Source organism: Ipomoea nil, unplaced genomic scaffold, assembly GCF_001879475.1.
Source record: "Ipomoea nil cultivar Tokyo-kokei standard unplaced genomic scaffold, Asagao_1.1 scaffold0663, whole genome shotgun sequence".
Classification (NCBI taxonomy): domain Eukaryota; kingdom Viridiplantae; phylum Streptophyta; class Magnoliopsida; order Solanales; family Convolvulaceae; genus Ipomoea; species Ipomoea nil.
The window spans coordinates 272,572-404,009 of NW_017617091.1; the positions used below are offsets into that span (position 1 = coordinate 272,572).

Consider the following 131,438-nt stretch of genomic DNA (forward strand, 5'->3'; position numbering starts at 1 on the left):
TCCTGGCCGCTTCACCTTTGGTCAACCGGCTCGTTTGCTGTTCGACATTCTCGCTGTTCAAGAATTCGAACTCCTCGGCTGCTGGTGCGGTCGGCCCGGCAGTATCTTCCTCGGCCGGTTCGGGAGTGTTTTCCCGGTCGTCTCCTCGAGGAATGGCTTCCGGGTGATCCCCAATCACCCGGGTTGGCGTTTCCATAACGCCCTCGGTCGGGGAATCTCGTCTGCCTGACGAGGTTCCTTCTTCTTCTTCGCTGGAACTCCCCGACCCGCTTAAGCTGGAGCTCAATGACCCGGAGGAGCTTGATGTTTCTATTCGTTCGGAAGCCCGCTCGGGGGCTTGTGCCGGTCGGTGGATGACCTCGGGAGAGTAGGACATGATGTCCACTTCTTCGTCACTGAGATACTCGACTTCCTCGTCGTAGTCCGCGATCGAGGTGTTTTGGCTGTCAGAGTCCGTCATTTCGATCTACCTAAAGGTCGATCGGGGTTAGTAAAGGACTTGAGACGTCCGGGACAGTTAGTTGGCCTATCAGTTCTACGTATGAATGAAAGTGTTAAGTAAAAGTGGGGCTGGGAGCTTACCGATTGGAGGTGCTTTGCGAAAAGAGTCTTGAAGTCTTTTTGCTCGATTGCCTTGCTGAGGTGCTCTGCTCGGGACTCTCTGAAGGTACCGATCGAAGCAACAGATTGGAGAAAGTTCAAATGAGGGCCTCAAGGGCCTATTTATAGGAGAGCATTTAGGCGGGAAACGAGTCCACTTGCGTGACACGACCCGTGCTGATTCCGAGGCGACTGTTGCAGTCGCAGAGGCCGGCAGTGGCCGACACGTGGCGAGGGAAGGAATGACAGCTGGCTGGTCGGCTTGATGGCTGACGGTTGGGCTTCTTCATCCCGTCCCGTTTTTTCCCGGACGGTCAAAAAGGCCCGGGCTGGGGGGCTCTTGGTAGGGAATATCCCGACCGACATAATTTTACCTCGGCTGGGATGCCTTTGTCTTTTTCTTCTTGTCTTTGCAGGTAACAGGTCGGGCTTCTTGTGAAGAACCCGGTCGGGGTCCGACCGGGAGTTGCCCGAGCGGCAGTGTCGACCACCGAGCGGTAGCCCTTTGGCGAGAGAGCTGACAAAAGATACGTGGCGGTTCCTTGCGACGACAGACAGGGCACCCGGGAGGATGACACGTGGTGGCTACGTGGAGAGCATGCCGAACGACCGGATTTGTGTTTCCGACGCAGCGGTTATAAATACCCACAGTAGCTACAGTGTGAGGGACTTTTGGACGATCGATAGGTTGTTGTTAGAGAATCCCGACCGCAATCAGTCGGTACTCAGAGCAACCAAGTAGATTGTACTTAGGGCCTTCACCGTGATCAATAAAGATATTTACTTGCGTTATTTGGTCTCGCCTTGTTTATTTATTGCTTACGTAGCAATTAGCAGTATCAATTAATATTACAATTAATACCACAACATCCTTTATTATACAAAAAAAAAAAAAAGAAAAAAACACAACATTTAAAAAAATAAAATAGCTATATATTATATAATCATATAAAAAATAAACTTTTGAAAAATAAAATAGCTGTATATTTTATAATCATATAAAAAATGTGTTCAATTAGAGTTTAAATTTACACATACAAAATTTGAAATTTGCTTTCCAAATGTAACTATCTTAGATATTATTCGTATTGTGAAAATTATAATATAGATGAAATACAATTAAGAATAAATCAATGTAATTATGTAAAATCTCTCTATATGTTTATTTGAATATGCACATAATTAGAGATTATATTAACCATACAAAATTATAATTTTAATTTTAATTTTGTATTCTATAAAAATAATAAATACTTGACCAATGGAAGCTCAAAAATATTATTATATTAAATAATTTAAAATATTTTAGTTTTTCTATTTTTTTATTTATATTTATAATAACATAATTTTTTCCCGTGCATCGCGCGGGTGAATTACTAGTATATATAATAATGATATAATATAATAATAATAATAATAATAATATATAAAAATAACAATTAGAAATTAGAATTTAAAACTCAAAATCCCTAAAAGATTTATATTATTTATGTATGGATAAAACAAAGTAGTTTGAATTTTAAACCAAAAGTATTAAATATGTCAAATTCAATGTCAAAATCGAGCTCGAACTCGAACAATCGAGCTGCTCGAGCCGAGCTCGAGCAGCCCGGAAATTACCGAGCTCGAGCATCAGTTATCGAGCTCGATCGAGCTCGAGCCGAGCCTCCATTAATGAGCACGAGCTCAAGCCTACCCATGCTCGAGCTCGGCTCGGCTCGTTTACACCCCTACACTAGACCTTGTTGTAGCTTTCATTTTTCTGGTAGCAGTGGTGGAAACAGTTGCAGGGGACTTATTCTTGACTGATGATCTCAAGGTTTTAAACACTTGTTGGACAGGTGGGTCACTTTCAGCCTTTACTGACTCAGCTGATCTTCGTCTTTTCTCTGGTTGAACAGTGTCAATATTATCATCACCGGTTCCCACAGCTACTTTTTTTGGGACACCTTTGTGTTTGGCAAACATTCTCATTATGCAATCTCGTGCAAACATTCTCATTATGCAATCTTGTGCAATACTATAAGTATACTCATACACTCGTTTGTAAAATAGAATACTTTTCTTGACTCGATATCTTTCTTGCTCAAACTTTCTCATACTTCTCATTTCTCTTCTTGTGCGAGGCAGGTACTCCTCCGCAGCGAAGCCCTAGTGTACGGTGCAATCTTGTGCATCTGCCACATCCGTAACTACGGAACATCTACTCTTGGGGAGGTAGGTCTTCACGAATCGTGAATGGACCTAACCGGCTTGGCAATCTAGCTGGCCATATACTCAACTCACCCACAGAACCAATCTCGTTGTTCTAATACTCATACTCTGTGAAATCAGGTATCGTACTTTTAGTGTGCACACCCCCTAACCAGGATTCCAAGCCTGGCGGGCAGTCTCCAACCTCATAACGTGGGAATACGCCACGTTACATGATAAATCTGTCGGATCGCAATGTCCGTTACTTTTTGTTTTACTCCGAAAGGACATAGTCCCAACGGGTCCTCCAAAACCTCACTTATATAGATAGCATATATATATATATCTCATGCAACTCTTCTACTTATGCATGTCACTTCTCAACAAATTCTCAATGCAACAAGATAAAGACTTTCCACATGCTCATGAGTTTTGGAAAATAATACTTAGACTCACGTTGGCCACTTATGCACTTTTAAAACATGATATGCGCTTGGAATACAATTTACTGAACAACATGCTTCAAATATATATATATATATATATATATATATATATATATATATATATATATATATATATATATATATATATATATATATATATATATATATATATATATATATATATATATATATGTTGAATAGTAGAAAGATTCATTGTATTCAACTCAAAAGAACGGTACAAACATCTACTATTTAAATAGGAATATGCTATTAACCTAATGGGCCTATTTCTAAAAGGACCTAGGGTTTCAACACTCCCCCTCAAGCTGGAGAGTATAAATCATATGCTCCAAGCTTGTTACAAATATACTCAACCCTAGGAGCTCTAAGGGTTTTGTCAAAATATCAGTCAATTGATCTGCAGAGTTGACAAAGCTTGTTTTGATACACCCTGACACAATCTTCTCTCTAATGAAGTGACAATCAACCTCAATATGTTTGGTTCTCTCATGATAAACTGGATTTGAGGCAATATGTAGAGCTGCTTGGTTGTCACATATCAATGTCATTTGAGCAACCTTGCCACATTGCAACTCTTGTAGTAAGTGCTTCAGCCACATAAGCTCACACGTGGCAAGGGCCATGGCTCGGTATTCAGCTTCAGCACTGGACCTGGCAACAACATCTTGCTTCTTACTTTTCCAAGATATGAGATTACCACCAACGAGTACACAATAACCTGAAGTAGAGCGCCGGTCAAACGGACAACCAGCCCAATCTGCATCAGAATACCCAACAACCTGAGCATGTCCTCTATCTTCATATAGTAAACCTTGTCCTGGTGCTCTCTTGATATACCTTAGAACCCGAACAACAGCATCCCAATGAGTATCACAAGGATTCTCAAGAAACTGACTCAACACACTAACTGCAAAAGAGATATCTGGTCGTGTGATTGTGAGATAATTCAATTTTCCAATTAATCTCCTATATCGTTCTCGGTCAAGTAATGGCTCCCCCTGTCCTGGTAAGAGTTTAACATTCGGATCCATTGGATTATCCACCGGTCTACAATCCAACATGCCAGTTTCTTCTAAAATATCCAGTGCATACTTTCTTTGAGAAATGACAATACCACTACTAGACTGGGCCACTTCAATTCCAAGAAAGTATTTCAGCTTACCCAAATCCTTAGTCTGAAATCGACTGAAGAGATACTCTTTCAACTGAGATATGCCCTCTTGATCACTCCCTGTAATAACAATGTCATCCACATATACTACAAGGTATATGCATTTCCCATTAGAATGACGATAGAAAACAGAATGATCAACTTCACTTCTAGTCATACCAAACTCACATACCACAGAGCTAAATCTTCCAAACCAAGCCCGTGGAGATTGCTTCAAACCATACAAGGAACGACGAAGTTTACATACCAGACCAGGCTCCCCCTGAGCAACAAACCCAGGTGGTTGCTCCATATAAACCTCCTCTTGAAGATCGCCATGTAGAAAAGCATTCTTGATATCCAATTGGTGTAAATCCCAATGATTGATTGCTGCCAAAGACAAAAGTAATCGAACTGATGCAATTTTAGCTACAAGAGAAAAAGTATCAGTGTAATCTAGACCAAAAATTTGAGTGTAGCCTTTTGCCACCAGTCGTGCCTTAAGGCGATCAATCTTGCCATCAGGGCCCACCTTCACAGTATAAATCCACCTACAACCAACAACAGTTTTACCAGGAGGGAGGGGAACCAACTCCCATGTTCCACTAGACTCCAGGGCCTCCATCTCAGTGAACATGGCTTGGCGCCAATCAGGATCCGAGAGGGCCTCACGAGTGGATTTAGGTATAGACACAGAAGAAAGGTGAGAAAGGAAGGCAAAGTAAGGAGAAGATACACGATGATAACTCAAAAAGGTATATATAGGATGAGGGTTACGAGTAGAACGTGTACCTTTCCGGATAGCAATGGGTGCCTCAGTGGGATCAGCGTCAGATTGCAATTGAAGTGGTGGAACCGCAGCCGGAGGAGGATCGGGTGGCATGGGTGAGTCAACAGGAGCCTCAACAGACACAGGGCGAGGACAGCGATGGTAGACTTGAAGGGGGCGGTCAGGAGCAGTAGGAGGAGTTGGAGGATTATGATCTTGAACAAGAGGAAGTGAACCAAGATAAGGAAGAGGGAGAACCTCTGAAATAGAGACTGCGTTACCCGGTGTGGGCTGGAAAAAAGAAGTAGACTCAATAAAGGTGACATTAGCAGACACAAAACGACGATTAAGTTCTGGAGAATAACACCGATAACCCTTTTGGAGCCGGGAATAACCTAAGAAAACACACTTGACAGCTTTAGGGGCCAATTTTGAACGCCCATGAGTCATGTCATGAACAAAACAAACACACCCAAAAACCCGAAGTGGAAGAAGGAAAAGATCAACCGAAGGATACACAATGGAATATGGGGTTTCATTGTTTAGGACTGAGGATGGCATGCGATTTATCAAGTAACACACAGTAAGGATAGCATCAGCCCAAAAATGATGAGGAACATGAGAATGAACTAACATAGTGCGAGCAATTTCAACTAAATGTCGATTCTTACGCTCAGCCACCCCATTCTGCTGAGGTGTGTAAACACATGACCGCTGGTGTAACATACCCCGAGAAGTCATATAGGATTGAAAGGGGTTAGAGAGATATTCTTTAGCATTGTCACTACGCAGAACACGAATGGGTTTACCAAATTGAGTTTGTATTTCAACACAAAAATTTTGAAAAATCTGGAATAACTCAGAACGATCTTTCATAAGGAACAACCAAGTACACCTAGAATAATCATCTGTAAAAGTGACAAAGTAACGAAACCCTAAAGCAGAATTAACACGACATGGACCCCAAACATCAGTATGGACTAAATCAAAAAGAGACGCAACCCGATTATTGACTCTCCGTGGAAAGGACTTACGTGATTGCTTTCCAAGGTGACACGACTCACAATCTAATGACTCTATAGATAAACCTGGAACCATCCGTCGAAGTTTGGAGAGACTAGGGTGGCCTAAACGACTATGGAGAAGCAAGTGAGAATCTGTAGAAGCATAGGCAGCAAGATCACCACTACGGAGGTAATAGAGGCCTTGTGACTCAATCCCAGTGCCAATCACCTTCCCCGTACTACGGTCCTGCACAACAACCGAATCCGCATAAAAGGTTACAGAACAATTAAGGGTACGGGTGATTTTACTCACAGAGATAAGGTTGAAAGGACTATTAGGAACATATAAAACTGATTTTAAAGGAAAAGATGGCATAGGATGAGCCTAACCAACACCGGCAGCTGGTGTTTGATTGCCATTAGCTAAGGTAACCATGGGCAAAGCCTTAGACTTTGTGACATTAGTCATAAGGGATAGGTTACCAGAAATATGGTCTGAGGCACCTGTGTCTAGGATCCAAGTATTTGTGTTGCTAGCTTGAGAAAGACACAACAAAGAAGAGGTACCAACGGCGAGAGATGAAGCCATAATATTATTCAAAAGGAAAGGGAAAAACTGCCTCAAAGGATGGTTGACCGGAAAGTTGACCGTTGACCGACGAGTTGACCGACAGAGATGAGAAAACGGAAAACACAGTCTGAAGCGTTTTCTCGAGACGAATCCAACGGTGGTAACGTCGTCACGATCGGAGGTCGGTACAGGCAGATCTGGCCGGAAAACAGTGGCGGGTCTCGGCCTCCGGCGGTGGCGCGTGGCGGCGCGTGCGGCGGCAGACGGCGACCGGAATTCGGGCTCTGGCTCGCGACGAGGCTCCGGTGAGGCCTGTGGTCTTGGTTTGGGAGAAGAACCACCAGGCAGGTGTCCGAAAGCAAAAAACAGTAGCGGCGGCCGTGAACTCCGGTAGCGGCGGCGGGAAAGAAAGGGGAATTATTAGAGCAAATTACACTTTTGGTCCTATGAGTATAAGGGGTGTGTTAATTTCGGCCCGTGACTTTTAAAACTAACAATTTAGTCCTTTAACTATGCTTTTTTTAGCAGATTTAGTCCTCCCGGCCAAATCACCGATGGAAATTGGCCGGAAAAACTTAAATCTTTTAAAATGTTTTAGTCATGAGGGCAAAATGGTCTTCTTACGTGTAAAAAAATTGAAAAGTTATCTGCTTCTTCTTCGCGTTCACCGCTGAGCCACCATACCATCTTTTTTCACCGGCCAAACTTGTTACTGGTAAGCATTGTTTGAAGCAATTAGCATAAGAATCTTACTCAGCAAGAGCAGGAGGATCCCAAGAAGAAGGAACTTCTCTTCTTACTTGCTCACATAGAGTAACATGGCAGCGCTCCAACTCGACATTATACAAGGTAATGAACCAACCATCAAAAGCAACAAGTTCTCGACATTATACAAGGTAATGAACCAACCATCAAAAGCAACAAGTTTAGTGGAACTCCTTCAATCTGGAATTAGCTTGCTAAATCCACAACATCACCCTAAAACTCTAAAAAGTAAAGGGAAAAAACACAACCTGCAGAGATAAACAGGGCACAAACACAATTGATCTAGATTAGTACTTTGAGACTCAAACCACAATTCCCAGTATTACAGAACCAACCAACAAAAGCAGAAACAAGAGCAATAGAAATCCAAAATATATACCTAACAATTCCTAAAATTCAAAATACATTAATAAATAATTTCAAATATAATTATTGTAATTCTAATATTCAGAAATTAAAATAATTATTAAAAAAAAAAAAAAACTTACCAACGTTACGGGGTGCGGCAGTGCAGCGCTTCGTCTGTGGGCGGCAGTGCGGCGGCTCGTCCGTGTGCGGCAGAGGCTGTGCGATGCTGCGGCGGGAAGCTAGGAGGCTGTGGCTGTGGCTAGGCAGCGGAGGCATCGAATAGAAGGTGCGGTGTGGCGGTGGCGGAGCGAAACCGACGATGGTCGGTGGCTGTGCTGTGGGTGGTGGCTGGCTGTGCGGTGGGCGGTGGGGAGAAGGGAAAAGGGGCTGCTGCGGAGAAGGGAGAAGGGAAGATGGGCGGTGATCTGAAAATGATTTCAAAACCTTGGAGATCTATTTTAAAAACTTTATAACGTCGGCTATTAACACATAGCCGACATTATAAATAAAAAATAAAAAAAATAAATACAATATGACGTCAACTATATATATAGCCGATGTCGTATATGAAATAATAATAATAATAATAAAATAACCTACAACGTCGGCTATATAAATAGTTGATGTTGTATTGTTAATAGCCGACGTTATAGGTTTTATAAAAATAAATAAAAATTAAAATAGGCTTTAATGTCGGCTAAGTATATAGTCGACATTAAAGGCCCGACGTTATATGTGAATTCTGTAGTAGTGAATATAAGATGTTAATAATTAAGGAATTTTAGGGAAATAATAGAATAAGCTTCAAATATCTTTATAATCAAATATAAACCACATACATAATTATATAAGTATATATTCTCAAAATCAAGTTTAATATTTCCCCAAAACATATATGCTCATATATATATATATTCAAATACAAACAGTGCTTAAAATAAAAACAGTGCGGATTCATCTGGGTCGTTGGTTTTTGATATTGGATGTACAGGATTTGTTTTTGATTAATTATGGTATCTGTTATTTCAATTGCCGCGTGACATATTTTAAGGGGGGTATTTTTGCGATTTTGTGTTTGGGTGGGCGGTTCGGTTGTATTAGAATTTTATTAGCCAACGAGCTTTTCGGGCGCTCTCTCTCCCTCGTTCACTCTCGCGTTTCAGTGTAGTCCCGAGCTCTCTTCCACGCCGTCCAACCACGCCGTCGTCATCAGCAGCCGGAGATGGTCGCCGGGAGGGTTCGCGGTGGTGCCAAGCGCCGGGGAACACCGTCTGATGGCGTAGGTCGAGGTAACACTGATCGCACCTTTCCGTTTGCTTTTTTTTTTTTGCTCGCAACGTCGGGGTTGGGGTGTTTTGCATGTGGGGTTCCAGACGAGTTTGGGGGATGTGTGGTTGCTGGGGTGCTGGTTTGGGTGGTGCACGGCGGGGTGGGGATGTTGGCAGCGCCGGCACTGGTAGGGTTTCTTTGTTTTTTTTTTTTTATTTATTTTTATTTTTATAAACTTTTAACGGTTTGGGGCTTAATCTGAGCGGAAATTAGGCCCTAATTTCGGTTCCCCTGTTTTCCCGAGTGTGGTGATTGGCGCAGGGGGGGTGTTAGTTGGGCGGTAATCGGACAGTAATGAAGTATGGGTTTCTTTCTTAGTCTGTTATGGCATGTACTGATTTGTGGAAGGAACCATGTTACCTTATCCTTGTGTTTGTAGAATTTTTATATTGTGAACTCGTATTACAGTGCTATTAAATGTAGTAATTGAGGGGTTGTGTGTGGTATTGTGTTGATCAAATAAGGTTTTCCATTTTTATGTTGTGGACTCTTACTACAGTGGTATTTAATTGAGAATCCTGATTCGGGAAAGGAAGCATGTTACCTTGTTTGTAGAATTTTCATAGTGTGAACTCTTATTAGGGTGCTATTAAATTGAGTAATTTGGGGTTTGTGTGTAGTATTGTGTTGATCAAATAAGGTTAATTGGGGGTTTGTGTGTGGTCTTGTGTTGATCAATTAAGGTTTTCCGTCTGTATATTGTGAACTCTTATAATAGTGGTATTTAAATGAGTATTTGGGGATTTGTGTGTGGGATTGTGTCCGGCTGAGGGGAGAAATTTGTAACAAAAATTTTCATCAAGTAATTTATATTTTTTAAAGTTTGACGGTGAAATGATTATGAGTTAATTGATACAAGTAAGGGCTGAATTCAGCGTATGCAGTTTGAAATATAGTCGCAAAGCTGGAAAAATAAAAACAGAAAAGCTTGTTTATTGAGGATTTCTCAGTTCTCATTTCTCCACTCAGTGCTATTAAATTTTGTATTTGGGGGTTTGTGTGTGGATTTGTATTTATATTTTTTGTTTGAAGTTAATTGTGTCAACAAAATTAAACATAATGCTTCTGTTTTTCATGGTAGCTACATTGGTTATAGTTATGAGGGTGGTAGAAAACAAGAAAATGCAGCCATGGAACATATCCATTATCTTTATTTGTTATATTTGGTGAATGAGATAAGTGAAATATGATTTGTGCAGTCTGCAAATTTTAAATAAAATATGGTTAAGCTTTTTTTTTTTTTTTTTTTTTTTTTCCTTTTGTGGGTGCACTGCTTACTGGATATGTGTGCACTGCAAATATGTTTTGTGCAATCTGCAAATTTTAAATAAATGGTGGGTATGCATTTTTGTTTTTCATCCGCTGGGTGCACTGCTGCTTTAGGGGTGTGGCGGAGTTCAGTGTTTATATGGCACTTAGTATGTGTCCTTTGTTGTCATTTTAATTTTTAGTTTGGAATGGTTGGTGGATCACATGCTTGGTTGTGTTTGTTCTTTTTGCAGCTAAAAAGTCCAGGTGCGCACAATCGGATGCGGGTCTTTCTGGAGTATCTGATGGCGATAGTGATTTTGTGTCGCCCCCGCCTAGGGTGGTACATTCCAGGTTTTAGCAAGAGCCACCGCAGGAGGATGTTTTCGAGTATGAGTTGACCGTTGAGGAGGATGCGTTGTATCCTAGGGCGAAAATGAGGGGACAAACGGGGGTATTGGTAAACGCTTTGAAGGATCTTAGCTTTCAACAGAAGGCTGACATTCGGGAGCTCGGGTTTGGGGCGTTGCTTGAGTTCAACATTGTGGACGTTCCACCGCGTCTTTTGCGATGGTTACTATTTAATTTTGATTCGCAGTCGAAGTCATTTGATCTTGGGGGTGGGAGATCATTGGTTGTCGATGAGAGTGATGTCGAGTTGATTTTGGGGTTTCCACAGGGTCATGTTAAGATGGTTCCACGGGATAAGCTTAAGGTGAGCAACACCCTCAAACATTGGAGGGGTCTATTTCAGAAGCGGAAGCACAGGGTGACTGCGGCGGAGATTAGTCAGAGGATGGTGGAAGCCGTTGATGGTGGACTCTGGTTTAAGCGGCATTTCCTTGTGTTAGTCTTGTCGTCCCTGGTTTGTTGTATGTGTAACGGTTACTCGAACCAGATGTATTTTCATCATTTTGAAGATGTGTCAAGTGTCCGTGATCTAGACTGGTGCAAGCTTGTGGTCGACACTTTAGTTGAGACGCAGGCTGCGTGGCGTTCTGGTCGGCATAAGTTTTTTCTTGGGCCGGCTGAGTTCATTACGATATTGTTGCTATTCTTGTCGTGAGTTATGTGTGTTGTTTTATTTGTTCCAACTAATATTGTAATATTTTTTCATGTATTTCTTTTTGGTGTTTTTGTAGTTGCTTTATGTAGATCGGGTTGTGCATGGTGTCCGCGTTGTCCCTCGGTCTGTACCTGCTCTTCGTGGGTGGTCGTCACCTTTGCTACGTCAGCGTGAGTTCGTTGAGATTCGGAGTGGAGGGTTTGGCCTTGGTGGCATTGAGCCCCCGGTTCAGGTGTGTGGTGGGGGGGATGAAGGTGATGATATCCCGCCGGTTGAATATGGGCCTAGGGTATGGGTTTTTTTTTTTTTTTTTTTTTGTTGGTTTGCTTATGTTTATGTTTTAAGTGTGCACATGTCTTTTGCTGCGGGTGCACCTGTCATTCAAGGTGTCTTTGTGGCTTTTAATCGCACTTATTCGCTTTGTTGTCTTGTTTTTGTTTGGATAGACATTTGGTGATGTTGTAATTCAAACAACAACGAAGATAGCGAGAGAGGTGTTAGAGTTGGTGGAGCAAGGGCCGGATGGTGCTTTCGGTGGTGATGTGCTTCGAGGGGTTTTTGATGCCATCAAGTCTCTTCGGGTGGTTGTTGCAAATCAGCGTGACGCGTTATCCGATGATATGCCGTCCTTCAGTCTGGGTATTACGCAGGATATAGCGGATTGTGGTTGGGGTGATATTGAGGCTGTGTTGCGGGACTTGGTCCTGTCAAATATTGGCATTCTTGATTCTGATGTGGTGGGTATTATGTCAATTTTGATTTTATTAGTTTTATAAGGTTGTTTGGCCAGTTTCTTGTGTGCATTCCGCTTAGTGGTTACATTATGTGGGTTTTGAACTGTTTTTTTGCTTTTGTTTTGACTTTTTAAGCTCATTGTTGTCTTGTTATTATTATTTTTTGTTTTTGCCGAATAGGGTGGTTCAAATGGTGGTAAGCATGTGGCTGGTTCTGAGGGTGCTCGGCCGGCGGTGACTGGTGAACCTGCGTCTGCCTCTCATCCGGTTGCTACACCTGTGTCTGCTGGGGTGGTACGTATAATGTGTTATGCGTAGTTACTTAGGGATATGTTTCAATTTGTGGTTGCAAACATGTGGGTTCTTCTCGGCGGGGTGAGCATACTAGTGTTAATGTGGGTGCACATTGCATGTGGCCTATGTTTGATCTAGTTACTTGGTGAAATGTGGTGTTGTTCGATTTCTGTCTTCCGTAGGGTGGGGGTGCTGCAGTACAAGCTGGAGAGTGTGCTGTTCCTGGGCACGGTGAATTTGCGATGGCTACGCCAGTTCAGCATGGTTTGGTATGTGCTTTTGTTTTCCGTGTATGCAGTGTGCACATGAATTGACTGTGGTGTGTATGGCACTGTTCACTGGTTATTCCCACGGGTGCACGATCGCATGGTCCAGGGTTTATTACCTTTCAGCGCGATATCCCCCGTTGCGTGTGTTTTTTTGTGTTGTTTAATTATGTTATTTCGGTGTGCAGCCATCAATACCTGCGGGAGAGGCCATTGGGTGTCGGTCTGCCGGCCCTCTGTGTCAAGCACCTTTGAAACCTTGTCGGGGTGGTACTCGGGCGCCGAGTAGTGGTCCTCCGGGGGTGTCGCGCCTAGATATCGGCGCATCCGGTTCCACGAGTTCTATGGCTTTGCCCGACTTGGACAAACCGGATGAGGGAGTGATTTGCAATTGGTTGTTGTGTGCTGCAGATGCGAACATGTTAGTTTCTGAATCTATTTTTTGCTATGCAGATTCTGTTTCGTATGGTTAGTTCATGTGTTTTTTGTTTATCTTTGTGTGTTGTAGGGATGATATATTGTTCGATGTTACTGGTAGGGCTGCTCGATGGGGGGATTTGTTGTCACTTGCACCCGGGTCGTTGGTTGAGGTTGTCGTGGTAGATGCGTGGGCATGTCTTTTGAATTGTCGAGAGCGGTATAAGGCCCCTTCTGCCCCTTCCCGTTTTTTTGCATCCACTCTTTCCACGGTTTGTTTCTAGTCCGTACCCTTATGGTAAGGTTTTTTTTTTTGTGTGTGGTTATGTGTTTTGATTTTGCATATTTTATTGTTCTTGAAGCTTCGTACGGTTGTGGATACCTCTCTTGATCTGGATAAGCGGATTGCTATGTTTAAGGAGAGTCTCTACGGGGAGTTTGAGATGACGCCTTACCAGCATATTAATGAAGTTGACATGGTATGTTTGGATTTCTGCTTTTTTCAGTGTACTGTTCCTTGCCCCTATTGTTAGTTCTGTTGTGCACCCGGTGGCTGCCTTCTGTGCACTCAGCCCAGATTTGGTTTTACTTTTTGGTGTGGGATGCTTTGCTTGTAGTCATTGTATGTCTTCACCCATTCATGGTTGTTGGTTGCAGTTTATGTTTCCCATCCTGCGCCAGGGACACTACTTTCTTCTTTGCGTCGATTTTCGTAATATCCGCTTTGAGATTATTGACAATTCGACGCTTCAGTCCAACAAGCAGTTGAAGTATGGTGATTGTCCGGATGACTTGGTAGGGTTTTTGTCAAACTTTTTGTACTTGTCTGATTGTGTGACCAGGCTTTTACTTGCTTAACTTTTTGTTATGTGTCTTTTTGTTTGGTATTTATTCGACACTTGGAATTTTGTTGTAGTTGCACATGCTTATGGAGTTCTTTAAATCCATCGACCCGACAAGGTCTACGATGTGTGAGCTTTTGGATGCGAAGCGTATGCAGATGAGCTGGCGGGATGGCAAGAACAAGATTGACTGTGGCGTGTATGTTATGCGTCATATGGAGAGTTATTTAGGTCAGGGAGTTACCAGATGGAAATGCGGGCTTACCAAAGGTAACACTGCCCAGCTCAAGAAGCTGAGGTTGCGATACATGAAGGAACTTACTACCTCCGAATTCAATTTACATAAGTGTCGAAATATCTCCAGGGCGTATCATTCCGTGAAGTCTGTATCAGGGGCTCTATAGTGGAGTTTTAGTTCGTAGTTTTTTTGGTTTTGGATTTTGGCCTCCTTTTTGCAGTTTTAAGGCCAGTGGTGTTATTATTTTCGATGGTGATCTTATTTGCGAATCTTAATTATGGTTTGTATATGCCTGTACTGGTACATGCATTGTGCTCATGGATATTATTATTATGATTATTTTTAATGGTAGATTTAGTTCGTTATTAGCGTGTATGACAACTACTGACATCGGGGTGTGCACGGTGACGGTAGGTAGTGTGCATAGCTTGATCGGAATATTAACATCGGGGGGTGCACAGTGACGGGTTGCGTTTGCACAGGATCGGCATACTAGTTGGCGGGTTGCGTTTAAGGCCAATTTATTGGAAAACTCTGTGTGCACAACGATGGTATACGATGTGCGTAGCTGCGAGTCTTAGTTATTTTGACTAAACTGGGTGTGTGTGCAATGGTGGTAGACGGTGTGCATAGCTGCGAGTCTTGCCTACTTGACTAAACTGGGTGTGCACATTGTTATTAGATGGTGTGCGTTAGCAAAACAAATAAAGTAGTTGTCTATTGCCATACATGGTTATTAATAAAATATGTATCCAATGGGTGGTAGATAATGTGCATAGGTGAAAAAACTAATTACCAATAATGGGTGTAAATCTAAACTTTGACAAGTATTTAATTGAAATTCCAAATGAGCTAGTATTCATAGTGATGTAAAATACAAACGGGCTACTCGTCTGGTAGGGCTTTTCTTTCTGGACAGTTCCTGCTGTCGTGCCCCGGCCGGTCACAGGTAGCGCATGTCCTCACCTTTTTCTTCCCTTTTTCAGTTGCTTTCGCTTTGTTGCTTTTTAATCTTTTCCCACTACCTTTGTTTTTTGCAACGCTTGGTGGTTTGATTTGGATCTCGGCAGGTGCAGTGGCGTTTAGTATTGATTCGATCACTGATTGTGGGGTGGTGCTTTCTCTGGTTTGTTGTCTGGCGCTTTGTAACCTCCCTTTAAGTTCTTGCATTGTTGATAACATTATATCCATTTCGGTTGGGCATCCATTAGCCAATCCCATGCAGTTGTAGAACTCATTCCAAAGTTGGTTGGCAATTGTTCGTAATTCATTCCCACCCTGTGTATTACTGCATGCTTTCCACACAACATTGTACATTGGCTGCGCACACGCACTTTTAGTCCATCGGGGAACAATATAGCATCCTGGTATTTCTTCCACGCCTTCGTTCTTGAACACGGCCAACACATGCCGACATAATAGTCCTACTCTGTTGAATTTGTTACAATTGCATTCTGTTCTTTTAGTAGATTCTTCGTGCGTTACCTCAAATATGTTTCTCCCCGTTTCATGAACAGTGTACTTGTAACCCCCATCATCCTTTGTCTTGCATGTGATTTTGCATGTGAAGCTTCCTTCCCATATTTCTTCCTGGAAGTCGTAGAATATGTTTTTGGTGTACATTGCAGCAGCTTGGCGTTCTATGGCCAATGGGGTTTTGGTTTCAGGGAATGAACTTTCGCCCTCGGCGTCCAGTTGTTTTTTGTGGTACCTCTGTTCTCCGATGGCGCGGTTGTATTGCATTATGAACTCTACCAAGCTGTTGTGGTGATTGGTGAATTTGCCAAAATAATTGTTCTCTGATTCTGACCGTGATGTTGTTTTGAGTAGTCCCCCATGAATATATCTTGGAAATATGCAGGTATCCATGATGCACGGGCTTTGTACATTTGATCAAACCACTGGTGTTGAACAAGGTTGTACTCCTGCATTACCTTTGCCCATTTCAATTCGAATGCAGTTACACTTAAAGTTTCGTCCCATACTGCATTGTTCAGTGCCTTTCTAAACTCCATGTTTTGTGCTAGTGCATTCCCTACCTTGTCCCCCACTTTTTCCATGATGTGCCACATACAGAATCGGTGCCTTGTTTCCGGCATAATGTTAGGTATTGCGACCTTTAATGCAGGGTCTTGATCTGTAATAACACATATTGGTGTATAGCCCATCGCGGTTTTGAAGTTTTTTAATAGCCACTCGTATGACTCCACGTCCTCTCTTGCAATGAGGCCTGCCCCAAATATAATGCTCCGTTTATGGTTGTCGACTCCTGTAAACGATACAAATACGAGCTTGTATCTGCATGTTTTATGTTGTAAAGTAATTAGTGCACACGCGTATAATCGTAATAACAGCTTTGCAGACAGCGATACGTAAAACAGTTACAAAATTGATGATTCCTACCACAGTTAGCGAATGTTTTTTGGAACCATGGTAGTACTGCCATGCACACAGGGATTCATACGAGTGCACACTGCACCCTTTGCCCAGTTTAACATTTAATTACAAGCACCCATACGGTTAGTGGTATTAAAAGTACCTCATGCTTATTACCCATGCATACTGTATGTAGCCGACTATCATGCTCTAGTCCAGTGGATATTCATTATAATTGTAAGTCAGTCGCGTGCAATTCAGGGGTATAGATCCCTATGCACACTTACATGCATAGTCGTGCACTCAACCTAATTGGCTCCATAACCACAGGTTCGGCCACTCCCACCCCCATTGTTAAAGAAAAATAAATGGCATGATCATACAGTTTTAAACGGCCATGTACACAAACATTTTTCTTAAATTAAATTATTTTAATTGTTGTGATGTGTACCTTTTTGTGCTGTAAGTTGCGTCGAATGACACCACATCGCCAAAACATGCATAATTCTTCCGGGATATCGTGTCTGCCCAAAAAAGCTTGCATAGCTCCCTGTCTTCGTTGAGATCAAAATCGAAGTAGAAGTCTGGTTCCATCTCTTTATTTTTGTACATATCTTCTACTACCATTTGTGCATCTGCTCCGGCAATATATGCCAACAAGTCCCTTCTAAAATTGCAGAAATCGGTGGATGTTGCTCCTATATCTGAAAAACTTCCAACCATTTCCTTGTATAGCCTCCATGATTTTGTGGAACCAATGTTTGCCCTTGCACAGTTTGCTACGAATATTTTGTGTCCAATATCTAGCTTCCTATTTATTTTAAGAAATGGCCTCCCTATGTCAGAGCATAGGCAGTGTGTGTGCCATAGCTCAAGTGCATGGATTATGTAGCTACTGGTTTTGTGTCTTGTGAACCCGATTCGGGCGTTACAACCAACACGAGTTGATAGCCGGCGCCTTTTCTTCGGTGAGGTGGTGGTTCCTTTGTTGCTACTACTCATTTTTTTGGGCTTGTATCCTTCCCGTGAGCATAAAATATATTTTATATGGACTGCCCCTGCCCTGTTCCATCGCTTCGTCCCGTGTCGGATATCGAATCCGGTGATGGCTGCGTATGCCTCGTAGTAGTCTACTCCGTTTTCTAGTGATGCAAATTCTTGCCCAATGTATGGGGTGTTTTCGCTTTTGCAATTCGGTAACCATTGCTTCGTTCCATCGGGTAATACTACCATGTTGCACTCCGTTGCTTCGTCTCCATTGTGTTGTGCTCCTATAAGTCAGAAATGGGATTTTTGGTCAAATAATAGAACACTTGTATGCCGATGTCAACACTGTTAACGCTATGTACAATATAAGTAAAAAATATGTGTAAGCACGTGTGTCCAAACTATGACGTCCTGTGTGCATTAAAACCTAGTTCTGGGTGCATCGCGTAGCCCAGATACGGGCGTGCAGACCTCACCACATCATGCTGCCCCGTATTGTTTTTCCCCAAAATTTAGTTCACAAAATGATATGCCTACCATAGGATTGCGTGATCATGTGGATTATCATTTATTATGACACCCATTAATTAGCACTCCATCCAACAGAGTTCGCTCAAAAAATTGAATCTTGATCATGGCCCTATTCAAACGATATACGGTGTACGTACCTGGGTTCAGAGCCTCCATGGATTCCGGTATGGCGTCGAATTGAATGGGGTCTATTCTGTCGTCCACGGTCGGTTGTAATTTTGGCCGTTCGTAATTGATTTTAGTTTCGTCCGGTATGGCGTCGTAATTTTGTCCGTTCGTACACAGGGTTTCGGTGGCCGTGATGGGATGTCTTCAAATCCTACGCACTTTGAACTTCCTTGTTCGTAGCATAGCATACCAGTGAATTCTATTCCTTTTCTGATTAATATGCTTCCGTGTAAGAGGGTGGTGCATTCCCTATATTACCCTTATGTTCAGTAATTGTTAATCCGTGTCGTAGTAATCAGCATTCATCTAGTCCATTGATCTAATCACATCTTGTGGCTAGAGTATGTCCGCACGTTTGTATTTTAAGGGGGTTTGTATTGGAATGCAACCCTATATATATATATATATATATATATATATATATATATATATATATATATATATATATATATATATAATTCTTGAAATAGATCTTTCTTGGCAAATCATAGCTCTTGGTAGTTTAAACTCTTCTCAAACATATTTATGATTTTCTATAAAAATACTTTTAAATATAAATAATCCTTCAAGGCTAAGTAATATATTAAATAGACCAAGATAGTTTCTCAAAAGGTGAAGTAGCTCAAGTGGAAGGGGCTTTGATTAATAATTAAGGGGTTAGGTGTTTAAATCCCACTTTAAATAATTTTCAAAAGCATGACATCATTAGGGAAAATTAAGCATCGAGATTTGATCCCAAGCCTTAAATCATGCACACTAGTTATCTAACCAGTGAGCTATAACAACCCTTGGTAATAGATCCGTTACAAGGGTCTGTTGCAGCACGACTCTTGGTAACGGATCTTGTATAGATAGTGAGCGTTGCAGCACGACTCTTGGTAACGGATCTTGTATAGATAGTGAGCTATAACAGCCCCTTGGTAACAGATCTTGTATAGATCTGTTACAAGGGTCCGTTGCAATACGGCTCTTGGTAACGGATCTTGTATAGATCCGTTACAAGAGCCGTTGCAGTAAGGAAACGAATTCTGTGCTCTCTGCTTCCCTTCTCTAAATAACACCAATCAGATACTTCAATCCCACAAAAAAATCACACAGTATATCAACAACAAATAACTTACATTCCATCATTCTAAACACCCAAAATACAAATATACACACACTTGAACAACTAAATCATATACGTAGGGCAAAATAATAAGTTTGGGAATCCTTGGGTTATACCTTGAGAATCCTTGTTCTTGTCAACACCATTTCTAAGCTCATCTCCTTAGCTTCATCTTCTTCCACCATCTCCAACTCTCAAGCAACCACAACAACCCAAAAACAAATCTAAGCTTAGAAAACCTCATCTTAGAAAACAAGCCAACAAAGGAATATGGAGAAGAAGAGATGAAATCTTACCAAGTCTTGGACATAGACTTTGCTAGAAGAAGCTCTAAAAATGAAGAAGATGAAGATGATAGGGAGAGGGAGAGGGAGTCACGAGAGTTTGCTGCTGAATTGGAGAAAATGAATAGTGCTACAAGGGAGAAAACTATCCTTTATACTTAGGTTTTGAGGGTAAAAATGTACTAGATCTCACCCTCGCTCCCCTAAGGAATAGTACGAGATCTGACCTCGCTCACTACTCTACAGGAGAGCCGACCTTTGACCGAGCCTACGGCTGCACTCTAGTCCCTAAGGGCCGGTACTGGATCCGGTCCAGCTAGCTACCCAACGGAAGGGAGTTTCTTGGTCAAACTTAAAGTTTGGTTACGAAAATGCTATCCCCTAAGGAATAGTACGAGGTCTGACCTCGCTCACTACTCTACGGGAGAGCCGACATAAAAAAAAAAAAAAAAAAAAAAAAAAAAAAAAAAAAAAAAAAAAAAAAAAAAAAACGAGGATCTTTGACTCAGTTTTACTCCCAATCTAGCTCAAATACATCCCAGACTCGAGAGTAGGGGGGCTGGTGACAGAGTAATGGTGCTAGCACCCAACCCGAGTTGTCAACAGGCACCTGACCCGGCACCCCGTGGAAACCCAACGGGCAAAACTCCAACGGCCAGAAGTCATTTACTACCTCGCTCATTCAAGACAAGGAAATAATGGCTCAGCTCCTCATTATGATATACGTACCGCCTCATCAAAGAATAGATATGAAGGGACCTACACTTATGAAGGGAGCCGTTGCACTTATTAGAAGGCCATTACTGCCTATTATTATAGATGTTACCATTATACTGTATAAGTAGATGATCCTTGGATGAGGAGGGGGACACGTTGAAGATTCAGTACTAAGACACACGCTCACTATTTTGTACTCAAACACTTGCAATACAACAATCCATTATTCTAATATTATATTTCCGGTAACATATTTACCGTCAGTCATATTCCTAAATAAGGTACATAATAATACAACTAATCTAAAATATTCTAAGAATAATCATATTTACATATTTATCTAATTTCCATAATCTAATACACCCCCATAGTCGAAACGGGAGGGTTATGCACGTTAAGACTATCTCGAAAGTCATCAAAGAGTTGTAGTGGAAGTCCTTTAGTGAAAATATCGGCAATTTGATAGCGTGAAGGGATGTGTAATACACGTGCTTGACCTCGAGCGACTTTTTTCACGAATGAAATGTATATCCATTTCAATATGTTTCGTGCGTTGATGTTAAACTGGATTGCCGGAAAGAAAAATTGCACTAATGATGTCACAATAGACCAAGGTTGATTTTGTAACTGGACAATGAAGCTCCAAAAGTAAGTTTCGGATCCAACAAGATTCAGAGACAACATTAGCCACTCCGCGATATTCTGCTTCAGCACTTAAACGGGATAAAGTTGGTTGCCTTTTTTGCAGACCATGATATCAAGTTATCCCCAAGGTATACAAATTACCCAGAAGTGGATCTTCTAGTATCTGGACATCCGCCCCAATCTGCGTCGGTGTAGGATACAAGCTTGTTGATTGAAGATGGGTAAATGTGAAGGCCAAATTGAAGAGTACCTTTTATGTATCGAATGATTCTTTTCAATGCCGACATGTGTTGAGTTCTTGGGTCGTGCATAAATGAGCAAACTTGTTGAACGGCATAAGAGATATCTGGTCTCGTAAAAGTTAAATATTGTAGGGCACCAGCGAGACTACGATATTAAATTGGATCATGATACGGATTACCTGAGGAGATGCTAAGCTTTGCTTTCATGTCTACTGGTATAGGAGATGGTTTACAAGAGGTCATGGTAGCTCGTTCAATTATTTCCTCTGCATATTTCTTTTGAGAAAGAAAGAGACCTCCTGAGTGCCTGGTGACAGATATACCCAAAAAAATAGCTTAGAGAGCCCAAATCCTTCATCACAAATTCGGAGCCAAGCTTGTCCATAATAGATTTTCTAAGACCATCAGAAGAAGCTGCGAGGATGATATCATCCACATAGAGAAGGATATATGCTGTACTTGAGCCTTGATGGTATACGAATAAAGAGTGATCTGAAATGATGTGAGAGAACCCCAATGTAGCTACATAATCAGTAAAACGTTGGTACCAAGCACGGGGTGCTTGTTTAAGTCCATATAGAGATTTTTTCAGCAGGCACACATAATCCGGGTGTTGAGCATCACAAAAACCGGGGGGTTGATGCATGTAGACAGTTTCATCGAGGTTTCCGTGTAAGAAGGCATTTTTTACATCTAGTTGATGCAAACACCATGATTTAGATATTGCAATGCTAAGTACCGTACGAATGGTTTCCGATTTTACCACCGGACTGAAAGTTTCACCATGTCTATCCAGTCTGTTGTCCTGCACCATCTTCTACAAGGCGGGCTTTGTGCCGCTCAAATGAACAATAAAATTCTTTTTATTCCTGAAAAAACCACAAACTTCAAATACTATTAACATTGGATGAAGGGGGCACTAAGTCCCACATCTTATTTTTAATTAAAGCATCGTATTCATCCTTCATAACCATTTTCCAATTATGGTAATTTAAAGCATGTATTGGGCTTGTAGGTAGGGGAGATATGGAGGTCGTAGTAGTGGTGTGAAGATTGAAGAGTTTTCTAGGTTTAAAAATTTCATGTTGCGCTCTTGTCCCATTTGAGGAGAATGAGTGTGATTTATTTGTGGACTTATTTGGGTAGATTGATTGGTGGTTAGTGGAGTTTTTGGTGTGGGCTGAGAGTTTGGAGATGATGAAGGTGTGGGTTGAGGCGAGGCAGTGGGCCGAGATGAAAGATTGGACTATGATGGTCTATTTCCTAATGGGGTTGCGGGTGTAAGAGAAGTGTATTGTTGTGGGGTTATCTCATGAGAGGGAAAATGCGCTGAACTTTGCTGATATTGTATTGGAGAATGAAGAGGTGATATATTTTGGTCATGGACTCCAAGAGTTGGAGTTAGGCCTGCATCCAAAAACTCATAAGTGGAGACATTAGTAGCATGTAATTTGGAAAAGGGAAAGGTATTTTCATCAAAAGTTACATGCCTTGAAATGATTATTTTTCGACTTGATAAGTCGTAACATTTATAACCTCTATGATTTGTCGGATATCCCAAAAAAACACAAGGTGATGATCTGGCTTGCAATTTGTTACATGAAGTGGATGGAATTAATGGATAGCATAAACATCCAAAAATCCAAAGATGGGAATAAGAGGGATCCTTTTGATAAAGAATTTTTGTGGGTGTTTGATAAACAAGTTTTTTATTGGGAAGAATGTTGAGTAAATAGGTAGCCATTTGTAGTGCAGGCTGCCAGAATGAAGGAGGTAGAGAGGCATGAGCAAGAAGGGTTCGGGTAATATTATTAATTGTCCGAATTTTCCTTTCAGCCTTTCCATTTTGAGAAGAAGTATGAGGACAAGAAAAGCGAAAACTCATACCATTTAATTCACAAAACTTATGAAAGGGCATATTATCATATTCCATTCCATTATCACATTGAAAACATTTTATTTCTTTTTCAAATTGGGTTTTGATATAAGTACAAAAAGATAGAAAGATTGAATATACCTGAGATTTGTTAGCAATCGGAAACGTCCATAGAAAATTTGTAAAATCATCAAGAAATAAAACATAATAACGATGCCCACCCGAACTTAGGGTAGGTGACGACCATAGGTCACTGTGCACAATATAAAAGGAAAAGAAGTAAAGGATAATGAGTCATAAAAAGGTAATATAACTTGTTTCCCAAGTGAACAAGAATCACAAAAAAAAAATTGTCCCTAAATTTATTGCAAATAATAGAATTATTTTGGCGTAGAGAATTTAAAATAAGTGCTCCCGGATGCCCTAGTCGGTTATACCATAGTTGGGGAGATAACACGGCAAAAGTAGAGGGTGTTGATGTGTGAAAATAAGGCCTTGTAGTAATTGGATATAAGTCTCCTATGCTGTCACATCTCATTAAGTGCATCCCTGTCTAAAAATCCTTCACAGAAAACCCGTTAGGATCAAATTCAACTGTGACATCATTATCAGTAGTGAATTTTCTTACGGAGACTAGATTTTTAATTAATTCTGGAACATGCAAAAACGTATTTAAATTTAAGGGAGGATGAGGAATTGGTAAAAAAGCAATGCCACAACCACTAATTGGAATTGTATCACCACTACCTACAGTAATATTTTTATTTTTATTCATATTTGAATAAGATGTAAGGTTACCTCCATTTGAAGTCATGTGAGATGTAGTGTAACACCCCTAAATTTTAAAACTTTTAATCTTATGAAATAAAGGCTATACTATCATTAAATCCCAAAGCAGAGCATACTAAACATAATTGTTGGGGTGCTATGACACATCTGAGCTAGAGAACTCAGATGCACAGGCTAAACTATCCAAACAGTAGAAATCCTCAAATCAATGTTAAGTACATCATCATGGCACGCATGCCGATAAAAGAACTAAACTAGCTAAGCCACAGGTCTAACTAGCGCGCTCCGGAGCTACTCATCTATGCCTGAAAACCAAATATATCGGTTCAGCGAATAATGCTGGTAACTCACTCCAACGCGTTAAATACAATATAGGTAGATATATATAAGAAAAACCATTTTGAAGCCGGAATACATATATACTTATGAAACTCTAATTTAAAACCGAGAATAGACTCAATCAAGCAAGGGTAAGCACATTCAACAGAATTAATCACGCATATAAGGATACTAGCATGCACCCTAAGGCCACAAGACTATTTCATATCAATCATATCAGTAATCAATCACTATTTCCAACACGTAAACACATTTGGTGGTGTCGCACATGAGGGTCAGCGCATATAGCTCTGACACGGCACCGAAGCACCCAGCCTTGTATCGCAGCACAAGGGGATTGATCGCAACCAATCGATGAACCGCAGCTCATTTATACCGTTTGATCGCAACCAAACGGTGGACGGCAGCTCGAATAGTATGTATATCTGATTGCAACCAGATTATGGACAGTAGCCCTATATATAAGACATGCAATATACAAGACACTCTTATCCTATGAACGGTACCCGAAACATCAAACTAAACTCAGGCACGACAACGGGGTCCAATGGGACGCCATGGGGCACGGGGAAACATCAAACGGGGAAAACCACCACGTTCCACACTGGAATTCCAGCGGGTGGCCCTCCACCCGCCGGCGGCATATCACGAGGCAGCGGGTGCCCGGTGGGCAATCGCCTGCCCACCGGCTGCCCGCTGCAAGGCGACCTCATGGGGCAGCGGGTAGGTGGCCGGTACCCCTACCCCCACCTGAAAGCCAAATATATCTGTTCAGCGAATACTGCTGGTAACCCACTCGAACGCGTTAAAATACAATATAGGTAGGTATATATATATATATATATATATATATATATATATATATATATATATATATATATATATATATATATAAGGAAAATCATTTTGAAGCCGGAATAGATATATACTTATGAAACTCTAATTTAAAACCGAGAATAGACTCAACAAGGGTAGGCATATTCACGAGATATAATCACGCATATAAAGATACTATTATACACCCTAAGGTCACAAGACTATCTCACATCATTCATATCAGTATTCAATCATTATCTCAACACGTAAACACATTTGGTGGTGCCGCAGGACCCTTCACGCGCCCATACACGAAGCGCCAGCGCATATAGCTCTAGCATGGCCCCGAAGCACCCTGCGTGTACCGCTGCACAAGGAGATTGATCGCCACCAATCGATAAACCGTAGCTCATTTATAACGTTTGATCGCAACCAAACGGTGGACCGCAGCCCGATTAGTACGTATATCTGATCGCAACCAAATTATGGACCGCAACCCTATATATATTTATATACCCATCCGATCGCAACCGGCCCGGTTAACAGCCGATGGTTCTCAACCCATCCAACTGCCTGTATAGCCAATTGATCGCAACCAATTGGGGTATCATGCACAAATAACACATAGCCAAGCACATGCAACCCACATTCAACACATAAGGAGGGGGAAATCATGCATATATAACCTATGCATGGTCAACCAAATTACTAGAGATACGCCTAAGGGGTTCATATACCTTTCTCCTAGGCCAATGGGATACCAATTCGAATAACATGCAATATAAAAGACTCTCTTATCCTACGGACTGTACCCGAAACATCAAACTAGACTCAGGCACGACAAACGGGGTCCAATGGGACACCACGGGACACGGGGAAACATCAAACGGGAAAAACCACCACGTTCCACACTGGAATTCCAGCGGGTGGTCGGCGGGTAGACCTCTACCCGCCGGCGGCACAACACGGGACAGCGGGTGCCGAGCGACCTTCATGGGGCAGCGGGTAGGTGGCGGGTACCCCTGCCCCCACCTACCCCCACTGACTCATGTAATAATTCGGTCCCGGCATCCCTCGTGAAACCCGAAACCATGTCCAAACACATTTAAACACAAACGACGACACCACCTAGTCAAGTAATGGATTAAAACCAAGAATCACATTAAATACATCCTAACAAGACTTCTAAACGTATCAAGACTCAATACCCGAACATGCAAAATCCCACCCAAACATACCAAGAATATCACAATACGAAATCCAGGATTTAACCCTAGGGCTCTAGTCATATTTAAAGCACAAGATCCTAATTTATCTTAAAATCAAGAACATCAAGATTATCACATAAGCATCAAGATCAACACATAAATATAAAGATCATCTCATAAACATCAAGATTATTTCATAAACATCAAGATTATCTCATAATCATCATAAAAGCCTCATCAAGACACAAGTATCGAATTGCATATCAAAGGAGCCAAAGAAGAAGATTATAGCAAGGAAAATAGGTTTTGTTGAAACACGGGTTACCTCTTAGCCTTAATTAGAATCCTTGGCTACTAAGGTTCTTTCTCTAAGATCTCTTCTTCGTGATTCCTCCTACGTTTGGTGATAGGGGAATTCTTGGGAATTCTTGTGTGGTGGAATCTATTGTGGTGTGAATTCTAGGTGCCTCCTATGTCCTTATATATATCTAAGAATCCTAACTAGGGTCTGAATGGTAGGGATTTACTTATCCTATTCCTTATAGGACTAAGGGTTTGGTTTAGGGATAAGGGTCCATGATCCATCGTGGACCCTTCTTAATTAATTAAGGGAATTCAATTCTCTTTTAAGGGTAAGTAATTAAATAATTAGTTTGGGTTAGAGGCTGTAACACGGGGTGTTACACCCTCCCCCCCTTACAAGAGGCTTCGTCCCCGAAGCCCGTGCGTGGATCCATTCTTTCACCCCCTGGACGTCACGTACTTGGCCTCCTGAATTTTAGGAAATGTGGCTCCACGTGTCATTTGCTGGGGGTAGAGTGGAGCTTGGTGAGGTGGTGTTTAGAAAGTTTGGGTCTACCTTGGTTTCCTGCTCCCGAGCTAGGCGCCCCATGTGTGCCCAACATGGCTTCGATTGCCGCCACTTTCCAATCTAATGAGTGTGTTGCGAGGATTAGGGATGAGAACCCTTCATCCATGATTCGCTTCTGTCGGGTGAATTGCGCGAGGATGCGCTCATTGACGGACCTTTCATCTTGGCCTTCCGTGTTTCCTATTTCTTAGTGCAGGTGCAGGTGGGTTAGGCTCGTTGTCTTCTTCCTGTTCCTCTTGTTCCCCACATTCTTGCATTGCCCATCTCAGCTTCTTGTTGGAGATTTCCAATTGATCAACCAACTCCCGTCGTTCTTTCGTGGGTTTCAGGCAAACCTCCTCGAGGGTGATGTATTGTCCCTCTCCGACATGATAGATGTCATTGCGGCGAAGGTTCTGGGCATTGAAAACCATCCCACTCACGGGTTTGGCTTCCGTGTGGCTTAGGTCCACCCCTTTTCTTTCCATGATCCAACTTGGGATCATTCCATAGGGCAAGCTGAGCCGGTTGCTAGATTTGCAGAATTCCATGTGCTTCAACATAAGGGCAGGCAAATTGAACTTGACCTTATGCTTAAGGAAATAGGCAAAGGTGCACTCTAAGCTCCCCACGTCCTTGCTCTTGTTGCTCGTGGGCAACAAGCTGTCAGTTACAATCATGACTAGCAACTTTTGTTGGGTGGTTAGCCATTTCTTGTTTAGCCGGGTAGCCGAAGTGAAGCCATCTTCTTTTCCTAGTAGGTACCCGAGGTAATCCTTGTACCCCTTGCCTTGGGTACCGATCCATGCCTTTCGGTCATAGTCTGACACACCCGTTGTGGTCAGTTTTAGGAGTTTGGCCAAGCGGTCCTCGGAGAGCACTATTTCTTTGCCCCGGACCTTAGAGGTGACTTCCAGCTTGTCCCCTCGTTTGGTGGCTATCAAGTGGCAATAGAACTCCTTTACCAGCTCGGGGTACGTATCTCCTTTAATCGTGAGATAGGTATCCAAAAGCCCTTGGAAATTAAACATATCGACCAACTCCGAAGAGAATTGGTCGGGTTCGAGGGCTTTACCTCCGATCACCATGTAGTTGGTGTTGTTCCACTCTGGGGTTCGGGTACCAACGGGCTTTTTCGGCATTGTGAGATTTTCCAAGGAGCGGTGGTAGTGTGGTTTGACGTTTTCCAGCGAGGCTCCGGTGGGACTCCGGTGACGAAGGTGGTGGCATGGCTCGACGTCAGTGGCGATCCGGGGTCGGCAGCGAGGGTGCGTCTGATCTGGGTGGAGCTGGAGGCGGTGTGCGGTAGTGGGGGTTGGCCGAGCGAGCGACGGGGAGGCGAGGTGGCGTGCGGTCTGGTCGCGGTGGGGGACAGCGTCGCGTTGGGGTCGCCGGCTGGCGTGACGGCGGCGACGGGTCTCCAGCGGGAGCTGGGCGGTCGGCACTTGGTGGTGTGCGACGGGCGTCTCTCGGCGGCGTGGAGGGAGAAAGAGAGAGAGAAAGGGATTGTGTGGGAGGAAGAAGAAGAAGGGTTTTTGATTTGGGGATTTTGTGGGTTTTAGGGATTTGGAGGGGTTTAAGAAGGGAGTGTTCCTTTGAGGTTTTAAGAAACACTCATAGCCTAGTGTTTAAGGCTTTAGTCTTATAAGTGAGAGGTTTAAGGTTCCATTCCCATTGGTAATATTAGTCCTTCTTGTTATGCATTCCTTAGGTTTTCCTATCCTTCTTTTGACCTGATGTGGCAAGTTGTGACACCCCGTAAATCCGGATTCTATTTAGGGATTAATTAAGTAATTAATCCTAATCCAATTATTAATTTAATTCTTTAAATTCCTGAAAATTCAATAGTCGGGGACTAGTAATTGACTAGTCAACCCAAGTCAAGGTGTTGTACCTAAAGCTTTGTGAATAGTTCCCTTGTCCCCTTACACTTTTTCATCTTAGTAAGGGTAAAGATGACTTTACACACTCAGGTCATTTCTCATTCTTCTCCTAACACACTCAAAACATAAAACTCTTCCTTCTCTCTAGAATTTAGCTAGCTTTCTCTCCAAGCTAGGTTTAAGCTTTCCAAGATCTTCAAAGTTTGTCTCCAAGATTCCACATTTCCTACTCTTGAGCATCTAGGAGGGTAAGATCTATGTTCCTTTTGTGTTTTTAGTGCTTTCTAAAGTACTTTTTTCTAAAGATGAAATCTTTATGGTCTTTTGGTGTGTTCTTGAAGTGGGTGTTGAAGGTGAGCTTTATTAGGAGCTTGAAATGGTGTTTTAAGTGAAGGTTTTGTCTTCAAGAGGTAACCCATGCTCTACAAAACCTATTTTTCTTACCTATATGATGATTTATTGGATTCTACTTGTGATTTTGCTATGAAATGTGAGTGTTGATGCATTGTCTTGTGAAAATGCATATCTAGAGCTTGTTATTAGGGTTCTTGTATGCCATTGCTTGGCTATTCCTTTGATTCAAGTCATTTTGTTGTATTTGGTGAGATTTTGGATGTTTTGGACTTGAATTTGAGCTTGGTGTTGAAAATCCCCGAAGGGATGTTTTGGTACAGGGTATTGTATTCGCGGGCGGAACGGCGGGTAGAGCTCCACCCGCGAGGCACAAGACCGGTGGGAGTTGGTTCCCGCGGGCGGAACCACGGGTGGGGGTCCACCCGTGGCCCCACCCGCAGGGTACAATGTTGGCTTGTGCGGGGATTTGTTCCCCATGATTCTTTTGACTCGGTATTTGGTGTTTTGACTTCCCGATGTTCTTTTGTGGAACTATTTGAGTGTCTTCTTGATGTTTCGTATGTCTAGAACTATATGGTAGGATTCCATGTAGGTTTTGGTGTCTTGGAGGTAATGGTTGGAACTAGCTATAAGGTTGGGGGTAGCTATAAGGTTGGGGTAGCCATAAGGTTGGAACCGGGCATAAGGAAGGATTCTTGATTCGTGATGTGTGATGTCACGAAGGCATGTGTTGTCGTTGTGTGTTTCTCTATTCGTGATGAGTGATGTCACGAAGGCATGTGTTGCCAATATGTGTATTTATTCTCTTGTGTTGAGCATGTCGGGTGATATTCTACTGAGTGATGGTAGAATATACCTTGAGCCTTACTTGTGTTGTCATTGTTACATCTTGATGTCTTGGGATGTGTTCCCTCATTCTTGTTGTGAGTGATATAGAGTCTTGTGGTTGACTTCTATCTTTGGCTTTGAAATTATATATACAGTATTCCGTTTCGAAAATGATTTTGTATATACTATCTATGTATAATATTTAACATGTATTGGTGGGTTACCAGCATTATTCGCTGACCGGGCGTCGTCCCATTTATCTATGTGCTTTTCAGGTCCCGAGTAGTGGCGAGCGCGATCTAGTGATGGATAATGTAGTTTCCCGGACTTTATTAGCTTTGTTTTGGGCCTGTGAGCCTTTTATGTCAAACAGTAGATTGTTGTCGTTTTAACCTTGTCCCTTGTTAGACTAATTATGTGGATGTTGTTCTCGCCTGTGCGTTCACCTTAGCGTGGACGTGGCATAACATTCCTCGCTTTCCAGTTTATATAGTTAGACTTTCGTTGTGTATGCTTATATTGTGGTTAGATATCTTGCATGTTTAAGTTTAAATTAGCATGGAAATCGGAGGTGTTACAATTGGTATCAGAGCCTAGGTTTGAGCCTAGGATGCTAGAGTCTAGACTTTTAAGAGGTTAAGTGTGGTTTGAGACCCTAAGATGACCATAAGAATCTAAGTGTTTAGGACTTAGGACTTCTTAGGATGCGCGGTGAGGTTGTGTGTTACATTTTGTTATATGTGTAGTCCTTTTATGTTGTTCTATTGTTAGCTCAGTAAGTCTCCTCGCTCTGGGTTCGTTAAAGTTTTGACGAAGACTATGTCCAAGAGTAAGAAGACCGAAGATCTGCTGATACAAGATAGTCAAGTCGTGGTGGTAGCAGCTTGACACGTGGTCTACGCAAAGAAGATAGACCGTTTTTCTCGCAACCTAGAGTCAGCTACAACGATCCTAGTGACGACGTCTCTCGTGTGACATCGTCATCAATTCTATGCAATCCTAGAGTTGAAGTTTATCTTTCGTGCAACCGAAGTCCGATAGGAAGCAAGACGTCGTTTAGAGTTCGAAGATCAAGTTTAGAAGACCCTCACGCGTGAGGGGAAGTCGAGAGCGGTCGCAAACGCGCTAAGAAGATGTCAACTCTCTTTAAGGGGTCGTCTTTAGATCAACGTGATAGAAGCCTTCCAGAGTTAAAGAGCTGCAAGTCCACCTTGGACCTTTCTAAAGCACGAAGAGTTGAAGTGTAAGGTCGAAGTGTTCAACATAGAAGTAGTTCTACCTACCCTTGCAGAAACCAAGATTTGGGAAAGTTCGAAGCAACGAACTTGGAAGTAATAGAGATCAGGATGGCACTATCGAGACGTCGTGTAAGGTCTTCAGAAGTAGTCACCAATGAACAGTTAGCTCAAAGTCTTCATCAACTGGCGCAGATCACCCAAACGCTGAGCAACACCCTCCTCAACAACCACCCTCCCCAGAATGGGAATCGGGACATAGTACGTCAAGTCGCAAGTCTCCGTTCCCCTATCTTCGCCGGTGAAGAAGATCCCGTGGCACTGGACGAGTGGATCCGGATGTTTGACAAGATCTTCGAAGTTGTGGTTTGCCCAGAGGATCGCCAAGTGGAGTTAGCTACGTTCTACCTTAGGCAAGAAGCGGATTCGTGGTGGATGCTTGAAAAACCAGCTTGTAGACAAGATCCGGAGTTCAGTTGGGAGGACCTGAAGGTTAAGTACGTGACCGGTTCTATCCTGCTCAAGTCAAGAAGGCCTACCTTTGTACAGCCAATCTCTACCGAGTACAGCAAGTTCAAAAAGGAATTCGGGAGAACCGCAAGAAGAAGCTTGACGAAAGTGTTTCACCTGTGTTTAGGAGTTTGATGGCTACTGATGCTGAATCAACAAGAAGTCTTCAAAGAGACGACTGTAAGAAAAGTAAGTCTCCCAAACCAATCCGGAACAACAACGCTAAGTGGGAGTAGCATCCAGGACCTGTGTACGAAGTCGGGACCTCGGCAAAGCAAGATCCACAGTCGTGAGACAAATGCATGTAGGAACCGTTGAAGTAAGCTCTTGTACCTTTATTTTCAAAAAAAAAAAGCTCTTGTACCTTTTGTTACACCTCTCTTCGTCTTTGTGCCTTTCCTACGTGTTAGATTCGAGCTTTAGCTTGTTTGAGTGTTACCCTTGACCCTCGTTAATCTTTTCTTTCCTTTAGACAAACCCTATCACCCTTTTTTGCCAAGTAATCCTTTTCTTCCGAACCTTGTTCTTTTCCAAACCATCTTGTGCAAGGAGGCAGCGACTTCAGCTTATGAAGGAATCTGGCAAGGTCTAAGAGTTAAGCAGCGACTGAGTCGAGATAGAGAGCCTTCAGTTTGACAAGCTTAGTGTTCAGCGTCAAGACGAAGTTTCACCGAAAATCGTGAACCCTTTTACCTCTTGAAGCCGATCTTCTTTTCTTACCTTCGTCAAATCCCTTGTCTCTTCTTCGAGAAATTCTTCCTGTCTTATCAAACCTCGTTCTTGTTCCCCTCTTGATTTGACTCTGTACAAGGTTACGACCTCATCTTTCCTAGGTTGTGACTTTGTAAATCTTGATTCCCCCTTCCTGAATCCTAAGTCCCTAAATTCCTAGAGTTCAGGCCTAATGTCCTAAAGTCTTGTCTTAAGAGTCTTATCCTAGGGTCAAACTTAGGCTCTGATACCAACTGTAACACCCCTAAAATTTAAAACTTTGAATGCTTATGAAATAAATGCAATACTATCATTAAATCCCGAAACAGAGCATAACTAAACATAAGTGTTAGGGTGCTATGCCACATTTGAGCTGGAGAACTCAGATGCACAGGCTAAACTATCTAAACATCAGAAATCCTCGAATCAATGTCAAGTACATCATCATGGAACGCATGCCGAAAAGGAACTAAACTAACTAAGCCTCGGGTCCTCTAGCGCGCTCCGGAGCTACTCATCTGTGCCTGAAAGCCAAATATATCTATTCAGCGAATAATGCGGGTAACCCACTCCAACGTGTTAAAATACAATATAGGTAGATATATATATATACTTATATATATATATATATATATATATATATATATATATATATATATATATATATATATATATATATATATATGGAAAATGGAAAACCATTTTGAAGCCGGAATACATATATACTTATGAAACTCTAATTTAAAACCGAGAATAAACTCAACAAGTAAGGGTAGGCACAGGCATCAGATATAATCACGCATATAAAGATACTAGCATACACCCTAAGGTCACAAGACTATTTCATATCAATCATATCAATCACTATTTCAACCACGTATACACATTTGGTGGTGCCGCAGGGCCAATCGCATGCCCATACATGAGGGTCAGCGCATATAGCTCTGACACGGCCCCGAAGCGCCCTGCCTTGTACCGCAGCACAAGGGGATTGATCGCAACCAATCGATGAACCGCAGCTCATTTATAACGTTTGATCACAACCAAACGGTGGACCGCAGCCCGAATAGTATGTATATCTGATCGCAACCAAATTATGGACCGCAACCCTATATAAATTTATATACCCGTCCGATCGCAACCGGCCGGGTTAACAGCCGATGGTTCTCAACCCATCCAACTGCCTGTATAACCAATTGATCGCAACCAATTGGGGTATCATGCACAAATAACACATAGCCAAGCACATGCAACCCATATTAACACATAGGGAGGGGAAGTCATACATATATAACTTATGCATGGTCAACCACATTACTAGAGATACGCCTAAGGGGTTCATGCACCTTTCTCCTAGGTCAATGGGGTACCAATTCGACTAACATGCAATACACAAGACTCTCCTATCCTATGAACGGTACCCGAAATATCAAACTAGACTCAGGCACGACAAACTGGATCCAATGGGATGCCACAGGGCACGGGGAAACATCAAACGGGGAAAACCACCACGTTCCCCACTGGAATTCCAGTGGGTGGCCGGCGGGTGTTGGGCCACCCGTCGGCGGCACATCACGGGGCAGCGGGTGCCCAGCGGGCAGTCGCCTGCCCGCTGCCAGGCGGCCTCATTGGGCAGCGGGTAGGTGGCGGGTACCCCTGCCCCCAGCTACCCCTACTGACTTTTATGTTATAATTCGATCCCGGGATTCCTCGTGGAACCCGAAACCATGTCCAAACACATTTTGACGCAAACGACGACACCACGTAATCAAGTAATGCATTAAAACAAAGAATCACATTAAATACATCCTAACAAGACTCCTAAACATACCAAGACCCAATACCCGATCATGCAAAATCCCACTCAAACATACCAAGAATAACACAATACGAAATCCACGCTTTAACCCTAGGGCTCTAGTCATTATTAAAACACAAGATCATTTATATAATTTATCTTGGAATCAAGAACATCAAGATTATCACATAAGTATCAAGATTAGCATAACATCAAGATCATCTCATAAACATCAAGATTAACTCATAATCATCATATCAATCTCAAGAAAAGCCTTATTAAGGTGCAAACACAGAATCATATATCGAAAGAGCCAATGAAGGAGATTATAGCAAGGAAAATAGATTTTGTTGAGACATGGGTTACCTCTTAGCCTTAATTAGAATCTTTGGCTACTAAGGTTCTTTCTCTAAGATCTCCTTTGTCAAGCGTTGTGATCGAATCGTTAAACCGAAGAAACCCCTTCCAAGCCAAATTCTTGTGCCCTTTTGAGATGGAATCCCTCATTTTTCCTTATAGAATTGAGTACCTCTTTTGTTGAGAAGCCCCTTATACCATTCAGACATCGTTCTTGTTTTCCCTTTGAATTGAATCAGTACAAGGTGGCAACGTTATCTCCTAAGTTGTAATTTTGTGAATCTTGATCCTGTTAATCAATAGCATCCCTAAGAGCAGTCCTGCAATTCTTATCATATTCTTTTGGCACTAAAGCCTTTTTATAACAAGTCTCAAGTTGTATTCTCAAAGAAACTCTATCCAATCTCTTTCAAATCTTTCCAGTCTAAGCTTTGGGGACGAAGCTTATTTTTAAGGTGGGTAGAATGTGACAACCCAAAATATTTTTCCTAAATTCCTATTTTATAAAGTTTCAAAGTAAAATTATTTTATTTCTACGATGATTTATTTCCTAAAATTTTGAGCCAACAGTCAATTCGAGACGAACTCGTATATATTTTATCAGATTTCTATCCTAAATGATTTAATTCTTGAGCCCAAATGTGTTTAATCTAGTCCAAATGTTTTGATTGAGCCCAAATGATTTGGTTGAGCCCAAATTAATTCAAGCCCAACCCATTTATAAATAGTAACCCTATATATATATATATATATATATATATATATATATATATATATATATATATATATATATATGTATATATATATATATATGTATATATATATATGTATATATATATGTATATATATATATATGTATATATATATATATATATATATATGTATATATATATATATGTATATATATATATATATGTATATATATATATAGATATATATATATAATATTATAAATTATATATGTATGTTGTACGTGAGAGCTCAGCCAAAAGAAAAACCAAAATACCCCTATTGTCTCTCTGTCTCTCTCACGGAAAGAAGGAAGAAGCAGCAGCTTCAGGCTCTCTGTCTCTCTCGTCTCCATCCTCCCTTGTAGCTGTAAGAAGACCGGCGACCAGGCAGCAGCTCAGCTACACGCCATCCATCTTCATATCTCCCTCTCTTCCTCTCGACGGCGAGCAGTGTTGACCAGTGGTGGCGACGGCAACGGAGCAAAAATAATCGGCGACCCTCTTCTCCCTTCCTCCCGTTTCCCGCCCTCCTTCAAGCAAGCCAAATATAGATCGACGAGCAGGGGTGGAAAGGTGCTCCGGCGAGGTCTTCTTCCCTCTCCCTGGTTTTCTGGAGTAGCAGCTCAGTGTATTCCGTCATTGGCAGGTTCCGGTGAAACAGAGCAGATCCGGCAGTAGGTCTGTGACACCCCGTAAATCCAAATTCTATTTAAGGATTAATTAGATAATTTTTTTTTTGAATGTTATTGGCTCTATTACATTGTAGTATCTGTTCATATACTTTCTCAACCTACTGAAACACAAAGGGGCTCGAACTCACAACCTTCCAAATGGAAGTCCAACCCGGATACCATTAGACCACATAGTCCTGGTGATTAATTAGATAATTAATCCTAGTTTAATTGGTAACTTACTTCTAAAATCCTGAAAATCCAATAGTCGGAGGACTAGAAATTGACTAGTCAATCCAAGTCAAAGAGTTGTACTCTAGGCTTAAAGAATTGTTCCCTTGTATCCTTACACTTCCCACTTTAGTAAGGGTAAAGAAGACTTTTGACCTTATGTTTGTGTCCCAAGCTAACCTAAAGTCATCCTTCATTTCCTTTCCCTAACACCCTAAATACAAATTTCTCTAGAAAATTGTTAGCTTCTTCTTCAAGCCAAGTTTGGGCAATCCAAGATTCTTCAAGTTGGTCTCCAAGATTCAAACTTTCTTAACCTTGAACATAAGGGAGGGTAAGATCCATGGTCCCTTAGTGTTTTTAATACCTTTTTATGTGTCTTTTCTAAAAAAGAATAGAATCTTTGTTGTCTTTTGGTGTGTTCTTGAAGTTGAAGTTGAAGGAGAACTTTAGGAGAAGCTTTAAGGGTGTGAAAAGTGAAGGTTTAGGCTACAAGAGGTAACTCATGCTTTACAAAATCTATTTTCTTACCTATATGATGATTTCTTGACTTCTACTTGTGATTTTTGCTATGAAATGTGACATTTGATGCATTGTGTTGTGAGAATGCATATCTAGAGCTTGTTATTAGGGTTCTTGTATGCCATTTCTTGGCTATTTCCTTGATTCAAGTCATATTGTTGTATTTTGTGAGATTTTGGGTGTTTTGGACTTGAATTTGGACTTGGTGTTGAAAATCCCTAAAGGGATTATTTTTGGTACAGTAGTGTACCCGCGGGCGGATCGGCGGGTAGTGCACCACCCGCCGCCCCACCCGCGGGGTACATGTGGGTTGTGGGGGTGGTACCCGCGAGCGAAACCACGGGTGGAGGTCCACCCGTGGCCCCACCCGCGGGATACACTATTGGTGTTGTTTGGGGATTTGTTCCCCGTGATTCTTTTGACTTAGTAATTGATGTTTTGACTTCCCGATGTTGTTTTGTTGGGATATTTGAGTGTCTTCTTGATGTTTCTTAGGTCTAGAACTGTATGTTGTGATCCCATGTAGGAGATTGGTGTCTTGAATCGTGCTAATTGTTCAACTTTGTGAATCGTTGAACCATGATGAGTCTTGTATGTTCTTTGGAACTATGTTTGGTTTACTCGTTTGATAAGCATGCTAGTTTGATGTTGAAATGCTAGTGTGTGCGGTTTGTTCTTTCCTTTTGCGGATGGCAACCTGTGTTGATCATCGATGGAGTCGGATTGTAATCCTTCCTTGATAGAATATGGTTTCATATCTTTGTTGTGATCCATTGATTGATTCCTATGATGAATGTGTGTGTTGGATGTACCTGGATTGCACGATTAATGGTATGGGACATTAATCACCAAGGTACAGATGTGGTCCTCGTGGTGGCCTTGAAATGATAATGGAGTTGTAAACTGGGCTTCAGGCTCATGTGATTGGTGGTTGTGTGATTGAAATGTTCGGTACCCTCGTGTACTTTGAGATCGGTGGTTTTGACTTGGTGGATGTTGGAGGGGGAACGACTGTAACACCCTGTGTTACGGCCCATAAACCAATTAATTATTTACTCGGAAAGAGGGATTAAATCTCATTAATTAATTAAGAAAGGTCCACCATGGTCCATGGGCCCTCATCCCTAAAACCAATCCACTAGTCCTATGGGAAATAGAATTAGCAAACTCATACCACTTAGACCCTAATTAGGACCCTTAAATATATAAATAGGGGGCCTAGGAGGCACTTAGAACCCACACCACAATAATCTCTCACCACACAAGAAGTTCCAAGAATTCCCCTAGGAGAAATCAAGAAAGAAGAATCTTAAAGAAAGACCCTTCATAGCCAAGGAAATTAATTAAGGCTAAGAGGTAACCCATGTCTTAACAAAACCTATTTTCTTTGCTATAATCTCCTTCTTTGGCTTCTCCTCTTTACTCGTGTCTTGATAAATCGATTGTGATACTGATGATATGATCTTAATGATTGACGAGATGAATTTATGAGTGATCTTGATGATCTTGATGATGATAGGAAGTTCTTGATGATTATGTGATGTTCTTGATAATTCTTGATGTTTCTTGTTGTTAAAAGATGAACTATGATCTTGATTATTTAAATATGATTAGAGACCTAGGATGAATCGTGAAATTCATATTGTGGTATTCTTGATATATTTGGGTGGGAATTCGCATGTTCGGGTGTTAATTATGCTTAGGGGGCGTTTGGTTCATGGAATCTTGGATTACCTAGGTCATCTGAGTCTGGTAATGTTATATTACCTTGTTTGGTTCAAGTTATGAGATTACCAGGTAATGTTATATTACCTGAAAGCTGATGTGGCGGTAATGTTTCAAGGTAATGTGATTACCCCCATTTCTTTAGGTAATCTTAGATTACCTTGAATTATTCCAACTTTGCCCTTGTTAACTAATAATAATAATTATAATAATAATAATAATAATAATGAAATAAATATATGTTTATATAATCAAATATACATATGTGTATATTTATATATTTAGTTTTTTTTTTAATATTTAAATTTTGATATACATTCATACATATAAATAAATAAATACACACACATAATATATATATATATATATATATTATTGAGGGCATTATTGTAAATTGATTCATATAACCTAAAATATAACCCTGAACCAAACAAGGTAATATTATATTACACCATCCAAACCAAACACACAAGGTAATCTTACATTCCCAAAATCTCACATTACCTTCCAGGAGGTAATCCTATTACCTGGGGTAATCCAAGATTCCGTGAACCAAACGCCCCCTTAGAAATCATGATAGGATATGTGATATTTGATTCTTGCTTTTGATTTGTTAATTGTCTACGTGGTGTCATCAATTGCGTTTAAAAGTGTATAAGCATGGTTTCGGGTTCTACAAACGATCCCGGGACGTTTACTGTGATAAAGAGTCAGTGGGGGGTAGGGGAAACCTGCCACCTACCCGCTGCCCCATTCGGGCGTCGCCGGCTGCCCAGCCGGCGGGCAAGCGATTGCCCGCCGGGCACCCGCTGCTCGGTTTCTCACCGCCGGCGGGTGGACCTCCACCCGCCGGCCACCCGCTGGTTCTCCCACATCGGGATGGTGGTTTCTCCGTTTGATGTTTCCCCGACCCTCGTGGTGTCCCGACGAACTCCGTTTATCGTGCCTAAGTCTAGTTTGATGTTTCGGGTACCGTTCGTAGGATAAATGAGTCTTATATATCACATGCTAGTTGAATTGGTATCTCGTTGGCCTAGGTGAAAGAAGTATGAACCCCTTAGGACTATTCCTAGTTTGTGGATGACCATGCATAGGTTTCTTTATACGTTTCCTCCCCTTTCCCAATGTGTTAATATGAGTTGCATGTGCTTGCTATGTGTTATGTGTGCACGATACCCCAATTTGGTTGCGATCAAATTGGTTATTCCTGAGCTGCTGTTCAGAAGCTGGCTACGGTCAGAATTACACTCTTGGGCTGCGGTCCACCGTTTGGTTGCGATCAAACGTTTTACATGAGCTGAGGTTCATATTCCTGGCTGCGGTCAGATGATCACTCTTGGGCTGCGGTCCACTGTTTGGTTGCGATCAAACATTATGATGAGCTGCGGTTCATCGGTCGGTTGCGATACGAGGCAGGGTGCTGCGGGGCCGTGTCAGAGCTATATGCGCTGACCCTCATGTATGGGCATGCGATTGGTCCTGTGGCGCCAACAAAGTGTGCTTGTGTGATGAGTTGAATGAAGATATAAATAAGATGAAGTGAATCCGTGACCATAGGATATATGCTAGTATCTTTACATGCTTGGTTACAACTGTTGAATGTGCTTATCCCATAGGATATATGCTAGTATCTTTACATGCTTGGTTATAACTGTTGAAGGTGCTTATCCCTATTTGTCGAGTCTATTCCGCTTTTGAAACTAGAGTTTCCTAGGATATATCTTCCTGCTTCAAAATGACTTTTCTTATATATATATATATATATATATATATATATATATATATATATATATATATATATATATATATATATATATATATATATATATATATATATATATATATATATATATATATATATATATATATATATACTTATACGGTATTTCAACGCGTTAGAGTGGGTTACCAGCATTATTCGCTGAACAGATATATTTGGCTTTCAGGCACAGACGATTAGCTCCGCAGCGCGTTAGAGGACCCAAGACTTAGATAGGTAGTTCTTATTCGGCCTGCGTGCCATGATGATGTAATGATATTGTTTGAGGATGATTAGATGGTTTAGCCTGTGCATCTGAGTTCTCCAGCTCAGATGTGGCATAACACCCCGTACTCTTGTGTTTAGTACTACTCTGCTTGGGATTTAATGAGAATTTACTTTTATTATATAAGTTTTAAAAGTCTTGAAAATCTGGGGTGTTACAGTTGGTATCATAGCTTAAGTTTGACCCTAGGATAAGACTCTTAAGACCAAGACCTTAGGACAATAGGCTTAAAACACTAGGAGTTCAGCAAGATAGGATTTAGGGATCATAGAACGCGCGGTGAGACTGTGAGACCTTACGCTTTCCCTCACCCTAACTCACACGTAATTTAAATAAACTTCCTCTACACCCATAGCATTAAGGTAAGGATGCAAAATAATACCGACCTATGAATCCCAGGATGGCACCAAAAAGGAAACAGGCAAAAGCACCAGAACTCCCCACACAGGAATTCTTGACTCAAAATCTGCAACGTCTGGCCCAAATTGCTCAGGCACTAAACAATACAGTCCTCCAACCGTCACCACCAAACGGAAACTTGGAAATCCACCGCCAAGTCTCGGAACACCAACCGCCTACCTTCTCAGGAGATGAAAATTCCACGATCCTCGAAGAATGGATCGGAACCTTTGACAAAATATTCAGGGCAACGGGATGCCCGGAAAGCCACCAAGTAGAGACGGCCTCCTTCTACTTCAGACACGAGGCCGACACCTGGTGGGTCCACGAGAAACCCAATTGCGTACAAAGCCCCGGGTTCAACTAGGAAACCCTAAAAATACGACTACGAGAACAATTCTACCCCAGCCACCTGAAAGCAACTGTATACGAAGAATTCCTCCATCTAAAACAAGGAGCAACCCCAATCACAGAGTACTACCATCAGTTCCTCCAGCTAGCTCGCCTCACCCCCGAACTAGTACCTACAGAGATAATCAAAATCGAGAAATTCATAAAGGGCCTCAGCCTCAAAAACCAGAAGGCCCTAACTATACGAGAATCAAGAACTCTCGAAGAAGCCTATGCCAAGGCGTCCCAACTACAACAAATACCAAACAAACCATAGGAAACACGCCTAGGACACAAAAGAAAATTCAAAGGGAACCACACGAACCCCCTCCGGGAGCCTAAAACCGCCAGGGCCACCTCGCCCCACAAAGCCGTAACACCGGCCACTCAAGGAAGGATCCTCACCATAAGTAAGGCCAAAATCGGATATAGCGACATAGTCTCCGGAACCTTCCTTGTACACACCACCCCCCGCCACCGTACTATTCGACTCAGGGGCTACCAACTCATTTATAGCAACCGAATTCGCCACTCAACTCAATCTTAACACCAGCACCAGAGTGCAACTCCAGGTCAAGGTAGCATCCGGTGAAATCATAAAATGTGACCGCATGTACAAAAACATAATAATCACCATCGAAGGAGTGGAATTCCGTAGCAACCTAATACAATTCAGACTGGATGGGGTATAAGTGATCTTGGGCATGGACTGGCTAGGGAAATTCCAAGCACAAATCCTATGCGGTGAACAAAAAGTGGTCTTACGGGGACCAAACGGCAAAAGGGTATCCTACCACGGAACCCACAAGGACCCGGAAATCAAATTAGTAAACATGATAAAAATGAAGAAATATCTAACCCAAGGGAACGAAGCCTTCCTATGCTCAGTCAAGGACCTCAACACCGAAATAGCCGAACCCCAAACCATTCCAGTGGTAAACGAATTCACCGACATCTTCCCAGACGAAATCCCCGGAGCACCCCAAACCAGAGAAGTCGAGTTCATGATAGACCTGATATCAGGCGCTGCCCCGATCTCAAAACCACCCTACAGGCTGGCGCCAAAGGAAATGAAGGAACTGAAAACACAACTTCAGGAACTACTAGATAAGGGATACATCCGCCCCAGAACCTCACCATGGGGAGCACCAGTATTATTCGTTAAAAAGAAAGATGGGAGCATGCGTCTGTGCATCGACTACAGGGAGCTAAATCAAGTTACAATAAAGAATAAATATCCTCTTCCCCGAATCGACGACTTGTTCGACCAACTTAAAGGAGCAGGGGTGTTCTCAAAAATTGATTTAAGATCCAGATACCATCAGATAAAAGTGGCCGACCCAGATATTAAGAAAACAGCCTTTCGAACACGTTACGGCCATTACGAATTCACAGTAATGCCCTTCGGACTCACCAATGCACCCGCTATATTCATGGACCTCATGAATCGAGTATTCCGGCCCCACCTAGATGACTTCGTCATTGTATTTATCGATGACATCCTGGTCTACTCCCGAAATAAAGAAGAACATGAAAAGCACCTCTGCACAACCTTGCAAACCCTGAGAAAACACCAACTATACGCCAAGTTCTCCAAATGTGAATTCTGGAAGGACAACGTAGCCTTCCTGGGTCACGTGATAACCAAAGAAGGAATCAAGGTGGACCCCACAAAAATCTACGCCGTCAAAGAATGGCCCACACCAAAATCACTTTCGGAGGTTAGAAGCTTCCTAGGATTAGCAGGCTATTATAGGAGGTTTGTACCCGATTTTACCAAGATAGCTCAACCTCTCACCAAGCTCATGAGAAAGGAAACCCCCTTTCAATGGGACGACGACTGTACCACAGCCTTCAAAGAATTGAAAGAGAAGCTGACCACGGCACCCGTCTTAGCCCTTCCCTCTGGGATGGAAGGATTCGAAGTCTTCAGCGACGCCTCCAAAAAGGGGCTGGGATGCGTACTAATGCAAAAGGGCAAGGTAATAGCTTACGTATCCAGACAACTCAAAACCCACGAAGAAAATTACCCCACACACGACCTCGAGCTAGCCGCCATCGTGTTCGCCCTGAAAATTTGGAGACATTACCTATACGGAGTATAATGCAAGATTTATACGGATCATAAAAGCCTAAAGTACATCTTCACCCAGAAAGATCTAAACATGCGACAACGAAGGTGGTTGGAACTTATAAAAGATTACGACCTAGATATCCAGTACCACGAAGGAAAAGCTAACGTTGTGGCGGACGCCCTAAGCCGAAAGGCTAACCACTCCCTCAACACCACCTGGGTCCTGCCAGACCAGCTATACAAGGACTTCCAGATGTTGAACTTGGAGGTAGTAGAGCAAGGACAAACCAATTCTGAGATCCACCTATTCAATGCCAGAGTCACACCCACACTACTCGAAGAAATCAAGGCCGGACAACGCCAAGACCCGGAACTAAATAAAATTCGACTCGACCTAACTCAGGGAAAGGACGGACCCTTCGAAATATGCGAAGACGGCAGCCTCCGCTATCAAGGGAGATGGTGCGTACCCACGACACACCCCCACCTAAAGCAACAAATCCTGAAAGAAGGGCACAACTCCCCGTACTCAGTGCACCCCGGAGGCGACAAACTATACCAAGATGTGAAAAAGATGTTTTGGTGGCCCAACATGAAAAAGGAAGTCTCAGACTTCGTGGGCAAATGTCTGAACTGCCAAAGGGTAAAGGCCGAACGATGCAAGCCCAAAGGACTCGTACAACCCCTTCAAATACCACAGGGGAAGTGGGATTCCTTTCGTCGGAGGATTACCCACAACCCCAACACGCAAGGATAAAATCTGGGTAATAGTGGACCTGCTAACCAAGACAGCACGGTTCATTGCTATGAAAGAAACATGGACAATGACGCAACTAGTCCGGGCCTACCTGAATCGAGTAGTAAAATACCACGGGATCCCCCGAAACATTGTGTCCGATAGGGATCCCAGATTCCTCTCACAATTCTGGAAATCCCTACAAACAGCCTTGGGGACACTGCTGAACCTGAGCACTGCCTTCCACCCTACTACTGACGGCCAAACCGAAAGAACCATTCAGACTCTAGAAGACATGCTAAGAGCCTGCATGTTAGACTTCTAAGGGACATGGGAAGAACATCTGGACCTCATCGAATTCTCTTACAACAACAGCTATCACGCAAGTATCCGCATGGCTCCCTATGAAGCTCTGTACGGTCAAAAATGTAGAACCCCCTTATGTTGGGAAGACATGGTCGGCCCAGTAGCACTAGGACCCCAACTCTTACAAGACACCATAGCTAAAGTCAAACACATACAAGAAAGAATGAAGGCCGCCCAAGACCGCCAAAAATCCTACGCCGACCTAGGAAGAAAACAAGCCGAGTTCGTCCCCGGAGACAAAGTCTGGTTAAGAATCTCGCCCACACGAGGAGTAATGAGGTTCGGAAGAAAAGGGAAACTCAGCCCCCGGTTTATCAGCCCCCGGTTCAGCCTACTTACTACCATAACTGTCTAAACTAATAAAGGAAGCTGCTTAAATAAATGAAGAGATCTCCGAAAAATCTGCTAATAACCGTCTCTAGGTGAGCACCCAGCCGGGGATGCCTTGAATGCCTAGGAGAGGCTCTAAAGGGGCTGCGGTACTCGGGCGACGACACCCTGACCGCGGAGCCTGGTCGCCCGATTAAGTTCCTGAGTGGTACCCGATCGAGGACACATCACCCACGGAGCTTGGTCGCCCATCCGAATCCCGCACGACATTTAGTCGGGGACACGCCAACTACCAAGGTTGGTCACCCAACCGTGTCTCATATATGAGAGTCGATGACACACCTGTAACACCCCTAAAATTTAAAAATTTGAATGCTTATGAAATAAAGGAAATACTATTATTAAATCCCGAAACAGGCCAAAACTAAACATAAATGTTTGGGGTGCTATGCCACATCTGAGCTGGAGAACTCAGATGCACAGGCTAACTATCTAAACATCAAGAATCCTCAAATTAATGTCAAGTACATCATCATGGCATGCAGGCCGTTAAGGAACTAAACTAGCTAAGCCTCGGGTTCACTAGCGCGCTCCGGAGCTACTAATCTATGCCTGAAAGTCAAATATATCTGTTCAGCGAATAATGCTGGTAACCCACTCTAACGCGTTAAAATACAATATAGGTAGGTATATATATATATATATATATATATATATATATATATATATATATATATATATATATATATATATATATATATATATATATATATATATATATATATATATATATATATATATATATATATATACACACACACACACATACATAAAGAAAACCATTTTGAAGCCGGAAGCGATATATACTTATGAAACTCTACTTTAAAACCGAGAATAGACTCTATAAGTAAGGGTAGGCACATTCAGCAGATATAATCACGCATATCAAGATACTAGCATATACCCTAAGGTCACCCAATTATTTCACATCAAATATATCAGTATTCAATCATTATCTCAACACGCAGACACACTTTGGTGGTGCCGCAGAACCAATCGCATGCCCATACATGAGGGTCAGCGCATATAGATCTGACACGGCCCCAAAGCACCCTACCTTGTACCGCAGCACAAGGGGATTGATCGCAACCAATCGATGAACCGCAGCTCATATAGTAACGTTTGATCGCAACCAAACGGTGGACCGCAGCCCGAATAGTAAGTGTATATCTGATCACAATCAAATTATGGACCGCAACATATATATATATATATATATATATATATATATATATATATATATATATATATATATATATATATATATATATATATATATATATATATATATATACCTGACCGATCGCAACCGGCTTGGTTAACAGCCGATGGTTCTCAACCCATCCAACTGCTTGTATAGCCAATTGATCACAACCAATTGGGGTATCATGCACACATAACACATAGCCAAGCACATGCAACCCACATTAACACACAGGGAGGGGGAGAACATATATATAAAACTTATGCATGGTCAACCACATTACTAGAGATATGCCTAAGGGGTTCATACATCTTTCACCTAGGCCAACGGGATACCAATTCGACTAGCATGCAATACCCAAGACTCTTTTATCCTACGAACTGTACCCAAAACATCAAACTAGACTCAGGCACGACAAACGGGGTCCAATGGGACACCACGAGACACGGGGAAAACCACCATATTCCACATTGGAATTTCCAGCGGGTGGTCCCACCACCCGCCGGGGCGGCGCAACACAAGGCAGCAGGTGCCCGGCAGGCAGTCGCCTACCCGCCGGCTGCTCGCTGCTAGGCGGCCTATTGGGGCAACGGGTAGGTGGCGGGTACCCCTGCCCCCACCTGCCCCCCACTGACTCTTATGTAATAATTTGGTCCCGGGATCTTTCGTGGAACACGAAACCATGTCCAGACACATTTAAACACAAACGACGACACCACGTAATCAAGTAATGGATTAAAATGAAGAATCACATTAAATACATCCTAACATGACTTCTAAACATAACCAAGACTCAATACCCGAACATGCAAAATCTCGCCCAAATATACCAAGAATATCACAATACGAAATCCACGATTTAACCCTAGGGCTCTAGTTATATTAAAATCAAGAACATCAAGACAATCAAGATCAACACATAAATATCAAGATCACCTCATAAACATCAAGATTATCAAGATCACATAAATATCAAGATCATCTTATCAACATCAAGATTATCTCATAATCATCATAAAAAGCCTTATCAAGACACAAGCATGGAATTGCAAATCAAAGGAGCCAAAGAAGAAGATCAAAGCAAGGAAAATAGGTTTTGTTGAGACATGGGTTACCTCTTAGCCTTAATTAGAATCCTTGGCTACTAAGGTTCTTTCACTAAGATCTCCTCTTCTTGATTTCTCCTACGTTTGGTGACAGGGGAATTCTTGAGAATTCTCGTGTGGTGGAATCTATTGTGGTGTGAATTCTAGGTGCCTCTTATGTCCTTATATATATATATATATATATATATATATATATATATATATATATATATATATATATATATATATATATATATATATATATATATATAAGAGTCCTAACTAGGGTCTGAATGGTAGGGATTTACTTATTCTATTCCTTATAGGACTAAGGGTTTGGTTTAGGGATAAGGGTCCATGGTCTATGGTGGACCCTTCCTAATTGATTAAGGAAATTCAATTCTCTTTTAAGGGTAAGTAATTAAATAATTAGTTTGGGTTAGAGGCCGTAACACGGGGTGTTACAACACCGACTACCGGGCATGGTCGCTTTACCCGAGCCGACCGACCTCCGCCTGAGTAGGCACTTGCTCTCATGGGTAGCTGGTCGTTGAAGATGACTGACTGTGGTCTCCAGGCGCTTTGTATGACGAACGGAAATCATGAGTATCGTCCATTTACTAAGTATCAGGCCGTGCTCGAATCTGACTGCCTTGCCGGGCACTCTTGACTGGTCATCCAATTTGGGTTATCTGTCAATAGTTTTATACCTTAAGTATATTATATATATACATACATACATATATATATATATATATATATATATATATATATATATATATATATATAAAAGTTGTCACATTTATTGAGTTACTATTTACCATAATAATTATTATATTTTATATAGTAATAGTTTGGGAAGTAGTTTGGGCGGAAGGTTGCAAAAGTATGATGTTTTTTTTTATATTAATAGTAGATAGATAAGGATGCATGTTTCATGTACAATTGTATTAAGGTTATGAAAGTATTTATAGTGTAATTTCAATCAATATTATTATTTAAAAATTCTGTAAAATAATAAGTAGAATTGTATTACGGATAGAAAAGCATATGTACTAAAATTTCAATATTATTATTTGCAGAAATAAGGATGCATGTTTCATGCACAAATGTATTAATTAAGGTTAGGAAATTATTTATAATTTTATTTCAATCAATATTATTATTTGGAGATTCTATAAAATAATAAGTAGAATTGTATTACGGATAGGAAAGAATATGTATTGTAATTTTAAAACTAAAGGGTTTGTTAGTTTGCTTATATTTATATATTCATTTATTTATATTAAATATTTAATTTCATTTATGAAGATTGAAGTTTTTGCATCTATATTGCTTTATTGGACATGCGTGTGTAATGTTTTTCTGGCTTGTAAACAATATTGTCACTTAATCTGCAGATTTATAACACTGAAATAGGCAGGAAAAACCAAGAAGAGTGGCGAAATAAACTGTTTGCTAGCGTATATAAGCTAACAACAATGCCAAAATTTAAAGCAATTTAAAGAATAATAAATTAAACCATCTGTTAAGCATTTAGTCCACTTAAACAAATAAAAACAAAACCACAGTCTTATGGTGCGAAAATAGGAAATTTAATTGTCAGGAACACAAATATACATTGTTTTTCGTCAATCAAAAACCAATCGGCCAAGGTTCTCATGTATTGGGTTCGATCTTAGGATTCTTCAAACCCTTTGAAGATGATGAACTATCCACGTTTAGTCTCTTTAAAGACTGCTGCTGGGAGTGCTTTCATCAACCAAAATAACTTATGGACTTGACGAAGATGTAGCTTCTAGTGGTGCTATACCCTGGATGAAACTAACTATTAAGAAAAGCAAGGTGGAAAATATATTATTGCAAGAGGAGCGTTATAGAGCTTTTCCTCGATCGTCTTAGGGGATAGGCCGGAGGCAGAGACGAAAACAGACTCCATTAGTCAACAATAAGGAGAAATAGCAGAAATACCATAGAAGAACATAAAATAATCGATTGAAGAATTGCTCACGATTAAGAGAGTATTTATAGTGCAATTTCAATATTAGTATTAGTAGAAATAAGGATGCATGTTTCATGTACAATTGTATTAAGGTCAGGAAAATATTTATAGTGTAATTTCAATTAATATTATTATTTAGAGATTCTGTAAAATAATAAATAGCTAGAATTGTATTACGAATAGGAAATATTTATAATTTTAATCTAAATGATTTCAATTTCAATATTATTATTTGCAGAAATATTGATGCATGTTTCATGTACAATTGTATTAAGGTTAGAAAAATATTTATAGTGTAATTTCAATCAATATTATTATTTGGAGATTCTGTAAAATAATAAGTAAAATTATATTACAGATAGGAAAGTATTTATACTGTAGTTTTTCCCAAAAATTGTAATTCTTCTTAGTCAGTAGCTTTCAAAAAAAAAAAAAAAAAAAAAAACAGGTTTCTACACAAAAGAATCCTATGTCCAACAGATCCAATTAAAAAAAAATTAGGCTAAAGTGTTATCCCGCACCATGAACCATTACTAATTATTCATGCCGCACCATGATCTTTAATAATTAATATTTCGAGCCATAAACCAATTTTTTTTTTTTTTCGCCTAGCATTTTTTGTAGGTTTTCCGGTAAAGAGTATGACATGGCACCGGTTTTAGATGCTTTGGACTTATTTGTTAGTGACGTGACTTTAATTAAATGAGATGAAGTCCATGTAAGCTTACTCAAATAAAGAATAAAAAAAAAATAATAGGGGGTGAAGTTGGCGTGGCTGTATTCCGACGCTCCAAATTAAAGACGTGGGAATCGAGGTCGGTTCGCCAGAGCTTCTCGACGTCGTCGACAACGATGAGGTCGGAATCGAAGTAGTCAATGTTTCTAAAATCCTTTCATTGTTACTGATTTGCTTTTTGAATTATTGAATGAGCTGGCCTGTTGAGGGATTGGAGGTCAATTACTGCAAAAATTTGCCTGAATTGGTGTATGGATGAATGATTTCGTTTTTGAAGTAGCTGTATCATATCATCTTACTGAAACCCTTACTTTTTCCACGATTTGTTGTTGTTTGATAGTTGTTGGTTTCGTGTCGATTTGGTTTGTTTTGCTCCATTGAAATGTTTTGTTCATTGATGGAAGATTCTCCAGATCATGATAATGGTTGTTTCTCTGTCTGCAAAATCTACTGAAGTAATTGTATTGCTTACTGTAACACCCCAGATTTTCAAGACTTTTTAAAACTTATAATAAAGGTAGAATCTCATTAAATCCCAAGAAATAAATACAAGCGTACGGGGTGCTATGCCACACCTGGGCTAGAGAACCCAAGTGCACAGGCTAACTAACTAATACCCTCAAAGCGTAATTACGTAAACGTGGCACGCAGGCCAAAAGGGAAAACTATCTACTTCTATACTCCAAGTTCTAGCGCGCTCCAGTGACTTAATCTTTTGTGCCTGAAAGCCAAATATATCTGTTCAGCGAGAGATGCTGGTAACCCACTCCAACGCGTTGAAATACAATACATATAGAGATATATATATAGATATACGAAAATCATTTTGAGCATGAAGATATATCCTACGAACTCTAGATTTAAAAACCGGGAATGACTCGACAGATAAGGCCAGATACAAGCAACAGTTATAACGAGCATATGCAGTTCACAACAGATAAGGCAGATAAGGCAAAGCATAAACAATGATCATAACCCAACATGAACAATCCCCAATATAAATCCCATAGTCACATCCCCCAAGACACTCGTAATCACAACTCGTCCATGTCACAACACATAACACACTTTGTTGGCGCCACAGGACCAATCGCATGCCCATACATGAGGGTCAGCGCATATAGCTCTGACACGGCCCCGCAGCACCCTGCCCCGTATCGCAACACGGAGGAGTCGATCGTAACCGACCGATGAACCGCAGCTCATCATAGTGTTTGATCGCAACCAAACAGTGGACCGCAGCCCAAGAGAATGTCATCTGACCGCAGCCAGGAAAAAGGACGAACCGCAGCTCGTATAGAAACGTTTGATCGCAACCAAACGGTGGACCGCAGCCCAAGAGTATCAATCTGACCGCAGCCAGCTTCTGAACCGCAGCTCAGGATAACCAATCCGATCGCAACCGAATTGGGGTAACACCCACACATAACACATAGCAAGCACATGCAACCCATATTACACATTGGGAAGGGGGAGAAAGCGCATAACAAAACCTATGCGTGATCCATCACATACTAAGAATAGTCCTAAGGGGTTCATACTCCTTCCACCTAGGTCAACGGGATACCAATTCAACTAGCATGCAATATAATAGACTCATAAACCTACGAACGGTACCCGAAACATCAAACTAGACATAGGCACGATAAACAGAGTCTGTTGGGACACCACGGGGAACAGGGGAACATCAAACGGGGAAGCCGGGAACCCAAGGTGGGGGAATTTCCAGCGGGTAGCCGGTGGGTGGGGGGCCACTCGCCGGCTGCCCGCCGGAAAGTACTGTTCCGGGCAGCGGGTCGCCGGCGGGCAGCTGCCCGCCCGCCGGCTACCCGCTGCCGGGCGGTGTTTCACGGCCATGGGTAGGTGGCGGGTCCCCTACCCCCACTGACTCTTTTCATCACTTCTGCGCCCCGGGAACCATTGTGGAACCCGAAACCATGCTTAGACACCTTACAACGCAATTAACGACAACACGTAGACAATTAACGGATCAAATACGAGAAACGAACGGCACATAACCTATCATGCTTTTCTAGACATAATCAACACCCAAACATGCGATTTCCCCACCCCACAATCCAAGAATCATAACATACGATACAACCTAGGGTTCTAATCACTTTTATATCAACAAGGATACGATTCGTCTTCTAATTGCAACATTCGGTAAGAATAACACATAACCATCAAGAGCATCACACAATTATCAAGAACAACACATAATCATCAAGAACTCCATATAATCATCAAGAACACCATAATTATCAAGAATCTCCCAATATCAAGATTATCAAGATCCCTCATGGGATCATCAAATCAAGCATCAATAATAATCATCAGATCTCGCCATTCACAGTAATATGGGGGAAACCCTAAGGGGGAATCATAGCTATGAAAATAGGTTTTGTTGAGACATGGGTTACCTCTTAGCCTTAATTAATTCCTTGGCTATGAAGGATCTTTCTTTAAGCTTTCTTGATTTCTTGATTTCTCCTAAGGGGATTCTTGGAATTCTTTGGGTGGTGAGGGATTATTGTGGTGAGGATTCTAGGTGCCTCCTAAGTTCCCTATTTATATATTTAAGACTCCTAGTTAGGGCCTGAATGGTATGGGTTTACTAATTCTATTCCTTATAGGGCTAGGGCTTGTTTTAGGGATAAGGGTCCATGGTCCATAGTGGACCATATTAATTAAAGAGGATCCTAATCCTAATCTGAATAGTAAAAGGCCTACTTCCTTTATTCCTAACAGGCTTAAGATTCTTATTCGGGCAAGGGTCCACGGTTCATGGTGGACCTTACTAATTAATTAAAGGTAAACCTAACATAATTAAATCATATTTAATTATTATTAACGGGATTAATTAAATAATTAATCCGGGATTGAAGGCCGTAACACGGGGTGTTACACTTACCAAAACAATCCAATAAACATAAAAGAGGTTTGTGAAGTTGATGTTCATAACTGATATAATATTCTCACTAAAAAAAATCAGTTAGATTAGCAACATAAATTTGGTTCATTGATGGAAGATTCTTGGCATCTAGAATAAAGAAAGTTAAGACGTCAAATTTCAAACAGTTAATTCCATGGAATCAGTTGGCAATCAGGCACCTTCATATCCTAAAGTCAGGATAATCTGAATCAGGCAAACACATTTATACACATAGTGTTGCACTTAGAATCACTTGGCAGAATCCCTTAAAGACAGCAATATTCTGAAGTCCACAGAAGTATCTTCTCCTTCTTATATCTTCTCTTCCGGAATGCTAGAGTTTCTTGGAATTTCGCCTGCTTAGTAGAAGCGCCGGCGGCGAGTCAAAAGAGGGAGAGGAGGACGGTGGTTAGGAGATGGTGTTGAGATGCAATCATCCATGTGTAACCTCATTTCTTCTCGTCTTCATGGAAATTCCGTCACACATAATGCTATGATCAAGGTGCTAGAAGTAAAAAGAAAAAAAAAGTCCATGTCAGCATTTTATTACCTGTAACTTGTAGGTAACCTACAAAAAATGTTAAGCGGAAAAAAAAATTGATTTATGACTCAAAATATCACTTATTAAAAATTATGATGAGGCATGAATAATCGAAAATAGTTCATGATTCGGGATGACACTTGAACCAAAAATTTAATAAGAACGTATGCCAAATTATAAAGGTCAATTGTACCCACGTGTTCGACTTAATTTACAAAATAATCAGGCTATAAATAGGGCTAGAACCAATCGTTATACCCTACACCACGGCGCACATAGCACTGTGGGTCGCACGCCTCCCAAAACGACGTCGTTTTGGGATCGTTTTGGGATGCGCGGTAGAAAGTTGCTGGGATTATGTGTATTTGTTCATAGTATGTGTATTGATTCATACAGCTATGTACATTTTTTTATACAATTATGTACATTCTTTTTATACAATTATGTACATCCGAATCAGAAAATTTGTGTGTATTATGTTAATAGTTGATGTGTATTATGTTAAAAGTTTATGTTTATTATGTATTATGTTAGATTATGTGTATTATATTTTAAAAAGAGTATGTATATTTTGTTATATAATTATGTACATTCATGTATACAATTATGTGTATTCTAGTATAACATTATGTACATTCTTGAACAGCGGGTTTTTTTTTAAAGAAAAAAACTACTGCCATTCACTGGGGCGGGAAATTTAAAAAAAAAATAAAAAAATTAAAACGACGTCGTTTTGCATCTGGGCGCATAGTGCAACGCGCACCGTGGTGTAGGATATAAATTGCCGGCTAGAACCCCGGGCCCCCGCCCCGCCCTTCCTCTCCCTCCCGGTCCGGTCCGGTCCCTCAATAAAAGGAAATCTGAGAAATAGAAACCCTAATTATAGTAAAGCTTTAGAGTTTGGAGCTGAATTCACAGACGGCGAAGAAAGGGGGAAAATGGCGGAGCACTTGGCGTCCATATTCGGAACAGAGAAGGACAGGGTGAACTGCCCCTTCTACTTCAAGATTGGCGCTTGCCGCCACGGCGACCGCTGCTCTCGCCTCCACACCAAGCCCAGCATCAGCCCCACCCTCCTCCTCTCCAACATGTACCAGCGCCCCGACATGATTACTCCCGGCGTTGACCCTCAAGGTCAGCCTCTCGATCCCCGCAAGATCCAACACCACTTCGAGGTAGGTACCTATGTTTGGGCTTTTCAATGTTCTTAATTTATGTGTGAGACACTCTCCGTTAATTGGTACTTTTAGCCTTTAGGTATTTTCATTGGATTCCCTGTGATTTCTTGCTGCAAGCTTTTAGCTTTCTTTTGGTGTAATTGTTGACATAATTCTGAATATGCAGGACTTCTATGAGGATTTGTTTGAGGAGCTTAGTAAATACGGAGAGATTGAGAATCTTAACATCTGTGATAATTTAGCAGACCACATGGTATGCTTTACTTGCTATTCTGGAAAAAAAGGTTTGGTATTTTAATTTTTGTTAACTATTTTCTTGCTATTAGGTGGGCAATGTGTATGTACAGTTCAGGGAGGAGGAACATGCTGCTACTGCCCTTCAGAATCTGTCAGGAAGGTTCTATGCAGGTTAGTCTTACTCATTTTTTATAATCTTAATCTTGTGAACTTACTAAGTTTGGATCTATGCCCTTCTTGTTCTGTCATATTTTCTGGTGCCACATTAGTTTTCTATTAATTTCTCTCTAGAAATATCACAAGGAAATGCTAACAGTTCTTTACAAACCTGTAACTAAGATCAATCTCCAAAAGCATACTATATGATGTTGACTGGAAATGCTAGTGTAGAAGGTGTCTGTTGATGCAATGATTTGGAATGATGGTAATATGTGCCTAAACAAAATGATTGATTTTAATTCAGTATCAAAAGAAACCTATTTGTTTGATTTAGGGCATAATCACTGATTCACGGTCACTACTATATCATGCTTCCTAATGTAGTTCCATTTAAAGGGCTAGTCAGAATCCTGTTTTTGTTTTTGCTGATCATCATTAAAATTTAATGTATGTTTAGGGCGCCCTATTATTGTTGACTTCTCGCCAGTGACCGACTTTCGTGAAGCAACTTGTAGGCAGTATGAGGAAAATGTGTGTAACCGAGGTGGCTATTGCAACTTCATGCATCTGAAAAAGATTAGCAGGTGTGTTTGTGTCTCTCTCTTTCATATACACAGTATATCGATACCTCAATTCTTATGTATGGTGTGATTGGTTGTTTTCTTTCCTTTTGAAGAGAGCTGAGGCGGCAGTTATTTGGGAAGAGCAGGCGAAGACGCAGCCATAGTAGAAGCAGAAGTCCTCGTGGTCATCATGGTCATGATGAGCGGCCATATGGTGGCCGTGGATATCCTAGAAGAGGTGGCGATCATCGTCACCATGAACGAGGGAGGAGACCACGAAGCAGAAGTCCTGGTAGAAGAAGTGGACATAGCAGAAGTCCTGGTGGTAGGAGAAATAGGAGTCCAGTCAGGGAAGGTAGTGCTGAGAGAAGGGCAAAGATTGAACAATGGAATAGGGAAAGGGAACAACCTGACAAGAATGATAATAGTGGTATGGTAAGGGAAGGTAGTGCTGAGAGAAGGGCAAAGATTGAGCAGTGGAATAGGGAAAGAGAACAGACTGATTCGGCTAAGAACAATGATGTTGGCACATTTGAAAATGGCAGTAGGAATGGTGCTGAGCACCACCCAGAACAGTTTTATGATGATTATCAGCAGCAGCAATAGCTGGAGATATTCCAGAAAACTACTGGTAGTTCTTTATTCTTTCTCTTGCTTTTTAATTTATTTATTCTCAATCTCAAGTGTTTCTACCTTTGGAGTCAAATATGTTTTGTGGAAAGCGGCCCTTTTTTAAAAAATATACTACGTAACTCACTGCCCATTTTCCACTGTGCAGGTGATGTACAGGCTCACTGTATTGTGATATTGAAAAAGCAAAATCTCTTTAGTCCTTTCCTCCTATGTGTTAAAGAGCATTAACTTTATATAAGAGGGAGAACAAATAAGCCAACCTATTGTATCTTGATTCATTATTTTCTTCTTTTTCTTCAACAATTAACATTCTAATTTTGTTGCCTTAATTTACTCATCAGAGAAGTTATTTTAATTACAATATGCTGTAAAATGTTTTTTTTTCCCACTTAAATTCTTACTATGCATTCTCACTTTGTGTGTGTGTACCTGCAATAGGCTTCAAAATAATTTTTTTTTTTAAACTATAAATAAAAAAAGTGGGTTTTAAGTATTTCCATGAAAGACCTTCATACAGTTATAGGAGCACTTTCCTCTTTCCTAAGGTCAAATTACAGAGGATTGTGTTCTTTATCCTTTCCTTTGGAATACTGTGACTAATTGTGTTCTTATTAAGAGTTTTGTATTGTGATCTTATGCATTTGTGAAGATTTACAGGTCCAGAGGTACCTGCTCAATGATCCTGCCTCATGTTTCACCAGCTCACTGTTACATTTCTATACAGGTTGGCTGTCTTCTTTGCAGAACAGGTCCACAGGATTTAAATGTGTGATGTAAGGAGAAGTGAAGGAACTGTCTACTTTCAAACATGTCAAGTGCTAATGTCTGCTTTCTAGAGAGCTAAAGGTTGCAACCCAGAATTCAATTCGATCCTATTTGTGTTGACCTTGCTTATGTTGTATTGTCTTTTTGAATTTTGTTGTTTCATAATGTTCTTGGATTGATGCATAAAAGATTGTTATGTTTTCATAGTATCCCTTTATGCTTTGTTGGATTGAAACTGTATTATTAAGTAATACTGGCTGTGGCTTTGCAAGTGTTTTAATGTTTTAAAGTGAAATTCTTAGCAAAATGGCAAAGCCTGAGTACCCTCAACTTTGGTACCTTTTTTTTTTTTTTTTTTGGGGGGGGGGGGGGGGGGGGGTTATTATTTGAATTTATTCTTCATTGCCGTTCATTTATATTAAATATTTTAAATTTTTCTATTATTATGTTCAATGATCATCTTTATTTTTTTTGAAAGGAATGATCATCTTTTAATAGCATATATATGTTTTTTTTTTTTGAAAACAATAGCATATATATGTTGACTGAACTGTAATTCTGAAAGTTCATTTCATTTAAATTAGAGTTAATTCCAGTAATGGCACTCTGATTATTGGGATTTTTCAAAATTGGTTCTCATATTTTAATTTGGATAAAAAAGACACTTGATTTTCAGATTTGTTCCAGCATTGGTCCTACTGTTAACTTTCAGTTTGTTAGGTGTTAGTGTGGAGGTTAAAATGGTCATTTCATTAGCTATCATCTTTACCATTTCCTCCTGATTGATCTGTGATTTTCCCAGAGCCAGATACAAGCTCTGTTTTCCAAAAAAAAAAAAAAAGCTCTGTTTTCCAAAAAAAAAATTCAAAAAAAAATCTACAAGCTCTAGAAGGCACTGCATCTTTATCTCCTTCTCCCTAACCATCTTCAGCACATCCGTGAAAAAGTGAAAATAGCAAATCTGAAGCTTTCTGGAAAACAAGTTCTGCCGCTGTAACACCGGCACATTTGGGAACAACGGCAGGGCCTCGAATGTCCACGGCACCGGCGCTCGCATAGATGGAAGATGCAACGACGGTGTTGAATTTCCCAACGAGCTACCCCTTGAAGCATGATTTACCACCACACCAGATGCGGAGACCGACCAATAACCCCCAAAGTCTTTGGCGTCCGGTTTGGGCACCTTCTTGTGCCCTCTCTTCATAATTTTGTTCAACATATTAACTCTAAACCTACCCCCTAAACTATGTAAATTGCAGCGAAATTTCAAATAAAAATTCAAGCTTGTCAAACAAGTATAGACTAGCCCTTAACAGCAAAACAAATTAGTACATATACGAGAGAGGAAGAAGAGAAGCGTATTGGAACTATAAACGTTGACTATAGCGGCGAAGCACGAGGGCCGGAGAAGGCAAGAGAAGGCGGTCCGATGGAGCAAGTTTTTCGTCGATCAAGTTCTCCTTTACTGAAGAAACATAGCCAATGAAATGACCATTTTAACCCCTACACTAACGACTAACAAACTGAAAGTTAACGGAAGGACCAATACTGGAACAAATCTAAAAGTCAAGTGTCTTTTTCGTCCAAATTAAAAGACGATGACCAATTTTAAAAAATCATAATAGTCGGAGGACCATTGCTGGAATTAACTCTTTAAACTATTACGGAGTAGTAAACTTCATTAATGATAGTATTAAAATAGAAAGTAGCAAGTGTTCTGCCTTTACCGGTTAGGTTGTATGTTTTTGAGTTGTGACGCACAGTTAAACTTATTCTTAATATATATTATTGTGCTTTTTATTATTTTTCATGTTTATTTTTGGAAAATATTTTTTTTATCCCTTCTGAATTTTCTTTCTTATATTTTTCCTTGTGATGTGATTTTCATTCATTAGGTGCTCTTGAATTGATTGATTTCACGACTAATTAAAAAAGATATTTAATTAATAATCAAATGAATCATGATGCTACTACATCTAGAGAGAAAATGTGTAGTGAAATGCAGGAGAGTATGCAATATTACTCTAAGGGGGCGTTTGGTTCGGGTCATATGAGATTACCTAAGTAATCTGAATCTGGTAATGTTATATTACCTTGTTTGGTTCAAGTTATGAGATTACCAGATAATGTTATATTACCCGAAAGCTGATGTGGCGGTAATGTTTCAAGGTAATGTGATTACCCCCATTTTATTAGGTAATCTTAGATTATCTTGATTTATTTCAACATTGTCCTTGTTAACTAATCCTTATATTATTATAATAATAATAATAATAATAATAATAATAATAATAATAATAATAATAATAATAATAATAATAATAATAATAATAATTGCGGCGGATAGGTATAGGGAAGACATATTGTTCTCTAATATAAAAGGGAACGTGGCTGGGGGTAGGCAAGAGGATTAACCCAACGGAATTTTTCTCATACCGTATTCATCCAAGAATCTCTGAAGTGTCAACATTATTACATGCGAGAAGGTTATTCTAGCAATTCTTAGTGGATGGTTATACAATGGTGGAGTGAGGAAAATTAATCTATATTAAGACACCAAAAAAAATTTATGATGTGAAACTTACAATTGTTTGACAGATGCTTTGACACGTGCTGAGGTTGACCTTAATACCCAAGGGAGAAGAATAATTCTATCGTCGAGTATTACTGACGGCGCAAGGTACATGATACAGAACTACATACCATGATGCTATGGCTATATGTAAATGGATTGGGTACCCATATCTATTTATTACTTTCACATGCAACCCAAAATCGCCCGAGGTTCAACATTTTCTTAAGGATAATCGGCTAAAAGCAGAAGACCGGCCTGATATCATTTGTAGAGTATTTTAAATGAAGTTGGACGCTTTGATAACAGATTGCCTAAAGAATAAACTATTTGGAGTTGTAGCTGGAGGTATTAAAAAACAACTTTATTATTTGTAGAGAAATATTATTACTATTATAACGATTTTGTTTGTGTCTAAATTTGTTTCGTATTTTTTTTTTTTGTTACAGTTATATATACCATTGAGTTCCAAAAGAGAGATCTTTTACATGCTCATATTCTCCTTTTTTTAGAAAAAAAATGATGTTGCCAATACTGCAGAAAGCTTAGACTCAATCATTTCAGCTAAAATTCCAAACCACGAAATGGATAGGGAGTAGTTCAATGCACTTGAAGAATTTAGGTTAAAGTGTCATCACGCACCATGAACCATTCCTAATTATTCATGCCGCACCCTAATCTTTAATAACGTATATTTAGATCCACAAACTATTATTTTTTTTCTTCGTTTAGAACTTTTTACAGGTTTCCTAGTTGTCTGATGAGCGCCGATATTTTGGTGATGTGGATTTATTTTTTATTGAATTAAAAATAAAACAAATTAGTTGGAGTCCAAACACCAAGGAGGACTGCTCGCCGGTTATAACAGGGTTTTATTTCGTCGCCACCACCGCATTTATCGCAACAGCGCCGACCACCACCACCCGTTGCTGCTGCTCGCCGAAGGAGGACTGGAGACCACTACAACGTTAACGTATCGAATGGAGCTAAGCGTTTGAACCTCGGCCTCGAACTGCTTCGACTTGACATCGCGTTCCCAGCATGGGAGTGGTGGTGAGGGATTGTCTCTGGGCGGTGGTGCTAGAGTTCCATCATTGGCGGAGCCACAATGGGGGCAGTGGGGGCAGCTGCCCCCCACTGCCCTACCCCATATAAATGGTATATATACTAAATATACTAAAATTTAAACAAAGTTTGTGTTGGCTGGGATGGTAATGCCATTAGTTTCCCACCTAATATAGTGAAAGGTTAGCAGTTCAAACCTTGTTGTTGGCATTTTTTTTATTTTTAATAATTCTAATATTTGGCATTTTTTATTTTTAATAATTCTAATATTGCCTTTTTGTAACTGTGTTTAGTTGCCATTTGTTTTTCACTGCATTCCAGTTTGTTCCTATTTATTTTTCTTTTTTTTTTTTTTCGATCTACTAATATTAACAATATTCTAATATTGTCCTTTCTAACTGTGTTTAGTTGCCATTTGTTTTTCACTTCTTATGCATTCTATTTAGTTTTCATTTGTACTGATGTAGTTGTTTAATGGTTATGTTAATTACTAAGGACGAATACATTTGCTGAAAATTCGTTAATGTTAGTTGGTATAGTTGTTTATTTGGAATAATTAGTTAATGTTAGTTAGCATATAGTTGTTTAATAATTTTATTTGTATTTGATATTTTGTATTTTGTAGTTGAACATTTTGTAATTTATTTTACCTTTGCTGTTTCGCCCCCACTCGACATAAATCCTGGCTCCGCCACTGAGTTCCATATGTGTTTCGCGACTAATTTGGTCTCGTTTTGGAGGACAATGCGGTACACGCTCCCAGGGCGGTAGAAAATAATAATGATGAAGAGTACCCATTCTCGCAGTTCACCTGCAAGAATTTCCCATTGAGATCAACCAGAAATGGCTGAGACAATTGAGGTGTTCTTTTTCGAATTTTCGAGAAGGGAGCTCTAATGGTAATGCCTTCTGAAGCTGCAATGGCAACGTTCAAGATGATCACAAGTTTCACAACAGAAAGAAACATAGAATCCATTTTTGAATTGGCTCGATGGTGATGAAGACAAAATGGAAGGGGCAAAGGATTTATAGTGTGATTTTGTGGCATATATGTTTCATGAGGTGGCCTGGTATAAGGAACTTTTGTTGCCGGGATCATGGAGATTGTGGCGGTGTTTGGTAAAAAATTGGCCTATTAGGTCAATTTTGACTTATTTGACCACTATTAATTGTTTGATTTAGTTAAAATATCAATAGAAATGTTTGGTTAATTAGTTTTTTGCAACTCCAAAAGGCTAAAATTCAAAAAGCTACTCCAAGCAACTTTTTCAATTAGCTTTTTGAGAAAAGAAATTATACCAAACAGCTATCAGCTAACAACTAATTTACCAAACACTTTTCTACGATTATTTAATCTTATCAACTATTTATACCTGATACTGCTAATTCTGTGTAAGCAATATAAAATAACACGAGACCAATTAAAGCAAGTAAAATCTTTATTGATCCCGGTAAAGGCCCTAAGTACAATCTACTTGGCTGCTCTGAGTACCGACTGACTGCGGTCGGGATTCTCTAACAACAACCTATCGATCGTCCAAAAGTCCTTTACACTGTAGCTACTGTGGGTATTTATAGCCGCTATGCCGGGGACAGGATTCCAGCCGTTCGGCATGTCCTCCACGTAGCCACCACGTGTCATCCTCCCGGGTACCCTGCCTGTCGATGTAAAGAGCCGCCACGTGTCCGTCGTCAGCTCTTTCGCCAAAGGGCTACCGCTCGGTGGTCGACACCGTCGCTCGGGCAACTCCCGGTCGGTCTACGACCGAGTTCTTCTCGTGGAGCCCGACCTGTTACCTGCAAAGACAAGGAGAAAAGGACAAAGGCTTCTCGGTCGTGGTGAAGCTATGTCGGTCGGGATATTCCCTACCAATACCCTTTAATTAACACAATCAACTAACAGCAAACAAGCTATCAGCTAACAGCCATTTTACCAAACAGGGCCTGTGTGTTGTTCTGTGGCTTTACAGCTTTGTTACTACAAATATTCAGTTTAGCCGCAGCAAAGGTTACGCGTTTGAGTTTGTAAAATGTATGTGACTGATCTCATTCAAATCTTTTGTGCAAATTAAAGGATAAAGAAAAGATCAATTCGGTCTAGTTTTGGAGGACAACGCGGTACATGCTCCCGGAACTGCCTTCTTGTTGTGGCCACGTCAACTGTTAAAATATTTTATACACTAGTACAAAAAGGAGCAAAGAAATTTGACTTTAGACTACCCTTCTTCAAACAAGGGTAGTGTATTGTTTAAAAATAAAGGACGTTAGCACACTTGTAAATAAATGAACAAGAAATCGCTACCCTTTTAAACAAAAAGATAGTGGTTGAAAAATAAGTATATGTTTTCCGCTACTTTCCTTCGTAGAAAGGTTAGCTGATAGTTATATTAATTTTAAATTAATATAATTGTCTGCTACCCTTTCTATGAGAAAGAGGAGCAGAAAATTAAAATATATAAGCCATGGATTAGCTTTATGCCTTCAGACTTCAGATCTACAAATTAAGGCCATCCAAATTTCAAACCCTTCAAATCTATCAGATCTCTTCTCATTTCAACCAAATCCACCAAAACATACAAATCTTCTCTTTTCTTCTCTTTAGTTCAACCGGCGAACCTTTAAATCTTCTCCTCTCTGCTTCTAATGAGACACCATCGGGTAGTGCTTCGACGGTGGCCTCACGACGACGCTTGTTGGTGGGGGGTAGTGCTTCGACGGCGGCGACTTGTTGGCGATTGTGACGACGACTTCGACAACCAGATTTATAGCTTGGTCGCACGGCTTCTTTGTCATTAGCCGTTCAAATCGTGAGGGAATGGTTTCGATGGCATATATCTAGTAATAAGGGTCTCACAAAGCTGTCAACACTTCTCTCTTCTCACCGGCACCACCACCAATATCCGGAACCGCCACCATCATCCCCTTTTTTTCTTCAGATCTGGAAATCCCGGAGGCCACCGCTGCTTGGTAGTCGAAGAGCCAAAGCTTCTGTACATCGCGAAGCTGTAGATGGTGAAGCGAGCAAAGACGCGGGGCGACAACGGCAACGCGAAATTGTAGAGGGCGAAGAAGAAGACTGCCGAAGCAAGAATATATGCTCGTGACTGTCATTTTTTTTTTTTTTTTTTTTTTTTTTTGCATTTCTTTAATTTTTCGTTGTTCTTATCTTCTTTCATTGTTGACTTGCATTTTGAATTACATTTTCTTTCCCTGTTCACAATGCAATTCGAGATTTCTGTAGTGTCTTTTTTTTTTTATTATTTAATTTTATTTGGTGTGTAATATTTGTTATCATTTAATTGATGTGTTAATATATAATTTGTTGATAATATTGTGTTGATGATTAATATTTTGTTGATTTGTAGTGAATGAACTTTATATATGATTAAAATGATTAGGGAATTTAAAATTAATGAATAATTATTTAAAAAAAATCTGCATTAAAAATAATAATAAATTATGATATCCGCTACCCTCATAAAAGGGACACAGAAACCGCAGGACTTTCAGCATCCCCCACATACGCTACCCTTGTACAAGGGTAGCGGATGTGTAAATCTGTACTAGTAATAGTTATTAGTTATATCAATTAATTAGGATGATTATTTTAAAATTATTTTAAATTTAGTTGGTTTGAATTATATTTATATTCATGTGGTTTGTTGGTTAGAATTAATTTATCATTATTTTTAATAATTATTTCATTCATATAGTTATAATATGTTTGTTAATGGTTATTTAAAGTGATTGCAAGCCAGATGAAATATGTAGAGTTGAATTTTTTAAGATAGAAAATAATGTGTTTTTTAGAACTTGAGATGAGTTGGGCCGTAAGATGGTCATGAAAACCTGACTTATCAAGTGTTGAACTTCACTTGTGGCGTCGTTCCTACTCCTACAGATTCGGTGTGACCCAAGTTAAACCTACCGATCCGAATTCACCTAGCCTAATAAGTCATTTTAAAATATTATTTTAAATAGAGTGTGATGAGAAGATAGGGCCAACCAGATTCGTATCACTTCTCCGACCATATTTTCTTGCTTGATCGCGTCGAGAATTTCGTCCTTCGTGAAGGTCAATGCGCGGAAGGATTTGACGGCCCAGGAGTCTTCCTTCAGAGACCGTTCATGGTCGTTCCGGCCACCGTTCTTCTTTAAGTAGAAGAAACATGCCAGCAAGGTGAGGAGCACGACGGAAATGAACAATAAACGGAGCAAGAGGGTGTGTACGGTGGGGGTGTTGCCGGATTCTCAGGAACACTTTTTGAAGTTCTTGATTTTATGGCTATAGAGTCTTGGATTTCCGGTGAAGCTGCCGTAGTTGTATAATGAAGATTTTCAAACACTGTTGAAAAACTAACTCTGAAGAATTTCTGCAGTTTCAAAAAAAAAAAAAAAAAAAAAAAAAACAAACAAACAAAACAAAGATGGCGCCTGGACGCGTTGTTGAAGAAGTTGATACCGAGAAGAAGCTTTTGAATGATGATGAGCCTGAGTCGGTGGTGGAAGAAGTGAAGGAGGAAGACGGGCATGAAATTGTAGTAAGAATGCAAGAAGAAAAAAGAAAAGAAAATAAAACTTATGTCAGCATATTATTACCTGTAAGCAACTTGTAAAAAATTATGGGTGAAAAAAAATAATGGTTTGTGGATCTAAATATACGTTATGAAAGGTGTGGGTGCGACATGAATAATCAGGAATGGTTCAGCGTGCGGGATGACACTTTAGCCAAGAATTTATGATTCATGGTCCCTGTGGAGCAGTACGAAAGACTTCTCCTTGTATGGCTAATGGTCAGTGTACAAAACATTTTCCCAAAGTGTTTGTTGATTATTCTACTTTTGATGGCGAGGGGTATCCAATATATAGACGACGAGACAATGGTCGGACAGTAAATAAGAACGGGATTCCTTTTGATAACAAATGTGTTGTACCTCACAATAGACAATTGTTGTTAAAGTATAGAGCTCATTTTAATGTGGAATGGTGCAAAATCAAACCCGTTCAATTAAGTACCTGTTTAAATACGTTAATAAGGGGCATGATAATGTTACATGGTCAAGTGGTTGATGAAATTAATGTGTACTATGATTGTAGATACATATTTCCATGTGAAGCAGTTTGGCAATTGTTTGGATTTGATATACAGTTAAGGACACCATCAATAAAACATTTAAGCTTCCACTTGCCAAATCAACAAAGTGTTATATTTGCATATGATGATCCAATTGAGAATATTGTTAACCGACCAACTATTGCAGAAAGTATGTTCTTGGAATGGTTTGAAGCAAATAAAACCTTCCCAGAAGCCAGATCTTTGACTTATGCTGAAATGCAAATGAAATTTGTTTGGAAGAAAGATATTAGAAAATGGAGTCCAAGGAAAATAGGTTTCGCAATAGGTCAGGTTTTCTATGTTCCCCTGGGACAGAGGAAATATTTTATCTGAGATGTCTGTTGAATAAAGTTCGCGGACCTACAAGTTATTTTGATATCAAAAAAGTCGATGGTGTGTAGTAAAATTCCTTTAGAGATGCGTGTTATGCTAGGGAGTTAGTTGAGTATGACAGAGAATATGTTGACACAATAGAATAAGCAAGTGAATGGGCTTCAGGATGTAATTTGAGGAGATTGTTTGTAACGTTGTTAATGTCAAACTCAATTGCGAAACCAGATGTTGTTTGGGAAGCTGTTTGGAACTATCTGAGGATGCACAGTTCAAGCTTCGGCAATACTTGCGAATACCAGGTATTTTTAAATACATTTCTTACAACTTTTATTGAACTATTAAAAATTGAATCCAATGTTATTACGGATGAATAGTTGCAACTAAATGGTGTCAATGTTACAGATTTGGTGTTGACGGAAGCTCAACAAAAGAATTTTGCATTAATGGAAATAGAAAGGATGTTATCAACAATGGGCAAGAGTTTAAGAGACTTTCCATCCATGCATACCCAGATGAAAATAATTACATTTTGATATCAAATCAGTTGGTACAGGAGGAATTATCATATGACCGTGATGCTCTAAAGGAAGAGAATGAAGTTTTGGTTCGCCAACTAACCAAAGAACAGAGGGCAATATATGATGAGGTAATTCTAGACGTTGAGAGCAACGCTGGAGGACTATTTTTCGTATATGGCTACCGTGGAACAGGTAAGACGTTCTTATGGAGAGCATTGTCTCCGTCTTTAAGGTCTAAAGGAGAAATTGTTCTAAATGTTGAGTCTAGCAGCATAGCATCACTTTTATTACCCGGAGGAAAGACTGCGCATTCTAGGTTTGCAATACCTATCTCTATTAACGAAGATTCCACTTGCAACATAAGTCAAGGAAGTCCTTTGGTAGAGCTAATTGTTCAATGCAAACTGATAATATGGGATGAAGCTCCGATGATGCATAAATTTTGCTTTGAAGCTTTAGACAAGACAATGAGAGATTTTTTACGCTTCAAAAATCCTCATAGTTATGATATGAGTTTTCGGGGAAAGACGGTAGTGTTTGGTGGAGATTTCAGAAAAATTCTACCAATAATTCCAAAGGGCACAAGGCATGATATTGTTGGTGCAAGTATAAATTTTTATATCTTTGGAAAAACTGTAAAGTTTTTAGGCTAACCAAGATTCTACGCCTAATAGGCTTACAATCAGAGGTTGAAATTCAAGAGATTAAGAAGTATGCACGGTGGATTGCTAATATTGGTGATGGAGTAATTGGGAATTCAAGTGACGGTGAAGCTGAGATTAGTATTCCCGATGACTTATTATTGTTGTATAATGATGATCCTTTTGCTACAATTGTTGATAGCACATTGCCTATGTTTCGTACTAGTAACACTGATCTTAACTATCTTCAGAATCGTGCTATATTGGCTCCAACTCTGGATGTGGTAGATAGCATCAAAGATTACATGAATGCTAAGAATCAGGCTAAAGGATCATATTCAACTGGAGATACGTATTTTGAGATGTACGAACCTCATGAATTAATCTATCGTGTTTTGCTTGGTTATCAAAAAAAAAAAAAAAAATTAAAAAAAAAAAGTGATCTATTTCTCAATAGCATGAGAAATATAATCTTAGCAAGCTCAGAAAGAGTGATCTATATTTCTATCGTGTTTTGAGTTTTGCTTGAGAAATATAATCTTTAACACAATAGATTATAATCTCAGCAAGCTCAGATTATATTAGCATCAAAAGAGTGATCTATATTTCTCAATAGCATCAACGATTACATGATTGCTAAGAATCAGGCTAAAGGTGGGACGTATTTGAGTTGTGATTTGGTTTATAAATCATATTCAATTGGAGATATGTTATCTAATTTGCACACCCCAGAATTCTTAAATGGTTTACGTTGTTTTGGAGTTCCGAATCATGCTTTGACTATAAAAGTTATGTCACCCAAAAGTTGGGTTACCTCTTTTTTTTTTTTTTGCGCTGAGTTGGATTAAAATGGTCGAAACTGACGCACAGGTGGTGATGCAAGCGGTGGAACGTGGGGTGCATAACACCCCGTTTGGGGCCCTTATCCATGACATTCGAACCTTGTTGCAAGAGCTTGATTCAGTCTCTCTTACGTTTGTGCAGGTGGGAAAGTCCAAGCGCATAATATGGCAAGAAAATCTCTTAGAAATTACGATTTTGAGCTTTCTGAGTATTTTTATTATTATTATATTCCGCGTTGTATTTCGAGATGTACGAACCTCATGAATTAATCTATCGTGTTTTGCTTGGTTTTCAAAAAAAAAAGTGATCTATATTTCTCAATAGCATCAATAGCATGAGAAATATAATCTTAGCAAGCTCAAAAAGAGTGATCTATATTTCTATCGTGTTTTGTGTTTTGCTTGAGAAATATGATAGATGCTAAATTAATCTATCGTGTTTTGCTTGAGAAATATAATCTTAGCATTCATGTAATCTATCGTGGTTGGCTTAATCATGTTTTGGAAGCTCAAATTATGTGTGGAACGAATGCAGGAATTGAGATATATATATATATATATATATATATATATATATATATATATATATATATATATATATATATATATATATATATATATATATATATATATATATATATATATATATATATATATATATCACTCTATAGGACTGTGTAATGGTAGGTTAATTGTTACAAGGTTGGCTTAATCATATTTTGGAAGCTCAAATTATGTTGGAACGAATGCAGGAATTCCACTGTTAACACTTTGATTCAAGATTGTCTTAAGTTTCAAAGAAAGCAATTTCCTTCAATATTATCATATGCTATGACAATAAATAAAAAATGAGACTAAAAGAAAATTAAATAAAAAGGTCAATTTTTAATCATGATCAAATATACCGCAATTTCAAAACTCAAAAGTAATCAAAGGGAATTGAAAAATTTTAATAAGTGAGGATAATGTACCATTTGTAAGCATAACTAAAAATGTCAATATACAAAAATATTTTCAATAATTAGTACAATTACAATCTTTTGTCTATTATATTTGTCCGTGCATCAGACAAGGGCACTTACTAGTAATATCCAATCAAAAAAATAAAACACAAGATTAAATTCTGATTTGACAGTTGCAATGCCAAAACCAGCCCCGCTGGTATAATCTCATTCCAAAATTTTGACATATTCTTCACAAATAATCGTAAAAGAGCTGCAAAATCGAAATTGCTTGGAACCACTCGTATATTCATTTCGTATTACTACTTGCGAAATATTTAACATTATTTTCAAAAAATAGTTTAGAACTTGGACGGTAATTTACCTTTTTTTTAGATTCTCTAAGCCCCTATAATTTCATATCTTTAGAATTTTATATATTTCACTTTGAACCAAACAAGTTCTTTTTCATTTGGTAAAATTCATAATAATATCCAATCACAATAAAACACAAAATTAAAGTTCGATTTGAAAGTTGCAATGCCAAAACCAGCCCCGGTCCTGCCTGACTCATTCAGTAAAAATACGACTCTGAAACCAACCAAAACATACTATAACCCGCCTTAACATTAGATGAACCACAAAACAAAACCCCAAACAGTGAACCAAGGCAGGCTAGGCTAGTAGGCTCTAACTCCTATTTCTCCCCCCGGGCACTCAATTTTACTTTCCAGCACCATGTTTAGCTTTTGAGTGAGAATCCAAAGCACTTTCAGAACCAAAACTCCTGCAGGCACAACAATATCACACTTCTCACTGAATCATAACTCCTCCAAGAATCAGTCAGTCATTTTATAGATCAAAGGAGACTTGTACCTATTGCATGGTTTGCAGAGGTGAGAACCTCCCGATTTTGGAGTCTGTTGCTTTGCAGCCTTGTTATTAGGAGTCTTCCCAGCAGCTTTCTTTGAAGGATGTGGGGTAGCTACATGTTCACTGCCCTTCTTTCCATCTGAACCCAACAAAACATAGCAATCATCAATCTAAACATTAAATGAATTACACAACACATTCAGATCAAGCACAGGTTATACTCTCATAATTCCAAAATAGAAAATAGAAAATACCATCAGACAAGTAAATAGAATGTAGTCAGTTTTTGTGCACAAGATGATGTGAACATCAAGGAGAAGAAACTAACCAGTTTTCTGAGGAGTTGCCATTTTCACCTTTTTCTCAGGTACAGGTGTCTTCTTGGATGATTCTGAAGGCCTCTTCTTGCCAGATTCAACCTTGAACCAGACAGAAGTGTAACCAAATATTGTCAGCCAATGAAAAGATGAGTAGATAAAAATGTGGATGACATATCTGTTCTCTACCTTCTTTGGAGTCTCCTCACTCTCATCCTCAGAATCTTCATCCTCAGAGTCACTCACATCTTCATCCTAATCACATTGAATTGAAGCATTTAATTAGCACAGCATTATGAAAAGAATAGAACATTTAATATCCATAAATTCTATAAGCACAATATTAAATTGATTTTAAAATTCTCCGTAAATGAATACTACCTCCCTTTTACCAAATTAAAATAGTTCAAAATCAAGTATTGCAAACTTAAATCAGTCTCCTAAAAATGCAAGTGCGATTTGAATCCAATTCACACTGCTAATGCACTATTAACAATGATATAACCCTTACAAAGCTATCCAATTTCCTGGTAGAGTTGAACATGAGGGTGCAAAAACAAATAGTACGGGAAATTTTTCAACTAAAGCTATAATATTATGAAGCAAAACTTTACCTGCCATTCAAAAACCTACTTTAACACCCAACACAGAACTGAAAACAGACATGCAGAGATGATGCATTCAGAGAGTTTTAAAAATAGAACTTGTGGTCAAGCAATAGAAACTAAGAATGCAATTAATATTAATAGTATATATTAAATAGAAAACATTTACCTCCCCAGTCTCAGCATCCTCGTCATCATCCATATCCTCATCTTCATCACTGCTTTCATCTTCATCCTCATCTTTAGCACCTTTCTTTGGCTCTGCAATTTTCACCTTCTGCTTACCCAGAGCAGAATCCTTGGCAGCATTTGCCTTCTCTGCCACAGCAGGTTTCTCTGGCTTTGCCTTGGTATCAGGTTTCCCTAAAATTCAAAACACCATGGAATCTAATCTAAATTAGATAATAGAAAGTAAATATACATAATAAATAATGCAGTAATTTAATCCTTTGCACCATTGCTTGTATGGAGAGGGATGTCCTCGTCAGAATCTGTTCACAATAAAAAGCTGGAGGTCAGTGCCTCCATAAATTCTAGTCCGAAAGCAACATGAAAAATGTAGGATACCAAACTCACCAAATTCATCATCTTCCTCATCAGTGAGCACAAAAGAAAACATAGTCAAGGATATAACAAGACAGACAGCTTTTAAATGATACCAAAGAACTTAAAACAGAAAGGAAAAAAAATAAAAAAGAGCAATATATATGAAGGATATTCATCAATTGGATTTGAAGCCAGGTATCCATAAAAGAAGACACTGCCATTTTTCCAGTTATGTGATATTTCAAAGTCTCTATCAAAAACCAAGTCAAATTGTTGCTGGGGCAGCTTCTCCGTGTTCAGTGTAGCAAGAACAAGTTTCTTCCCATCAACAGTCACATACAAGCAAATAGATTCACCACCTTTATCTTTCTTTGCCTCACCAAGATTAGCCTACAGAGAATTAACAATGAATACTTTTCTATGAAAAAAGTCAATAAAACTACTATTATTGAGTGTCATAACTAGTATACCTGTGAAAGATGCAATACCATGCCCTCTCCAGGTTCCACTGATAGAGGCTCTCCATTTTTTACCTCAACACCTAGAGAAAGAAGATGTTACCGTGAAGTGGCATTAATGTAAGCACTAGTTACAGTTGAAAAAGCACACTATATCAAAGAACATGAAGGCAAACAAAGAAAGATATTATCATGCAATCCTAGACCAGTTAATTGATAAACCCTCCAAGCACAGATGTGGATATGATTATGTTTAGTAAAGTCAAGTTTTTGGTCTTATCTTGCAGGTGACGACGATTCAAATTGATATATCCATGTCAAATTACATCAGATATGCAGGAACCTTAAAAATAACAGTCTTGAGAAGAGGATTCTATAGACTAAAACCAACAAACGCAAAATGCAAACTTCAAATTAAAAATAACTAAATGAATCATAGTAATTTTCAACCAATATAGTTTACAATTGCTATAAAACTGCAAGTTTTTAAATTTCTAGGTAACTGATGTTACATATAAGTGTAACATGCCAAATAGAATAAACTAATGCAATCATAGCAAAGTTACATATATAGATGAAATATATTAGTGTAACATACTAACATGCCAAATAGAATAAACTAATGCAATCATAGCAATATTGCAACAATATTTTTCAGTTACAAGTGAAACCCATTAACTAAAATCTCTTAATGCCTAATTAATCTGAGTGTCTTGTAGCAGTGTAAGGATTTTTACCTTAATTACATGGATTCAAGTTTGACTCAATGATCTTACACATGAAGGCACAAGGGGGAGTCAGAAAGGTTACAAAATTTCAAAGAGGCATTAATAACTAATAAGTACAATACAACCAACACTTGTCAATAAGCATCACAAATACAGTGAACCTCAAACCAAGCTGCAGTTCAGACTAAAAACTAGCAAACAGTATTTTAATTCTAACAATCTAAGATGACTCGTGAACACGTGCAAAAAAGATACATACATACACGCACAAATACAACCAAGTGGGGAATACATTCATATACACATACAGACAAAACGAATACATACACAATACTGCATGTGTGCGCGCGGGGGCGCATAGCCACAGCATAAAAATGAAATGCAAACATGCGCAAAATGAAAACGAGCAAAAAAGGCAAAAACAGAGAGAATTTCAAATAGAAATGACGGTAAACTCAAACGTGAACACATACGAATATGCTACAGAATTGCAAAAAACATTCAACAAAATATAGAGAAAAATCAACAAAAATTATATAAAAAAAATGCTAACGAAGAGACTATCGCCGGCACGATCCGAGTCTAGAAACATAAATGAAATTAAACAAGGGAAGAGGGGGAGCGTTACCCCAGAACTCCATTGTTGAAGCGGAAGTGTGTGGCAGAGAAGTAGGGTTTTACGTAGAAAGAGTGGGAGCAGACAGCGAGTACAGGAAGTATCTTAGGGTTCAATGAAGGAGAGAAACGAGAGTATATAAGAGACAGAAATGCGGGGCTTTAACAGAGTATTTCGCACACGGTAAAGGAGCACTGATTTGAATTGGGCTTTCCACTAATGCTTCCCATCTTGGAAAAAGGGTCCAACGGGCTGAACCCACTTATATGGCAAATTATGCTGTGGAACCGTGTCCACCTTGCAAACTGGACACAGTTCCAAAACGGTGTTGTTTTGGTAGAAAACGATGTCGTGTCAATTCAAAAAAGAAAAATTTGTTCTCTTTCGTTGTTAATGGCGTTTGTCTTCATAAAGTCTATGTGTTATAATTGCTGAACTCTATGTTCATAATTATAGAACTCTATGTTCATGATTTTTGAACTCTATATTCACAATTATTGAACTCCATATTCACAATTACATAACTCTATGTACATAATTATAAAACTCTATGTTCAGAATTTTTGAACTCTAGAAGTCTATGTTCATAATTACTGAACTCTATGTTTATAATTATAGAATTCTATGTTCATAATTTTTGAACTCCATATTCACAATTATTGAACTCTATATTCACAATTACAGAACTTTATGTTCATAATTATAAAACCCTATGTTCATAATTTTTGAACTCTAGAAGTCTATATTCACAATTATTGAACTTTATATTCACAATTACAGAACTCTATATTCATAATTATAGAACTTTATGTTCACAATTACAGAATTCTATATTCACAATTACAGAATTCTATATGCATAATTATAGAACTCTATGTTCATAACTTTTGAACTCTATATTCATAATTCTTGAACTCTATATTCACAACTGCAAAACTCTATATTCACAGTTACGTAACAAAGTATTCACAATTATTGAATTCTATATTCACAATTACAGAACTCTATGTTGATAATTTTTGAATTCTAGAAGTCTATATTCACAATTATTGAACTCTATATTCATAATTATAGAATTATATGTTCACAATTATTGAACTATATATTCACAATTACATAACTCTATATTCATAATTATAGAACTCTATGTTCATAATTTTTGAACTCTATATTCATAATTCTTGAACTCTATATTTACAACTACAGAACTCTATATTCACAGTTACGTAACAGAGTATTCATAATTTTTGATGTCGCTGAATTCTATTGACAAATTTATAAAAATAAAATAAAATAAAATAAACATATTGGTGGAGGAAAAACGGTGCCACTAATGACATCGTTACTCCCGAATTGCAAAATGATGTCGTATTGGACCCACGGGTCCATGGCATAACAGTCTCACTTTTCTCTGTCCCTTTCAAATTGTACAGATTAATACTTTGTTTCATCCGTTTTAAATTTAAAAAATAAAAATAATTAAAAATTACTCTCCTGTCTCATTTTATATGTCTTACTTATTATTCATTGGTCAAACCAACTCTTTATTTTTTGTTTATTTTCTTTATTATTTTTACTTATTTTAAATTTAATTTTTTATGTTTAATAGTACTTTTAGTTTAGTTTTTAATATATAAATTTTGTATATTAATATTAAACGTAATATTATAAAAAAATGAATTAAAAATAACTTCAGTCAAGCCTCATTAATCGAATCAGATACATCAAATGGGAGGGAGGAAGTAAAAACTTTCCTTATTGAACTTGAGACCTCTAATAAAACACACAAAGCTCAACCCACCAAGACACACCAACTCTTGTATATTAAAGTGTGACACCTAATATTTATCCTAAATTTTTGGGCTGGCAGCTTCAACCATCGGCCATTGGCCGACTGGTGGCATGTCCAGCTAGCCACCTCAGGCCATGGCATGGCAGGGCGGGGTGGTGCGCCCTTTCCTAGCGCATGACTAGCAGGGTTAGCTATAGGTTGGTAATTGACCTTTCTGGCATCCATGGGACACGTGAAGGATGGATATGGAAGACTAGTTGATGTCGTACACTTGTCAACAATCCGAAAGACTTTCTACACTATATAAGGCACCATTCCCTCCCTTTAAGGGGGCATCATCCGAGCACTACAGGCACCTTTGTCTAGTGGTGTTTGGTTTAGACCCTCAACCCAGCTACCTGGGTTCGATTCTTATCAGTAGCATAGTTCATTTCTTGGGTCGTGATCTTTGTATTTGGGCCGCCAGGGAAATAACCCGTGATATTTGTATTTGGACAATTCTAGCGGACATCGACGATGGATGGATTGAATCCCCGGCGAGCTTCCTCTGGAGTAGATGGCGACTAGTTCTTCGACCAGTAGCAACAGCTCCTATCGGCGACCTCCCTCCCGTCCCCGGAGAGCTTCCTCCGGAGTAACAGCTCCTATCGGCGACCTCCCTCCCGTCCCCGACAGTTCCTCCGGAGTAACAGCTCCTATCGGCGACCTCCCTCCCGTCCCCGACAGTTGAGCAGCAACGATGAATCACCAACAGCAACAGATCGACAGATTCCTCTCTCGTTCGTCGATCTATAATACCCTCCGCGTAACAGTGATTGGTGGCATAGTAAGTGCTCAGATCGACAGATTCGGTGGCATAGTAAGTGCTCAGATCGACAGATTCCTCTCTCGTTCGTCGATCTATAATACCCTCCGCGTAGCAGTGATTGGTGGCATAGTAAGTGCTGGAGAAGAATGTCGACGTAGCAGTGATTGGTGGCATAGTAAGTGCTGGAGAAGAATGCCGACAAAAGAGGTCTCGCACTCTCGTCGTTGGCTGTGTTTTTTTATTTTTTTTTATTTTTTATATATAATATATATTTTAATAAATAAATAAATAAAGTTTATAAAAAAACAAAAATAAAAAATATTTAAAAAAAACATGTATCAACCATGTGAAGACTTTACTTTGAACTTAATTGAACAACATTACAGGTTTATGGAATTTAAATGGTGATTTTTTTTTTTTTTTTAGTTAGGAAACCCAATTACACTATCTAATCGACTTAGAGAGTCAATTTAACACTTTTTTTCTACAAAATAATTAATTTTTGACTTCCATCTTTTTACACACTTAACAAAAAATATCTCTCTCAAACAAAGTTAAAGTTCCATCTCAGCAGAATTGAAGCCTCAAACAAAATTTTCTTCGCACCTCAAACAAAATTTCCCTCTCAGCAGAACGTCGCACCTCAAACACTTAGCAATAAACACCATCGTCGCACCTCAGCAGAGCTTTTCACCGTCGTCGTCGACTTTGCACTAAGCAGTACAGAACCGAAGCCTTCGTCGCCGTCGTTGAGCCCAACCCGTCGCCGTCAGCAGAACCAAAGCGTTTGCAATCGCTTCCACTTGCTCCGCCGTCTCACCCTCACCGTCGCTCCCACCTACCACCTCAACCTGCACCTCTTCCCTCCTCTACTGCTGTCGCCTCCTCCCTGCTCTTCCACCGTTGATTAATTGTTGGATTCCCCATCACCATCCTACATGTTAGTCCTAAACCCTAGATTAATTGTTGGATTATTAGGTTGTGAATGTTCTTAATCCCTAGATTAATTGTTGGATTGTTCGGTTGTGAATGTTCTTAAACCCTAGATTAATTATTGGATTATTAGGTTGTGAATGCTCTTAAACCCCAGATTAATTTTGACACGCAAGAAGGACGAAGTGGTTATTTTTGTATATGTGAACTTGTTCTGATTGTTGCTTTCATTGTTGAAGTGATGCAAAGAGCATACATAATATACTTTTAATGTGAATAACAAGTTGCAGAACTGGAGAAGGAAATAATGGATGTAAAGAAAAAAATTCAGTTCGTTCAAGGAAAGATGCAAGTGCTTGTGAGTACTTCTGAGCTTCACTCCCTTCATCCCTTTCCACTTAAATTTATTTGCAAAAGTCCACCCATTATCCATACTTGTGTGGGGTTGGATGAGGTAGTGTATTATTATTGCTAGCTCTTTAACCACTCCACTCATATGGTGTGTGATGTTCATTTGATTTGTCTGATAACCTAACCTTTTCAAGACCATTGTTTTTGTCAATGTCAAATAATGCATGGCTTTATTTTCTGTTTTCAATGCTAAGATATGTAGTTTTTCATTAACCATGTATTAGGAAATCAATATAATAAATTGTTAGGACAGCATATTATTTTCAGTTTTGTGACTTTTGTCCATCAATAGATTATTTTTCAGAGTATCATTGTGATATCTGATTCTTTAAAATCAAGATAGCCCCACAATATCATTATTTCAGAATCAGAGTTCTTGTAATGAATATTTAATAAATGAAACATGCTATCTATAGAAATGGTCTGCATATTCTCCTTGGAGGTGTTTGTGCTTTAACAGTGGTAGTCTTCTTCCGCTTTGTAAGTTTCCTGTTCTTAGCAGCCTTGCATCTGTATCAATGTGTTTTTATTTTGTATGGTTGTCTATTTCAAATCTACATTTTTTTTTTTGTTGACATGAATCAGGTATGGGCCTGCACGCTAGCTACTGGGCAATCCCCAGAAGAAATTTGGCAAGGAAGACCAAAAGCTTGAGTTGAACTCATCAACTATGCCTAAGTCCTTATGGCTTCTATATTGTTATTACAAGTGTGCTCTTGTAATAACTTATGTTTAATTTCTTTCTTTTTTATCCGAATGATTTTTACATTATCTGAATAGTCAACATTTATGAATATATGAAGGGCTATGAAAATGTTTCATGCGGCTTAGGAAAGAAAGGACGAAGTAAAACTGTTTAGGAAATTGTCAAGGGAGTTAAATCAATTTTTGGTCCTACATTTATTGCGTGTGTTGGACACATTTAACCCGCATTTATTAATTTTGCTAGATTTGTCCAGATTTATTAAAAATTGGAAAATTTTAGTCCACCGTCACAATTGACGTTAAGGCTCTGTGAAATAGAAGCGCATTTTTGTCCTTTCAAGTGCTTATTCTTCATCAGCTCCTATTTTTCTGTGCTCACGGTCATGTGTAACACCCCCAAATTTAATTCTCAACACCTACTATAAATAGACCAATAAAAACAGAAACTGCCATTAATAGAATTCCTGAAGTACGCATACCACCGTTTAGAACTAAGTAATAATTCAACTTACAAAATAACTTTAAGTCCTTAATAATAAATGAGGGTGAAACCGCCACATCTAATCCAACACTGACTAGATGTAAGGCTCTAAACTATAACATTCAATCACAACTTAATCCAAAACTAAAGAAATACAATACGAATCAATAACTCCAAAACATCAAAAACAAAACAGCTACTAAGTTCTAATGCGCGCTCTCAGCCAACAACTTACTCATTCACCTGCACAAATCACAAACAAGAGAAACACGAAATAATAAAATTAGCAAAACATTGCTAAGTAAGGTTTACTCTACCTTGTAAAACGGGTTTAATATAGTATATATTCACAATCCAAAACAATTAGCCACAAGGCTTAACAATTCTCAACTTCCACTTAACACTTACTTCACATCACACTCCACATAGAGATTTAGGTTTCTCAACTTAAGATTTCAAATCATTTCTTTTCCAAATTACACGTTTCCAAAAGAAATCATTTTTAGGAAGTATAGATGAATATCAAACCAAATAATGGGCAGGGTCTTAATTACTTAAGCCCTAGTGAACGGTGATCACTCCACTGAACACTACGCAAAATCCCATTTAAACCAACCAAACAATGGGCATGGTCTTATTTAATAAGCCCTAGTGAACAGTACTCACTCTACTGAACACTACACAAAAATCCCATTTAAGTGGAACAGAACTAATACCTTAAGTGTGCACACCCCCAATGGGTTTCCAAGCCCAATGGGTAGTAACTAGTCCTAGTAGCCAGGATACATTTCTACTGACTACTACTCAACAGGGTAAATACCCTAGTGGCAGACTCCGCTAACCATCCCTCAAAACAACAGGACGAAAAGTCCTAGTGAGACAGGATATGTTTTTACTGCTCACTCCTCAAAATAACAGGGAGTTTTTAGACTCCCTAGTGAATTAGTATATTTCAACTGTTCACTCCTCAACAAACTGGGTCAATCCAGAATTCATAATTGAACACTATACAAGTCAACAAAAGCTTTTTGTTCTCCATATTTATAAAAAATGATAAGAGTAATGATATTTCACAAGAAAACAAATTCTCAATATCTCAAATCAGAAACTGACAGAAAATTTCAGAAATGATGACCTGAATTGCAGAATTTACTGAGAAAAAACGGTAACACATTTTCCCATGAAATTTTCCAGATAAGTATTAAAAAGAGTCTAGACTACACACAAAAATTTTCAAGCCAATTCAAGGTCTAGAAGTATTTTTCCCGAAATATTTCCCAACACTGCGCCAGGCAGAAACTAAACTGGCAGTACACTGCCTCAACTTTACGAAAATTTTCTGGAAAACCCGAAACATATTTTTAACCAAAACTTTTTACAAACATCAAATATAATAAGTCTAGGTTCTCCATAAAAAATTTCAAGCAAAAAGAAGTTCTAGGAAGCAATTTTCACGAATTTTTCTTTCCAGCTGCGCCAGTCAGAATTTTCACAGGCAATAATCGAATTCTGTAAAATTTATCCTTTTTAATCACCACAAAATCACCATATCTCATATGCCCACAAAACCAAGAAAAATATACACATCTTTACAGAGTAAAAGTAAATTTTGATAGACATAAGCACTTACCTGGATACGTAAAACAAATCACACACTTGACCCGAGTCCTACGTTTGCTCCTCTGCAAACTCTCCTTCTAACCAAATTGAATATTCATATAAACACAGAAAATCACATAGGCATATAATCATAGAAATTTTACCACAAACATATAATTAAACTTACGAATAGATGACACTAGATGGAAGAAAAATTGACGCCTAGGAGTTCTCTTGTGTCGAAGCCGAAACTGGGAATGAAAAGAATGAGAGTGTCGACTGCGAAGATGATGATTTAGGAGGGGAAGGTGTCGTATATGCTAGGGTTTGTTTTTATATTTCTTTTGATTCCAATAGCAGCGTGTGTTAAGAATTAGAGAGTGAATTTAAAAAGGTTTAGGTAACTAATATCATAGAATTATAGAGTGAGTTTAAAAAGGCTTAGGAAACTAATATCATAGAATTACATCATGACTAGACATATATATCCCAAACTTAATCTAATAAACTAACATATATATATCAAACTTAATCTAATAAGCATAGGTATATATATATATATATATATATATATATATATATATATATATATATACTAAAGCCGTACTGGAGAATCACATATATATACTATAACTTAAGTTAAATTTATTTAATATAACATAAACATATTAGTTTTAGGATTTAAAAATTAGTTTATTATTATCATATAAGTATTATGGGTTTAGGAATATTAATAACCATAACATAATAGTAGTATTTTTTTTTTTTTGGAATAGTTTATTTATAACAAATTAAAATACTCAAATAATCGGGGTATCACACTCTACCCCCTTAAAAGATGCTTCGTCCCCGAAGCAGACCCATAAGGCAACAAGGATCAAGGGAACCGGGAAACCTCGCAACTGGGAAACCCAAACTCAACCTCACCAAGAAACTTAAACCTCACCAAGAAACTAAAACTCGAGTTTCATACACAAAAATGGAATGATGCATTTCATACACAAAAATGGAATGATGCAATTAACACACTAAAAGAACAACGCGGTGTTACATTCTACCCCCCTAAAAACAAAGTTACGTCCCCGTAACTTAGATGAGTACCTTGATCGAACAACGTCGGGTAACGATTTCTCATATCATCCTCTACTTCCCAAGTGACTTCTTCTGTCAAGTGGTTAGACCACAAGACCTTTACAAGCTTCACAACTTTCCTTCGGGTTTCCCTTGTTTTGGTATCAAGAATCTTTACTGGTTTTTCCTCGTAAGTTAGAGACTCATCTATCTCCACAACCTTATAATCATAACAATGGTGTTATTAGTATCACCATCACCCATTCAAGGGTCTCAAGACAACCTTTTAATTCCTTACCTCTAGACGAATTACATGAGAGTTATCATGCATGTACTTCTTCAATTGCGATACGTGGAATACATCGTGTACCTAGTCGGAAAATACGTTTATAATGGCTTAGATAAGTCGTGTTTCCAAGAATACTAATAATAACTACTCATTAGCAATAAGGTCGTTACCTTATCCAACTCCGTTGGTAAAGCCAATCGATAGGCTACCTTCCCAATCCTTTCCAAATTTTCATATGGTCCAATAAATCTAGGACTTAGCTTCCTCTTCTTTCCGAATCTCATTACTCCCACTAGTACAAAATTGAACATAGAAGATTGACCATAGGCCACCATTGTTGAAAAAATGGTTGCCTAATCTTAGCCCAAAAATTCGCGGTGGCAATTTTGTAAATAAGTAATCAATAATCCACCACCATTATAACTGTAATGGTTGCCTATTGTATTTTTTATGTATTTTGAAAAAAATTAATTTTTAATAGAAAACCATTTCTAATAAAAATGGTTGCTTTAAAATAGAAATTGTTTTATAATAGGCGACCATTTCTAATAGAAATGGTTGCCTAATATTAACCGTAGATCAGAACAAGACATCGCGTCTATCTAAAATAATCCTCAATCCACGGCAATTTATATCCTACACCACGGCGTACATTGCACTATGCGCCCAGATGCAAAACGACGTCGTTTTAATTATTATTTTCTTTGAAATTTCCCGCCCCAGTGAATGGCAGTAGGCTTTTCTTTAAAAAAAAAACCGCTGTTCAAGAATGTACATAATGTTATACTTGAATACACATAATGTTATACATGAATACACATAATGTTATAACAAAATATACATACTCTTTTTAAAAGATAATACACATAATCTAACATAATACATAATAAACATAAACTTTTAACATAATACACATCAACTCTTAACATAATACACACAAATTTTCTGATTCGGATGTACATAATTGTATAAAAACAATGTACATAATTGTATAAAAAATACACATAACTGTATGAACCAATACACATAACGTTGTGAACGAATACACATAACGTTGTGAACGAATACACATAATCTCAGCAACTTCCTACCGCGCCTCCCAACACGACCCCAATATGACGTCGTTTTGGGAGGCACGCGGCGCACAGTGCTATGTGCACCGTGGTGTAGGATATAACGATTGTCAATCCACCGTCGCTTCTCTTCTCTCTAAGCCCTCTCTCTCTCTAAATCCCTCCCTTCTATCTGGGACGCGACGGAGATGGAGAGAGCTCTACTGCTCTAGGGTAACTTGATGACGGAAAACGCTCCGACGCGACGGAGGTCGTCAACCGCTCTCCAAAAGCTCCGCTGCGGCCTGGGGTCGGCAACGACGTTCCACCTTCAGATCTCTCTCAAAGGCTCAAAGGTAACGATATATTTTTTTCTTTTCTTTTGCTTTTTCTTTAAATTAGATCTCAGACCTGTCTTCTCCGCCGGAATCACACCCACTGCCGGCGAGGACTTCAAGCCAACGGCGGCGAGCAGTTCAGTTTTTATTTTATTTTATTTTGTTCATACTAGGGTTTTTTTAGTTGCAATCATCTATTATTTTTCTCAACCGTTGAGCACAAAGAGATGATGATCGCACTATTGTATCATGTTTGCTACTCTATTGCATAATTATATATTATAATGACTTTGGGAGTGTACGCAAGGTTTGCAGCTATTGCTCTGGTATTGCATATTTAAAAATTTATTTTTTTTAGTGGGACGAACATTTGCATTTCTTTACTGATCTAATAATAGATACTGTGGTATAGAGCCAACTATTTTAGCAGGAAAAATTGATCCCATCCTTTTTGAGGCTCTATTTGTAAGTTATGACTTTTAATACCATGTTTATGGATATTCCTGTGCCTTCTATTTTTTTGTATTTCTTTTTTTCATTTTAGGATCCTCATCCCCACAGAATCAAGCTTTTCTCATTAATGAGCTCAAAGTGACTTCAATGTTTGAATTCCTGTCTGTGTTCTTTTCAGGCTTCCCAGTATGCTATATTCCTTTTTTGCTAGAATTCCTCAGATATGGCAGAACTTTAAGATATGGCAGAATTCCTCAAAGAGTTCATCATTCTGTTCTGGTTTCTCGTGCAGAGTAAGAGCACAGGAGAGCTAAGCTTTTTAACGTTCTTGATGAACTTTGCCGGTTCCATGGAGAAGTTCATTATAAATGATTCATTGTTGTAGGCAAACCCCACAATTTTGATAGATCTCTCTCTTTTCTTTCTCCAAGAGAGTTTTTACCAGCATCCAAGAAGAAACTCCAATGAGTGGTATGTATCTCTCTCCCCCTCACTTTTCAAGCAGGTATATTTTAAGCCCATTTCATGAATTAAGTGTATGCTCTTGGGACCTTTGGCACTCAATAAAACCTCGTTTATATGATTTGGAAAGTTTCCATAGCGTTTGTCTCTGTAATTCTCTTTGAAATTGATCACTTTTGATATTTTCCTTATTTCACATCATTATTACATTACTTTTTTCTATGATTTCCCGCTAATGGCTTTCGTGAATGATCATCTACTTCTCTGTTGTAGAAGAGCAGCAGCTCAGAAGCAACGGTGCTGCACAAATCTGCCTTATCAAAATTTGCCTATAACATGGTATACACAAATCTTAAACTACTATTTCCTGTTTATAAGTTATGTTCCTTTTCAGTTAACTTCCATTTCTCCATTAATTATTCAGTGCACCTTGGTGGTTTACTGTTTTTATTGTTTTTATCTAATTTACATTCCTGGTGTTCCTTGGTGGTTTACTCATCTACTTTGATTGCTGGAACTGACAAGTCTTTCTGTCTTTGTTTATGTTTCATTCATTTATTGAGGAGGATAAAGTGCAGGTTTTTTTTTTTCCTCCTTATGACTTATGAGTATAGTTATCTTCTTTGCTAATTTGTGCCCCAAGATGATAAGTTGTTAACTAGATTGCCATCTTTATCTGCAGTTTGCTAAAACATTCATAGCTCTAGGTAACTTAGTTACAAATGTTTTCCAGGTAAAGTTGAACCCGTCTCTTGCAGATGCTTGGTTTGAGCAAGGTATTTTTATTGGTGCTGTGATTTGTTTAGTTCAGAAGTGGTGTATGGGTGACATAATTCTGCAGTTGAGTACTATTTCCTAATGCTGATAGATATCTTATGAATTTCATGCTCAGGGACCCAACAAACAAATACTTTGTCAACTGTCAATGCTTGAAAGAAAAATGGCTCAAGGTGATTTTTCTTTATATGCTTGCTACTGTGATACATTCACTGGCAAACAATATCAAAGACGCAAGAAACAAGCTACCAAAGTGGATTGATTCAAACTAATAAAATGGAAACAAGTGGAATAATTCAGATTAGTTTGAATATTTCAGATTAGTCTTTTCCTACTGCCTATTCTTATGTTTTGTTTTATTTCATTCCTATTTTTGTGGTTCTTACCGTTGCTGCTTTTTGTATTTAAGGAAGATGCTACAAGACATCAAGGCATCATGAATTTATGTAATTTTGGCTAATGTTATTTGGAAAAAGAAGAACTCCTGATTTCTTCACAATTGTCTTTGCCTTCGTCTCTCTTTTGCTATTCCTACTTCCATCTGTAATCATAAGTAGAAGTCGAGGATCCATTCCCCCGCCCGCTCGCCACTCCAGCCCGGTACGTCGTCCGGTGACGAGATCCCATCCACCTTTGCCCGTAACATACTGTATCATGATCATCTAGAGCATAACCTTTTCTTAAGATAATTTTGGGATATCTTTATACATTTGCAGAGTAGCCTGGGGCTACATAATAATTTTAGACCATTTACTATGACTATATCCCTTAGGCCAGATTGACGAAATTTGTTACAAGTCCCTCTTTCAGTTACTGCCCAAAATAAGTTGGGGGACGCAAGCTGACTCTTTAGTTTTCCAATCCCTAAGCAAGTTGTAATTGGCTTGAATTTATGGTAATAATTTATATATATATAGAGATCCATTTAATCTTATTGACCTAACTTCCTTTATTTTTCAAAATTCAGACTGATTCCGCTGTGGAAAATAACTGCACTGGCATGATAATGCCCTCGATGTGGCCTGAAGGGCAAGCCATCGAAAACAGACCGCAACATCAACAGCTATGGCATGCCGATGGATTTCATCAACCTATGTGGACTAGGGAAGAGAATTGTAGCTTCATAGCACCAGAGAACTCACTATTATGTTATGACTCGACAAATTCAGGTGATTTTTTTTCCTATACATATAAATTATTCCATTTTGCATCACTTCCATCTTCTAGAAATTCCCCCCACACTCAATATCCTTTGGGTTAAATGGACATTAAGCTTTGGTCTGCACAGATACAATGCTTGCTGTCCAGAAGCATCTAGTATGTACACTAGACGAGCATATATATATATATATATATATATATATATATATATATATATATATATATATATATTGAAGATTAATTGTATATGGTATATGGGGGTACAGGTCCTTTGCTTGCAAATCAGCTAAAGATGGAGATATGAAAGAGAGCAAAAGCAAAGGTTTTTGCAGTAGTTAGGCATGATGTATATATGATTTATAGTAGTAGATAGCGGGGAAGTAGAGAGGATGGTGTGAAGAGTTCCAACCCAACCGGGTATCCGCATTCCCTAATTAACAGAGAACCAGAAACTCCCATTGCTCTTATGTGAGTATAACAAGTATGACATCTATTTTATGAATGAATACTAACGTAGAGGAAAGCGGAGGAGTCACTTCGTGTGATGGATGCTTCGCTTGTTTGTATGATGAGATAAGATAACGATTCATTCATGCTTGTTTGTAAAGAAAGATGGACAGTATTATTATGATGTTGGAATTATTTGTTTTGTTTTCCAATATTTTTTCCCTCCCTGAAATGGTAATCTGCAGGTATCTGGCCACAACATCTTCTGATCATACTGTCAAGATATGGAATGTGGATGGATTTACCTTGGAGAAAACTCTCATAGGTACATACCAAATTAATGTGGTTCTTTTTCTTTGATTTTTTTATGTTAAATCTCTAATGTCCTCATTCTCTTATTTCACTACCCATAAGATTCTTCATAAAGTCAAATGTGATATTTCTTATTTGGAGGCATTTTTAGTCTGTATCTTGAGAATGCTTGGTCAAATCTTGGGGTGACTTATTGCCATATTTGCATGCTTCTTATTGTGTGCTTTGTAGTCTGTAACCCCAAAGTCTAAGTTGTACCTTGAGCTTTGTAAGGAGTTCCCTTGTTCCTTACACTTCCTTATGTTAGTAAGGGTATTCTTGACCTTTCACTTGGTTTTAGTATTGTAACCTAACCTAGTAGACCACCTTCATTCTTTCCTTATACTTTCTAAAAATCTAGCTCCACCTTCTCTTTAAAAAGGTGGGTAGCTTTTCTTCCAAGCCAAGTTGGAGCCTTGCCAAAACTTCAAGAGTTGCTTCCAAGATTCAACCTTTCATATATTTGGGCATCTAGGAGGGTAAGATCTAAGTTCATCTTGTGTTTTTGGTTTTATCTTAGGTGTCTTTTCTTAAAGATAGGATCTTTATGATCTTTTGGTATGTTCTTGAAGTGGGTTTGGAAGGTGAGCCTTGAGAGGAGCTTGTTGAGGTGTAAAGTGAAGTCTATAGTCTACAAGAGGTAACCCATGCTCAACAAAATCTATTTTGCTTACCTATGTGAATATTTCTTGGATTCTACATGTGTTTTGCTATGAAATGTGAGTGTTTATGCATTGTCTTGTGAAAATGCATATCTAGAGCTTGTGTTTAGGGTTCTTGTGTGCCATTGCTTAGCCATTCCTTTGATTCAAGTCATGTTGTTGTATTTGGTGAGATTTGGCATGTTTTGGACTTGAATGTGAGCTTGGAGTTGAAAATCCCCGAAGGGATTATTTTGGTACAGGACGTGTACCCGCGGGCGGAACGGCGGGCGGGGCACCACCCATCGCCCCACCCGCGGGGTACAAGGCTTGTGGGAGAGTGTTCCCGCAGGCGGGGCACTACCCGTGGGTCCAACCGCGGGGAACATGTTGGTTTTGTTGGGGATTTGTTCCCCGTGATTCTTTTGACTCGGTATTTGGTCTTTTGACTTCCCGTTTTCTTTTGTGGAACTATTTGAGTGTCTTCTTGATGTTTCGTATGTCGAGAACTATGTGGTAGGAACCCATGTAGGTTTTGGTGTCATGAATCGTGCTAAGTGTTCAACATTGTGTTTCGTTGAACCGTGATGAGTCTTGTGTGTTCTTCGGAACTACCTTTGGTTTACCCGTTTGATGAGCATGCTAGTTCGGTGTTAAATGCTAGCGTGTGTGTTGTTTGTACCTTCCTATTGGTTGATGATAACTTGTGTTATTCATTGTTGTTGTTGTTGGACTGTATGTAACACCCCCCCAAAATCAAGACCTAAAAACAAGTCTTAACACATGCAGATTAACACAAACACTAGCACAACGGAAGAAAACGGAAACTGGATAAAAGAAATCCAAAACAGGGGTGTTATGCCACGTCTACCACACCCGGTAAACGCTAAGGCGAACAATCTGCAAGTGTATCACTATCCCAAAACATCAAACTACAAACAGTCTAAAACCATTGGCACGCAGGCCACAAAAACACAATCTAAAGGTACAGGCGCTAAGCTACCGGCTCTAGACATCGCGCTCGACTACTCAACACCTGAAAGAACACAAAGATAAACATCGGGGTGACGCCCGGTCAGCGAAAGATGCTGGTAACCCACCAATACCGTTTAAGTATCATAAATAGGTAGATATAAGATATAAAAAACATTTTCGAAACGGAATACATATATATAAGTCAAAAGCCAAGATCAGAAGACAACACAAGACTCACCACTCACAAGGATAACACCGGGAACACATCCCAACCACCAAGGTTAACCACACACAAGGATAAAGACTCACCCAACGGCAACACATGCCAAAACACCACAAGGCTCCGTGACTACACACGTCACGAGAGAAGAGAACTCACCACAACGGCTACACAAGCCCTCGTGACATCACCCATCACGAGTTGATATGCCTTCCTTATGCCCTGTTCCAACCTTATGGCTACCCCCAACCTTGTACCTTCAAAGCCAACCATTACCTCCAGAAATCCCCTGTACAGCCAAGTCCAACCTTATTCCGTCGGGACCGTCGTCCCCCACCTATAACCACCAACGAAAACCCACCAATCACGGCAACACATGCCCGGATAACACAATGTTATCCCCCAATCACGTGGACTCAGCCACAACTCCATAATCACGTCACGGCCACCACGAGGACCGCTGCAATACCTTGGTGACTAGTGTCCCATACCACTAATCGTGCAATCCAGGTAGAGCCACACACGCACCACCACTCACACGAAACAATCAACGGATTGCAAAGAAGGTATGAAACATACTCAATCAAGGAACGGGTCACCACCCAACAACAACAACGATGAATAACGCAAGTTATCATCAACCAAACGGAAGGTACGAACAACACACACGCTAGCATTAAGACAACAAACTAGCATGCTTAACAACGGGGAAACTCAAGATAGTTCCGAGGAACACACAAGACACTTCTTGGTTCAACGAAACACAAAGTTGAACACTTAGCACGATTCAAGACACCAAAGATCCTACATGGATACCTACCATAAAGCTCTAGACCTACGAAACATCAAGAAGACGCTCAAATAGTTCCACAAAGAATAACGGGAAGTCAAAAGATCAAACACCGAGACAACCGAATCACGGGGAAAAAATCCCGAACCAACTCCACCGTGTTCCCCGCGGGTGGACCCACGGGTAGTGCCCCACCCGTGGTCCCGCCCGCGGGTACACTACCCACAGGGCGACACGTTCCCCGCGGGTAGGCCGACGGGTGGTGCCCCGCCCGCCGTTTCGCCCGCGGGTACGTCCCTGTACCACAACAAATCCCTTTGGGGATTTTCTCCTCCAAACACAAATTCAAGTCCAAAACACACCAAATCTCACCAAACACAACAAAATGACTTGAACCAAGGAAAATGCCAAGCAATGGCACAAAGGAATCATAAACACAAGCTCTAGATATGCAATATCACAAGATAAATGCATAAACTCTCACATTTCATAGCAAAACACAAATAGAAGCCAAGAAATCATATATAGGTAAGCAAAATAGGTTCTGTAGAGCATGGGTTACCTCTTGAAGACCAAAAGACTCTTCTTACACCACAACAAGCTCTCCGCTAAGCTCACTAGCCAAACCCACTTCAAGATCAAACCAAAAGATCATAAAGATCCCACCTTTAAGAAAAGACAACTAAGATGGAACCAAAAAGACTAGACAAGCTTAGATCTTACCCTTCTAGATGCCCAAATAGAGGAAAGATTGAATCTTGGAAGCAAAACTTAGAATCTTGACAAAGGTCTCACTAGGCTTGAAGAACAAGCTACTCTTCTTTTCTAGAGAGAAGGTAGAGATATTTTCTAGGAATTGTAAGGGATGAAAAATGAAGAAGTCTTCTAGGTTTAGGTTACAACACTAGCTTTGGTGAAAAGATAAGGATACCCTTACTAACTCTTAGAAAGTGTAAGGAACAAGGGAACTCCTCTCAAAGCACAAGGTACAACACCACTTAAAGATTGACTAGTCAAATACTAGTCCTTGAGTATCAAAAATCAGGATTTTAGGAATCAATTCCTCAAGAGAAATAGAATTAATTACTCAATTAATTCATGGATTGGAGTGTGGATTTTTGTGGTGTCACACTGTGTTCCATTCCTTGATTGAGTACGGTTTTATATCTTCGTTGTGATCCGTTTATTGATTCCTGTTGAGGTGTGATGTGTGTGTGGCTTTACCTGGATTGCACGATTAGTGGTATGGGACACTAGTCACCAAGGTATTGCAGCGGTCCTTGTGGTGGTCGTGAGGTGATTATGGAGTTGTGACCATTGTGTAAGGTTCACATATTTCTTGGGAGTCATGTGTTGCCGTGTGTGTGTACGGTACCCTCGTGTACTATGAAATCGGTGGTTTTGTTGGAGGGACTGTTGGAGGGGGAACGACGGTTCCCGGAGGAATAAGGTTGGACTTGGTGTACAGGGGTCCTGGAGGTAAAGGTTGGAAATAGATATAAGGTTGGGGGTAGCCATGAGGTTGGAACCGGGCATAAGGAAGGCATATCAACTCGTGATGGGTGATGTCACGAGGGCTTGTGTAGCCGTTGTTGTGAGTTCTTCTCTTGTGACGTGTGTAGTCACAAAGGCAAGTGTTGCCTTGGCATGTGTTGCCTTGGGTGAGTCTTATTCCTTTGCGTTATGCATGTCAGGTTTTGATCTATTGTGTGATGATAGATCATGCCTTGAGTCGTGTTGTTCCTTGTGGTCTTGGGATGTGTTCCCGTGTTGTTGTTGAGAGTGGTGAGTCTTGTGTTGACTATTACTCTTGATTTTGTACTTATATATATGTATTCCGTTTCGAAAATGGCTTTACGACTTATATCTTATCTATGTAGGATATTTCACATGTATTGATGGGTTACCAGCATTATTTGCTGACCGGGCGTCGTCCCATGTTTTATTGTGTTCTTTCAGGTGATGTCTAGACGTGTGCGCGGTCTAATACTTGCTAATATAGCTTCCCCCTTTCGTTTTGTGGCCTGTGTGCCAGCTTAGATGTAGAACTTTGAGACAATGGGTTTAGATGTAAACATTGCATATGTCGCCGGTGCGTTCATCCTTTTGGTGAACGTGGCATAACACCCCGTGTTCCGGATTATGTCTATCTATCTATCTTTCAGTCTTCCGCTGTGTTTGTTGTTTAGTTCAGTTATCTGCATGTTTAAGGCTTTTAAATAGCATGTTTTTAAGGGGTGTTACACCTTGCTTATTATCCATGCGCATATACCTACAGAAAGTGCTGAGAAATATGAAATCAATTCAAAAAGGAGAAGATTTATGGACTGAATAATTTCTTATGTATTAGAATAAATACACTGGACTTTATAATAAATACAATATTTTCATTAGAAAAAAAAATGGCATCAGACTCCTTTATCATCATTTGCGTCTAATTGTACAACGTTAGCAAGTGAATTGAAACATATATGTAATGAGTGCCAAAAAATGTCAAATTCAATATCATGGAGTTGCTTATAAGTTGCAGCATGGAGAATACTAAGCAATGAAGAATCAAAACAACTTTAAAAAAAAAATAGTAAAACTGAATTGTCATGCTCTTTCAAAGCAATCAAGAGCATACATGTATATTCATATCTATTATAATCTTTCATAGTGTAGGAGGTGATATCTATATATACAAACATGTGTACTGTATATTATTTTGAGTAAAAAAAAAAAAAAACATGTCAATAGTTAACAGAGGCAGGCAGTATGAAAATGATCAAGGTATCAATATAAATTGGGGTACACTAATTGTCAGTTATGACTGTTAGGTTACCAAAAAAAAAGTTATCATCTTCCATGCTGTAATCGTTCTAAAGACAGAAATCTCACACATGTTTATAAATAACAAACAGGTAGCCAAGTAAACAGATACATATATCACTCTTCCTTTACTATCACAGATTATCAACATCTAATATAAACTACATCAAAGCAATATGAGGAAGCTAAAAGGATCATTTATCATTGGTGGCAAAAGAAAGCAAGCAGAGGAAGATTAATGTTAGTATTTGAAACTTACCTGTCATTGTCTCATAAAATGTTTTTAAACAGAATTCTTACTTGCGTTAGTAGTTATTTACGTTGTTCGTTGTGACATGTTTACCTTCTTTAAACTATAGATAGAAAACCTGTTAAGCATCATATTAAGATAGATAATGTTAGAATATATTGTATTTTATATTTGAGGTAAGCAAAAAAAGAAAAAAAAAATAAATTTACAGGGTGTTTGGTTGGAGGGATTTTAAATTCCCTTCCCACTTAATTCGCACCTAATTCCAAAGGCTATTAAATTCCGTAGTTTGGTTGGAGGGAATTGCATTTCAATGGAATTGCAATTCCCCCATTTTCATGGAATTAAAATCCCATGTCCCCCCTGGGATTTTAATTTCTGGGTAAAAAAGATAGTGATGGGTCAGAATTACCCTTTCCTTTTTTAACCTAAAATTAATGTCTAACAATAATAATGGACATTTTTGACTTTATACTACTTATTCCCTTTCAATTCCCATGTATACCAAACATTGGAATTGAAATTCCCAGTAATTCTATTCCTGTCAACCAAACACTGGCCGGAATTTAAATTCCCACTTTATTCCCAGTAATTCAACTCCCATGGAATTACAATTCCTTTCCCACATAATTCCCCCCTCCAACCAAACGCCCTGTCACTGGCAATTTTATACTATAAATGTTTTTACATGATATACGACTTTGGTGGTTCTTAAAATTCAACCAATTTTCACAGAAATATTGTATTTTAAAGCTTTAAAATTTTCCAGTGTTAATTTTTATTTGTACATAACACTTTATATTAAATAATAACCAGAGAATTAATTTCCTTTTTACAAAAAAAATCTTTCAAATTAAACAAATATCAAAATAATTTAACAGCAATTTATTATACCACTTACAAATATCAAATTTGCTTTATAATATTATTATAGGTACATTAAATAAATTGAACAATTGATTATTTACTTTACTGCGTATAGTGTTAATTTTACATTTTGATAGTAAGATTTAATTAATTTAGAATCGTAACACACGGTTATTTAAATATTTAAATTGCCGTATAATCTTTAAATAATTCAAGTCTACAGAGATCATTTTCTTTTTAATTTTTAAAATTTATTACTTAAAAAAAATATGTATGTATGTATTCAAGCATAAAAATCTAACAAATCTTATGCATGCAAGTGAATCGACCAGGATACATATTTCAAATGCCAAAAAATTAAATTTAATTTCATATTATTATCTAACCTTATAAAAAAACGATGTAATGCGTATAATAATAAAAAATTTTAGATAAAAAAAATGAAAGATTACAAGGATTACCTTTGATTCTGTTTGAAATCTTGATTTTGAACTTTCGCGATTTACGATTTCTTCGTCCAAAAACAGTACTGACTTCCGCCTCAAACGCATGTAAGAACAAAAACACTTAACTATTGTGTAATTTTTGGAGTTTTGTGGATTATTTGAGAAGTATAAGGACGATTTAGGGTTTGATTTTGGAAGGATCGAGTGAAATTGCTAAAAAACGAAGTAGAGAGCGTAGAGAGATCGGACAGAGCTGCTGAGCGAGAAATTAGGGTAAGAACAGATGGTTTCTTTACATTTATACTTGATACATGGGCTGGATTTTTTTTTGGGCTTTAGAAATATTAGTTGGGCTGCTAGGTCTGAGAAACTAATTAATATATATACACACATTAAAAATTAGGGGTGTTACAGTGTTAATGGACCTATCGGACAAGTCCCCGTAGGGCGACCGCGGAGACCTCCTTCTCACTAGCCTACGGATTCGAAGCGAAAGTCCCAACGGAGCTTCTGGTACCCAGTCGACGCGTTCTCCTGTACAATGATGAAGGCAATCAGGAGAATTGCAAGTTGAAAAGAATTTTCTAGAGGAAGGACAAGATATGGCTTATATCTGCATAGCCGAATACCAACGGACAATTAACGCTACCAGGACAGAAAACCAGGGTGAGATATCTCCAGGTTTGGGAGATCTCGTGCTTAGGGACCGAGAGGCCAGTCGGCCCACCGAGGGTAGAAAGATGGCCATCAGGTGGGAAGGGCCGTATAAGATAGCCGACGAAGTCTACCCCGGTACCTACCGGCTGGAAACCTTGGAGGGTGAGCCCATAGAGCGCGTATGGTACCCTCATCGCCTTAAGAAGTTTTACCAGTAGGAAGTTGGCTGTGCATTTTTTCCTTTTGTTTTCACTTAAACAGCTAGTTCGTTGTAGGCCCCTAGCGGCCAGTAGTTCATGATATTTTTCCTTTTTAGCCTAGCAATAAAGTTTGAAGTTATTTTCTTTTGGATTAGTGCCGTAGTTATCACCTCCTCTGTGCGAGGAAGGCTGATTTTGCCTTTTCAGGCAAGGAGTTTGGTGGGCGGTCATGTCGCCGCGTTCGAAGTTCACCTCCTCTGTGCAAGGACGGCTGAATCCGCCTTTTTAGGCGAGGAGTTTGGTGTGCGGTCATGGTACCGCGCTTCGAGTTCACTTCCTCTGTGCGAGGACGGCTGATTCCGCCTTTTCAGGCGAGGAGTTTGAATGGCGGTCATGCCGCCGCGTTCGGAGTTCACCTCCTCTGGTCGCCGGAATCTCGGCCGGCGGGCTCGCGGCCCGACCCTGATTGTCATCCGCGGCGAAGGAAGTAAAAGAAGTGGATGAAGAGGAAGACGAAGATGAAGATGAGGATGACATAAAAGAATGGCGGGAGAGGGAAGAAAAATGCGAAAATAAGTGATATATCGGAGGAGAAACTGACCTGAGAGGGAAACGACGGCCGGAGATGAGCAGAGTTGTCCCGATGGGCAAGAACTATCAATTTTTGCATCTAGCTTCTTCATCATAGTGTCCTGGCTAGACATGTATTGCATGAACATCTCTTCCAGTTGAGGCTTTTTCTCCTGAGCAGGAAGTTGAAGCTGTTGTGGTGCAGGTTACTGCTGGAAAGGTCTATATTGCTGATGTAGAATTCCTGATGGTCCTTGTTGCTAGAATCCGGGTGGTCCCATTGGTCTTGCATTACCTTGATCTCTCCATGAGAAGTTAGGGTGATTTCGCCAACCTGGATTATATGTATTAGAAAATGGATCATTCCATGGTGGTTACCTACCCATGTTGGATCCCATGTAATTGGCCTCTTCATAAGATGGTTGCAATGACTCTGCATTCATACAAACAGAAGAATTATGACTATATGTATTGCAATAAGCACAAAATTCTCTATTCAAACTATCACGAGTCATCAAGTTAATCTGTTTAGTCAATTCAGCCACTTGTGTTGTCAACTCAAATTGTGTGCTAATTTCATGCACAGTAGCTCTTCGACCTCTCACTGCCTTTTGTCGAGAATTACTAGGTAAGCTCTCAAAGATAACTTCTAACTCATCACTATTTTTATCACATGTGTATCCACCTGCAACAGTATCTACAAGAGACTGACAATTAGGAGTTAAACCATCATAAAAGAATTGTGTCAACAATAACAATGGGAATTGATGGTATGGACATTGGTTCAAAAGCAATTTGAATCTATCACATGCTTTATGAAATAATTCACTCTCTTTGAGTAAAAGTGCATATCCTACTCCTATAGTCCATTGTCTTTTGAGATGAGTAATATTTAAACATGAAAGCATTGTAAACATCATCCCAAGTTCTTAAAGAACCCTCTGGTAAATTTAACAACCACTGCCTAGCATCACCCCTCATGCAATATGAAAACATTTCATTCTAAGCTCTTCTTCAGATAAATTATTCAAAGGTAAAGTTTGTACCGTACTATAGAGCTCTCGCATGATACCCAAAGCATCTTCACTTCCCAAATCGTTAAAGGTAGGGAGCATATTCATATGAAAAGTCTTGAGTCATAATTCCTAGCTGCATCAGATAATTGAATGCAAGAAGGGTTAACAGCTATTACCGGTCTTTGAATGTCTTGAAGACGTGGTTGAGCTGCTTGATTGTGAGGAGGTGGAACTATTGGTGGTACGGGGTCAAGCCGCCTTCGTACCCTGTTTTTCCTACAAGTACGTTCGATTTCAAGATCAATAGGAAATAATTTAGCGTTTTTATGCCTTAGTGATCGCCTTAAGTTCATAAACAAACAAAATTATAACACCCCTGATTTTTAAGGATATTTTAAAACCTTTAAAACTTAAGAGATAAAGCAACATCTAACTATTTAATTAAAACTAAGCAGAAGCTAAACAAACTAGTTATCCACCCGTGCGATGCGCAGACAAAGTGTGTGTGCATATATATATATATATATATATATATATGAGAACATGTGCTTAGGTGAGAACGTGAGAACACATCATGTGCATCCATCTAATATTTTTTAATGGTTTAGATTTGATTAAGTGTGTGCGAACGCGCATTAAATGTGTGCAAACACACTAAATCGCGTTTGCACACATTTAATGCGCGTTCGCACACACTTAATCTAGACCATTAAAAAAATATTAGATGGATGCACATAGTGTGTTCTCACGTTCTCACCTAAGCACATGTTCTCATTGGAACTCTAATATATATATATATATATATATATATATATATATATATATATATATATATATATATATATATATATATATATATATATATTTATATGAAAATCATATCTTAAACCTTAAGATCAAATCTTTATTATTATTTTTATTTGAATTGGACTTTCTATTTTTTATGATAAGTCTGAAACATAAAAGAACTCAAAAATATAATGATTGTTGAAAAATGTTGGTGTTATATGTGTATAAAATCACGACATAACATATGCATTTGTTGAACGATTTTTATTTTACAAACATGATTTTTTTTTGTATTAATATAAATATCTATGTAACAAAAAATAATAAAATACAAAATTTGATATATTATTATTATTAAACACGTCTTTATATACAACATTTGATATTGGAAATCATATTCTCCATTGTCGTTGCAAATAAGTAATTTAAGACCGTTTTGTAATTTATTATTTTAAAAAAAAATTTATTTATCATATCGTAAAAAATATTAAATTTTGAGAAATATTATTTATCATATTAAATTCTGAAAAATCCAATTAAAATAATAATAATAATAATAATAATAATAATAATAATAATAATAATAATAATAATAATTACCCTTAACCTAGAAGTTAATATATTTGAAATATTTATTAAATTAGGCTAGGGGCCTACAATGAACTAGCTGTTTAAGTGAAAACAAAAGGAAAAAATGCACAGCCAACTTCCTACTGGTAAAACTTCTTAAGGAGATGAGGGCACCATACGCGCTCTATGGGCTCACCCTCCAAGGTTTCCAGCCGGTAGGTACCCGGGTAGACTTCGTCGGCTATCTTATACGGCCCTTCCCACCTGATGGCCATCTTTCTGCCCTCGGTGGGCCAACTGGCCTCTTGGTCCCTAAGCACGAGATCTCCCACCTGGAGATATCTCACCCTGGTTTTCTGTCCTGGTAGCGTTTAACTGTCCGTTGGTATTCGGCCATGCAGATATAAGCCATATCTCGTCCTTCCTCTAGAAAATTCTTTTCAACTTGCAATTCTCCTGATTGCCTTCATCATTGTAGAGGAAGACGCGTCGACTGGGTACCAGAAGATCCGTTGGGACTTTCGCTTCGAATCCGTAGGCTAGCGCGAAGGAGGTCTCCACGGTCGCCCTACGGCGACTTCCGATAGGTCCACAACACTGTAATACCCCTAATTTTTAAATCATTTAAAGACTTATAAAATAAAGGCAAACTAATAACAATTATCCAAACAGAGCATAAGCTAAACATAATTGTCGGGGTGTTATGCCATACCTCGGTGCACAGGCTAAGATTATTCAGGCAGGTGCAATCCACAAGTCGATAAACAAAACACAATCCACGGCACGCAGGCCGGCTACTGTATCTAGGGCTAACTAGACTAAGGCTACGAGTCCATCTAGCGTGCTCCTTAGCTAATGATCATCACCTGAAAAACATATCGTAGCAACCGTTAGCGAATAATGCTGAGTAACCCACTCCTACACATTAAGTATAATAAATATAAATATAGGAAATCATTTCGAAACTGGAATACATATATAGTCTAAGCAACTCTAGCTTTAAACCAAGATCAAGACTCGAGACTCAACAACAGACTCGACATTATAGAACAATCCTAAAGACTAGCATGCGTCCTAAGAATACGATACAAAGCATAACAGACAAATAAGTTCATAAGTAGCAAATAGAGACAACAATGGAATTCAAGACAACCAATTAGCGAGTAATCATCAAGTCACACAATCCATTTTCCAACCTTATACCAAGTTCCAACCTTTTCACTCCACTCCATCCTTATTTCAGTTCCAACATGTACCTCCATGCCACCCTTATACCTCCTCCTTATCCCTCCGGAGCAACTATATGCCCCACTCCGTAACCACCAACAAGTCCACCAACATGGTAGCAGCGAAGTGTCATTCGCATGGTCCGTACCTCTAGTGCCAATACCAAGGGGTTAGTGCATATAGCTCTAACATGATAAACGAGCAAGTCTAAGGGGTGCTCCGTGCCTTTAGCACGATAAACGAGCACTTGGTGTGCTTTCCGCCAACAATTCATTTCCACCAATCACAATCTCATCATCATCAGTCACACCGATCATTGCGCAATGACCACGATACCCATCATCATTCAATCAATCAACACATAATCAATCAATAACAATCAAGACATAACAACAACGGTACGTACTACACATAAAATCCTAGAACGGTATCCAAAGCATCAAACGAGACTCATACACGTCAAACGGGATACAACGGGACACAGGGAAACATTAAACGGGGAAAAACACCACACCGGGACATCACTTCCCAGCGGGTGGAGGACCTGTGACACCTCGTAAACTTAAATACTAATTGAGGATTAATTGAAGAATTATCCAAACTTTCTTTGCTAATCCATTTCTAAAAATCCTGAAATTTAATAGTCGAGGGACTAGATTTTGACTAGTCACTTAAATCTATTGAGTGTACCTTGTGCTTCATGAGTTGTGCCCTTGTCCCCTTGTCTTTCCAACCTTAGTAAGGGTAAAAGAGGTTTTTTACCCATGAATTGTTGTTCAAGCTACCCTAGCAAGACATTTCATTTCATTCATTCACCATTCAAGCCTAAGTCTCAAAAACTCTAGCCTCTCTCAAAAATAACCTAGCTTATTCTTCAAGCAAGAAGGTGAACCTCCAAGCCTTGCAAGATCCTTCACCAAGATTCCTACTTTCTTCTTCTTGAGCATAGGAAAGGGTAAGCTAAGGTTCTTAGCTTTTTGGTGTTTTTAGCCATCTTTTGGGTGTCTTTATCTAAGTTAGAATCTTTCTTGTGTTTTGGCTTGTGTAAGAAGTTGGTGTGGAAGAAGAGCTCTAGGAGAAGGCTTAATAGAGTGAAAAGGAGAAGTTGTTAGGCTACAAAGGTAACCCATGCTATACAAAACATATTTCCTTACCGAAATGATGATTTCTTGGCTTCTATTGATGTTCTTGATGTGATTTGTGAGATTTAATGCATGATCTTGTGATGATGCATGTTTAGAGCTTGTATTTAGGTTTCTTGAATGTCATTGCTTGGCTTATTCTTGGGGTCAAGTCATTTCTTTGTTGTGTGTGAGATTTTGGGTGTTTTGGACTTGAACTTGGCTTTGTTGATGAATTTCCCTGAAGGGAAAATCGATATACACAAAGTGTACCCCGCGGGCGGAACGGCGGGCAGTGGCCTACCCGCCGCCCCACCCACGGGGAACGTGGCTTGTGGGCATTGTACCCCGCGGGCAGGCCCACTGGTGGGAATTTGTTCCCCGTGACTCTTTTCTTCTTGGTGTTGATGTTTTGACCTCCCGTTGCTTGATTATTGGGCTATTTGTGAGTCTTTTTTATGTTTCTTATGTCTAGAACGATGTGTTAGGAATCCATGTTAGGATTTGGTGTCTTGAATCGTGCTAAGTGTCCAAATTTTTGATTCGTTGGGCTAATATGAGTCTTAAAGGTTCGTTTGGACCATTTTGGTTTACCCACTTGTTGAGCATGCTAGTTTGATGTTGTTATACTAGTATGTGTGGTTTGTTCCTTCTTATTGGGGTTGGCAACTTGTGTTGCCAATCATTTGATGTTGGATTAATCCTTCGTTGTTGAGTAATGTCTCATGTCTTTGTTGTGATCTCTTGATTGATTCGTATGATGTGATCTTGTGCAAGTCGTTGTACCCTTTGTTGATTCTTGATTGGGCTATTGATGAGTCTCAATCTTCTTGATGATAATGATGACTGTGTGTGATTATGATTGAGATTGGTGGTAATATTATTGAGCTTTGCTCACGAGATCGGTGGTAATATTGTGACTTTACAGTACCCTCGTGTACTTTGAGATCGGTGGTAATACAGTTCTGATTGGTGGTAAAGATTGGTGGGGGACGACGGTCCCAGGCAGAATAAGGTTGGACTCAGAAGTACAAGGTGGCACTAGGTGGTAAAGGTTGGAACTGGTATAAGGCCGTGGGTAGCCATAAGGTTGGAACAGGGCATAAGGTTGGAACTATGAAACGTGAAACATGAATGTGTCATTATGTGATTGTATGATTCCCTTGCTTATGAGCATGTCTTGATGAACTCTACCTTGTGTACGGTAGGTTGCATCTTGTGTTGTATTGTCTATGTTGTTTGTGGTCTTGCTGTTGTTGTGAGGTTGATGATCCTCGTTCTTATTGAGAGTGTGATGAGCCTTTGATGTTGACTTCCTCCCTTGGTTTTAAAATGATATATATTATATTCCCCAGTTTCAAATGGCTTTGATTATATCTATCCATACTATGTTATTTAACGCGTATTGATGGGTTACCAGCATTATTCGCTGACCGGGTGTTATCCCTATGTTTTACAGGTCTTGAGTAGATGATGAGAGCGCTAGTCGTTGTGGTAGCTAGTGTAGTTCCCACCTTTCTTGTTGTTTCGTTTTGGGCCTGTGAGCCTTTGTTAGACATGGCATGTGTGCCTTAGACTTGAATTTGTTTTGATGGATTGTAGTACCCCATATTTTTTGGGCACTATTCTTGTTACCCTAATTTTATTTTATTCTTTGAACTCCAAATCTGACGTAATATTTTTCTAAACTCCTATTATTTCTTAAGTCTTGTGGGTTCCTAATCCTATATATATGCCATAGCCAATATTTATTATACATATATACATCTCTACAGTACAAGCTAATCCATTATAAATATATATAAGTTAATCCTATGTTAATTCTATATATATGTGTATGTTTACACGGCAATACTAGTATATATATATTTAATATATTCCTAATCCTATTATATTATTCCTAACTATATATATTCCTCAAAGTTAACCTTAATTAACCCTAAACCTAATTTCACCTCTCTGTTCACTCCATTCGTCAGCCGTCCTTTCTTGTTCTTGCTTTCTCCCCATTTACAGCCTCAATCCTCTTTTGGAGAAAAACAAAATTTAGTATGGGAGTTGAATATAATGATAAGGATAAGATGGAGATGATGATATACTAAAGGAAATAAGATGAAGAAGATGATAATGCTTCGACGGTAGAAGCAAGGTAACGATCGGTGCCGTATGATGATGGTGACGAACGACGATTCTCCGTCGGTGATGTTGGGTTGATGAAGAATACGACTGCTTTCATGGTATATTATTATTATATTACTATTGAGAATAGTAATTATAAGTTGGATGATGATTAGGAAATAATAAGATAATGATGATAATGATTATGGTGATTGATAATGATTAATGGAGTTGTTCAGGATATCAGAATTGATGGAAAGTGGAGTACATGCTATGTTGAGCTAAGAAAGAAACTGAAGTCTCTCATTATTGATTGAAGAGGGAAAAACATTAAGAAGCAATCAGAAGATGATGACTGCCTTCTTAAAGGAGTCCATGGTCCACAGTAATAACAGAAAAATAAAGGAAAAGACAACTTTGCCCTTTTAATATCTATACATGGACTAGACTAGCCCATTGTTACTTTGTCACCCCCCCTCCCCCCGTAAGCTGGAGCATGGACGTCTTGAAGGCCCAGCTTAGGATGGAAAGCATCAAAACTCAGCTTTGGCAATCCTTTAGTGAAGCCATCTGCAACCTGTTTATGTGAGGCAATAGGCATAAGCTTAACCACCCCTTCACACACCTTTTGTTTAACAACATGACAATCAAATTCTATATGCTTAGTGCGCTCATGAAAAACATGATTCTCTCCAATTGCTATGGCAGACTGGTTGTCACAATATAACAGACAAGGACTATCACAATGCACCTTCTAATCTGCAAGCAAATATAGCAACCACTGCACCTCACAAACAGAAGAGGCTAAAGCTCTGTACTCAGCCTCAGATGAGGACCTGGAAACTGTGGCTTGTTTCTTAGTTTTTCAGGAGATTAAGGACTAGCCTAGGTAAACACAATACCCAGTGATAGACTTTCTTGATTCTGCACAAGTGGCCCAGTCTGAATCTGAAAAACCCTGCAGTTTAAGAAGAGACTTTGCAAAATAAAATAGCCCTTTACCAGGAGAACCTTTGAGGTATCTCAATACCCTATGAGCTGCTACAAGATGTGAGTCTCTGGGCTTGTCAACAAACTGACTCAACTGTTGAGTAGCATAAACAATATCAGGCCTGGTACTAGTTAAGTAAAGAAGTTTACCTACCAGCCTTCTATATATTTCAGGATTATCAAGTAATCTGCCTTTTATATTGGTTAGCTTTTGCCCTGCAGTAATGGGTGTTTGTGCTGGCTTGGAGTCTAGGAAGCCATTTTCCTTCAAAATCTCCAAGGTGTATTTTCTTTGACAGAGATTAAGACCATCTGGAGTTCTGAGAGCCTCTATCCCCAAGAAGAAATTTAATTGGCCAAGATCTTTTATTCTGAAAGCTGAATCCAGAAACTGTTTTAAATCATCAATCATCTTTGAATTTGGGCCTGCAACCACTATATCATCAACATAAATGAGTAATGCAACAAAAGAAGTGTTTGAACCCTTAGTAAACAGAGAAGTGTCTGCCATGGACTGCTAAAAACCACTGTCTATCAATGCCTTAGTGAGCTTAGCATTGCATTGCCTGCTTGCTTGCTTTAAACCATATAGGGATCTAAGCAGCCTGCATACCATCCTAGGATTATTGGTTTGAAGGCCAGGAGGCAAAGTCATGTAGACTTCTTCTTCTAGATCTCCATGCAAGAATGCATTGTTGATATCTAGCTGTTGGATGTCCCATCCCATTGTAATGGCCACAGCTAAAAAGGTTCTAATAGTGGTCATCCTAGCCACAGGGGAGAATGTTTCAACATAATCCACTCCCAACTGCTGTGTATAACCTTTAGCAACCAATCTAGCTTTGTATCTTTCAATAGACCCATCTGCCTTGTGCTTGACTTTAAAAACCCATCTACAACCAATTGGAATCTTCCCTGGGGGCAACTCGGTTAAAAACCATGTCTTATTCTCAATCAAGGCATCTATCTCAGTCTATAGCTCTTCTCCAAGTATCATGTTTGACTGCTTCACTGTAGGACTGAGGCTCAAAAGTGGAAAGAATAGATGATGCACAAAGTCTGTTATTGTAAGTAAGGCCTTCATAAGAAATGAACTTGTCTATGGGATATGGAGAAGTTCTAGCAGAATTTGTGTTTTTTGACATGGTATGGCAGTAATAGTCATGTAATTTAATGGGGATATGCCTTACTCTTTCTGATCTTCTATACTGCATTTGGTTGTCAACTGCTTCATTGCTTATTTCAGGTGTGTAGTCCTCAGGAATTACATCATTGTTTGTTGGAATACTCCTTTCTGAACTGTCATCAAAGGTGATGGTGGTATCTTCATTTATGCCAATCACATCACCCCTTTCTATGTCTGTAGAAGGTGTGTGCCTTATGTTAACTGATGAAGGAATCAGTGGAAAATCAGTCTCCCCAATTGCTTGCATGCCTTCATCTATTTCTGAGCTATCTTTCCCTTCCTGAAAGGGATATATATGCTCATAAAAGTGGACATCCCTGGAGACAAACACATCCTGATTAGAAATATCATATAGCAAATAACCTTTAACATTGACAGGAATCCCTAGAAAAACTCACTTTCTAGCCCTTGTCTGCATCTTATTCCTTCCTTGAGATGTAGTAGCAGCATAGCACAAACAACCAAACACCTTTAGGTGATCATACTGCACACTCTTGCCAAATAGTGTCTCAAAGGGGGTTTTTCCACTTAGTACAGGGGTTGGTAATCTGTTGATTAGATAGCAAGCATGGAGGACACAATGTCCCTAAAAATCCATAGGAAGACCTGAATGAAACCTGATGGCTCTAGCCACATTCAGGATATGTTGGTGTTTTCTTTCTACAACCCCATTTTGCTGGGGTGTATATGCACATGACTTTTGATGGATGATTCCCTTTTCATTACAAAAAGCTTCCATGAAGAATTCTCTTCCATTATCTGTTCTCACAGCTTTAATATTTGTGGAAAATTGAGTAGAAACATAGTGATAAAAATTCTGAAACAACATTCCAACTTCTGATTTATTTCTCATCAAGTGCAACCATGTAAACCTACTACAATCATCAACAATTGTAAAAAAAATATTGTTCTCCTTTTAGAGAAGCTACTGCAAAAGGTCCCCAAACATCTATGTGAACCAGGTCAAAACATCTATCAACCCTAGAATGACTAATAGGGAAAACTGATCTCTTGTGTTTGGCAAAATGACAAGCATCACAAGCAGAATTACATGGTTTGGAAAGTTGGTCATGCTTTATTCCATCTAGGAGATGTACTTTATTTATAGGGTAGTGACCTAACCTATTGTGTCACAATTATAAGGATAGGGCACTACAGTGAATATCAACATTCTTATTTGCACAATGGAGCTTTCTTCTGATTGGGGGGTCAGTCATAAGGTAGAGTCCATTCCTTTCTCTAGCAAAACCACACACTGTCCCATGGAGACCCTGAATATTGCATGAATTAGCATCCATTATGAGTTTACATGGTGTTTCTTTTGTCAATTTGCTAGCAGAAATGATGTTGAAAGTAAATGAGGGGATACACAGAACCTTTGTTAGCAATATACCCTGATGCAACCTGATTTCCCCAATATGACTGACATTTACAGTTTCCCCATTGGGTAACTTCACAAAAACTGCATGCACTGGTTCATATTTCTCAAAATACTCTTGGGAACAGATGATGTGATTTGTGGCCCCTGAGCCAACAATCCAAAAGCTAGGAGAAACAGCATTATTAACAAATAAATTGGGAACAGAACTACCTTCACAAGAATCATCAGGAGGATTCTTAGGAGCAGACTTCATCCCTGAGCTATTCACTTTTACAGCAGAGCTAGTTGAAGCTTGAATTCCCTGATTCTGGTTTTGCACAAAATTCATCAACCTTTGAAATTGATCAGCTGTCAAACCTAAATCAGCACCTTGGCTTATGAAAGAGTTTGCAGATTGCTGAGCTTCTTGACTTTGTCTGTTTCTAGCTTTATAACCGGTTATCCATCCAGGAGGATATCCATGTTTTTTGTAACATTTCTCAATAGTATGCCCATTCATACCACAATACGTGCACTTAGGTACATTTCTTCCTCCACCACTGTTGAATTTTTTCTTATTATTTGCTTCTGTGGCTGCCACAAAAACCTGTTCATCTGAGACTTGAGTCTGACTATTCTGAAGAGCATTAGACTGGACCAAGTCATTGTTCTTCTGAATAATGGATCCATTGAGCTTCCTCTCAAGCTTCAAAGCCATATTAAGGACCTTTTCCATATCTGGAATGGGATCCATAAGCAGTACACCTGACTTTATAGTCTCAAAATCATCACTAAGACCATCTAAAAACCTGATGACCTGGTCATCTGCTCTCTCTTTCTGCATTTTACTCAGGAGATTACAAGTGCATCTAAGGGAGCATTCACACACCAACAGAGGTCTCATAGCATTCAATTTTTCCCACAAGGCACTACACTTTGTAAAATATTCATTAACAGACAAGTTACCTTGTGCATTCCTATAGATTTGATTCTGTAATTCTGCAATCCTATGAGGATCAGCTTGCGAGTATCTCCTCTTGAGAGCTTTCCAAATGTCAGCAGCTACTTCCTAATACATCACAGTTTCAGTGATGTTCGAACTTATGAATTTCAGTAGCCACGAGCAGACAATGGTGTTGCACCTTCTCCATACAGGATGTCTCGGATCAGCTTCGCCTGGATCTGGAATTGATCCAACTGCAAAGCCAAACTTGTTCTTAACTTCTAGGGCTATCTTCATAGACCTACTCCATCAAGCATAATTGTGCTCAGATAGGGGAGGCGACACGAGAATCAGATTCGGATTCTCAGTGATGTACAGATACAATGGATCATCGAATTCATCACTCCGCTGAACTGGAATTTGGCTAACTGGAATTTGATTCGCTGGATTCAGAATCTGTCCGGTGGAAGCTTCTCCGTCAGCTTCATTACTTCCGATCACTACGGTGACGTAGTTATGGCGTCGCTCTGATACCATGATGGAAAGTGGAGTACATGCTATGTTGAGCTAAGAAGGAAACTGAAGTCTCTCATTATTGATTGAAGAGGGAAAAACATTAAGAAGCAATCAGAAGATGATGACTGCCTTCTTAAAGGAGTCCATGGTAGTCCATGGTCCACAGTAATAACGGTCCACAGTAATAACAGAAAAATAAAGGAAAAGACAACTTTGCCCTTTTAATATCTACACATGGACTAGACTAGCACATTGTTACTTTGTCAAGAATGATTTGGCCAAGTTGTATAAGATTAATATTGATAATAAAAACAGTAATAATTATAATAATATTGTTAGGGTGATTGATCCGCAGGTTCCTTATCATGGTGATTAGAATGCTATTATGTTTTGATAGGAAATTTAGCTTCGAGGTAAGACTTCATGTTCGCTAAAACTATTATTTTCCCCGAGTATTATATGTATTGTTATTATATGATATATGCTATTAATGTGGACACGAGTGCATTTATCGATAAATGGTACTATTGTGTGGTGATTCTCGAAATATCGAGAATGGGTTTCGACGTGTCGAACCCGCGTGTTGTGTAAATCTGCGGCTTGGAATTTTTAGTGTTACATATGGTGAAATTTGCATTACATCCTTATTGTGGATTAAAAATTATGTTTTTGAGAAATTATATATTCTGGAGAAAATTGTATTTTTTTGGGGAAAGTGTTTATCTGTGGAGAAATAATATGATTTTGGAGAAATCATTAAATTGTGAGTGTTCAGTGTGAGCACTGTTCACGGGGACTAATTACTACTCAATGGGCTTGGAATCCCATGAGGGTGTAACACATAGGTTATGATCCAGTTTCCATTGTTTGTGTGGTAGCAGGCAGGAAAACCTGACTACTTGGATCATATACTACCCAGTGGCTTGGAATCCCCTGGGGGTGTGCACATAGGTTTTAGTCCAGATTCTAAGTGGATTTCGATGTGGTTTGTTAATTCTCCATTTATAAATATTAATTCTCTGTACAAGGAAGAGTATAACTCTACATCTATTTCGGAAAAGTATAAAATTATATGAGATTTGAAAATATAAAATCCAAGCCATTATTTTACGGGTGAAGTGGAACTTACTTAGCTTATGCTAATTTTTGTCTACTCTCTATTTTTGTGTCAAAATTATTTTTACAGGTGAACATGGATAAAGGAATTTGAGATGAATTCAAGTTGAGCAGGAATTAAATTGGCTCATTGGAGATTTGATATTTTGAGAGTAAATGATTGTAATGTTATTTGCAGTTTATGTATTAAGTTGAATTTGGATTATTCAATTTAAGTTGTATTAATAGCCTTAGCGTTTGGGTATAAGAGAGATACCTGAGCGTGGCGGTAACACCCATTTCTTTTGGTTAGTTAATGCTTCCGCTATGTAATTAGTGAATTTATTTGATTATGAAAATGGGGGTGTTACATGGATAGTTGTAGACTTAGCCTGTGCACCCATGGTTTATGGGTGTGGCATAACACTTCCCGATTTTTATTTAGCTTCCGTTTTTGTTTGCTTGATGAATAGTTGTTTATCGTTTGAATTTAAGTTTTAAAAGTTGTGGTAAAATCGAGGGTGTTACAAGACCACCCGCCGGCTGCCCGCTGGAATTGGGCACGCCGGGCAGCGGGAAGGTGGTTGGGATTCGTCCCCCCACTGGTACGAAGGTGAAAATCTTAGTCCGGGGTTCGTTTGTGGAACCCAAAACCATGTCTAAACACATCCTAACACGCAACAACAACATCACGGATTCAATAACGAAGATTAAACCAAGAATCATTCCAAATATGTTCTAACACGATTCCTAAACATGTCAAGACTCGACATCAATCACATAACGGTTCAAGAGCATTTGGAACCTCAAGAACATCAAGAAATCCGCTCCTGAACCTCAAGAAATCTATATTCAAAATTCTAAAGACAAGTCCTAGGTTAAACTTAACACCCAATCATGCATAAACCCACCCAATAATGCCAAGAATATCATAACACGAAATTCACGATATAAACCCTAGGGACAAGCTCTATACATAATTAAATACAAGATTACACATATAATCAATCACAACATCAAGATCACCAAGATTATCAAATAGGCACAATATAAATTCTAGGCAGGGCTCTATCAAGACTCAATCACAGAATCATCCACACAATTATCAAAGGAGCCAATGATATAGCAAGGAAAATAGGTTTTGTAAGACACGGGTTACCTCTTACCCTAATCAATATCCTTGGCTACTAAGGTTCTTCTCTAAGATCTCCCTCCATTGGATTCCTCTAGGTTCGGTGGTGGGGAATTCCTTTGCTAGGTTTCTTCGGGGAATATCTCGCGTGGTATAATTAATTGTGGTAGGGTTTCTAAATGCTTTCTATTCCCCTATATATAGATTCAGGAGGCCGAACTAGAGTCTGAATAGTAAAGGCCCACTTTTCCTATTCCTAATAGAATTAAAGACTTGGTTATGGATAAGGGTCCATGATCCATTGTGGACCATACTAATTAATTAATGGGAATTCTAGTCTAATTAAATCTTTTTTAATTATATGTTTATGGATTTAATTCCACGATTAGCCCGGATACGGAGGCAGTAACATGGGATGTTACCAGGGGCGGAGGCAGGATTGAATAGTGCGGGGGGCAACTACGGTTTAAGTACTAAATCATATACATTGATATCCAATTAACATATTTCAAAATAATCATTACATCACAAATTTAGTAAAGTTTAGAATAAATCATTTATAATTGAATCTATATTAAATTATTTTGCAATATGCTTTTCATTTCTTTGTGCGGTTAAAAGAATGAAAACATTCACAATATTTTTAAAAGACTATTAATTATTTCTTGAAAAACTCTCTTCACAACATAATAGCAATTGTTTTATCAAATACATATACTACACAATTGTATGTGGTTGCTCCGAGAAGCAGGAAAGTTGGCCCAAAGGGAATCGTCACTTAAGAGAATCAAACCCAGGGTATCCCAGAATACTCCCTCACAAAGAGAGCTCATTTCCTACTTGAGCTACCCTACTGGGTTATATATATATATATATATATATATATATATATATATATATATATATATATATATATAGAGAGAGAGAGAGAGAGAGAGAGAGAGAGAGAGAGAGAGAGAGAGAAACTAGTTGGTAGGTTAAATGATGTTTAATTTGATTGTGATCAACAACATAGGGAAGACATAATTTGAAATGGAAGAGAACTGGAGAAGTTGAGAAGATGAAGAAGTTTATAACTTAACCTATAAGAAAATTTAAGTGGGAGGGGGGCCAAATATTTGAAAGGAACAATAAAATTTTAAAATTATATATAATATTGTTTTAAAAAACTAATACATATATAGTATTAAAAAATAATTGGGGTGGGGGAGGGGGGCCAAGGCCCCCCAAAGCATACACTTCCCTCCGCCCTTGGGTGTTCCAACACCTTCTCTAACTGTTCGACCCATGTACCACACAACTCTTCTAATTTCTTTCGCAACCCATCCAGTAAGGTGGTTTAGGTTTTCAATTTGGCTGTTCACTTGGGGGTAGGCCACGACTACCTTGATGTGTCGGATGCCATTCTGCACGCAAAAGGCGACGAAAGCCCAGTTGTCGAATTGTCTGCCATTGTCCGTGACCAACTGCTCGGGCAGTCCAAACCTAGATATGGTCTTCCAAATAAATCGGCGGAACTAGAACTTGGTAATAGTAGCCAAGGGCTCGACTTCTGCCCACTTTGTGAAGTAGTCCACGACATAGATATGGTCTTCCAAATAAATCGGCGGAACTAGAACTTGGTAATAGTAGCCAAGGGCTCGACTTCTGCCCACTTATTGAAGTAGTCCACGACAGCTTTGCAAAATCCCACCCGTCCGGGGGCCAAGGGAAGTATAAATATTTGTTGGAATCTTCTCTTTATAGTTATCGAAATTGCAATCGAGTGCTCCATGTTTTTTTTTCACTTTTTTTCATTCGTCCGGGGGCCGAGGGAAGTGGTCCAAGCAAGTTAATCCCCCACTTGGGGAACGGAATGGCCATGGTGACTAGGGGTGGAAATAGGTCAGGCCGAGCCAGGCTTTAGAAAATTAGGCCGGGGCCTGTTATGAAAATTAAAAGCCTAAGCCTGGGCCTGTATGTAGGCTTTTTTTTAAGCTCAAGCATGAGCCTGCAGTTGGCCTGGCCTGGCTTGAAGACTTTTTAAAAGCCTATTTAATAAATAGACTTTAAAAAAAAGCTTCAAAGTAGATCTTTCATAGGCTTCGAGCCTATTTAAATAGGCTTTTGAGTCTATTTAAATAGGCTTACATTTCAAATCTTTTTAATATATCTACTATACTAATAAGAGCCCAAGAGAGTTAGGCCTATAATGGGTAGAAAAAATGGCGGTCACAGATTTTAATTAAATGAATGGCTCAGATTGATTAAAAGATTGATAAGATTTAAATTTTACACTAAACTTTCCTAAAATACCCACACACCGTTACTAATTCCGTTAAAATTTTAAGAATTGACGTTAGTTCACCGTTAACTTAGTCATTGATTTCAATTAAAAAAAAAAAAAAAGGTCTTAGGTTCGAACCTCATCCCAATCAAAATTGGCATAATTAGTACTCTATTTTACTCTTATTAAATTATATTATATAAATAATAATTTAGTAGCTACAAAAAAAAATTATAGATATGCATTTATTTAATTTAGAATTATGTGCCCACAATGCCTTTATTCAAAAAAAAAATTATTCATTATCAATAAATTAAATAAGAGAAATAATTGTATTAGTTATATTGTCTTTATTTTTCTACAATATAAAAATTCTTTATATTCAAATTTATTAATTGATTATATTCGCTACATTGTCCTTACAATGTCTTAATTCTGTGAAAAAAAATTATTCATTATCAATAAATTAATTAAGAGAAATATTTTCATTAGTTATATTGTCTTTATTATTCTCAAATGTAAAAATTTTTACATTCAAATTCATCAATTGATTATATTCACTACATTGTCTATTATCTTTTTTTTGTGCACTATTTTTCTAATTAAATATCAAAGTTATAATACAAAATAATGCTATATATTTATTTACCAAGTATTTTATTAATACCATGAAAAAATTAAAAAATATATAATTAATAAAGCCAACCATATTAACTACTTGAGAGATTTTGTGACAAAGAGAGTATTCAAATCACACAATAAATTGAAGTGAGAACTACCTTGCAATGTCCTTGTTTGACAATCAGCAGTTAGCGCGCGGATTATATTAGCGGATTTGACCAACGAATTTATTTAATTATTAACAGTGGGTAGAAAAAATGACCGCCAAATTATTAAATCAAATGAATGGTTCAAATTGTTCAGGTTTTAATTTTTTTTTAAAATTTTTCTAATTTATCCTTAATTATATGATTATAAATTTAACTTATCCGTTAAATACCGTTAATTCACCGTTAGTCTAATTATAATATTAACGTCTAATATAAAATTATAATTACACCATTAATCTACTTCTAATCTTAAAGTCTTAATAGAACTTAACCACAAATCCTAATGTCGAAATCTCATCAAACAATATTAGTATATATTTAATATTTTATGCCCTAATTTTTATTTGTTCTCCCTTATGTCCCGTATTTGGTTTCAACTATACCTATACAATTATTTTATTGACAATTATAATCAATCTTAACTATATTATCTTGCATTTGTAAACTTAGAATTACCTATTTAACCCGCACGGGCTTGGCTCAATGGTTTAGTGGGCACTATTTGAGAGAAGAGACCAAGGTTTGAACCTCGGCGGCGGCAGTGCGGGAATTATGTCTAAAGTGGGCAGATTCCTTGTTCGCACCGGCATTTGGTCCTGTCTGCTGAACCATTGAGTCACCCGTGATTTACAACTTCCTACAATGCTCTGTCGGGTCAGAGTGTGGGGGGCGCGTAAAAAACTAGTACCTGTAAGAAGTTTATAAAAAATACCTAATACATACATAAGTATATTACCACAAATGTGTGGGAAGAAAACGGAGCCTCTCAAATGCCTAGAAAAAAATTATTTTTTAGGCAGCCACTAATTGAAAATTTTACAGCTTAACAAATAGACTTGCTCTACTACACAACAGTTCAAAGGCAAGCTACTTCTTCTGCTCAATCTGAACGAACCTAAAGAATAATGCAGCAGCTGACAAACCATCTTCCATGAGCAACCTTCCCCCTTTTGTTAAAGTTCATTTGTATAGTCCAAGGACACAATCTTGCATTACTAACAACCACCATATGAAGAGTATCAATAGTAAGAAAACAAATTGAAGATGAAAAAAAAAAACTTTTTTTCTCCATTCTTAATTGGCAATGCTTATGAAACCACACTCATTCAGTACTGCCTCAAGTTCTTAATACTCACTGTGAAGACAATAATATATGGAAATAAAGACAAGGACGGGAAATCTCAAATCTGATGTTTATTGGGAACAATGAGAATGTATATCTAGTGGCTTGGGGTTCAATATGAAGAAATTGACAAGCATTTGATTTTTTTAAAATTACTTTGGTAATGTAAACAGTTTGCTGCTTACCTTTTGTTTGAATTTAGCTTTGGCTTTGGCGAAACCTTGGAATATGCACTAAGAATTCTGGAAAGAAAAATTACATATAAGTTAAATTAAGTGACAAAAATTTATGTATCTATCTACACACCACAAAAGAAGTATAAGAATAAAAAAATCATACACATTTTCATTAGAAAGAGATAAAAAACACAGAGATAGCATACAGTGTATAATTTTCCCAAAGCACCATTTGGCAGCAGATGACGCACCTCAGTATTCATGTAAGTTAATGCACATTTGCCACATATCAAGTTTTAGAGAGCAATGAGCAAGGCGTGTTCAACAGTTCAAGCAACGCTAGGTTGAAAACATGATAGGATTGGCTGGACTAAAGAAACCATCTCAAGCTCCATATCTTGAGATAGGATTGGAGCCTAACCACATTAACCTCACTGGAATCCCCGTCTCGCCACCTACTGGAGAGTGAAGACGAACGTACAAAGTCTAGGAAGTCAGGAAGAGTAAGAAGACCACAAACCTGGCCGTCGGTCGCCACCTCGCCGCCCTCGGCCCCTCGCCGCTCAGTCGTGTCGCAGCCCTAGCCCCTCTAGTCGAGTAGTCGACGATTAGATTTTTATCTGCCGTAATGGCTATTTGGAATTAGGGCTGTAGACTCGTAGGTTATATATATATATATATATATATATATATATATATATATATATATATATATATATATATATATATATATATATATATAGAAGAGCGCTCATATGCGGCGGGGTCTTACAGTGCGGCGGTGCGGTCAAATTCCAGAATACACCAACAGTGTTAACAATATGCACCAACAGTGTAATAAAAACACACCCCAATGAAATGTAATAAAACATCACAAAATACACCACAGACTCAAAAAAACACACCATATAACTCACCACCCCCAATGGTGTATTTCCGAACAGTGTATGATGTTTTTACTCACACCTAATGGTGTGCGTTTGGTGATGCAGGGCTCTGTTACTCTGTTTTGTGTGGTGTATTTCCTAACGTTGATGGTGCATATTTGGTGAACTATTGGTGTTGCCGCACCGTAAGAAATAACCGCACCGTAAGACACTGCCGCACCTGAACCTGCATATATATATATATATATATATATATATATATATATATATATATAGGCTTCGAATCCGGTGCACCCCTATGATACATGAGTCCATGAGCTCTCATGATATCCATTGATTAATTTTCCATGAATGGTTAAGATTATAAGAGATTTTTAAATTATTTAAGGACATATAGAAATGAAAAGGATTAAATTGTAATTGTATTTATGTGTTTAATTATGGATATGATAGTAATAGAATCTTAAGAATTAAATTAGGGATTTATTAATGGTAATTGATTGATAAAGGTATTATGTAGTCAGTTGTTGAAATAAAAAATGCGTGAAAAAAAGAGAGGGAGTGCAGACGAACGGGTGGGAGTAGACGACGAACCTAGGAGCACACTCCATGAATGGCTTGTAGCAACACAGGTAGGTGCATAGGCGTGTCTAGGCATGTGCGTATGTCGTGGAAAATTGCTTCTAAGATTTCTGTTGTTGGGGCGGATGAACTATAAGTTAGGCTTGTTTGTGTGCCGCTGTTAACAGCGTATAGGTGTGAGCGTGGTTGCGTAGTAGCTTGTGCAAATACCCGGGTTTATTGTAACGACTAGAGGAAACGGAAGTTCAGAGGGCGGGTGCATCGACGAACAGTAGTCTGTGCATAGCGTGTGCATATGAGGAAGGCTTTGTTTTTTTTTTATTAAAATTTTAGTTGTTTGGTTTGACGAGCTAAATGTAGCGAGACGTGTGTGCATGCGGGACTTATCTCTGAAAGTGTAGAACGACGTGAATTTTGATTCCAACTTGTAATGATGTTAGATTATTAATAGGGTGCGTAAACCAACATTAGTCTGTGCATAGTAGTATATAAATTGTGCGGTAATTGGTTTCTTTCTTTTTCTTTTCTTTTTTTTTAAAAAAAAAAATTTTTGTGCCTATTGTTATCTGTGTTATAGTTTTTTTTGGACGACCTAACGTAATGAGATGTATGTGCGTATGATACAAATGTTTGAAGTATAGAAACGACATGGATTTTTATAACAACATGCAATGATGTTAGTTTGGTGGAGAGTGCGTAGACAACGATAAGTGCGTGCATAGAGAGCGACTACAGTGCCGACACTACTATAGAAAACGGATTTAACGTCTACAATATAACGTCGGTTTCTAGAAAATCCGACGTTAAATATTTAAAATTATTTTTTATTTTTTAAAAAATACATATGACGTCGGTTATTTAGAATAACCGATGCCGTATATCGAATAAAATAAATAAATAAAAAATAAATAGGAGATACGACATCGGCGTATTATAACGCCGACGCCGTATACTTGAATTTTAAAAAAAAATAAAAAATAATAGGAGATACGGCGTCGGAGAATTAATCTCCGATGCCGTATCTATAATAATTATAAAAAATAAATAAATTAAAATAGTATACGGCGTCGGCGACGAATATCGCCGACACCGTATACTCGAAATTTAAAAAAATAATAAAAAATAAATAGGAGATACGGCTTCGGAGAATTAATCTCTGATGCCGTATCTCTAATAATTAAAAAATTAAAAATTAAAATAGTATACGGCGTCGGCGATGAATATCGCCGACGCCGTATACTCGAAATTTAAAAAATAAAAATAAAAATAAATAGGAGATAGGACATCGGAGAAATAATCTCCGATGCCGTATCTCTAATAATTAAAAAAAAATTAAAATGGTATATACTCGAAATTTAAAAAAAAATAAAAATAAAAAGGAGATACGGCGTCGGAGAATTAATCTCCGATGCCGTATCTCTAATAATTAAAAAAAAAATTAAATTAAAATGGTATACGGCGACGTATACTCAAATTAAAAAAAATAAATAAATAAATGTAATTATACGGCGTCGGATACATAAAATAACCGACGCCGTATAACCAACTCACTAACATAACCTAGACGAACATTTCAGTCTTTCACCGCCCAAATACTCAGATCTGCTCACTAACATAACCATTTCAGATCTGCTCCGATCGTAGAACACTAACATAACCTATACATTTCAGATCTGCTCCGAACGCCCTACCACTTATGCCTCCGATGCTCTCCACCGCCGTCTAAGCCGCGTCCTCAGCCTCGCTCGCCGCACGTCGACGCCGCCGCAACAGTGCCTTGCCGCTCGCTTCTCGCCGTCGCCTACGCCTCCGATGCTCTCTACCGCCGCCTAAGCCGTCGTCCTCGGCCTCGCTATTGCCGCATGTCGACGAGCCGCAACAGCGCCTGCCTTGCCGCTCACCGTCGCCGCCTCTCCTCGCGCTGGGTCGCCGGTCGTCTCCGTTCGTCGACGAGCCGCAACGTGTAAGGTACGTACGTATATATATATATATATATTATATTATATATTAAAAATGGGTTTTTATTTTATATATATATATATATATATATATATATATATATATATATATATATATATTATAAATTAAAATTGGTTATGTATATAAATTTTTTGAATTTCAAATTTTATATATTATTATTGCTCTGTTGTTGCATCATGTTTATTCAACTTTGATTGATTAATTTGAATTCTTAGCAATGGTATTGAGAAGGCAGTGAGTAATTCTCCTTTTGGAACTATTATCTAGGAGATTAGTATGTTGTTGCAGCAGTTCCCTCATGTTAGATTTGTTTTTGTTCTGTGTAATGGTAATCTTTATGTAATTCTGAGGAGGGGAGGTTTGAGTATTCTGCTTTTATTTCTTGTTTTCTTTCTGAGTTGGTTTGTAAGGACATTCTGAGAAATTAATTCAGCTTCCTTTGATTTTCATAAAAAAAAAAAAAAAAAAAAAAAAAAACCTTGAATCATCTTACTGTTCAATTCTTATACCATATTTCTTTCCCTTGAAACAAAATTACATCAATTTTAGATGTTGTCTGCCTTGGCTCTTGGCCCAGCATCATAGTTTGGGGGTTGATCAAACGAAAGGCATCAATCACCACCTTTCCTTCAACACTTTGCTTCAAAACTCTGTGCATTGCAATATCAGAAAAGATAGCTTATTGTGCATGTTCAACAGTGACTCCCCTATTAGGAATCAACTAACAATATAATGCCGGGGTGTGGCAGCCCTTGGAGTTGAGAATTCAACCTTTTAGGAAGAAAGAAGCATATTGAAAGCTGTTGAGGTACCCACCCTTATTAATGCTTCAATTGTATAGTATAGTAGTTCATATATATTCTGCAAATTTTGCCTAAATGAAATTTATTATTTGACTAAATGAAATTTTTTGGTTTGATTCACTTGGTCATGGGCCGCGTGAAGACATTAAACATATAATGGAAACGTATGTAAATTTATATAATTAATTAGTAGTTATCATTAAACTAGTGATGCCAAGTATTTATATATATTCTATGTCTTATATTAATAGGTGTATGACTGCAACAAACATGATGAATGGAAAGAAACAAAATCGTTCACCAAAATGGACTATATGTTCGGTAAGTACTTCATTCACATTGTAAAACATCCAAACCTATTGTTTTTTTTATTAATTTATTTTAATTTGAACGTAATTCAATGTAGTGTGACAAAAGGGAACCACCGAATGTGGTTATTATATGATGAAGTTCATGTTGGAAATTGTTTCCAACAACCTAAGCAAAGGAATGGATAAGGCAAGTAATTTCATAATATATCTTTTTGCTTCAAACGTTTAAAAATACTTGCTTATTTATTAATTTTATTTCTTTTGAACTTGGTAGGCTTTGGAAAGACAAGGAAGATTGCCCTACAACAAAAAAGAGATTGATGAAGTTAGAGACAAATAGTCTAAGTTTCTTATTGATGAATGGCTTAATAAAACGCTTCTTAGTTGATACTTTACGTTTAAAATTAGTTTATGTTTATTGGCTTAATGTTTAGTAGTTTTGTTGAATTGTGATACTTATATTAGTTTTATGTTTAGTAGCTTGAATTAGTTTAATGAATTGTGTTCTTTATATTAGTTTCATGTTTAATAGTTTGATACTTTACGTATAAAATTAGTTTATGTTTATTGGAATAATGTTTAGTAGTTTTGTTGAATTGTGGTACTTATATTAGTTTTATGTTTAGTAGCTTGAATTAGCTTAATGAATTACGTTCTTTATATTAGTTTCATGTTTAATAGTTTGAATTAGTTTAATAAATTAGTTGATGTTGAATGTTAAATTGCTAGCTGCGCAGGATTTGAAAATTGATACAGGTTGGATAGAAACCATAAAACGAATATAATAAAAAAAAATAATAATAACATACGACGTCGGCTTTTAGGATAAAGCCGACGTCGTATGTTATTTAAAAAAAAAAAAATATATATATATATATATATATATATATATATATATATATATATATATATATATATATATATATATATATATATATATATACGGCGTCGGTTTTTATGTAAACACCGACGCCGTATATATTTATTTTTTTTGTTTAAAAAATATTAAATATATACGGCGTCGGCTTTTACCTAAACTCCGAAGCCGTATGATAATTATTTTTTTTCTTAAAAAAAATAAATGGCGTCGGCTTTTACCTAAACTCCGAAGCCGTATGTTAATTATTTTTTTTCTTAAAAAAAAATAAATATATACGGCGTCGGCTTTTACCTAAACTCCGAAGCCGTATGTTAATTATTTTATTTCTTAAAAAAATATTAAATATATACGGCGTCGGCTTTTACCTAAACTCCGAAGCCGTATGTTAATTATTTTTTTTTCTTAAAAAAAAATAAATATATACGGCGTCGGGTTTTACCTAAACTTCGAAGTCGTATGTTAATTATTTTTTTTCTTAAAAAAAAATAAATATATACGGCGTCGGTTTTTAGGTAAAAACCGACGCCGTATGTTAATTATTATTATTTTTTTAAATATAAATAATATACGGCATCGGATTTACCCTAAAATCCGACGCCGTATGTTACATACGACGTCGGTTGTTTAACCGACGTCGTATCATTTACTTACGACGTCTCTAAAGTCGACGTCGAAAGATAACCGACGTTAAATGGCGTATTTTAACCGACGTTAAAACCGTTTTCTGTAGTAGTGCGATATCCTTTTCCTGTAGTTTACTTCGCGAATGTTTGAGTAGTAGTTATTGATTGCATAGATATGATTTCTGGAATTGACCAACGGCCTTAATATTGTGAACAAATTAAAATGTTATGAAAATGTTGTTGTATTGCAGGTGCACCACCCATTACAGATGACGTTGATGACCAAAACTGTGAAATGTATGTATCACCTACTGGAACCAATGACTTCAGGATGTCATGGACTTTGCAAGTTCAACAGTTGCCCCAACCCCAACTCAACAACCGCATTCCTTTGGCAAGCGTTAAACCGCTTCATCGGTTTGACCAGATGCTTCGGAGCAGCGCGAATCTTCAGAGGGGGGAATAATGCCTCATCAACTTCATGTTGAGCCCTCCGATCCGGGGCTAGTTGTGCGGGCTGATGCGGAACTTCAGCAGCATCGGCCTGTGGCAAAGGTGCCACCACATCGCCAACACCTACCGGCTCAACCGCAACACAACTACCCGCTCAACCGCAACATCACCTGGGAATGGCAAAAACTAATCACAGAAAAAAAAAAAAAAACAACAATAACATTACACAAATAATACAACTGCATGACAGCATAAAACTGATAGCAAATGATAAATGCACAAATCCAACACCCATAGCGCATATACCGAAATGCAAAAAACAAGAAAAATCCACCACAAATGCACAAGCCAACTAAAGAAAGCAATAAAAACAAGCAGTAGTGTCAATAAGCATCAAAACATTACAATAACAGGCACACGGTAACACACTACATCGCACAAACCACCCCACCTAACCACGGAAACCCCCAAACCCCCTTAAAAAAAACACGCACCAACCCAAAACCAGTAGCGCACCAACCTAAATGCAAAAAACAACAAAAAAAACCAGTAGTGCCAATGATGAACAACAAAACTGAACCCTAACTTGCACACGATAACAAGCTACTACGCACAAACTACGACACCTAACCACGGAACCCCCCAAAACTCCTAACAAAATAAATAAATAAACACGCACCAACCCAATACCAGTAGTGCACCAACCTAAATGCAAAAAACAATAAAAAACCAGTAGTGGCAATTAGCAACAAAACTTTACCCAAACTTGCACACGGTAAGTAAAAACTACACACAAACCACCACACCTAACCACGGAACCCCCCCAACCCTCCTAACAATAACAAAAATAATAAACATGCACCAACCCAATACAAGTAGCGCACTAACCTAAATGCAAAAACAGGAAAAATCAACCACGAGGCACAATCCAAACACCAAACCCGAACATAGAAAATATTGAGATCCCAATTGCAATCGCCCCCTGCAAAATACACAAAACCAACCATAAGCTCCTACACTGTCACACTAGGAAGTAAGAAATGTCAAATAATAGTTGTAAACAATAGATAAGGTGTTTATATTGTGAAAACATGAACTCTAGCAAGTAATCAATAATTTCCTGGATTTTTTACCATAGCATCATGTCTAGATTCCTCTTACCAAGTACATGAGAATTAACTCCAACAAATTATAATTGACTACAACAGCCAACAACTACTTGGATCCTCGATAAAATTATTGTAGATTTAGATGCATGTATCTACTGTTACACGTACAGCTTCTATCTCCTGCAAAATACTGCAGCAGTATAAACCGTTTACCCTTTCATGTAAAAATCATTACATATATATTCAAGGAAAACATCATATTATAAAGTGTTTATGTACACATATTGGAAAGAAAGCCCCCAAAAAATAGTGGCACTCAAGCATAACAGAAACTATGATAGAAATATGAGATTTAGAATGTATGTATACAAGTAGCAAAAAGAGCCCAGTGAAATAGTTCACATTCAAGAAAAAATAGTAATTACTACAATTCTTCCAAGCTGACAATATCAAAAGGGTAAAGGTCCAGGGTTAAAAATAATGTAATTGGACTGCTTATCAGATACCATCAAGCAATCATGAGTCGATGATCCAAAAACTCCCTAATGACTTTCGCTCAAAACCAGCAACTGCACCAACAAACCAATATTTAAAACAATGTAATTGGAAACTTCAAATGTCATAACAATGCTCATACAAGTGGTACATTATATCAGCTTGTGATAGGAATATTTTTTGTAAGTTTTGATGAAGCCAAATGTACTTTAGATCCCCTTAGTTTTTAAGTCTTTGAGTACAAGCATCATAAATCAGAATAGCGAGTCAAAAGGAATCTACCATAGGAAGAACAAAATTAATTTGAGAAATTAATTTTGGTCCTACGAGTATTCATCCAAGAAAGAAGCATAAAGGAATGGCGTTGCAAAGAATTACTAGATGAGCTTAACGGCGAAATGGTAGAAGTCCTTACTCAAAATGATCACACCTGAGATTGATTCCCCCCCAAGGATTTAATTTGTACAAAAGAGCACAATGCTACCAAAAGAGCACAATGTGCTAAGGAGCACGATGTGTGCTAAGGAGCACAATGTTCAAAAGGAGCACAATGTATCAAAAGGAGCAAAATGTTCTACAGGAACACAATGTGAACAAGCACGATGTGTCCAAAGGAGCACAATGTGACCAAATCAGAAAAACACAATGTTCAAGTCAAGCACGATGTGTCCAAAGGAGCACAATGTGACCAAATCAGAAAAACACAATGTTCAAGTCAAGGAGCACGATGCTCAAGTCAAAGGAGCACAATGTGGCAAAGAAGCAAGATGATCAGAAATTGGATAAATTCGAAGGAATTTATTCTAAGTCTACCCACATGCTACAAGAATCCAAAATTGCCTGAAAGACATTTGATCAGAACGGAAAAATATTTATGAAGACATGAATATAAAAACTTATCCTAGAAATAAATTCTATCAGATTAATTTATTTCAAAGATATGTTGGATATTCAAAAAGACAAAAAAAAAAAATAATATTTTAAACAACTAGAAAATCAAGTTGTGATAAAATATTATTTGTCAGGCAAGTTGACAATCAAATCAAAATTAAAGACCTACTATTGTCAACAATATCAAGCTATGAAGATTCAAATTTCAAATATCAAATTATCCCACTCCAACGGATATATTTGATTGCCTATAAAAAGCCATGAAGACAAAAGAAGAGGTGTACAAGAGGTGTACAAGATAGACACGAGATAGAAGTGCAATACACACGAAAATTTAAAAGTGCAAGTGCTCAAATATTCTTAGAGACTTAGTCTGAATAGTCTCAAAAATTCTAGTTGAAGAGAGATACAATTACCTTTGTATTTGTAATTGTAAAAAGAGTATAGCTGTGTGCAAAATACTCTAGTGAGTGTAGCTGTGTGCAAAACACTCGTAGTTGCTAAGTGTAGCTGTGTGCAAGACACTTAGTTGGCGTTGAGTATAGCTATGTGCGAAATACTCGAAGTTGAGTGTAGCTGTGTGCGAGACACTCGGAGTTGGGTGTAGCTGTGTGCAAAACATCCGGAAGAAGTGCTTGTGTAGCGCTTATTCACTATTGTAACTGTGTGTGGAAAATAGTGAATTTCTCCTAGACGCGAAAGTAGAAAAGTGGACTAGGAAGATTACGCCACTTCCGAACCACTATAAATTGCCTCTCTCATTTACATACTGCACTTACATAATTTGCTCTATCTATTTATCTTATCCGACTAACCCGTTTACTATTCACAGTCAATCTTAATCGTTCGGGTTTAATGTGTTTTCACGTATGCATGTGACTCAAACTTCTCGAGCTTAAATATTGAATTATTCTAAGCAAGTTTGACGTGTTGCATGTAACATTCGTTACACGGTCGACGTGATACGATATTTATTTACAATCTTGAATATTGTTATTATATATTGTGTGAACCATCTCCTTTATATATTCAAGATACCTCTGTTACTTTATCTTACATGCGTATTTAATTCATTAATTGGGCCTAACTCTTTACATACTACCTATTCCGCTGTGTAGTTTAAACTTACTCTATTTACTTGATATTTAGAGTTGAAGTTACCAAAGAGTTATTTATTTTGAAAAAGCTTGAAAGTCTATTCACCCCCCCCCCCCCCCTCTAGACTTTCACCACCCTATCGGGACCAACAATTGGTATCAGAGCGGTTGTCTATTTGAGTCAACTTTGACTGCTAGACAGATCTTGAAAAATCAAAATGATGAAAAGAGATATGGCTCTTACCCAAAATTTATTATTTTCCTTAGAAAAATTTGATGATTGGAAAATTCGCATGCAGGTACATTTATCCGCATTACACGACGAAATGTGGGAAGTAGTTACGAGTGGTCCTATTGAGATTTTGCAAGTCAACACCTCATCCGTACAAACAAGTGACACTCCACAATACATTCCAAAACCAAAAGAGGAATGGTCTCGTGAAGATAGAACAAAAAATAACTTGGACAATATTGCCAAGGATATTTTGTTTAAATCTATCGATGACACGTTATTTCCAAAAGTTCGAAAATGTCAATCCGCGAAGGAAGTTTGGGAAATGCTCATTCAAATTGGTGAAGGAGACGAGCAAGAAAAGGATAATAAGCTCACTATAGCATTAAAGAAATTCGAGGATTTCAAAATTCTAAACGGCGAGAATATTACCGACATGGAAACAAGATTTGCCAAAATCTTATGAGAGATTAATGATCTTGGAAAATATATTAATCAAAAAGAAATTTCACTCAAAATTCTACGTGGTCTACCATCTACATGGGACATGAAGGTCACGGCCATGAGAGATCATAGGGATCTAAAAACCCTATCAACCGATAAGCTCTTTAGTGATTTAAAAGCTTATGAATTTGAGATGAAATCAAGATTAGAGGAAGATCATGAAGAAAAGAACAATGCACTTGTAGCCGAGAAACCATCAACTTCGAGGTCAGTACAAAATGTTGAATTATTGCCTAACGATCAATTTGCTCTCTTTGTCAAGAAATTTAGGAAATTCATGAAGAGAAGCAACTACAAGAAAAATCCACAAGGGAAATCGTGGAACGTAACAAAGAATTCGAAGAAAGAAATTGTTGAGGAAGATTTGAATTTATGCTACAATTGTAGAAAGCCTGGACACTTTGCAGCAAGTTGTCCACACCCTAAGGTAAGTAAAAGTCAATATACAAATGTTTCTAACTCTCAACAGGAAGAATTCAAGCCCAAAGATAAAAGGTTCACAAAGGAGAGAAGAAAAGCACTTATTAGTGACCCACTTGAAATAAGTGAGTCAGAAGAATCTTCAAGTGATGAAAGTGACACCTCAAAGGATGACAATGCAATGTTTTGCATGAGCATCTCCAACAACTCACCATGCGAGGACATGTGTCTTATGGCAAATGGAAGTGAAGAAAATGAGGTAACATCTAACTCTTATGATTCTGTAAATTCTTCATTTTCTAGAGAGTCCTTCTTTCACTTAATGGAAGAATGTCAAACCGTAATGGACACTCACTCTCAACTCAAAGAGCGCAATTGTCTTTTGATTCTTGAAAAAGATCAAATAAATGAAAAATTGCAAAATCCTCTACTTGAAGTGAAAGACTTGAAAGATAAAATTATTTGTCTTCAAGAAGAGTGTAAATCAAGGGAAGTGAGAGAACACAACCTTAGAGAGGTTATAGCAACATTTACACATTCATCCAAAATAATGGACAAAATGGTAAATATGCAAAAACCCTCAAGTGATAAAACCGGACTTGGTTATGATCCATCGTGTTCTCAAGCCTCCAAAAACTTGGCCAATTCTACTACTACTTTAAATAATAAAGTCCAAGTAGTAAAATTTGTTAAAGGTCAAGAAAGCACAGTGAGACAAGGAATTGGTCACCAAACTAATGTCAAAATTAATGCTGTTAGGCCAAAGCCTCAAAGAAACAATATTTCACCTAAACAGTATACAAAAAGGCAAAAGTTTTTTCCTAAATGGAAATACACCAATGAGTCTAGTGCATAAAGCCCTCATAGGAGAATGGGAAGGAATCCAAGAATTGAGGCAGGGAGATTTTATCCCCCCAGACAAGATTGGTTTGATAATATTAAACCATGGACTAAGTCCAGATTTAATGCTTATCATAGGCTCAAACAATCTACCTCCCACGTGCCAAAAAATCGAGTCAATTTTCAAAAACCGGCACAAAAATTGTTTTCAAAAATTAATTATGATTATAATGTGTTTAATGGTTACCAATCACCTAAACTTAGATCAGTGAGTACAAGGTGGATTTGGGTACCAAAAATGACTAACACTCAAGGACCCAAATCAAGTTGGGTACCTAAAAATGTGTAATTTATTTGCAGGAAGTTTGGTACTTCGATAGTGGATGTTCTAGACACATGACTGGAAATAAATCTAGTCTTGTAAATCTTAAAAATATCGAAGGACCAAAAGTCGTATTCGGTGGAAATGAACGATACGGCATAACAAAAGGAATTGGTACAATTTTTCGAAATGGTTTGAAAATCGAAGATGTATCCTTTGTTGAAGGTCTAAAATTCAACTTGTTGAGTACAAGTCAATTTTGTGACAAAGGATATCTAGTTGAGTTCTTCAAAGACAAGTGCCAAGTGAAGAATAATTCCTCGGGAGAAGTTGTGCTCGAAGGAATAAGGAAGAAAAATATGTATGTTGTGGATTGGAACACAACAAAAGAATCAGTGTGTCTACTAGCAAACAACTCACACGCAACAAGTTGGGAATGGCACAAGAAGTTGAATCATCTAAACTTCAAGACAATCAACAAGCTAGCAAGAAACAAACTCGTTGAAGGTTTACCCGACATTGTCTACAAGAAAGATCAAATATGTGATGCTTGCCAAAGAAGAAAGCAAATCAAGTCATCTTTCAAATCCAAAGCCCAGGAATCTACAACAAGACCTCTAAGTCTACTACACATGGATCTATTCGGTCCAGTAGACCCAGTAAGTCTAAGTGGTAAGAAATATACACTAGTTGTTGTTGATGATTTTTCAGGTACACATGGACGATATTTCTCAAAAAGAAAAATGAAGTAGAGCAAAAGCTGCCAGAACTACTCAAGCTACTACAAAACGAGAAAGACTTGAAAATTGCAAAAATCTGAACTTGATCGTGGAACAGAGTTCGTGAATCAAGTAATTAAAGTCTACTGCAATTCTCAAGGAATTCTACATCAATTATCTGTCGCACATACATCGCAACAAAATGGTGTAGCCGAAAGAAGATATAGAACGCTAAAAGAAGCCGCACGAGTGATGATTACGTCAGCCGAGCTACCTAAAAGATATTGGGCTGAAGCAATCAACACCGCTTGCTATACGCAAAATCGAAGCTAGATACATAAGTCTGACAATAAGACTCCGTACGAATTATGGAAAGGGAGAAAACCTAAACTTAATTATTTTCATACTTTTGGCATCAAATGTTTTATTCTTAATAATGGTAAAACATATCTAAAGACTTTTGATGAGCGTGCAGATGAAGGAATATTTTTGGGATATTCATCTACCAGCAAAGCATTCAGAGTATTGAACAAGAAATCAATGGTGGTAGAAGAATCAATTCATGTTACATTTGATGAAGCTCATAAGAAGAAAACCCAGAGCAACAAAAATGATCAGGAAAGTTGTCAAGTTGAAAAGTCATTTAATGATACTGACATATCTTTCAAAGATCAAATTATACAGGGTATGGAGCAATTGGACATTGATTGCAATAGTGAAGGACACGTGGAAGTCAATGAAGATCCCCACGTGGAAAGTCAAAATTCTCAAGTTGAAACACAAGTTGGAGCTCAATCTGATGAGCAAAATGTGTCTACCTCCAACTTACCTACTGAGCAAGGAAACGTGGAAAGCCCATGCAACCTACAACCTGACTTGAGATGGCTCAAAAATCACCCTCCAGAGCTAGTGATTGGAGATCCACGAGAAGGAGTAAAAACAAGGTCCTCAAATATACATTGTTGGTCCCAAAAGAGGTAAGGTGAAAGTCTAGAGGGGGGGGGGGGGGGGGTGAATAGACTTTCAAACTTTTTCGCACAATATAACAAAAGGTAAGCCAGAGATAAACCAAGACTCTTAACTAGATTGTTAGAGTCAGGTGCACAGCGGAATTAAATAAACGATACGGTGTGTGTGTAGATCGTGTCAAGATTATTGACGTGAGAAGCAAGCAAGAGCGGTAAGTAAAGAAAGCAGTAAAGAACACAAGGCAATTTATAGTGGTTCGCGAGGTGATGTAATCCTCCTACTCCACTTGCTCTTTTCTCCAAGAGCTAATTCACTATATCCACCACTTCTAGGTTCCAAGATACAATGAATTCCGTGATCTAGTGCTTTGATCACCAAGCCCAAACTAATCACGCCCAGTGCCTCCAACACTGCTGCTTCGGGTTTCACGTCGCCGCGTTACTTTCCCAGGATTTCACAACTCCGTGCTACTTTCCCCCCGTCTTCTACGATCCGGTAGAAACGTATCTTCCGTGATCTGGTGCTTTGATCACCAAGCCCACACCAATCACGCCCAATGTCTTCCGACACTGCTGCTTCGGATCTCACAGCTCCGTGTGACAATCCAGGATTTCACAACTCCGTGTTACTTTCCTCCTTTCCCTTGTTTTGCTCCAAAACAAGTTTTGCCATTGCTTCCAACTTTGAAACTCTGTAGATGATCTTCAATGGTGCGCTGAGTCTCTTGAAGTTGATGAAGATTTTAACACTCTTGGATATTTCTTTTCTAAGCTCTGTATCACTCTGAGTGTTTATCTCACAAAAGATATATCAATTTAAGCTCCTGAGATGGAAAGCTTTCTTTGAATTTTGTATGCTCTGTTTAGCTCTGTATTCTTGCTCTATTGCTTCTTGCTTCTTCTTTCCTCAGCTTCAATCTTCATCTATTTATAGCTGGTAATGAGAATCCGTCCGTTGGAAAGAAACGGTCTCATTTTCGAATTTTGCTTAGCTGTATAGCCTTTTGTCAGAAGATAAGATAACGTTGCAGATCTTGTCAGATATTTCAAATTGAGCTTGAGGTTTCAGCAAAAATGGCGTCCCATGAATCTCCATCTGGTGTAGATCACGCCTCTTGGGATTTTTATCTTCAAAATATATTCTCCAATATAATCCCTTACTAGTTAGACTAGTATTTTTGCTTCTGCAACTTCTTCTGATATCTTCCTCTGTTTTTCGTGTATCTGGGTTTGTATACTGCTTCCAGACTTCATCTCTTCAATTGACTTGGAAATCTCTTCCCTTGTGAAACTTCATCCCTTTCTATTTTGGGAAATGAAATCTCTATCCCTTGCTAGATTTGTCAATCCCTTTCTATTTTGGGAAATGAAATCTCTATCCCTTGCTAGATTTGTCAATTGCAATCTCATCCCTTACTTGATTTGGAATTGCAATCTCATCCCTTGCAATCTATATCTCCATCTCATCCCTTGCAATCTATATCTCCAATTGAATTGAAGCCTTCTAAATCCATCTCATCCCTTGCAATCTATATCTCCAATTGAATTGAAGCCTTGTAAATCTCATCCCTGTACCAATTTGAACTTCAATTCTTTCTGATGAAATTGCATCCCTATTTCAATTTCGGGGTTCCAATTTGTTTGGGATACCAATTTGAGAAACTGCATCCCTTCACAATTTGGAAATCTCATTCCCTTTGACTTTGCAAATTGCATCCCTTGAAATCTCATCCCATAGTCAAATTGGAAATCTCATCCCATTGACTTGCAAATTGTATCCCTTCGGCCAAATCATCGCCTCTAACTTGACCAGATGGAATTTTAACTTGGCTTCTTTAAAATATGTGAGATGTGAGATTCGAACTTGTGACCTTGCACATAATATTTCAAGCTTCTACCATCTCATCCGTACAACCTATTGGTTATCTTCTTGTTCCACTTGGTGTACTCCTTTCTTTCCATAGATGCTTGATCTTCAAGATAGCTTCATGCAAACTTCTAGTCACGTTCTTTCTTCTTCGGGATTTCTTGAGGGATTTTCTCAAATTTCATACGCATACATCTTCCTCTTCTGTTTGCCATTTTCTCTTGACAAATTCTTGATTTTTGGCTTGATATCTTCTTCATCCATTTCCTCAACTAATGAATTTATTTTTCCCTTTCTTGGTCTAAGACTCGACTATTCTAATAAAATAAAATTGGGGATCTACGAATTACAATATGGCTTATCAAAATCTATTACAATTTATTCCTAACAATTTCCCCCCTTTTGATAATGCCATAACCTATACTCAAACATTGGCTTTAAGTCTTTGAAAAATATTTTTATTTTTACTCAATTTTATTTCGACAAAGCCAAGATGAGTTTGACAAAAATAATTCTAGGGAAAATAAAACTTTGTGAATTAATTTAGACAAGTCCTATACGCATCCTTGATTAAATTTTTAATCAATTTTTTATCTTTATCAAAATTTTGCATGCGTTTAACAACTCTTGTCTTTTGATTCACCAACTAATTACATGATAGCCAAAAAATAAATCATAAATAGACTTAGATCAGACCAAGGGAATTTTTATTCATATTAGTCGAAAGAGGAAATATTGTAGCTAGCCAAAATCATAGAAATTTAAAACATCATATTTCTTGAGGAATATATGCTTGATTACCTTCTGGGTTTCTTGACTCCCATGTCAGCTTTCAATATATCCTTGATATGTTCTCTCATCTTGCAGATATCATTCTTGAACTTCTCACATTCAAATTTCTTAGTCACATTCCCAGCCATGTAGTGTCCAAAGGCCTCTTTAATGTTGGTGCCCGGAAGAGCTCCGGCTTCCCACCAAATTATGCATTCTTCAAAGCTTCTTTGGAATCCCAGACTTTCACCATTATTCTTGGTATAGTCTCTGAGCTCATACCACATTTCGGTTTGCTTTCGTTTCGCTTCTTCTTCTTTATTCTTGTCCGAAATCCATTGAGCTTGATCAGCTTTTGGCCATCTTTTCACCATACTCGGCACATTCTCGGATGTCCAGACTTTCTGCGGTGTTAAGGTTCCTTTTGAGCATTCGAACCAATCTCGAGTTTCGGCCACTTTTGATGAACTTGATCCAAGACTCGGATTTGCAAATTGAGCGAAACCAACTTGGGATTGTTGACCACGTCCTCGTCCACGGCCTTTCGTAGGTGCGGCGGTCTGAGCTGGTTGTTGTGACTGATTTCCAATGATGAATTCATGTTGTTGTAAAGCCAGATGATTGAGAATTTCTTCCCCCCTTATGGCATTATCAATCAAAAAGCCAAGGGATTTGGAATCTTGCTCTTGATTGGCTTTAACAATCTTAACTCCATCATGTGTTTTGAGAGAAACATCCTGCAAAACAGACAATTTATTAGCCATGGAGGATAATTCCACCTCAAGGTGATTTATCCTTGTTTCTTGATCCTGTATGGCTTTGATTTGTCTCAGGTGTCTTTCACTGTTGATTCTCTCTGTGGCTTCTCGTTCCTTCTTCATCAGCTGGATGATCTCCAATAAACCTTCAGTGAGATCTCCTTTCAAATGTCGTTCGGCTCTTTCAATTTTTGTCTGCAAAGTGTTTTGATACTCCAACAACTCCTTCAAATTTGTTCGTGTGTTCTCAAAATGTTGTAGAGAGAGATGTCCTTGCTCGGTGAGAGTACTTCCGATTTTCTGACACACCATATCACTTGATTCAGTGACTTTTGCAAACAAAGAAACCAATAAATCATCTTCATCTTCTTCTCGGGTTCGGCCTCCTTGCATATTCAAAGAGTGTAAACTCTTGAATAAATTCCTTCTTGAATCTCCAAGAACCGGATTTTCGGTGAGTTGCAAATTCTCTTCTGGTGATTCGGCTTCTTCAAGATGATTTCCCACTT

At 38.6% G+C, this 131,438-nt stretch overlaps 5 protein-coding genes, 3 long non-coding RNA genes and 1 pseudogene across 12 annotated transcripts; 3 read left to right on the plus strand and 6 right to left on the minus strand.

Moving 5' to 3' along the window:
• Positions 1-15,186: 15,186 nt before the first annotated feature.
• LOC109174774 (protein FAR1-RELATED SEQUENCE 9-like) lies at positions 15,187-16,044 on the minus strand. The gene has a single exon (XM_019324017.1). The coding sequence runs from the start codon at positions 16,042-16,044 to the stop codon at positions 15,187-15,189; it is 858 nt and encodes a 285-aa protein (XP_019179562.1).
• A 4,717-nt stretch (positions 16,045-20,761) lies between these two features.
• Positions 20,762-22,173, minus strand: LOC109174775 (annotated as a pseudogene).
• A 15,849-nt stretch (positions 22,174-38,022) lies between these two features.
• On the minus strand, positions 38,023-63,169 carry LOC109174799. The gene is made up of 4 exons (XR_002053181.1): positions 63,048-63,169; positions 55,633-55,645; positions 41,520-41,525; positions 38,023-38,032 (listed from the first exon to the last, which is right to left on the minus strand). It is a non-coding gene; the product is annotated as an uncharacterized LOC109174799 (long non-coding RNA).
• On the plus strand, positions 54,507-57,538 carry LOC109174798 (splicing factor U2af small subunit B-like). 3 transcript variants are annotated; one of them, XM_019324036.1, is made up of 6 exons: positions 54,507-54,871; positions 55,041-55,127; positions 55,201-55,282; positions 55,728-55,854; positions 55,947-56,464; positions 56,612-57,538. In XM_019324036.1, exons 1-5 carry the CDS (start codon positions 54,635-54,637, stop codon positions 56,437-56,439), a joined length of 1,026 nt encoding a protein of 341 aa, XP_019179581.1. In that variant the 5' UTR covers positions 54,507-54,634; the 3' UTR covers positions 56,440-56,464; positions 56,612-57,538. The 3 variants fall into 3 exon arrangements, with proteins under 3 accessions (XP_019179581.1, XP_019179582.1, XP_019179580.1); XM_019324037.1 differs by having other exon boundaries at positions 57,116-57,538; XM_019324035.1 differs by having other exon boundaries at positions 54,508-54,871; positions 57,191-57,538.
• Positions 63,170-69,704: 6,535 nt separating the features above from the next.
• On the minus strand, positions 69,705-73,533 carry LOC109174803 (histone deacetylase HDT1-like). 2 transcript variants are annotated; one of them, XM_019324040.1, is made up of 10 exons: positions 73,415-73,533; positions 72,071-72,141; positions 71,773-71,990; positions 71,631-71,653; positions 71,510-71,545; positions 71,224-71,417; positions 70,639-70,698; positions 70,461-70,551; positions 70,136-70,271; positions 69,705-70,046 (listed from the first exon to the last, which is right to left on the minus strand). In XM_019324040.1, the coding sequence occupies exons 1-10, from the start codon at positions 73,425-73,427 to the stop codon at positions 69,983-69,985; spliced, it is 906 nt and encodes a 301-aa protein (XP_019179585.1). In that variant the 5' UTR covers positions 73,428-73,533; the 3' UTR covers positions 69,705-69,982. The 2 variants fall into 2 exon arrangements, with proteins under 2 accessions (XP_019179585.1, XP_019179584.1); XM_019324039.1 differs by having other exon boundaries at positions 70,639-70,704.
• Positions 73,534-78,529: 4,996 nt separating this feature from the next.
• On the minus strand, positions 78,530-81,881 carry LOC109174769. 2 transcript variants are annotated; one of them, XM_019324015.1, is made up of 5 exons: positions 81,662-81,881; positions 81,501-81,572; positions 81,233-81,422; positions 80,163-80,229; positions 78,530-78,775 (listed from the first exon to the last, which is right to left on the minus strand). In XM_019324015.1, exons 1-4 carry the CDS (start codon positions 81,824-81,826, stop codon positions 80,201-80,203), a joined length of 456 nt encoding a protein of 151 aa, XP_019179560.1. In that variant the 5' UTR covers positions 81,827-81,881; the 3' UTR covers positions 78,530-78,775; positions 80,163-80,200. The 2 variants fall into 2 exon arrangements, with proteins under 2 accessions (XP_019179560.1, XP_019179559.1); XM_019324014.1 differs by lacking the exons at positions 78,530-78,775; positions 80,163-80,229 and having other exon boundaries at positions 81,079-81,422.
• A 1,109-nt stretch (positions 81,882-82,990) lies between these two features.
• LOC109174771 lies at positions 82,991-83,574 on the plus strand. Its single transcript, XR_002053175.1, has 3 exons — positions 82,991-83,125; positions 83,280-83,346; positions 83,513-83,574. It is a non-coding gene; the product is annotated as an uncharacterized LOC109174771 (long non-coding RNA).
• Positions 83,575-85,488: 1,914 nt separating this feature from the next.
• On the plus strand, positions 85,489-86,363 carry LOC109174770. The gene is made up of 2 exons (XR_002053174.1): positions 85,489-85,742; positions 86,001-86,363. It is a non-coding gene; the product is annotated as an uncharacterized LOC109174770 (long non-coding RNA).
• Positions 86,364-103,307: 16,944 nt separating this feature from the next.
• LOC109174776 lies at positions 103,308-106,576 on the minus strand. Its single transcript, XM_019324019.1, has 7 exons — positions 106,490-106,576; positions 105,353-106,405; positions 105,133-105,247; positions 104,594-104,747; positions 104,375-104,524; positions 103,803-104,293; positions 103,308-103,705 (listed from the first exon to the last, which is right to left on the minus strand). Exons 1-7 carry the CDS (start codon positions 106,574-106,576, stop codon positions 103,308-103,310), a joined length of 2,448 nt encoding a protein of 815 aa, XP_019179564.1.
• Positions 106,577-131,438: the final 24,862 nt, after the last annotated feature.

Excerpts from the sequence above, each read along its gene's own strand:
- LOC109174769 (XM_019324014.1), bottom strand. The coding sequence starts at position 81,826 with ATGGTGGCCTATGGTCAATCTTCTATGTTCAATTTTGTACTAGTGGGA. Across the intron at positions 81,573-81,661 it reads TACCAACGGAGTTGGATAAG|GTACACGATGTATTCCACGT; the intron begins GTAACGACCTTA and ends TTTTCCGACTAG. Across the intron at positions 81,423-81,500 it reads CTCATGTAATTCGTCTAGAG|GTTGTGGAGATAGATGAGTC; the intron begins GTAAGGAATTAA and ends TATGATTATAAG.
- LOC109174774 (XM_019324017.1), bottom strand. The coding sequence starts at position 16,044 with ATGCAATACAACCGCGCCATCGGAGAACAGAGGTACCACAAAAAACAA.
- LOC109174776 (XM_019324019.1), bottom strand. The coding sequence starts at position 106,576 with ATGAAGATAGCCCTAGAAGTTAAGAACAAGTTTGGCTTTGCAGTTGGA. Across the intron at positions 106,406-106,489 it reads AAGCTGATCCGAGACATCCT|GAAGTAGCTGCTGACATTTG; the intron begins GTATGGAGAAGG and ends GTGATGTATTAG. Across the intron at positions 105,248-105,352 it reads AGGGTATATTGCTAACAAAG|GGTCTCCATGGGACAGTGTG; the intron begins GTTCTGTGTATC and ends TGCAATATTCAG.
- LOC109174803 (XM_019324039.1), bottom strand. Across the intron at positions 71,991-72,070 it reads TGGTATTGCATCTTTCACAG|GCTAATCTTGGTGAGGCAAA; the intron begins GTATACTAGTTA and ends AATTCTCTGTAG. Across the intron at positions 70,705-71,223 it reads AGGATGCTGAGACTGGGGAG|GATGAAGATGTGAGTGACTC; the intron begins GTAAATGTTTTC and ends CAATGTGATTAG.
- LOC109174798 (XM_019324036.1), top strand. The coding sequence starts at position 54,635 with ATGGCGGAGCACTTGGCGTCCATATTCGGAACAGAGAAGGACAGGGTG. Across the intron at positions 54,872-55,040 it reads AGATCCAACACCACTTCGAG|GACTTCTATGAGGATTTGTT; the intron begins GTAGGTACCTAT and ends CTGAATATGCAG. Across the intron at positions 55,855-55,946 it reads CATCTGAAAAAGATTAGCAG|AGAGCTGAGGCGGCAGTTAT; the intron begins GTGTGTTTGTGT and ends TTCCTTTTGAAG.